Genomic DNA, 140,719 nt, shown 5'->3' with positions numbered 1-140,719 from the left:
ACAGGGCCTTTATGATAAAAGGCAACTCCAGGCCCTCCCGACAGAAGCCTGGCACGCTTCCCCCTGTATCTGAGCATCAAGAAACATCCTCTGCTGAACCCAGACTTGGTGGGTGAGTAGGCCGGGCCCAGCACTAACTGCCCCCCTTGTGGAGAGCAATGTGACCCTCAGCAAGACCGGTTCTGTACTGCTGGCAGCTGGGCAGATCCATCCACATCACCACACCCTGTGTGGTCAGCAAGGAAGGCCACAAGGAGGCCCCACTGTCCGGAGGAGCTGGTGGAGCCACCACTCTGGGAGCCTCGTCCTCAGGCACCTGGGCCAGGGTCCTCAGGGAGGCCCAGGCTTCATGTTGGTCCTACAGGGAGGGGTTCCAAGCCGAGGCCAGACAGCCCTATGTGTTGGACAGCGCCAAGTCAGATGCCATGAGACCGAGCTCCCTGGGGCTCTTCCCAATGTCGTTGCTGGGGTGGCTGAGACCATGTGCTCTGCATGTGAACTGTGTCGCTGGCTGGCTCACCTCCGATTCCCAGTCTCATGGCTAGAACTCATCCAAGGAGATCCCAGCCACTGCCTTCTGGCGAAGGCCAGGGCGGAACTTCCTGGGCGCTCTGAAGTCTTTCCTGTTCTCAGGAAATCAAAGAGCTCCATGTTGTGGCCGGGACTCTCCTTCTAAATTCAATAGCACAAAGATTGCTGCTGGCTGAACAAATGGGCCACCTTCACCACCAGCCTTGGCAATGACCAAATGGCAAAAGTCAAATGACTTTTCCTCCAAGAGGCTTCTGGGAGAAGCAAAGGAAAGAGAAAGGAAAAAACAAAAGAAGAAACTTGTATTATGCCATGATTACAGAGCCTTCCTACCCAATTGTCTCTTTCTCCCTCTCCCTTTCCCCTTTCCCTCTCTCGTCTCTCTTCCTCCCTCTCCTTCTCCCTCTGTCCCAGACCAAAGGCGTTAGCACAGGCAATAGCTGTTGAGGCTCCCCACTCCTGGAGGCCATCTAATTGGAGGCACGAGTGACTCAGAAGCAGTTTTCCTTCCCAGTTCTGTAGCTATCCATGCTGACCTCATCCTCTCCCTTTCCTTAGAAGGCTAATGCCAGGGCAACTAGATCCCACATGTGCTGCCTCCCTAGGACCGGGACTCCGGTCTGCTGGCAGGGGGCCTCTTCATGCAAATGGTCCCTTGTCTTCCCCGAGCTTGGCTCCCCCCTCATGCGAAACTGTCCCGGGAGAGCTTCCATTTCCCCTGGCCTTTCCGAACACCTGTCAGACCGTGGGCCGGTCGGCTTTGGACGCGGCCTTCACCCTCATTGCCTGCTTACTCTTCAATTTCTGCCCCGGGCTGAGATGACCCAGAAGAATCCCCAACCTTGGAGGCGTGGAATTCTCAGTCCTGTTGCAGACAGTGCTTCTCACGGGCAGACAGAGAAGGCCGGTGACCCAAGCATTGTGCTGTGAGTTCACACACACACAGTTGCACACTCCCCCACAGGCTCCTCCATGGGCCTCCTTTCATCTATCGCTATCCCTGCAGAATAGAGGCGTGAGGTCTGTGCTGCCTTCTATTCTAGCACACTGGGACAATGGGACCTTGGATAAGAGGATGTGCTCGAAAGAAATAGCGGGGAGCGCGACCTTGAGTCTCTTGGCCACGGCGCACTCCTTTATTCACCATCGATGTCCCAAGGTCTCAGCTCAGCACTTCCCCCGGATCCTGCAGCAGTCCCCAGGGCCAGTCCTACTATAGCCGGGCCGAGTTTGGGTTCTTGCCCCCACTAAGCTTAGGCCAGCCTGCCACCCAGAGGCCCTTGGGGCTCACCTAGAATAAGCCTTTTATTTTACAGGGGAAGGGGAGGCTCAGGAGCCCGTGCTCACATAGGAAATTGGATACACAGCTGGATCCCGAGTCCAGGGCTCTTGACTCCCAGTTCTGGGAACCTTCTGCTGCGCCCGGCACCACAGTTGAGGTCATTTCGGCTGTTTTCAGCCTCACCCTCTCTAGCAAGGGTCAGCAGCCAGGAGCCCCAAGCTGAGGGAGTGGCTGCATCTGTCCCAGCCTCTGCGCCCCTGCTCCTGAATGTGGCAGTGAGGGAGCATGAGCTTCAGCCCTCTTCCCCTTCCCACTGGCTGCCGTCCCCGGGTGTCAACTGCCTTCCTTGTGCGATGCTTCTGCAAACTGGGCCATCTTGCTTTGGAGCCACAGGCTAATTCAGGAAAGTAGCTTGTGATTGTTAAGATGTCAAGGTTTGTGGGTCCTTTGGGGCTCCAGGCATCAGCACTGCTTTGGGAAGGAGCCCTGCTCCTGCACCTCACCAGCTGTGGGACCTTGGACGGGGAATACCAAGGGCCAGCTCCGGTGTCTCCTCCCGGCGCAAACTTGGGCAGGTCACCCCCCTCCCGGGGTTGGCATCCTGCCCATTAGCCCCCTCACTGGACCATCTTCCCACTACTTGTGCCATTCGTGACTGGCACATCCTCCTGCCAACTAAACACTTATGGAGGGCAGGGCCCCTCCCCACCTTCCAGCTCTGCGTGTGCTCACAGCTCCACTCCCTGCCGGCAGCGCCAGCAGACTGACGTGGTGGAATTAGCCATAGGATCTTGGGGTGTTCCTTCAGGCAGGGGCATGTGCCTTGCGTCCCTTCTTGGCGCCCGCCAGCTGCTCCCTGCTTTAGCTCGCACCTTAGGGAAGCAGAGGGCTAGTTAGTCAAGGAGATCAGGAAAGGGGAGGAGAGACAAGGCCTTGGAAAATGTGGTCTTCCAGGCCTTTGTCCTCCAAAGAGCTGAGGCTGGAGCCTTTCCGAGCCTGCCGGAGGCCCTCACCATGCCACTTGGGTAAGGAACGATGGCTCCAGGGAAGGCGGTTCCACTGTGGCATTCAGGGCAGGAAGGGACCTGAGGGGTCATCTGTTCCGACCCCCAACACAGAGGGAAACTGAGGACTGTGTCACCCAGAGGAAATTTGGCTCCAGGTCCTCCAAATTTCAAAGCTGTTCTAATCTTCATAGTGTCTCTTGGGTAAAATGGGCATCAGAAACATTCCGAGCTGCTGACGGGTAGTGAGGAAGAGCTGGTGAGGGGCAAGGCGTGTGTGTGTCTGTGTGTCTGTGTGCGCAGAGGGCTGTGTTATATGTAGATTGTGTGGGTGCATCTGTGTGTGGGTGTGCACATGTGCACATGAATTGGACGTGTGTGTTGTGCTCATGTGTATGCACAGGGGCATGTTGTGTAACTGCACCGTACATATGTGTGCTTATATATGGGTGTGTGCACATGGGTGGGGGTTGTGCCCGTGGATGGACGTGCCACACTCAGGCTGACAGAGCAGCGCCGATGGGGGCTCATCTCCCCAGCCTGAAGGGGTGCCCTTCACCCCCAGCAGGCTGAAGCTTCCTCCATGACACCCAGTCCAGGGCATTTCTTGGCTTTGACCCCCACGTTTCTGTCACGTCCCTGGTCCGCCACTGCACAGCACTATGGTCAGGTGAAGGGCTGGGCTTAGCAACTGCAGGGAGGAGCACGACTGGACAGTGATTTGGAGAGCCCTGAGCGAGCCGCTTCCCTGCCTCGTTCTCTGGCTGTGGCCCCATCCTGCTTTCAGGAACGCAGCCTCAGTTTCCTCACCTGTGAGCCGGCCTCCTGGGTTCTTGGAGCGCCTCGGCACCTGAGAAGCTCGGGGCCTCTCCTTTCTGGCGAGAACGCGACAACGGGCCGTGTCTGCCCTGCCGGTTCGCCCTCGGAAACGAGGGCACAGGCGGTGAACGGACCGTGAAGAATTTGATTGTTCCCCCAAGCCGGATCCTCGGCATTGGCCGGCGTTTCGGCTGCCTCCTTCCTTCCCAGCCTGGGAATTAGGCCTCCCGCTTGGTTCCCAGCCTCTAACCCGCCCCTAGAGGCCCAGTTGGACGCAGGACGGCGGGCAGGGGGCAGCTGGCCCTCTCAGCACTGATGGCTTTCCCTCCTGCTGGCTCTGATGGGAGAGGCAGCTGTGAGTCCTGCCCAGAGGGGGCCACTTCCTGCAGAAGGTCAGGCTGGCCTTTTGCTCCTTCCCCCTACTTTTGGAGGGAATCCAGAAGGCCTACCCAAAGCACCCTCCCCCATGGGCGGTCCTGGCCTTGGAGAGTATAGAGGATGAATGAGCCCAGTGAGCCCCTTGTATTTGCAGGGGGAGGGGAGCTGTGCTCTCAGGGGAGCAGATTCCTCAACCTAAAGGCCAGCTCCCCACCCCCATCTGTCCTCCTCCTCCAATCCCTCCCATCCTGACCCCCACAGACCTAACCAGTGGAAATCCAGCCTCCAAGCTCTGGCCCGCCCCACCTCGGGACACCACGGGACTCTCGCCCTCTGGGAAGTTTGGCCTGCCTGCTATTATATAAGATCCTTGACTCGGAGTGTGGAGGCCCAAGTCCTCCTGAGCCAGTCCCTTCCCCTCTCTGGCCCCTGGAGCTCCACGCCAAGAGTCCTATTTATAATCCCAGAGCAGGAGTGTCCGCCATGTAGTGTTTACGTAACAAATGTTCATTGTCCACTTCCGGGGGCATTGAGGCCATCTGTCAGTCACTCTGAGCCTCAGTTTCCTTCCCTGGAACATGTGGCTAATAATCCACACACTGTGATAATGGAAACCATATTGTTCCATAAGGTGCGGCCCCAGGACAGCAGCTTGGGCCAGCCCGGGTGTCCGGCCTCCATTTCTGGCTCTCCTGGCACCTCGGCTGGATCTGTCCCGTTTCATGGACTGCATTTGGCTTCCAGAGCGGCTCCTACATCCGGGCTGAAGAGCCCTCTCTGGTCCCCAAGGGCCAGAAGCTCCTTTGGGGAACTTGTTGGTTGTTCCCCAGCTTCCTCACGTGCCTTCCCCCATTTGGAGCATTGGCTGTTCTGAACTGACCTGAGAATGCCAATGGCCTGTCCCAGGCAGCCAGCAGTGGAGAGCGCACAGGGGCACCTGGGAGTCACACATTGGGGGTAACACCAGGAGGAAGCTATGGATGGGGATCAGCCACAGTCCAGGCCTGGCCTCAGGGAGCCGGGGAGATGAGATGTGTACACACAAACTTGGGTGCACACAGGAAACGTTGCTCTTGGCCCAAGTCACAAGGCAAAGGATACGTGCTTGGTGCCCACAGGAGGGGGCACATGGGAGGCCTGAAGAGGGGGCACACAGGAGGCCGGGTGAGGCAGTAGGGAGGCATCAGGCTGCTCAGAGGGAGATGAAAAGGGCTCAGGGGGTGGAGAGCAGGCCCCCTGCAGGCAGAGGCTTTGTTCAGTGTTTAGGTTAAAGAGGATCTTTAAATATCGGCAGCACGCCCCAAACCGATCAGATGGATCCTGGATGCTGGGCTATGCACCAGGCTGTGTGGATGCCAAGGCAGGAGCAGTGTCTGCCCTCCAGGAGTTTACCAGGACTCGCTAGTCACCTGTTCACTGAAGAGCCCCCAGAGGTTTTGAGAGGTTTTGAAACTGGGTCAGCCTTGGGTGAGGCACAGGTGTTTTCCAGCGAGCCGGTAACAGGAAACAGAAGCATTGCAATGAGGCAAGGCCACACTGCCGGCAGAGTCCAGTGAGTAATTGTGGAGGCACAAGAAGGGCTTCCATCGGGGACAGCAGGCCAGAAAATGGCAGGGGAGCTGGCCAGGTGGCCAAGGTCAGGGATGCGTCTTCTGGCTCCATGGTTTCCGGCCTTGATGCTGAGGGGAAATCTGAGTTGTTTGCTCACCATCTCTTTCTCTCTAGCATGGGGGGTGGGGTGGGGAATGCTGCGTTCCTCACCCCGTGACTGCGTCTGGCCCAGTGTCATTGCAAGCTCACTCTTGTGTCCTCTGTCCCTTTGCAGTTGGCCCTGCTGAATTTCTTCTTTCCTGAAGAAAAGCTCCCCAGTGCAGAAGAAAGCAGACATGCTCAGCGCAGCAAGAGGAGCAAAAGCAGTGAAGGAGCAGACGGTGAGTGCCCGCCCCCCACCCCCACCCCAGGGTGCCCTGGCGAGATTGGTCACGTCCACTTGGCGTGGCCTAAGTTCCCTTCTCGGGATCTCGTGCTCAGCCTCCTGGGCCGAGGACGGCTTTCTCCCCAGCAACTGGGGGCCAGGGGTGCATCCATGGCTACTACTTGTTTGGGGGCCCTCACCCAAGGCCACTTGGGACACAGGAGACCAAGCTTTCCATCGTGAGTCACTTGGGCTGAGGTCTATAAATGAGTTGGCTATGGGAATTTCATCACACAATTAATCATATCTCTTGTCCAATAATTACTCATCGATCCCAGACTGCTCCGTGATACCTGGAGGCGGTCATGGGTTGGCTGGCGTGGGCGGGCAGTTTGGCTCCACTGCGTCCTTGGTGCTGGCAAATTAAGTGGCCGGTGGGCCGCATCTGTCTCCCAAGCACACGTTTGCAGTCCCGCGCCGATGGGATGACGTGTCCGACTCCTTGATGGCACCAAGGGGGACGGGAGCCTCCCATCCTTAGCTCTTAGTTCCAACTACTTTGGTCACCATCCCTCAGTGCCAGGTGGCCCTCCCGATTGGGGTGCCCCTTGGCAGAAGGTCCCGCCCAGAGTTTGCCCCGAAGCCCCCGGGATCCCGGGGGTTGTCTCAGAGGGACGTCGGCCATTTGTGTGCGCCCGGGACCCTCCAATGCAGCAGGACTGTCTTAAGTGAAAAACCGAGCCTCTTTTCAGCTGCCATTTGTAATGAGGGAACCAAGGAGCCTGAGATGAAGGGAAGCCTTCTTGGAGGCACCAGCTGCACAGGAGAGGCCCAGTACTGAGCCAGACTCCAGAGGTGCTTAGAACGAGGGCCCGGAAGAACCATGGAAGGGTGATTGGGTTGAGGGGGGAGGAGTGTCCAGCCCGCAAATGATGAGTCCCCTGAGTGGGGGAAGGCCCAAGATTTGGTTGCTATCTCCCCTCTGCCCCTAGCTGGCTCTTTGACCTGAAGAATATCACATCATTTCTCTCAGTCCCTCAGTTTCCTCATCTGTCATAGGGGTGGGTTGGAATCTGTGCCTTCAAAAGTCCCTTTGGATGATGGCATTCTGTGACCACAAGTGTCAGTAGAGCCGTTTTCTACCCCCACCCCCACCCCCACCCCAGCATCTGCCGAGGATTCACAATCGATGATGATCGTGGGCCTTTGTGTCAGCCGAGTGCCTTCCATCCAGCCTCTCACTTGATTTTGGAGCGTAGCTCATGAGTTGGGGTAGATGTTGGGGGTGAGCAGAGCATTCTGGGAAGGCCATGGTTTATAGAGTGAGATGAGTAGATTCCAACTAAGGTAGGTAAAGGTAAAACTGCTCCCAGAGAGAAGAAGCCATCTCACTGCTGAGTCCCTTGAAATGACTCCCTAGTCCCGAGCTGTGAATCTTAATTGCCCACCTGGAAAAATAATCCCTTTACACTTTTTTGTTGTTGTTGTTGTTGTTAAGTGACTTACCCAGGGCCACACATCTAGGAAGTGTTAAGTGTCTGAAATCTGATTTGAACTCGGGTCCTCCTGACTTCAGGGCTGGTGCTCTAGCCACTGTGCTCCCTAGCTGCCCCAATCCCTTTACTCTTAACAGACAGGAACATGACAGAGACTCCAGGAAAAATCCCAACCTACTCTCCTCAGGTTCAAAGTGGAGAGGACCTCAAAGACATGGGAGGACCAGATCATTTTCCTTATCCCTCAAGGAGCCCGTACGCAACTCCCCCGGTTCTTGGCTCTCCCACTGCTCTTGATCATCCCTTTCATTGGGCCCAGCTTCCTCCCTTGCTTCTTCACCTCTTGGAGCACCCACTGGCGTATTTCTAAAAGTGGCTTGAATATGTTCACCCCAAGAGAGACATCTGTTGACATCAGTTTTAGAATCTCTGATCATTAAAGCAGCATCATTAACCCACTTGTTAAAGTAAAATGCAAAAGCTGATTTCCAGAAAGGGCCTGGATTGCTCAGACTCCAACTCAGAGGTGGCTGAGGGAGCTTACATCAACAGGCATTTATTAAGCACCTTATGTGTACCAGGTCCTGTGGATACGACTATAAGACCCAAACGATCCCTGCCCTCGAGGAGGCCCAACCAGATCGGAGGAAAGAGCACAAACTTCTCTGTGCAGGGAAAAAAGTGATGTCCTGGGAGGGAACTGGTAAATGGAAGGGGGTGCAAGCTCAGCCTCAGCCGGGAGGGGAGTCCCGAGCTGACCTTTGAAGGGAGCGAGGAATTCAAAGAAAGCGTGTGTTCTAGTAGTGTCACGTGGCTTGTACGAAGCAACAGGGACGGGAAACAGAATCATGCATGGGAAGTGTGGTAAAAGGGTCAGTTTCTTTGAACCATTAGGTACAGAAAGGGGAGTCATGTGTAATAAAGCAGGGGGTCCTGTGTAATAAAGCAGGGGTCCTGTGTAATAAAGTGGGGAGTTGTGTGTAATAAAGCTGGGCCAAAAGCCTTTATGGACTTGACAAAAGAACTTGAATTGGAACCTGAAGTTTCTTGGGCAAGGGAGCTCCATGGTCAGAGTCTCTGTAGTGGCCATGTGGAGGCCACTGTGGACCCCTGAGCTGGACAGACAGCTGTGTGAGGAGGAGGAGAAGAGCAAGATGTGGCAACCGTGGGATAAGTGAGAGGGAGAATGAGGGGATGGCAGCAGGGTTGCAGGCCCGAGTGACTGGAAGGCTATCGGTCCCCTCCATACCAAGAGGGTAATTAAGAAGGATGGAAGGTTTGGGGGAAAGAGGATGAGTTCTCTTTTCGTTTTGTTGGGCTCTAGATGGCTATAGGACATCCATCTGGGAATGGTTAATGGGCGGTTTTTGCCATGGGCCTGGAAGTCAGGAGAGACGATTAGGGCTGGGAAGATGAACCGGGAAATTGTCTGCAACTGGTTGATCATCACTCCATGGGCATTTGAGACCTTCAAGAAAGCTTCCCTAAGTAAGCCCACCCCTCTCCCATTTCTTTGTTCAGAGGGAACTGGGATTATGGGCTCTCTGCTTGGCCACTTGCCCCATATCCCTGGCTAGCCCACTAGATTCCCAAGGCCTACCAGGGGGTCTTACCCTTTAAGTGCCCCAGAAGGCTTTGCAGAGCTGGTGACCTCATACTTGAAAATGCAGAAATGAATCGCTCCCTGACAAGTCACACAGGGATTGGACCAAATGACCTTTCCTGCTGCAAGCAGGTACTGAGAAGCAATGCAATCTGGGGGCCTGGAAATCACAATGGCTCACAGAGGACTTGCCCAGCCTACTTTAGCAGGGTGTGGTAAAGACAGCACACTGGTAGGTTTTGAAATCTTATTTAATATTTTATTTTTCCCAATTACATGTAAAAATAATTTTAAAATCCTTATTTAAAAAAAAAAAAAATTGAGTCAGGGAGCAGCTAGGTGGCGCAGTGGATAGACACAGCCCTAAAGTCAGGAGGACCTGAGTTCAAATTTGACCTCAGATGCTTACCACTTCCTAGCTGTGTGACCTGGGCAAGTCACTTAACCCCAATTGCCTCAGCAAAAAAAAAAATTAGTCCAAATGCTCTCCCTCCCCTGCTGGGATGTTGTTTGCATGTCGTCTCTCCTATTAGATTATAAGCTTCTCGTTGAGGACAAGGACTGTCTTTTTTCTCTTTTTGAATCCTCAGCACTTAGCACAGTGCCCAGCATACATTAGGTGTTTAATAAACGTCAATTGATTCCATGCTACCTCCCATCTATCCTTTCCTCTTTTCTATCCTTCCTCCTCAAATGAAGAAAGAGCAAAGACAAGATCATTTTGGGGTCAGGGATGTTGTCGAGGATTTTCTTGGGTTTGGGTCACCTGGGATGAAGACTTCTTCCTCCCCAAGATTCTGTAGTTCCAAGACCAGTTACTTTTATGATTTCCACTCATTTTTGTTGTTCGTCATTTCCCATTTGCCTTCAACCCTTTGTGAATCTCAACAAAATGCACCAAGTCCTCAAAGACATGGGAGGACCAGATCATTTTCCTTATCCCTCAAGGAGCCCGTATGCAAGCTAAGAAGCAACACTTAGGATCGAACAATAAATAATTGATTGGTTTAAGACTGGACGAGGAGTAACCACCAGGTTGTATGTTGTCGCCTCATTTATTGAATTCGTGTCCACTCTACGATATGCAAAATGTCAGGCCTGACAAATCAAAAGCCAAAATGGAGCTTGCCAGGAGAAATAGCAACGGTCTCAGATATGCAGATGATATCACTCTGACAGCAGAAAGTAAAAAAGAATTAAGAATCCTCTTGATAAGGGTGAAAGAGGAGAGAATAAAGGCTGGCTTGAAGCTAAAGAGCAAGAAAAAAGCAAACAAAAAGAAAATCCTAAGGTCTTGGCAACTGGTCCCATCATTTCTTGGCTAAAAGAGAAAGAAGAAATGGAAGTCGTGTCAGGTTTAATATTGTTGAGATCAAAGATGGCCACAGATGGAGACATTTGGTCGTTAGAAGGAAAACTGGTAAATTTGGCCAGCGGTCTAAAAAGCAGAGACGCCACTTTGCCAACAAGGTCTGCACAGTCAAAGCTATGATTTTTCCAGTAGCAGTGGATGTCCGTGGGAGTTGGATCATAAAGAAAGCCGAGAGGCACAGAATCCTTCTGGATTGTCAAGCTGGAGGAGACTTTTGAGAGTCCCTTGGAGAGCAAGAACATCAAATCAGTGAGTATTTAGAGAAATGAATTCAGACTTCAATGGAAGGAAAGATAACACGCTTTGGCCATGTAACAAGAAGACGGGACTCGATGGGAAAGCCCTTGATGTTGAGAAAGAAGGAAAAAGGGATGGCAGAGGATGAGATGAATAGATAGCATTGTGGAAGCAACGAACACGAACTTGGACAGACTTCGAGAGCTAACAGAGGCCAGAAGGGCCTGGTGTGCTGAGGTCCATGGGCTCACGAAGAGCCAGACACAACTGAAACACTGAACGACAACGATGACATCTGCCTGAGCTTGGCTGGACTGGCAGAGTTTGGGAACTCTGCCCACAGCAGGCAAAGGCACCAGAATTCAAGTTATGGAAGATGGTAGGGAGTCCAAGGTACCCAGAGAAAAAACCAAAACCCCCAGCGAGGCTCATCCAACCTCTTCAAGCCTTGGGAATCGGCCCCTCTGTCCAATGAAAGCAGTTGGCCGTCAGTCACGGTAGCCAGAATAGGAAGCCAAAGGATAATGTGCTTAATTTTCAGGGGCTCAGCAGCCTGAGGGCCTGTAGAAAAATGACTGATTGAGTTAGAGGAGAAGTAGTTAATTGTCTTCATTAAGCTCTCTTTGGAATGGAGACCACCGCCATTACTGAAACTTGGTTCAGGCCAGTGGAATTGCATGGAACCATTTAGCAGGGGGCATTTTGCATCCAGTGGAATGCTGTTAAGAAACAGCTGGATAACTTTCTCTCATGAGGTTCTAGATCCCTATAGCAGTAGCAGAGGAGCGCTGTCCTGAGCAGGAATCCTTTGCTGTCTTCCCCATGGGGAATTAGGTGACTAGAGCATCTAAGTCAAAGGAGTTTTTGCTCTCTATTTCACCTTTTCCTGAAAACGTTTCCTGACCCATCTGAGCCATTTCTCCAAACTCTCAAGCTAATCCGTCGCCTGCCCTCTGCCTCGAGCTCTTGTAATTCTGTGGGCTGCCACTTTCTCTATGATGATCTAGATTGATCAGACTTTTTATCTTTGAGGATCTTTGATCTCAAGGCACCTCAGAGTCTAAGCCAGACTTCCACCATCTCCTATGAGTGATCATCTGCTTTCTACTGGAAGGCCTCCAGTGAAAGGCAGCTCACCACATCCCTCCACCCCTCTGTCCCTTCTGCTTTAGGACATTCTAACAATCCCTCAAGAGAGGACCACCATCTTTCTGAAACATGTGCCTCTGAGATCAAGTTTAGTCTGTCTGGCTAAACATTTATCTGAAGGCAGCAATCATACCCTCCCCTTCAGCCTTTCTTATATCCAAACTAAAGCTATCTAGTTCCTTCCACAGATTTTCAGAGGTCCTGGTTTTGAGACCCCCTCCCAATATTCTTATCTGGATGTTGTCCAGCTTCTAGTTTGTAAATGACCTCCCTAAGCTGTGGGTCTAATTAGGGAATAGGGCAGTGGCTCTGTTGCCTTCCTGCCTGCTAGTGGATATTCTGCATCCCTCACCATTGCCGGAGACTAGGTTGACAATTTTGCCTGTAGCGTCACACTGCTGGCACCCGGGTCTTCCTTTATATAAGCTGTTTTCTAGTCACAGAAACATCATCAAGTATGGTGCTTTTTTTTCTCTCCTTCACACTTTTTTGTGGAGGTGGGGGGGGGGGATACAGGGAAGAACAAAAAGCACGACTTTATTTTTGTCCATACTAAATATCATCATTTTAGCTTCAGTCTCTCATTCTTGTTTCTTGAGATCTCTTTGAACCTGAGTCTGTGATCCATTATATTAGCTAATCTGAACAGCAGTGTCTCATGTGAAGATCTGATAAGCGTGCTATCTTCGCTTTCATTTGAGTCACTGACAAAAAACAATCTGGAAACGAGCAAGGTCAAGGGCAGAGTTCTTTGGTATTCTAATGGAAACTTTTCTCCAGATCAGCATCGATCTGTTCGTCATAACTCGTTGAGTGAAGTCATTGAGCCAACTCCATCTCCACCTAGCAGTCTTTCTCTCCAGCCTCCATCCCTCCATCATATCCCCAAGGATCTAAAGAGAAGCCTTATCAAATACCTTCTGAAATCCAGATATCCTGGGTCTTTGTCCTTCCTCTAATCTACCCAACTAATAACCCCCTAAAAATGGCATCGGGAGAGGGAAATAAGGTTGGTATCACACAATGGAAAAAGATGGAAGAGACTTGAAATATCATTTGATTTGTAACATGTCTCTGCTGGCTGTACTTTTTGCTCACTACTCGCTAGGTGATCTTGGGTAGTTCACTTCTCTAGGTCTCAAACAAATGAATTTCCTCATTTGTAAAGGGGGCATAGAGGTTAGCCTAGATCATCTCCAAGAACCCTTCCAGCCCTAAGTCTGTGATGCTGGAACATGAATGTTCATAATGCCCCCTAGACTTGGGGCATCCCCAGGAATCAGTCAAACTCACAGCCATTTTGTTCCTCTCCCATTCTTGGAGGCTTTCATAATTCACTGATCCAAGAGTAGCATGGCAGAGCAGAACACTGTATGTGGAGTCAAAAGGCTGAGCCTCATCCTCCTGCTTATTCCCTCTGTGACCTCGGGGAGGCCACTGAAGGTCTTGGAGCCTCAACGTTTCCAAAGATGGTGAGGAGGAGACCAGCCAAGATTGTGCTGTCAGAAGAGGCCATATATTCAGTATGGCTCTTTCCTCCTCTTCTCCAGCAATGATCCAAGAAGAATGTGAGCCCAAAAATGAATGGGAAATGAAAGAAGAAACTGTCCTGAGTAGTAAATGTAAAAGCACACAAGTTTGAAAAACTCGAGGTGAAAATTCTAGGAAGATGGCTGAGTATGTCGGACATACCAAAACAAAACAAACCCTTTACCTTCAAAGAGTAATACCAAATCATCACCCACCCAAAAAAAAACTCAAAAAAGAAATCAAATGAGAAAGATTGAGGGAATTTTTTTTTAAATTAGAACAATCCAAGAAAAACAAAAAGATTATAAAAAGAAAGTCAACCAAATGGAAAAGGAGTTCTAGAATCTTAAGGAAGAAAATGGCTCCTTGAAAACTAGAATTGATCAAATCTATAAAATTCTAACAGAGCAAGCAACAATAAAACAAAATGATAAAGAATGAAAAAATAGAAAAGAAAAGAAAAACAACTGATCTGGAGAACAGATCAAGAAAAGAAAATATAATAGTCGAACTACCTGAAAGCTACGATCAAAGAATTTTGATTCAGTAATACTAGAAATAAAAGAAATTTGTCCTGAAATCTTAGAATAAGAGGGAAAAGTAAAAATAGAAAAGATCCACCGATCACCACCTGAAAGAGATCCTACAAGGAAAATTTATAGTTACATCATAGCCAAATTCCCAGACCTCCAAGTCAAAGAGAAAATATTATATGCAACAAGAAAAAGCAATTCAAATATGGTAAAACCACGATTAGACTCATACAAGATCTAGCAGTGACTACATAAAAAAACTTTCAGTCTCCATAGTTCTCTCTCTGGATGTGGATGGCGTTTTCCAGCCAATTGGGATTGACTTGGATCATGAATTGCTGAGAAGAATCGAGTCTGTCATAGTTGATCATCACACAATCTTGCTATTGCTGTGTACAATGTTTTTCTGGTTCTGCTTGTTTCACTTAGCATCAGTTTATGTAAATCTTTCTAGGCCTTTCTAAAACCAACTTGTACATGTTTATAGAACAATAATATTATATTACTTTCATATATCACAACTTCTTCAGCCATTCCCCAACTGATGAGCATTGACTCAGTTTCCAATTCTTTGCCACCCCAAAAAGAGCTTCTACAAATATTTTTGTACAGTGGGTTCTTTTCCCTGTTTTAAGAGCTCTTTGGGATACAGACCCGGTAATGAGGCTGCTAGATCAAAGAGAATGCAGAATTTTATAGCCCTTTGGCATGGTTCCAAATTGTTCTCTAGAATGGTTGGATCATTTCACAACTCCACCAATGATTCATCCCAGTTTTCCTACATCCCTTCCAACATATATCATTATATTTTCTGTTCATCTTAGCCAATCTGATAGGTGTGAGGTAGTACCTCAGAGTTGTTTTAATTTGCAATTCTTTCATCAACAGTGATTTAGAGCCTTTTTCCTATAACTATAGATGGTTTTAAGTTCTTTTTTAAAAAAATAGTAGCTTTTTATTTTCAAAATATATGCAAAGATAGTTTTCAACATTCACCCTTGCAAAACACTTTTCCAAATTTTCCTCCCTGTCTTCCCCTCACCCTTTCCCCTAGACAGCAAGTAATCAATATGTTAAACATGTACAATTCTTCTGTACATATTTCCACAATTATCAAGCTGCACAAGAAAAATCAGATCAAAAAGGGAAAAAATGAGAAAGAAAACAAAAAGCGAGCAAACAACAAAAGGTGAAAATACTGTGTTGTGTTCCTCACTCAGTCGCCACAGTCTTCTCTCTGGGTATAGATGGCTGTCTTCATCACAAGACCATTGGAACTGACCTGAATCACCTCATTGTTGAAGAGCTACAATCATCAGAATTGATCTTCATATAATCTTGATGTTGCCGTGTACAATGATCTCCTGGTTCTTCTCATTTTACTCAGCATCAGTTCCTGTAAGTCTCTCCAGGTCTTTCTGAAATCGTGCTGCCGATCCTTTCTTATAAAACAATAATATTCCATAACAGTCATATACCATAACTTAGCCATTCTCCAATTGATGGGCATCAACTCATTTTCTAGTTCCTTACCACTACAGAGAGGGCTGCCACAAACATTTTGGCACATGTGGGTCCTTTTCCCTTTTTACGATTTCTTTGGGATACAGACTCAGTAGAGACACTGCTGGATCAAAGGGTATGCACAGTTTGACAAGATGACTTTAATTTCATCATCTGAAAATTGTTCATATCCTTTGGCCATTTATCAATTGGGGAATTACTTGTATTCTTATAAATTTGACTCAGTTCTTTATATATTTTAGAAATGAGGTTTTTTTCAAAAACATTGGCTGCAAAAAATTTTTTCCCAGCTTTCTGCTCCATTCTAATCTTGGCTGTTTGGGGTTTGTTTCTGCAAAAAAACGCTTTAATGTAAGCAAAGTTATCCATTTTGGATACATGATCTTCTCTATTTCTTTGACCATAAATTCCTCCCTTCTCCAAAGATCTGATAGGTAAACTATCCCTTGTTCTCCCAATTTGCTTGTAGTATCACCCTTTACACCTAAATCATCTACCTATTTTGACCTTATTTTACTATGGGGATGAGATGTAGGTCTATGCTGAGTTACTGACATATTATTTTCCAGTGTTCTCAGCAATTTTTCTCAAATAGTGAGTTCTTATCCCAGAAGCTGGAGTCTTTGGATTTATCAAACAGTAGATTACTATAATCACTGATTATTGTATCATATTTATGTAACCTATTCTACTGACGCACCACTCTATTTCTTATCCAGTACCAGATGGTTTTGATGACTGCTGGTTCATAATAGGGTTTTAGGTTTGATACTGCTAGGTCACTGTCCTTTGTACTTTTTCATTAATTCTCATAATATTCTTGACCTTTTCTTTTTCCAGATGAATTTTGTTATTATTTTTGCTAGTTCTATAAAATGATTTTGGGGCAATTTGATGGGTATGGCACTGAAGAAGTAGACTAATTTAGGTAGAATTACCATTTTTATTATATTAACTCCGCTTTCTCTATCTCTTGCTTCTGGGCTTTGTTAGTAACATATAGAGATGCTGATGTTTTGCGTGGGTTTATTTTATACCCTTCAGCTTTGCTAAAGCCGTTAATTGTTTCAAGTAGATTTTTGATTGATTCTCTAACTTGAAACAGGACAGGGGGAAATAAGCATAGTGTGGTCCTACAGATATGTGTATTGCATATATGTGTGTGTGATTATAGATTAAAAGTGCCCAGCAGAGAACAAAAGAAAACCTACAAGGAAGCAAAGAAAAGATGGAACAGCTCTGAACATAATGTGTAGTATTTATTCTATAGGCTTTCTTCGAAATGGAAGTCTATTGCTTTATATTTTGAATCCTCTCTTCTGTTTGGCTGTGTACCTAGCAGTGGTTTTTTTTTTCTTTTCCTATTTCCTATTTAAGTTTAAAATAAATAAATTGGTAAAAAGAGAAAAACTTAAGAACTCTGATCAATGCAGTGATCTCCCATGATTCCAAAGGCCTGAAGATTTAGAATGGTACCCACCTCCTGACAGGTGACAGGGTCATGTCCGACATAAGAGCGCATTTTTCTGGATTCCGTATTTTGTTGCAGTATTGTTTTGAGTTTTCCCAGGTGAGCAAAAGAGGTTAGATGTTTATTTGTTGAAAAAAAAAATTGATTGGAAAATAATGGGAGTAATAATCTTCTGCCCTGCTTGTCTCCGAAGGTAGCTGTTAGGATCAAATGAGTGGATGTCTATGAAAAGATTTTACCAACTGGCTATAATAGTGACTCACATGTGCATGCTGCTGTGCCGAGATGGTCCGTGGTCAAGTGCCCTGCCAGGAGGTACAAGTGGGTTGCTCTGATGCTGCCGATCACTTAACTTTCCTGCCCTGGGAAACATTAGGGAAGCTGTCCGTTTCCTCTTCAGTGCTGCTATTAAGGTCTGCCACCAACAGGTAGCTAAGTGGGCCTTTGCTTATGATCCAGTCAACCCGCCTTTGCTCATGCTTGAGATGGAGAGAATAGCCTTTTTCTGCTTTCTCCGTTTAAAAAGGTGCCTGAATGAATCGGTGAACAAATGAAAAGCTTTGAATAAATTTTTCCTGCGTGTGAAGCATTGTACTTCATCTCAGAGGTGCATATGCAAAAGCAAAATAGCTCCTGCCCTCCTGGAGCCCACGTTTCGATGAAAGTGGTGGCATGTAGAGAGGAGAGAGTGCCAAGAGGAGTTTGGGTCCGGGAAATCGCAGGGATGACAGGTGGAACAATGAGAGGGCCCGGTGGCATCTGCTTCCCAAGTGGTGCTTGTCGAAACCACAAGGACGCGATGTCCAGCGGAGCCCATTGACTCCACTCTTCCTAGCCATGACGTGAGAGCAGCTGAAGATCACAATCAAAAGAACCTCTCTTTGGCTCGAGAGCTATTCTGGATAGAACGAGTTGGAAAGATGATACCCAGGGCTTTTATTTTCTCTACTTTGCTCACCCTTGCCTAACTTTTCGAATTCTTGTCCCTTGACTCTATCAAAGAAAGGAACTCTTGTGTCCTTTTTTGCTCTGCCCTACCAGCACCAGAGCCATCATTAGTTCCCCTGGAAGCTAGTCACCATCCTGGAGTCTCTGCCACAGCCCGAGATTGTTCTAGCTTCAAGTGTGGGCCAGGGCCAAGGCCTTCTCATTTAATCATAGAAGGAGGGAGGACAGACACCGAGCTCTACATCAGCACCCCCTCCAAGGCATAGCCCCATGGTATAATGGGAAGGCTGGGCTGGAAGTCACGAGAGCCCTGAGTTCTGCTCCTGCTGCTCACACCTACTAGCTGATGTGTTCCTGGGCAAATCTAGACCTCCCTTGGCCTCTGTTCTTCCTCTGCATCCCCCCTGGCAACCCCCTCTGGCTGTCCCCCCAATAGCCTGCCCCCAGACTTGTGCCTGATGGAAGCGCTTGTCTTCCCACAGAGCCGTGGTTATAGAAGTGACTTTTGAGCTCCACGGAGATTTCCTCAGCCGCTTCCGAGTCGGGGAGCTCGGGACAACTAAAGGGGCAAAAACACGCAATGAAGTCCAAACTGAAACTTCATGACAACAGGTTCTTCTCACGTTTTCCACTTCACTCCACCCCATTGACAAAAGCTGATTATCTCAAACTTTGGCAAGAGATCGTAAATCTGAAAACTAGCCACTGGATGGTATTGAGCGCATCTCTGCCCCGCCCCCCAGAGGAAGATGCTGAAGTCCAGGGAAAGGAAGTGATAACCCTAAGGTCTGGGCAGCTGGGATTGGAGACCATTTGGACCACAGCCTGCTAGAGTCTCTCGAGCACTCTGCATCTGTCCTGGTCCTAGGAAAACCCAACCTTTGCTTCCATCCTCTGAAAGTCCTGTCTAAGGAGTCTCCCACTTAACATTCTCTGGCCAATTTGGATCTGCAGGAACCCTAGCACTAAATAGAAGAGCATCCAACTCCAATTAACATCCTCAAGTGTTTTTTCTAGGATCCAATACAAGCTCCCTGGCCTGATGTAGAAGGCCCTCTACCGTGTAGTTCCGACTCCTTTCGCCTGCCCTGCCTCTCATCGCTTCCCCGCACATACTCCTGTTCTGATTCCCAGATGCTCACTTCCGTTATAGATCTACCCCATCTGGGAGAACCCACTCCCTCCTCAGATTTTCCTAGAGTACCTTGATCATTACACAAACTAGAGGTTTAATAAATGTTAGTGAGATTGAGACAGAAAAGGAATTATGTTATTGCCCCAAACATAAGACCTCCATTTGTGCTCCACATAGAGTTACAAAGCTCCTTCCTAAGGCCTGTTGCCATCACCCTTGCTCTGAGGATGGGCTGACGCTGAGCTCCCTCACATTTACTGCCTGCCCAAGAATGCCACGTTGTTCCAACAGTACCATCTGCCCCTGTGTACTCAGCCGCACCTATCTGAGACTTCGGCCAAGTTCTGCTTCCCAACTCTCACATCCTCGCCCTAGTTAAACATTGTCAGGGGCTCCTTTTCTTCTTCAAAGTCTCCCACAGTCCCATCTTGAGCCAACCCACCTCTCTCAGCTTATCTCCTATTTGTCCCCTCCAAATGCACTATGTCCCAGGCAAACTGGACCGATCTTCACCCCATTAACAGATCCTGTGCTTTCCCGTCACTTGCTGTCTCTTTTCCCATTTCTCCAGATGCCTGAAGTGTCCTTCTTACCCATCCTTCTATAGGGAATCCCTTCCTGATGTTTAAAGCTCTACTCTAGCAGAAGTCTTCTCCACCACGTCCTCGTGGGGGTTTTCTAACTCCAATTATTATGCAGTGCAGGGTAGTATGAGGCTCTCTGTTTACATCATCTCCTCTTATTGGACTGGAACCTTCCCAAATTTGGGTCCTGTCTTTAAGCTAGTGTCTCTTCTAGCACCTAGGACAGTTCTTTAGGCACCTGGTTGTGGTGTTCTACCTAGCCTTGCTTTCCTCCTCTAATCATCCTATTTGGCCCGTGGTCCTTTTCCATCCTCTGGACACTGGGTGGCAGTGATGGTTGATAGGCAGGGATCTGTTGATGGCAAGGATAATGTGGGGAGCGGGGAAGGGAATGAACATTTATAGAGCACCTACTATTTTCCAGGCACTTTGTGGTGTACTTTTTTTTTTAAACAAATATCTCATTTGATCCTCACAACAACCCTGGAAAGTATATGCTATTATTTTCCCCATTTACAGATGAGAAAACTGAGGTGGATAAAGGCTAAGTAACTTGCCGACAAGTTGTATAAAATGTATATTCCTGCTTTAGTGTGACTAGCCCATGTAGTGTAAAGGTGCTTGGTAAACTGGCTTGTGGGAGTGGGAAGAAAGACTATTCCATGACGATTAAGCCAAGAAAGCTGGTTTACATGGGGTGATTAGTAAACAGAGTTGGCAATGGCGCCCTCCAACTGGAAGACCAACAGTAGAGTGCCAGTTGTGCAAATGGCGACTTGAAAGCCCATGGTGTTCCAAGGGGGCTGCCTCTCGCCTGGATTCCAGACAGTTCCTTTGCCAACACCGGCTGCTTTGCTTCGTGCTGCTGTTGAAGTGGCCTTGAGAAAGCTTGAAAGTGAACATCTGAGTGGGGTGAGGTGGGAATAGACTCCATCTGGCTGCCTGCCCACCATGTCCACCACACAGCCTCTGTTTTAGCCATTGCCCCAGTCCCCCATTCTCACCGCACGGCCCTGACTCTTCAACACATCCTCATCGCTTGCATCGTCCCCCTACTAACGCCGGGCCTTTCTAACCATCGCTCAGTTGTGTACCCCCATTACTTCCATTTCCTCGTTCCAGCCCAAACCGGGCTTTCTCACACGGCCGCCCGGCACATTGCTTGTAGCACTCTCTACTTGGAGGCCCTCCATGTGATCTGCCTCGTTCTCATTCTGGCTGCTCCTTCATCGACCTTCACAAGGGCTGCTTGCACCACCCTGTCCTCTTCCAACTTTTTCAGTTACTTTAGTTCAGGATTTTCCTCCTCCCCTTGTTCTGGTGTCATCATCCTGGGGCCATCAGTATTCACATTGACCCTTCCTATCATGAACCACGTGGCTCTTTGACTTCCTTGTCACTTCCCTCCCAGCAGCCAGAGATCAATAAGGCCATACCCCATAGGCCGTCTCTTGGAACTGCACCATTGCTAAGAACTGCAACTTTGAAATGACCTTCACCAGCAGCGGCCTCCTCACCCTCTGACTACCCCTAGACTATTGTGATAAGCACCTCACTGGCATCCCTCCCTTCCTCTTCTGACTCAAGTCTCATGACAGATTATTCCCTTCCAGGCACTCCCCTGTCTAGACAAAGTGGTCATTATGCCATTCCTTGAATAGGGCAGCCCGGGTCTCATCTCCGTGCCCAGGGGGTGCTAGGGAGTGGATGTTATCTACACCCTTTCCTTGTGCCTAGAATGTGTTCCTGTCTCACTTGCCTTTGAAATGCCCAGATTCTGCCAAGTTCAGACAAAACTTATTTTCTCTCGGAGGTAGTTTCTGATCCCCAGCTATCGCTGCCACCCACCCACACATTTCCTATTTGTTTGAGTGTGAAAGTTTTGTTTTGTTTCCTCACGGTATGTGGACTCTGCTCCCCTTGGTTCCCTTTGATCAACTGTCTCCTCCTCCTGTTCCCATCCCCTTCACTCACACGGTCCCCAAGATCCAGTCCTTGGCCTCTGAGCATCTCCCTCAGCAGCTCATTCATTGCCATGACTTTGGTCACCCCGCCGTGCCGATGACCTCACGTTCGTGTCTCGGACTCACATCTCCTTCTGTGACAGGCCAGACACCTGCCTCTCCCCCCAGCATGTCTAAACCCAAGCTCATTATCTCTTTCTCCAGAAACCGATTCCTCATTCTGCCTTTTCTTTCCCTGGCTATGGCCCTGCCATTCATCCTGTCTCCTCTGCCTGTAACCTTGGCGTTATCTCTCCTCTGCCCTCTCCTTCGCTCGCTGCTCCCATCCAATCAGGGACCACATCTTCGCCCCTCCGTAGCTGCAGTATTTTTCATTCACTATCTAGTAGCCACTGACTAATAGCTTAGCTTGGGCCTGATGCGAATATGCTAGCCAGCATCCTTCTCCTTGTCAAGGCTTCCACCCCCGCAGAAGAGAATCTGCAGTCAAATCCGTCCTCACCACCAAGAGCATCGCCACCATTTTTCTAACTGTCAGCCAGGACACGCGAGTCAACTGCCTAATGAACCTCAATTCGAATCCGTTCCTTGCTTCCCTTTGCCATTCTTACATTGGCCCATGAGACATACCCCACGGTTCTTCCATCGGCCTTCCCGGCGTACCCCCACGCTAACCGTTCTTCCATCGGCCCTGGCGGCATACCCCACGCTAGCCCCACTTCCCTTTACGACCTGCTTCCCGTTTGGAACACCCTTCCCTGGTGCAGATCCTCCCAGGCACTTGAACTCCTACAGGTGTCTACTTCAATCTCCCTCCCTCTTCCCAGCCACCCGTCCCATCAGTCCGACAGCAGCTCGGTGATAGCTCATTATCACCCAGGAGGTAGCTAAAGATCTTCTGCCAGGCTTTCAAGGGCCTCCATCACCTGCGTCTCCTCTCCCTTTCCAACATGAGCCCACGTGACTTACCTCCACGAACTGAACGTTCCAGCCAGAATGAGTTACTTTTAGCCCCCCAAACACACTTGCTTCTGTGCCTTTGGATATGACTTAAACACCTACTCAGTGCCAGATCCGGTGCTTTCTCAAGGCTCTCGGGGTCTCTGGGCCCAGATTGCCTTCCCTCTTTCTCTTTGCTATCTTTTAAACCCCAGCTCACAGGTGCCATTTTCTCCTAGGCAGCATCTCCGACCTCCCCCACTTTCTCCAACCAAAAAACCAAAACAACTCAAGTTGGAGGAAAAGTAAGAAAAAGGTCACTGGTGATTGGAGGGCAGATCAAACAATTCACTTAAAAGGCAGATTGCAAAGGGTAGAGAAGTGAGTGGGAGGGGACCTAATGAAGACATTCTATGGAGAGGGCCCTCTCTAGATGTTTGACTTAGAAAGGGGGCAGAGGAGGTAGCTACATGGCAGACTGGATAGAGCACTGGCCCTGTAGTCAGAAGGACCTGAGTTCAAATATGGCCCCAGACACTTAATACTTCCTAGCTGTATGACCCTGGGCAAGTCACTTAACCCCAATTGCCTCAGCCAAAAAATAAATAAACAAATAAAAATTAAAAAAGAAAAAAAGTGGGGAGAGAGGAAGGACAATAGGTTGAGGAGATGACTGAGTAAAGCAAAGCTTTTTTAAAGGATGGAGACCTGGAAAGGTCTGTAAGCCTCAGGCAAGGAGACTGGGGAATAAAGAGATATTAGAGAGGAGAGAAAGAGAAGAAATGCTTGAGAGGCAAAGCTTCCAAGTCTCCCCACTCAATGTCTGGCTTTCCTTCCATTGAAGTCACAGGCGCCATCCCTAGCTTTCAAGCCACGTGCCTCCCAGTGGTGAGTCAGAGAACGGAGGCCTCCTGCGGTTGCATCCCTAAGATGGCGCTCGGGCGGTCCTGCCCACCTGCTGCTCCTTGGCATCTGCCCCCCGGGGGGGGGGGCTTTGTTTTCACAGGCTGATCTTCGGTCTGGACCCCAACAATTGCAACCGGGAGTCACGGGGCCAAAGTGGATGCCAGGCAGCAGCTGGTCAAGGAAGGTTCAGAGCCTGAGAACTGAGCGGTTCTCACAGCCGGTCCCATTGAACCAGCAGGGTGTGTGGCTTGTGCGGTCCCAGGCCCGCCCACAGCAGCTGGAGGAGCTGCACATTTGGACGGTCTCCTGTCTCCCAAAGGACAAGCGGCTCTGGTCAAATAGCAGGACACCCAGATGTTCGGGCAGCAAATGTGACCGTGATGTCTTGGGCCTGAGCATTTCCACTCTAAGATGGCAGGGGGATTGTTGTGCCCCAACGGGAGGAAAAATGCCTAATGCCGAGCCAGTGTGAAGTGGGGGGGATTTGAACCAGTCCTGGGATTTCATCAGCCCCACTCCCAAGACAGATCTGCGGCTTGGCTGCTACCTCCAGCCAGTCTTAGGAAGCCAAGAGGTGCCCATGGAGGGGGTAAACTGAATCTCCCCACCTCTAAGACCCACTCTCTGTCTGCCGTGCCAACAGTCTCTGCCCGCCGGTACCTCAGGACATATCCACAGATGAGGGGGACGTCCCGCCTTCCATGAGGACGGTGCCCTGGAGAGGAGGAGCATGGCTTGATAGCTTCTGACATGGCCAAGCAGGATGAATCCTTCCTAAGCATTAGGCCCAGAGCAGCTCCTGGACCAGATACTCAGCAGGGTCAAGCCCAACAGACGCAATATGCCAAATTTTAAACTTTCTTTAGCCCACGACCTAATTATTCACAGAGCTCGTGGGTGAGATGCAGCCCTGTTCCCCTGGCTCGGTTGGAATGGAGGAAGGAAGGGGAAACTAAGATACGAAGGCTGAGATGGTCACTTGACCCCAACTGCCTTGCCAAAAAGGCCTTCCAGAACGACGATGATGATGACAAAGGCCAAGATGATCTTGGAGATTCCCTTTTGTCCAGGGTTGGGGAACGGCAGGCTACCTGAGAGTGGCAAGCTCACAGCATGCTCAGTGTTCTCTCAGAAGGTCCCGCTCCCCTTTCAATGCAGTCATTTGAGAGTTTTTGTATTTTTTAAGTTTTGGACTCCACGCCCGGTTCAGAAATGGAGGTTGGGCAGAAAACGGGGCCCACTTGTCGGCCAACTCTGCTGGAGCTACATCCATGCCAGAGTCTACAGAAGGTGGTTTTTATGCTCTACAAAACTGAGACCTAGTAAATGCCATCAAGAAGCTAGCCAAAAAGTGACTTTTAGATTGGTGGGCTGGAAATTGATAAACTAAATGGGTGGGGAAAAGTGTACTGGAGCGGGAGGAACTCTGGGCTTCAAGTCAAGAGAACTGGGATTGGCCAATTTCTAGCTAAGTTCTAAGGCCGATCTGATCCCAGTCCCCAAATACCAGCAGGATGTGGGTCCTTAGGATCCTTCCCGCTGGATGGTAGAACTTGGCATTTATGCTACTGGAGGGAGAGTTCTTTCCAAGTCCTGAATCATTGTTTCTGCTCATCTCAGTGGGGTGGGACTGAAAAACAGCAGGATGGTTTGTGTTAAGAACTAACGAAGTTAAACAAAAGCGTAACTTGACACTTCCAGTTATTCAATTTAAATATGTGGTATTGACCAAGTAAACGACCAGGAGCCATGGTTTTTCGAATGAATTCCGTGATGGAGCCCATCGGCCTTGCCTTTGGAAGGGAGTGGGGTGGCCAGCCCGAAGGGAAACTGAGCCGGAAAGAGAGTATCCCTGCGACCTTAGTTAGGTCCATTCTCCTCTCTAGGCCACTTTTCTCCTCTGTACGATGAGAAGATTGGATTCATTGACCTCTATGATCCACTCTAGCTCTGGATCTATGATCCTATGACCTAACGCTTCAGGGATTTCACAGATGGAGCACAGAGGGCCAAGTGGGAGTGACTTCCTTGTCTCATCTCCAGGACTAGACATCACAGTGAAAGGGTGTGGGCCTCCTGGCTGTGGGCCTAGAATGTGTCGAGGGCCAGCAGTGGTCAGGAGGGAAGTCTGGCTTCTATCTCCCCAACCAAATGAGTGTGGGAACATTGTTCAGTGACAGTTGCGCTGTGGCCCAGTGCATTTGCCGTACTCTCTGCTGGAGTTGTGATCTCATGGCGGGGGAAGGGGAGAGCTGCTTCTCTGGGTCTAGGTCGGACCCTACCCGTCTTCTCTGTGGCAGCTCTTGGCCACATCTTTCCAGAGAGGAATCGCCTCCCCATTGGAGGGCTCCTCCTGCTTCTTTCAAGGTTTTGGCAGTACTCTGACTTGGTACCAACTAAGCATAAAGACCTAGAAGACTCTCAGTAGCATTTCCAAGTCAGAGGGTCGGAGGCGAAAGCCCACTTCAGGCGCTACCCACGTCACCTCGAGGGAATTGTTTCTCCTTTAAAGTTGAGGGCTGGGGCTGGATGTTCCCTGAGTTCCCTTTAAGTTTGCCCTCGTCGGGTAGATTGTCCTCAGCAGCTTGGAGAAAAGCTGGGGATGGAGATCAGCCATGATAAAAGATGGGGAGCGGGCAACAATACCTACTGGCCCTCCCAGTGCCAAAGCAAAGGACCGGCCCAGGCTGCTGCTCCCCACCCTCCGCCCCAGCTGTCACGGCATGAATGAGCCTCCGCCTCCTCTCCTATTCGGACATCTCCTTGGGCGTGAGTCCTAGAGGGTTGATGCCTTCCCTGCTTCTTGCCTTCTCCTTGTTTGGACTTCTCGGGTACCGGGAACGGGATATTCCAAGGTTCTCAGTCCTCTGAAGAAAGAGCAGGGCAATAGAAAGCTCAGGGAGATGGCGGCAGGGAGGAGCTTAGGCTCATAACAATAATAACTCACCTTTCTCAGGCCCTTGAAGGTTTCTCCATGACAGCCCTATGAAAGAGACAGGGCAAAGCCAAAATGCCCATTTTGCACAGAAGGAACCAGGTTTAGAGAGGGGAAATGGCTTCCCCAAAACCACAGAGGATTGTGTCCTCCTGGTGACAAGACCAGGACTCTCTCTTGAGTAGCCAGGAACCACTCGATCCTCTTGTTTGGGGAGATGGGTGGGATGGCTGGAAGCTTTCAAATAACAAAGTCCCAATTCTTCTCAATTGAGGATTCCATCCCGAATCCCTCCGTCCTACTTTCAGCCTAGTCCTTATTTCAACAGAGCCACAGACAACACTTATTCACCGTCTCAACATTATCAGTTCTCCCAGCACAAAACAGGTTAAGTTCACCTTTGTCTGATCCTAGATGCTATATAGGGGTAGCTGGATGACTCGGTGGATAGAGTGCCAGGCCTCAAGTCAGGAAGACCTGAGTTCAAATGTGTCCTGAGACACTTCCTAGCCATGTGACCCAGTTTACCTTATTTACTGGAGAAGGAAATGGCAAAACGTCCCAGTATCTTTGCCTAGAAAATCTCATGGGCCACATTGCTATGGTCCACAAGGTCACAAAGAGTCAGACGTGACTGAGCAACAAGGTGCTATAGAGCCCGGCATCTACAACTGACCTTTTAAGGTTGGCAAGCATCTCACAAAATGGAATCGATGAAACTGCTGAGCATAAAATGAGAAACTCCCCTCTGTGGGGACTCCAATTGTAACTACAGACCAACTGATCACCAGTGAAAGGTGCTGAGCCAAAACTGAGGAACTGAGCAGCTCCTGTCCAGCCAGATGCAGAGCCCTGATATCCAAGAGCTAGGAGCTCAGAAGCTTTAACTCACGCCGCCGCTTGGCTAGCCACTGCCAAGTCATTACCTAAAATCAGCTGTTTCCCTAAACTCCCAGTTTCTTAAAATCTTTCTTTTCACAACTTCCCTGCCTTCAGGGGGATTAATGAAAAAAAAAATGCAAAGGAAGGTAGCCCAGCTGGACCAGATCTAAAACTACTATGAGGTGGTGGTCTTCAAAACCATTTGGTACTGGCTAAGAAATCCAGTAGTGGATCAGTGGAATAGGTACATTAGATACACAAGACACAGAAGTCAATGACTATAGTGATCTAGTGTTTGATAAACCCAAAGACTCCAGCTTCTGGGATCCGGACTCACTCTCCGACAAAAATTGCCGGGGAAAGTAGAAAGTAGTATGGCAGAAACTAGGCACTAATTAATACCTAACACCCTATCCCAAGATAAGGTCAAAATGAGTTCATGATTTAGACAGAAAGAGTGATCCTGTAAGCTAATTAGGAGAGCAAGGGATGGCCTCTCTGTCAGATTTGTGGAGAAGGGAGGAATTTATGGCCAAAGAAGAACTAGAGAATATTATGAAATGCAAAATGGATCATTTTGATTCTATTAAATTAAAAAGGGGTTGTACAAACAAAACCAATGCAGCCAAGATTAGAAGAGAAGCAGAAAGCTGGGAAAATTTTTATAGCCAGTGTTTCTGTAATGGCCTTACTTCTAAAATATATAGAGATCTGATTCAGATTTATAAGAAGACAAGTCACCCCTCAATTGATAAATGGTCGGGGCAGCTAGGTGCAGTGGATAGAGCACCAGCCCTGAAGTCAGGAGGACCTGAGTTCAAATCTGGTCTCAGACACTTAACACTTCCTAGCTGTGTGACTCTGGGCAAGTCATTTAACCCAAATTGCCTCAGCCAAAAAATAAAAATCAGTTGCTAAATGGTCAAAAGATATGAACAATTTTTAGATGATAAAATTAAAACCATTTGGAGTCATAGGAAAAAATGCTCTAAATCACTCTTGATTAGCGAAATGCAGATTAAGACAACTCTGAGGTCCCACCTCACCCCTCTCAGATTGGCTAAGATGAAAGGAAAGAATAATGATAAATGTTGGAGGGGATGTGGGAAAACTGGCCCACTAATGAATTGTTGGTAGAGTTGTGGATGATCAACCATTCCGGAGAGCAATTTGTAACTGTGCCCAAAGGGCTATAAAACTGTGCATACCCTTTGAGCCAGCAGTGTCTCTACTGGGCCTGTATCCCAAAGAGATCATAAAAGCGGGGAAAGGGACCCACATGTGCAGAAATGTTTGTAGCAAGGAATTAGAAATTGAGTGGATGCCCATCAGTTGGGGAGTGGCTGAATAAGCTATGATATATGAATGCAATGGAATATCATTGCTCAATAGCTTCCCTGCATAAGGGAATTTAAATTTACAGTCACTGGGTGAATTTCACGAATAATTAAAGCAAAGATTGTAAGACATACTATCCTGATTGGCAAAAAACGACATCTTCTTTCTCTGTATCATTGCTGGTCTGCAGCACTCTTCCTCAGATTCTTCATTCTGCCCCAGACCTTTGTATCCCCCAAGACTCTATCCTGTGCACCCCTCTCTCCATTGGTGATCTCATCTGCTGTCATGGGTTCAATCATCACCTCTTTTCTGTTGACCTCTCCATCTGTATATCCAACCTTAATCTCTCCTGTGTGCCAGTCTCCAATCACCAACTTCCTGTTGGACAATCTGAACTGGATAGCCCAGAGTCATCTCAAACTCAGCATGTCTAAAATCAAACCCACCATCTTCCCTCTTAAAGCTGCCCCCCTCTCCCTCTAAGAGGGCTATCCTCCCAAGTTTTTGAACTCTGAATCATTCTGGACTTCCATCTGACTTACTTCCAAATCCAATCAGTTATTTAGTTTTGTCACTCTCCCTTGTAACATCTCTCCACAAACATAGCTTCCAGCACCCTATCCCAGGCTCCGTTACCTCTTGCCCAGACACTTGTAATGGCCTAACTGGTCTTCGGTCAGTGAACAAATTCTGTTAAGTGCTTACCATGTGCTGGGAATACAAAAAAAGGCAAAAAACAGCCTCTGCCCCCTAGGAGTTCCCAAGATGTCATACATGTCGAAATGTATATATAGATACACACAGCATGTATATAGAAAGTCAGTGGAAGCTACTTTCTTTCAAAGGGGAAGGCACTGTTGAGAGAGGGGAGACTTATTATAAGAGGGGATATTTGAGCTGAGCTTTGAAGGGAAACCAGAGAAACTAACAGGCTAAGATCAGAATGGGGAGGCCCAGACTCTTGAGCTAAATATCGTGTAGGTCCTAGAATGCTTGGGGGAAAGAGAGTAGAAAAAGTCTGATAGAGGAGAAAGGAACGAGGTTGTGAAGGGCTCCGAATGAAAAGCAGAGGACTTTCTGTGGGATCCTAGAGGTAGTAGGGAGCTTCTGGGGTCGGAGTCAGTGGCGATATGGGTAGATTTATGCTTTAGAAAAATCTCTCTGGAAAGAGGTAGAAGATGAAGTAAAGAAGGGAGAAATTTGGGACAGGCAGCCCAACCAGCCGGCTAGTACAAGGGGCCAAGTGCACCAAGATAGCAGCAGTGTTTGAGAGAAAGGGACCAAGACCATCAATTTTGCAGAGATGACAAGATTTGGTGATGGATTGGGGGATGAGTGAGAGTGAGGAGCTGAAGGTGGCACTTAGGCTGTGAGCCTGGGTATGGGAAGGAATTTTCATGCCCTTGGCAGTAATAAGGAAATTGGGAGGAAGGGAAGAAGTTGGGGTGGGGTGGCAAAATACCAAATTTAATTTTGGACATGTTGAGTTGAAAATGTCTACAAGACATCCAGTTTGAGATATGCAAAAACCAGCTGGGAGATGTGAAATTGAAGGCCAGCAGAGAGCTCCCCAGTCCAGCCTGTCCCCCACACTCCTGCCAAAATCATTTTCCAAAGGCCCAGGTTTGATTGTCATACCTTCCTTCAAAAACTGGCAGTACCCAATAAATGATCTACAGCAAAGAATTTTAAAAATCAAATGACAGGTGTTGAGGAAAAACTAAAAAATAAAATGAAGAAAAACAAGATTGTGAAAAAAAGTTAACCAACTAGGAAAGTAAATACAGAGTCTTAAACACAAAAATAACTCTGAAAATTAGAACTGGGCAAGGGGAAGCCAGCAAAGCTATGGGAGACCAAGAAATTACAGAACAGATAAAGAATGAAAAAAAATAGAACAAAATGTGAAACATAAGAAAAATGACAGATTTGGAGAACAAATCAAGAAGAAAAAATATAAAAATAATTGAACTGCCTAAAAAAAGGTATAACCAAAAACTGGAGTTTGATACAATAAAGCAAAGGAATTCAGCATGGTTAAATTGTCTATGTTTTTTCCCCTGGGAAATTTATTGCATGTGTTTAAGATTGATATCAACAATACGACAGCTCAAAATAAAGATTAGGGCAGAGTTAAGGTAAAAATAGTAACTATGTCATACAAATGAAGTGCAGAAGAAGAACAGGCACAGAGGCATTAGAGGAGGGAGGAAAGTTCGTTAGTTCTGAAAATCTACTCACATTGGAAATGGGTTAAATAAGCAACACTACATAAATACTATGAAGGGTACAGCACTCTCCAAAATCTATAAAGAAATAAGGGGGGAGGGATGAGTGGACAAGGAAGCAAAGGGTAAGGAAAGAAGACAAGGGAGGGAGCCGTGGTGGTGGGGGGGAGGTTAAGTAATAGCAAGGCAACTTAGGAGCAAAATTAAAGCAAAGGGTCAGCAGGGACTTTCAGGAAAGATATGTGTGTGTCTGTGTGTGTCTGTGTGTGTGTTCATATCTACATATGTATATATAAATATATACTTTCTTAACTATAGCCTGCTTGGGGGTGGGGAGGATGAAAAGAGGAAAAAAGAATCAAGTAAAAAAGGTGCACAGCAGAGAAAAACAATTTATAAGGAAGTAAAGAAAAGATGGACATTCATGGATATAATTTCTTCTATATTAAGTATACACACACACACATACACACACTTTCTTGAATAGGTATTTATTGTTATATAGTTTGAATCCCCCCTGATATTCTGCTGGGCATATGACAGTGTTCCTTTTTGGGTTGTTTTTTTTTCTTTTCTGGTTTTCTTTTTTCTGTTCCTTTAAATTAAAATAAAATTTGGGGGAAAAAAGGCAATGGCTTTAAATATCAGTGAGAACAAAACTTCTAGACTGCAAGGGGGAAGTGTGGTGTTCCAGACAAGAGTCTTCAGTCTCCTTTGTGAGCTCTTTATCCAGGTTGTGGCTGTCCCTCCCGCTTCTCTTTTCACTCTATTATCAGCTCACTTGGTCGACTCATCAGTTCATAGGGTTTCAGTTCTCATATCTATGCAGATAATTTCTGGATCTATATATCCAGCCTTGGACTCCCCACCGAGCCATATACTCACACAGCTCCATCTGCTTATTGGACAGCTCAAACCAGATGTCCCATCTGCATCTCAAGTTTGATGTATTCAAAAGAGATCTCATTATCTTTCTCCAAAACTTTCCTCATTCTCAGTCTCCCTGTTACTTCAGAGAGCACCACTATCCTCCCAGGCTCTCGGGCTCCCAACCTAGAGTTATCCTGGATTCTTCACTCTTTCACCTCCCATATCCAAGCTGTTGCCAAGATTTGTCCATTTCACCTCTGTAGCATCTCATTGATTTCACCTCTGCAGCATCTCTTGTCCATTTCACCTCTGCAGCGTCTCTTGCCCGTTTCACCTCTGCAGCATCTCTTGCCCGTTTAACCTCTGCAGCATCTCTTGTCTGTTTCACCTCTGCAGCATCTCTCAGCCACCCCCTTTCTGTTCTCTGACCCTGCCCTTACCCTGCTGCAGGGTTCATTCTGACACTAAAGTGATTTTCCTAAAGTATAGGTTTTACAGTGTCACTCCTTGCTCAAAGAGTTTAAGTAAGACCCTATCACCTGCAGGATCAAATCTGAAATCCTCTCTTTTTCATTGAAAGCCCTTTACAACTTAGCCTTTTTTACCTTTCTACCTGTGCCAACCTACTTGTTGTTCCTTACACACAATATTCCATCTCACATCTCAGTGCCTTTGTATTGACTAGACCCTGTGCCTGGATTGTTCTGCCCCCCTCACCTCCACCTCTTAGAATCTTTGGATTCCTTCAAGACTCCTTCCAAAAAAGGCCTTTCCCAGTCATCCCTTCCTTCCGTCTCCTCTTTCATCTCACCTTCCATATCTCCTTATTTAACACTGTCTTCCCCATTAAATTGTAAGCTTCCTGAGGGCCAGGATCGAATTTTTGCCTTTCTTAGTATTGCAAGCTTAGCAATAAGTCCTGAAACATGATAAATACTTAATAACTAACTATTGACTCTCCTGCAGAGCTTGAGGGAAGGAAACAGGGGTTGAACAAGAGCCTACAATCGCTTTGCCTCCTTGCTCCTCCTCTGCTTTGGTGACTCAAGCAACTGTCATTCTTGTCTTTGGCTAAAAAGTGAAACATGCCAATTTGTGCCTTTTACAAGAATGGTAGGGAAGGGGAGAGGAGAAAGGGGGAGAAGCCAGTCTTTGAAAAGTCACAGTCATCAGGGTCATCAGGGCCTATGAGTAACTCTACAACATTTACCCATCTCCTAAACTGCCTTTACAGTCTCAAATAAAAACGGGGCCATATGTAGCCAGACCAGAATTTGCTTAGTAGGTAACAGATTTATTGGACTTGCTCATTTCAAAAAAATTAAGGTTATAAACAACATATGTCAAAAATCCCATAAAACCACTCTGGAAAGTATCTTTCCTGGAAAGCTGAAACCCCTGCTGAGGTTTAGGATTTGCTTTTCAGAACGGGAAAATGGCACCTTAATCTGCTGCATGGTGGGTTATTCAACAAAAAGAAGGCAGGGGAAGGGGATAAGAGGGAGAGGAAGGAAGGAAGGAAGGAAGGAAAGAAGGAAGGAAGGAAGGAAGGAAGGAAGGAAGGAAGGAAGGAAGGAAGGAAGGAAAGAAGGAAGGAAGGAAGGAAGGAAGGGAGGGAGGGAGGGACACAGAGGAAAGGAGGGAGGGAGATGAAGAGAGAGGGACAGAGAGGAAAGAAGGAAAAAAGAGGAGAAGGAAGAAGGGGAGAGAAAGAAAAGGAGGGAAAGAAGGGGACAGAGAAGAAGGAAGAAAAAAGAAAATGGAGAGAAAGAAAGGACAGAGAGGAAGAAAGGAAAGTAGAAAAAGGGAGAGGGGAAGCGAGGAAAAGAATGGAAGGAAATAAGTGAAAAAGAAGAAACAAAGAGAAGGGGAGAGAAAGGCAAGAATGAAGGAAGGAAAACAGAACAGAACAGTAATCCTTGGAAACAGCATGTTCTGAGTGGGCCTGTGTCTACTAGCTACCCCAGAAGTTCAGCTGTCTGGTTCCCTCCCAGGATGTAATCTGTCCAACCCCCTCAGAGAGCTATCAAGCCCCTATTTACAAATACAGGTGCTGTTGCTATGAGTGACCATGGCCTGCACACGAGTTCTGCCTACAGAACTCATGCTTTTCAGGCAGTGAGAAGGTACTCAAGAGACTGAAGTCACAGGATCTGAGGAGGGCCATTGCAAAGCCCAGGACCACAGACATCCTATAATTTAATGCTCAGATTTCACGGAAAGACAGTTGTGCTTCGGAGATGGGATCCTGGCTGGGTGGACTCCCCGTAGCATTCCAAGGGAGGCTTTCTCACAGAAATCTTCCTGTTCCTTGAGTAACTTAGAGAAAGGATCCAGGAGGGAATCTGAGAGGCTGCTGGAGTGGAGAAAAGCCCTGGAGGCTGGGTTCTGACCCAAACCCATTATTTCATCCCTCTGTGCCTCAGTCTCACCATCTGTAAAGCAATTACTGGATGAGATGAGCCTACAGCTGTGACATTATCTGACCTAACGTTTCTTCTCTCTCACATCCATGTTTGAACCGCCTCCGCCCCAACGCTGACGTACCCTGTTCTAAGGCCCCTGTCCCTCCGGGTCTTGGCATTCTCTGTTCTACAGGCCTCCCCCCACCCCAGCTCTGATGTTCTCTGATCCAAGACCCTTTTCCAAGTCTAACATTTTGTGGTCTCTGTTCTAAGAACCCTTCCAGCTCTAGCTTCTGTGATAAATTATCTTTATCTTCTCATTCATCCATCATGTGACTGTTGTTGGGCTCTGTATAATCCGTTCGAAGCCCCTTCGAAGTGTTGAATCACTTACATCTGTATGCCTTAAGCGGTTCCTTAGGATTTATCTACTAAATCCCAGATGGGTCAGGCTCTGCATTCGTGGAGGGAATTGCCATAAAGGAGTCCTTCCCACACTAGCATCCTCCTTGCCCCAGCTCATGGCTGTATTGATGGGGAAAGGGCTTCCAAAGTCAGGAATGCAGTCCGGGGCTCGAATGAGGTGGGAGCAGGGGCTTTCTGGGCACAAATGCTATCCCAGAGGAGCCCGGGCTGCCTTGGGAGATGCTAGACGCCCCTTCCTCGGAGGCCTCCAAGTGGCCAGATGCCCACCCGTGTGGAAGCTTTCTTCAGGTCCCGCTCAGATGGGGCCAAGGGCCCCTTCCACATTTGTTCTGTAGCTTCAGAGCATCTCGGAGTTTCTGACCCCTCGTGAAGAGCAGTCCGACTTCTCTCCCTTTGGCCCGACCCCTGCGGTCCCTGTGTGGATGCTCTTGCCTGTGGAATAGTGCTCGGGGCCTGGAGGGTTGCAGGAAGAACCTTAGCAGCAGATGTTGCTCTCTCACACACACATAAAGATGACCTCATTCCTTGGATTGTCGAGGTGATGGGCTGGGCGGAGCAGACTTGGGTCAAAAATAGCTTTCAGATAATTAGGTCTGCAGCTAAAAACCCTGATCAAATGGGCAAGTTGGGCGCTGCCTACGCTAACCTCGTGAGGCTGTCGGCCCGGGGAGCCCAGCAGCAGAGCATCCCGTGGCCATCCGGCATCTCCGAGGCCCTCGGTCTGGAAAGAGGGAATTTCCTTCCAGCTGTTTGTTCCAGATCTCATGACAGACTCTGGTCTATAAAGAGGAAACCTGGGATTTCCTAGTTTCTAAATCTAGACGGCTCTTGAGCAGACTCCACTGAGTCAGCCTCGAATCCTGGAGGCAATCAGATAACAACTCCAGGGTTCGGAAGAAATAAACAGAGGCTCCCGGCAATCTCAAAAGCCATGGTCCCAGTGTTGCCCAGGGTGGTAGGCAACTGAGAACATTTTGAAACGTTTTTGTGCCTGAGGCAAGTAGAACAAACTAAAGCAGCCCCTTCAGAATGCCAAAGGTCACTATGGGGCCGGAAGCGGGAGGGAGGCGGGGCACAAGGTGCGGAAGAAGCTCACCATCGGAGGCTGAAGTCCCTTTCTGGGGGGGGGGGGGGTGTTTGCAATGCTGTTGTCACCTCACACACGTAAATAATGACCCCAGCGTGGCCATAACACCCAGTGTCTTCCGGCCTTTCTACTACAGTCTAGCCCATTTGGTCTTTGAGACTGAACCAAGACTTCCAAGGGCCTGTGGATCCCTGTAGTTTGGACCCAAGACTCTGGGAGCACCTGAAGGGCCTCCCATCTCTAGGAAATCTCTCTTGCCTTTGAACTCCCTCCCCCCAAGGAAATCCTTGATGACAGAATGGGCAGACACCTCCGGTGAGCACAGAGCTCTGTTTTGGGGCTCATTTTCCATCAATATTTAGTAAATCATTGAGCAGGGCGACCTTCATGATCCCATCTGTCACAAAGGAATGAATGAAAGAGCATTCGTAAAAAGCTGACTTTGTGCCAAGCACCGGCAATACAGAGAGTAAAGCAAGGTCATCTCTGCTCTTCTGGAGCTCCTCGGCTAATAGGGGGAGACCATCTGTGTAATACGCCCACGTCTAGCTACGTGGAATCATTTTAGCATGTGCTTGGAGAAATGATTTTCAGGTTATTGTTCTTCCATAGCCAAAGCTGATTTGTGATTACTCGACAGAGTAGGACCTCAAATTTCAAGTGTGACTGTGAGTTCATAAGTGTCTGTAGCTCTAAGCCTGCCTGTTCCTAGATCCTGCTTTCATCAAGGATACCGTCAGCGTGTACCTAGACCATTTATGAGAATAAGATGTGATAGAAATGTGACCGTAGGGATTGGTCATTATGACTACTCAGTTCGTGGGGGGGGGGGGGGGGGGGGGGGGGGGGGGGGGGGGGGGGGGGGGGGGGGGGGGGGGACAGGAGGGTGATTGGTCATGGTACTGCCTATGATGAAGTCTTTAGGAATATTTATTGATGATAAGTTCTGAGAGAAGATTTCTTCCCATGACTCCTAGGTCGGTTACTTTGGCTAGTGACCAGCTCTTCATCGGAAATAAAGTCAAGATTCACCTCCCATAGCAAAGCCTTTCCATCTGGCATTAGATGAAGGTGTTAATGGTTGAGAATGGTTTAATCCCTTTCTCTACATGATTTTTCCCACCCAGTCCTGTTGAGCCCTGGACCATTTCCAAAGTACGGATCTGAGTGACAGGAGTTTATATTGAGTCAAGTGATTGTTAACCCAACGATGAGATGTTCCAGAGGCAATTCTCTGACACTGATTCCTTCCTCCACCAAACTCTTCCCTAACAGATTTGGGGTTGCCAGCTGGGGTGAGGGAAACTTGTGGGCCATCAGTTAACAATTAGCTCTGCCTCACACTAGAATAAATTACCTTTTTTAGTAGCGATTTTTCCATCAATGGAGGTATTCATGCAGAAGTTGGATGACTGCTCTCGGAGGCTGTTGCTCCAGAGGAATGCTTCCTCAGGAGAGTGAGTCCAAGCGCGCCAAGGGCATAAGCCAGGATCTAAGGGACTGGGAAGGTAGGCCATGGGGTACACTACTCAGCCAGTGACAAAAAAGAATCCTGCCTTGGACCTCCCTGTTCTGGTTTTCGGGAATAGATGAGAACATGGTAAAATCTGCTTTGCAACAGCGATCAGAAACTAGCCGACAACAAAAGAGCTTTGTGACGTGATCTGTAATTGCCAAAAACTGTAAGCAACTTCAGTACCTAATAGGGAATGAGTAATAAATCATGGCGCTCTTGTATGGGGGCATGGATTCCAGGGGAATGGGAGGAAATCTCCACCAGACCATGTCAACACCATGTGTGTGTGTGTGTGTGTGTGTGTGTGTGTGTAGTCAGAGAGTTGCCCAGAACACTGAGATGTGAGATAATCTGTCCAGAATCCCACTCCCAGGATGTACCCGAGACGTGACTTGATTCCAGGGCTTCCCAACTTATACATTCATGGAACAGATATTAGAAAAGATTGGCAGGCAATCTGAATCCACCTTTAGGCATTAATGCCGGATTTAAAACCAAAAAAAGCAATAACAGAAGCAGCAGAATGGAGGAAAGCCGGGATAGCTGCTGACCAGTATAAGGAAAGGCTCGTGAGCTGGAGACTTAAAAGGCTGGGAACGAGAAGCTGCTTCTCCATACCAGGAGCTCGATTTTCGCTTTTTCTTTGTGTGCCCGTGCACTGATCACAATGCTCGCTCGGTACATCCATCAGATGCCTGTAATCAGTGCTTGTTGATGGATTGACTAATTAGGACATTTAGGGGGTTGAAATTAGTTAAGGTAATTTAAATGCAAATTACTGAGCAAGTTTAATTGGGGTATATTGACATTCTATATGAGGGTTTGAAAAAATAATTTTTAAGTCAATCAGGAGAACTACATGGAAAAAATGAGGCAGAGGGATCCAACAAAGGCAGAGGCCGGCCAGCCTGGGAACAGAGGTTCCCCAGAATGGAAGTCCATTTCCCCCACTCCCCACTTCGGGGACTCTGTGGGCCCAGCTGTTTTCGGAACAGCTGTCCCAGAATGACAAGAGTTGGAATCTCAAGAGTTCTCAGTGAGATGGAATTTCGAGCCAGTTCTCATAAGCTGAAACTGACTGGGGATAAACATACAATTCAACACGTAGCTTTAAAAAAAAAAAAAAGTCAACTGCTTAGCTCTGAGATGGGCTAAATATGACTGGATGTGAAAAGTCTCAGGGGATCTGCAGGGGATAGAGGGCCGGATCTGGGGTCAGGAAGACCTGCATACAAATCCAGTTCAAAACACTCACCAGTTATATGACTCATGGATAGATCCCTTAGCCCTGGTTGCCTCAGTTTCTCATCTATAAAAGAAGCTAGGGAAGGAAATGGCAAACTGTGCCAGTGTCTTGGTCAAGAAAACCCCAAATGGGGTCCCAAACGGTCAGACGTGACCGGAAACAACAACAACAAAGCACTTCACGTACGTAAACCCATTAGGACATCCCAACGGCCCTGAGAGGCAGGTGCTGCAGTTAGTGGTGAAGTGATTTACCCAGGGTCATCCAGCTAGTGTGTGAGCTGGATTTGAACTCCAGGGTCAGCACTCCATCCACTGTGGCGCCACCTAGCTGCCACATGGTTTCTCATTCCCATAGGTGTTAGACTGGGGACTGCCTAAGATTCCTTCCATCTCAGAGATTGTGAGATTCTTCTTGGACCTGGAACGTGACGTGAGTGACGAGGTGAGGATGACATCAGGGAGGCCTAAAGACATAATGTGTAGGGATCGAGTGGGCCGGGCTGGCTGAGGTGCTACTACACCCATAAAATGGAGCTTGGCTCCAAGTGGAGTTTCCTTAGCAGACACCCAGCCTTTCCGGAAAAATCTGGAAGCGGAAAACTTGCCTTGTGGACTAGCCAGGGCCCTGTAAGTAGTACAGCGGCTGAGCCCCGAGTCTTTCATAAATTAGACCGGGCCTCTGGCACCGGGAATCAGCCTTTGCTGTGACGTCTCTGGAGGGCCGCCGGAACCCCCATGATTTCCCACGTCATCACAAGTATTCTCGGGACTGTGTAAAAGGCTCATCTCACTCAGGTCTTGTCTGGCAGAGCCGTGGGTATTGTCATAGGGCCACAGACACGGGCATCTCATGTGCTTTTCCCTCCCTTGTTCCTCTTGGAATTGATGGGACTCCATCCTGCCTAAGTCCCCAGGTTCCTCACCTACTTCTTTGGTTAGAACTCACATGGTGCTGAGTTAGAGCAGCCGTGGAGACTGAACGGACACTGAGGGCTCAGTGTGGGGCCTTGGGAAAATGAAAGTTCAGTCCATTCTAGTACTTCCAGCGTCTGCCAGCCATCACCCTCCCATCCCTTCCTTCCCTCCCTCTCAATTAATCAGAGGGCCAAAACCTGACACTTTGTCCCAAGAGCCCTCACCCCATTTATTCAGTCAGCAAACATTTGCAACTGGGCAGTGCCCCATATTCCACGGCCATAAAACGTTTTCTCCCTCTTAGCTCATTGGGTTTCCTCCATAAGCCTTTAAGGTGGGTAGTGAAAGTATTGTTATTCCCATTTCAGAGATGATGAAATTGCAGGTAAATGGCTTAGCCAGGGTCCCCTAGCTAGTCAGTGATTTGACAGAGACGTGAACCTTCATCTCCCGAGTCAGAAGCTAGTGCTTTTCCTGTCATGGCACTCTTCCCCCCTGAGCATCTGGAGTCAGGAATCCAAGGAGAAGAGAAATAAATAGTTACTTCTGGGATGAGAGGATTCAAGCTCCAAAGCAACATGGGAAAGTGGAGGCCGTGGCAAAAGAGGAAGAAACTTAAGCTCCCTTTTGGAGGGCTGCCGATGAGGGTTATAATGGCCTACTGGCACTCACAGGAGCCATATATTTCCTGTACAAATCCCTTCCGGGAGGGGACCAGGCCTATGTCACCTATTTGGGCTCCACCATCACCCAGAACCCATTGGGGTCAAGGTTGGGGTAGGAGCAGACGGAGAGCCCTTCTCCTGGTTGGCTGGAAAGGAGACTTGGGAAGATTCAGAAAGTTCAGAGGGCATCATGGCAGCCCCACTAGGCTGCCTCTCCCTGACCAGCTGGAAGGAAGTCGATGAGATGGTGAGACCCTTGTCTGAGCGTGTGGCCCCGAGATGCTAATAGGGAAGCACCACAGCTCCACTAAACTGACTGTTCAGCCCTTGGAAGAACTTGCCAGAGCTGGGATGGACCATAGAGGTCCCAGAGCTCTCCCCAGAGAGGCAGCTGAGTGTGCTGAAGGATTCCAGATGATGGCACGTGGCCCTGGTCACCCAGCCGTGGAGACGGTGTCCTTGACAGAAGTCCACCCCAAGGAGGTCAAAGGCAAAAGAAAGACCCAACGAAAATCCAGAGATTCCCAGCAGTGCTGTTTGTGGGAACAAAAGCAAGGGGAGACAATAAAGGGATCGTGAAGAAACAAAACATTTCACAAGTCCAGAGACACCTTTGAAGACTTGTCTTATCTGATGCAGCCTGAAGTGAGCAGAAGGGGAGAGGAAGGGAACAAGCCTTTGCATGCGTGTGTATGTGTGTGTGTGTGTGTGTGTGTCCTTCTACATGCCCCACCCTGTGCTAGATGCTTTATAAATCTGACCTCATTTCATCATCAAACAACCCCTCACAGATAGATGCTGTTATTTTACAGATGAGGAAACTGAGGCAAACCAAAGTTAAGCAACTTGCCCAAGGCCTTACAGCTACTAAGTAGCTAAGGTCAGATGTGAACTCTGGTCTCCCTACCACCAGGGACCATGACAGCAGCCACAGAAACAAAAAGAACAGATTAAATACGGGGACCCGAGCTCAGGCCCAAAGAACATGTGATGAAGCACATCTCCTCTCCCTACTGGAGAAGTGGAGAGTCCCAGGGGCAAAACAGGGCTCTCCTTTCAGTCTCTTTGTGACAAGGGAAAAGTTAATTGGGAGAATGGGAGGGGGGACATCGGGAATGGCTGTGAGAGAAAAACCCAAAGGATCCCACTCTTACAAATCACTTTGGAAATACTGTCATTCCTTACAACAAATTCACAAGGAAACTGAGGGCCACTGGAGTCCAGTGACTCACTGGACATCCCCCAGCCAAGCTTCGGGCCCAGGGCCCCTGGTGCCTTTGGGGCGTCATCCTCTGATCTCTCTGCCCCCCCCCAGAACTTTAGGGAGAAACCCTAAAGGTCTCTGCGTCCAGGAACTGGCCGTCTCCCAAGTGGGGAGTATTCTAAAAGCGAGTTGGATCGCCCAAGTTCCCTGAAACGCTTGGAATCGGTTTCCTTAGAAGTGATTTCCCCGAAATTGTCTGTGACTTCACTGTCAGTGAAACTGTTGACACTTCTTTTTAAGCGCCCATTCACTTCTGCTAAATTACCCTAGGCGGGCATGTGTTCCCCACATGGATGGATTACCATCATCCATCCTCTTATAATAACTAACAAATTAAATCACGATGAGCCAAAGAAACTGCCGCTGCCCTCTTTTTGCCCTGGAGACGACAATCCTCTCTCAAGCATCGGGCCCCATTCTCCCAGGCGAGTGGCAGCCCAGGCTCCAAGTCAGCGGGGCCCTTGCTTTGATCCTTGACCTTAAGCAGACTCCCTTGGCGGTCTGGCTCCAAATGGACATCCCGAGAACCTCGTTGCCTACTCCACAAGTTTGTCACAAAGCTCAGATAGATCAGCTGTGTACGGGCAAGCTACAGGAAGGACAAATTGGGGGCGATCACCAGAGGGACGGCATGAGGGTCAAAGGGGAATCGGGAAGGTTTGCTGGGACTTGAAGGAAGCCGGTGGGCAGAGATGAGGAGGGAGAGACTTCCAGTCATGGGGAATGGCCAGTGAAAACGCCCAGAGTCTGGGGACAGAGCGTGGTGTTTGAGCCACGGGAAAACCGATGTCACTGCATCAGAAACTGTGCTCAGTGGGGTGGGGGGATGTGAGGGCTAGAGGGTAGAAGGAGTCTGGAGCCACTGGGAAGGGCTATAAATGGCAGAGCATTTTTTGATTTGATCCTGGAGGTCACCAGGGTTTATTGAATGAGGGGATGGAGCAGACCTGCCAACTTTAGCAAGACGTGGACTGCTGAGTGAAGCATGGACTTGAAGGGGCAGCTAGATGGCGCAGTGGATGGGGCATCGGCCCTTCGGCCCTTGGCCTGAGATATGGCAAGATTCTGCCATCAGGAGGCCATGTAGGCCAGCAAGGGAAGCCTTCCTGCGCCCACTCTTGCTAGGCGGTCATATTGGGGCCCAAAGGCTTTGGAGGAGAAGGTGTAGAGTCACGTCTCCAAGTAGACCCAGGCTTGGGGAAACCATCCCTCCATCTGTGGGGCTTCCTTTGAATCCATAGGAAATGGCAGCTGGGTGGCCCTTGGCACCAGTCATGTCCACATTAAACCCTCCACACGCGTGCACACACACACACACACCCACACACACACCCCACAAATGAGAGAAAGAAGCTCAGAGGGGCATATGCCCAAGCAAGGCTGGGGTAAATACGGTGCTGGGAAATATCAAACACACTTGAAGAACAAACTATGTAACAGAAAGTCACATTTTCATATCAAGCCCTGTTTGGATATGGAAACATTGAGGTTACATTCATAATAAACAAAGTATACGTTAGTTTTTAAGGTTGTTTTTGTTTTTAACCAAAGATGGGATCTTGGAAAGGCTGGTTAGAGAAGGGGGAGCCTGGGGGCAGACAGGGATCCCTCCAGGAACCCTACACGAGGATGGGAGTGGAGAGAAGTGGGAAAGGAGCCGGGAGGGGAGCAAACTCATTTGTGAAGGGATGCCAGAAAGCAACTTTTTCCACTCTCGACCCCCTCCCCCCAAGAAGTGTTTACAGGACCCCCCATTTAGAGGTATAAAACCTGACTTTCTGGGACTATGGTAACATTTTCAACAGACATAAGGAAGTTTGGAAGGAAGAGTTTGAGGGGGAAGATAATGAGTCCCCTTTTGGACACGTGGGCTTTGAGATGTCGTCAGATGGCAGGGGGAGCTGTCCAGTGGGTGACGGGGTTCGGGAAAGGACTAAGCCTGTATCTGTGGACGTGGGACATGGGAACTGAGAACTTCACCTCAGCAGGTGGGGGGGAAACTAGAGCAGTGAGTTATGGTCAAGGGGGTGGGAAACTGCCCGTTAGTGGACGACGATGTGAGCCCGAGAAGGAGCAGAGAGAAGCAGAAGCAGGAGACGGCAACACCAGGAAAGCTAAGGGAAGTGAGAGTATCAAGAGCCGCAGAGACAGGGAGAAATCTCCCTCCTTTACAGGGTGGGCGGAAGATCACGGCGGAAGCTTCGCCACATGACTTATAAATCTTGAAACCCCGACCCTCCCTGGGAACATCAAGGGATTTTAATTTCTTTGTTCTTCTCTTTGCAGGTCCGGTTAAAAACAAGAAAAAGGGTAAGGTCTCCTCATTTGCTTTTCTTTCTAGTGTATGTGGCTGAATGACTTTCTCCTACTTGACATGCAATAATTAGCCTCCCAATGTGGCCGCCGGGGCTTGGCCCTCCTCGGTGTCATTGCCGTGACCCCACCGTAGTAGAGACTCCCTCAGTCCGCAAGCACTGCTGAGCATTTATTATGTTCCGGGCCCTGCACTTGTATCATTAAACCAGACTAAGTCATGAGAAACCCAAGGGCCTTTCTGGAAAGCCGCCCTCCAGTCAAGAGAAGCAATGATTTCCTGAGGAGATTCCCCTCGAGGCAAGGTCCCGGTTGAGCTAAGGCACTGTGGGTTCCCTTCCTCTCTTATTTCCTCACTTTCCCTTATTGCCCACTTGCTCTTTACTCTTCAGGCTTTTTCTTCCCACAGTCAGGAAGCAAGGCCGCATGAGGCCCCCAACTCTGCTCCACATACGCCCCTTGCTTCTTAGCTCCCACATTTTCCCCTTTTCTTTAGTGACATTGAATGTCACGGCCAAGAGGGACCTTAGAAACTCAGACTTTCCACGGTGACCACGACCAGCATTTGTCTAGACTGCTCGAAGGCCTTCGGCGATGGCGAGCCCGCCACCTCCCGGAACAGCCCGCTGACCACAAGCCTCAGTCTTTTCTCACCCCCACTCTTGGCTCTACTTCTCTGCCCACTTTAGGCCAGGCCAAAAAGGTTAGGAGGAGCACCTTCCTTGCTGAGCCAGGTAGAGGCTGAGGCTTTTGCTCCCATCTTTCAGCCGTCCCCCGTTCCCTGTCGCACCAGGCCAGACATTTTTCTCCAGCACTGATAAGGTCTCCTCGATGGGATGGGATGAGAGGCCTCCATGTCCTCGTTGGGTCCAAGGCCCTTTCTACTGACTTCCTGCTTCCTGAAGGCCTGGATTAGACCAGTAGCCACACAAGTAGTGAGAAAGGGGTGAACATGAGATGTGTCGTGGACACAGGATTGCCAGAGTTGGGGACTGATCGGTGCCGGACGGGCCCCAAATTTAGTCCCAAGCAGAAATGCACTGCCTTTCACATTGGAGACCAAACCCCATCCCAGTCCTGGTCCCCGGGTGTGTTTGAGCTGCTAGCAGTTGAGCAGGCCTCTCTTCTCCCACCGCCCACCGAGTCTGGATCCTCCTTACCTAGCCCAGGGGCGCTGCACTGAGCCGCGCTCCTCCAGAAACACTCCAAAGCGTGCCCTCCATGCATTGCCTCCTCAGGGCAGATAGGATTTGAAAGATGTAGGGGGCTGAAGTTCTAGTCCACTCGTTTGACACATGGAGAAACTGAGGGTGAGGGAGGTAAATTGGCTTGCCCAAGGTCCCCCAGCTCTAAAGAGAGCGAGCCGGGGTCCAGAAGTGGGTCCTGGATGCCAAAGGAGGAGTGGCCCCCCGGCCTCCCTGCCAAGACTTCTTAGGGAGGCCCAGGGCTTCTCCGTGGCGTGGCCCTTCTTTGGCAATGCCACATGCTGCCGCCCAAGCCCCTGCCTCCCTGGAGGAGGCCCGGGGAGCCAAAGCTTCCCACCCACGTGCCCAAAGGCAAACCCTCTGTGACGAGCAAACATGACAGTCTGCCCTCGGAAGCTGCCCTGTCCAGCAAGGCTTTAGCTTTGACTTTGCAGCTTCCCTGCCCCCCCCCCAACTGCCCTGGCTCTGCCCTCCCCCACGGGCCAACCCTGTCAATACTGGAAGCCCCTGTGACGTGCCTTTCGAGCCAGCCACCTCATCCTCTTGTGCAGCATGAGCAGAAATGTTGAAGGCCTGAGCTGAAGGGACCTTAAGATTGTGGTGCCCCGAACCCTGCCTGAGGCCCCAGAAGGGTAACAGACTGGGAAGAGGAGACTGAGGAAAGAGTAGCAGTGTATAAGTTTGCCCCAGATGCCTGACGATGGACTGATGTCGAATCTTGGTTTGCTTTTGTTTTCTCAGGAAAAAAGGCCGGCCCTCCCGGGCCAAACGGTCCCCCGGGCCCCCCTGGGCCTCCAGGCCCCCAGGGGCCTCCGGGCATCCCAGGAATCCCCGGCATCCCTGGCACAACAGTCATGGGACCTCCTGGCCCCCCTGGGCCCCCTGGGCCTCAAGGCCCCCCGGGGTTGCAAGGCCCCTCAGGTGAGTGCCTCTGTCCCCCTCCCTGTGAGGAGAGGACTTGGTGAGGAAGTCGGGGTGCAGGAGGCTCTTGCCCTTCGCTCGGCTTGGGGCATTTGGGGAGGAGCGGGCCGTAGCTGCCTGAGCCCCAGGGGCAGTTTTGCATCCCAAATGCTGATAAGACTCCTGCCTAAAGCTGGAAGGGGTTGAGCTCCCAGAGTGGGGAATGGCAGGCCTTGGGGCGGCCTCTGAGTGGGGGACGGCGGAGCTTGAAGCTGTACTGGATCCAGTTACCGGCAGAGTTTGGATCCATGAAAATAGAAGCTTCTTGGCCAGCCCCAGAGGCAAAAGCCGTTGGCAAGTGGTCGGGGATGGGCAGGGAGGGGAAACTGAGATCCTTTCCCACTGGAGAAGGAGCAGGGCCAAACCTCTGAGAGAATCCCCACAGCATCTCCCCGTCTTCCTGGTGACGGAGGCCCCCTGTGAGTGCAGGCTCATGGGGAGCTCTGTCTGAGCTCCTTGGAGCTGCCCCTGTCCCCAGCCTCCTCCATCAAGCCCACAATGTGCTAGCTACGGAGGCTGAGCGGCCTCTACACCACTAAGCATGGGTAATCTATGATAGTCAAGGCAAGGGGTGATGTCATTTTAACAGGGAAGGAAACAGTCCCTGGAGAGGGGCAGGGAGTTGGGACTAGTAAGTGATGGAGGTGAGACTCACCTCAGTTTCTAGGCCCTCATGGCTCCTCTTGACCAAAGCGTGACCGTTGAGGCTCCTGGCCTGGGAAATGAGTTAAGCCCTGGGCCCTGAGGGTGGCTCTTTGGTGGGGCCTGGAAAGAGGGGGGCTCCCCTCCAGGGAACTGCCGCTGGAGCCGCCATCTGGCAGAAGGAAGGTGGGACTGGCAGTGCTCTGTCACTAGGGCCCAAGCAGGCCACCTGGCTGCCGCGCCCCACCTGAAGCCCAGCTATCTCTTCCAGGTGCAACCGACAAGGCTGGAGCTCGAGAGATCCAGGTGAGTCAGAGGGCGACAAGAACCGGGGGTGCTCCTGGCTCCTTGCCTTCCCTCCCTTCCCCCTCTTTCCCTTGGCTTCCCCTCCCAATGAGGTGAGCCCAAGGCACCTGCCAGAGTCTTCTGACTATGGTGCCAAGGCCACCGCTGCCATGACAACCGTGCCAGTCTGATGGGCAGCCACGGCTTTGGGGCCTCAGCCCTGACCGGGTCACCCCACCTCAAATGCGGGAAGTGCCCGAGGTGTCTCTGAGCGGCCCTCATGGGCCTTTCCTTGGTCCTCAGCAGATGGGAGCGGCCCCGGTACCCCCATGCTAAGGCCTCCCGCCTTTTCCAGCCGCACCTGGGCTTCACCAGTACAAATGCCTTCCCATTGTGTGGCCAAGTGAGTCCGGCCCCTGGCCACGTGCGGAAGGAAGCCCGGAGCTTCCCCCCACCAGCCCCTCCCCAGCCTCCCTCTGGGCCAAAGGGGGCTGGGGTGAAAATGCAGCAGGGCCGGCCCGTGAGCCCTCAGCGTCTGCTCTCTGCCCTTCTCTCCCTCGCAGCCCGCCGTGGTGCATCTCCAAGGCCAAGGCTCTGCCATCCAAGTGAAGAATGGTAAGAATCTCAGGAGGTGCTCTGGGTGAGCCCAGCTCCCCCATGTCTCCTCCCCTCCCCCCCCGGAAGTAATTCCTCCCCCAGTCCTTGGTCCTCCTCTAACCCATGAACCGCACCTGCCTGAGACATTCAGGAACACACACGTGCACACGCCGCCAGAGAAAGCTCCGTGACGTTAGCTGGAAGGAAGGCCTTTAGGTCCCAGAGTGGAGGAGCTGGAGGGCAGCAGTGAGCCAGCCCCTCCTGGAGGAACCCCGACAGGCCCCGCCGCCCACCTCTGGGAGCCCCACGCAGGGTTCTCTGCCTTTTCCCATGTCCTTGGGGCGACATCCCGAGCAGAAGGATCCCACTCTGCCTTGACAGAGGAGGACCCAGCCTGGGGACTTCCCTTCCTCTGCTCTCTCCACGTGGGGCGGCTGGCCCAGGCTTCCAGAAGGGGAGGAGGTGGGAAGATCTCTGACCAGCGCCAGCTCCCCAGCCCCCAGAGCATCCTGGGCCATTTCTTGCAAGCTGCCTGCCCTGCTGTAGGCTTCGGGCAGGGCCTTGGAATTGCTCCTAGCTCTGGCCAGCCCAATCCCCAAGTAGATGAGGTAAGGAGGCCCCCTCAGCGGACTCCCTAAAAGCCCATGGTAGAATCCCATCTCCCAGCAGTCCTCGGGGAGAAGCTTGACTGGACAGGCTTTGGGAAAGATGCCCCCGGGACAGGAAGTCTAAGGGTTTTCCCATCAGCTCCGGAAGTCTCATTTGAAATGATAGTGGCCTGGGTAGAAGGAAGGGCCAGAAGCCATCCCCAGGCTCTTCCTCCTGTGGGGAAGGTCTTAGGAAGTGGGGGCGCCCTCACACTGAGGCACCAGGAAACGGGCCCCAGCTCCCTCTGGGGCAAAATGGGTGAGCAGAGTGGGCGCCTGTCGTCTCCATGGCTCCATAAGCTCCTTGGCAGCAAAGGTCCAGAAGAAGCAGCCGGAGGCTCTCCCTGTCACTGCCCCTTTGGGTCCTGAGCATCCTTCAGCTCTCAGCCCCAGTTCCCCCGGTCCTCCTGCAGTCTTTCCCAGAAGCCCTCTTGCTCTCTCTAGCACCTTTCTGCATTCTAAGCCCCCCTTCCATCTGCAAACGGCTTTGGATCTGTACCTCAAGTGAATGTGTCCCCTGCCCTCTTCACTCAGCCTGCGTAAGAGAGGCACACATAAGGCCTCGCTGCAGACATCTGCCGGCTGCCGTCCAGCTGGGGCCACCCCTCCTGTTCCCCGCCCTTCCCGCCTTCTCACTGGGGCCGTGCCCCATTTGGGGAGTTAGCAAGGCCCGCTCGCACAGGGGCTCTCTTCCTCTGACTGATGGTAGCAAGCAATGTTCTTGTCAGCTAGTCTCGGGGAATTCTCACGTAAAGCCAGGTTTATGGGACACACGAGCCACCCGAGCCGCCCGGGCTCTGTCCCCGGCTGCCCTTCTGTAGTGACCTGCAGGCCGGCTTCCCCCTTGAGGGTGAGGGCCCTCTTTAGCGCGTCCCCATCCCTTGACACAGCCTTGACGCATAGAAGTGCTTAATGAAGATCCAGAGGCCAACAGGCCGACTGGAAAAGTACGGGAGGAAGAGGGTTGCCAAGTGAAGGGTGAACCCTGGTTTTCGTGTGGCCTAAATGAGGCCTTTCAATTCCACAGGCCTGTTTCCTCATCTGTAAAATGGGGAGGGGCTAGGGATTGGAATAGATGAACTTTAGGGTTTCATCTGGTTCTAGATGTAGGAACCTGTGGAAACACACACACACACACACACACACAGAGGCTGGCACACCCATACATAAACCCACCCCAACATAAGGAAGACCCAGATCTCAGATCCCTCTTAGGAAGTCACAAAAGTAACAGAATCCCCGAGCAGGAACCTGAGAGATCATCCACTGCAACCTCCATGGTTTGCCCTCTCAACAAAGAGACTGAAGGCCCCAGCAGGACCCTGGTCTGGGCCTGCCCGATGCCACTCGGCTCTGAAGGGGAGGCTGAGTGGGAATCAGATCCAAAGTCATCTGATTCCAAGTCAAAAGACTCAGGTCTCAGCTGAGAAAATGGAGGACCCCAGAGGCCTGGCTCACCCCGTATGAATTTGACCTTGGAGTGACCTCTCTGAGGGGAGGAGAAGGAAGTCCAGGGCCGGGTGCCCTGCCCCCACGTACCTTGTGGTGGCTCTGGGGGAGAGGCCGGAACTGAGGGAGTCGGGTGGCCGTGGTGGGTTGTGGGACGGTGCTGTTTTTCTGACATGTACTGAGTGACTGCCGTTCTCTCATACTGAGATCTTTCAGGTGGAGTACTCAATGACTGGTCTCGCATCACCATGAACCCCAAGGTGTTTAAACTGCACCCCCGCAGCGGGGAGCTGGAGGTACTGGTGGACGGCACCTACTTCATCTATAGTCAGGTAGAAGTGAGTACGGTCTTAGGCCCAACTCCTTTCCTAGATGCAGAATGCAGATCCCACACCAGGCACAGAGGGGCACTGTGGCGCCAGCCAGGGCAGGCCACGGAGTAACCCTTGGGCTTTGAGGCAAACACAGCCGGGGAAGGGAGGCGGCACTCTCTCCGGGAGGGAAGAACCAAAGAGAAGAGGGCTCTGGCGATCCCCATAGATGGCCCAAGAGCGGCCCCCACAGCAAGGGCCCCAAGGGCTCCCCTTCCCGCGTGTCAGCCCGTGGAAACCCCCAAGGGTGCCTCCTCCCTCCTCCACAGCCTATCAGCTTCATCCTCTCCTGGAGTTGGGGAGGGGGGGGGTGGGCGGGCGCGGATGTGGGTACGAGTGCGTGTCTGTTCTGTGTATTTGTCCCAGTATGCGAGTGTGTGTGCGTGTGCGTGCACATGCACGTGGTGGCCCAAGTCTATGGCCTCAGACCATGAGGCTGCTGCAGCAGCAAGGCCTGGGGTTCCATCCCACAATGGATTTGAAGAGAGAGCTCTGGGCCCTCTCAGACTTGATGTACCATGGGGGGGGGGGGGGGGGGGGGGGGTGAGATCCCTGGCGTCTCCACAGTGCGATTTTCTCTGAACAGCCTGTGGGAGGGACTCTGAAACATGGTGCCCACCCTCATTGCCAAGGCTGCTCTGCCTCAGTATGCCCGTGTGTTAGACTGGTGAGTGTGCAGCTGCCACCGTGTGCCAGCCGGGCCCAGACCCACAACAGTGAACACGGCAGCCTGGAAACTGCGGCCCGTGTCCCAGCAAGGTGCCGTGAGGGCGTCTGGGTGCCCACCTGTCCCAGCTCGGCCTGTGTCTGAAGGGCACTCGGGCTGGGACAGAGCAAGTGCATACCCTGGGGCCCTTTCAGGCCACTTTCTACCCCTTTTCTCAAGGGGTTTGTCTATTTCTTTGTCTCCATCTCTTTGTGTCTCTGTGTCTGTCTCTCCCTCCCTCTACCCCCTTTCTCTCCCCTCTGCTCTTCTCTCCATCTCTGTCTCTGCCTCTTTCTCCCTCTTTCTTCCCATCTCTCTTTGAAGCCCCCCTTTTTTTCTTTGCCCACGCCTCAGGCTTCTCCATTGGGGCAGGGGAGAGAACCTAGAGCTGGGGCCTCCTCTAGGGTGTCAGACCGGGATGGCCAGAGCAGCTGAGTGACGAGGAGCCCGGCCAGAGAAGGGGCTCAAAGGACTGGCCCAGCCGGACTCCGGGGTCTGTTCTCAGTTCCGAACCCGCTCCTCTGCCAGGGGAATGGCGAGTTTGAGAGGGACCGCAGACAGCAGCTGGTCCAAGCTGGGATCACCTTTGACAGCATCCTCAACCAGCGGCTGGCCGGCTCCCGAAGAGCCCCAGGAAACAGCTGCCGCCTGGCCCCGCACCCGGCCCCTCACTTGGGCCTGCTCTTGGCACTCAAGCAGAGCCAGGCCTGTCTGTGCCACGTGACAGCCTGTTACCCCTTCCAGAGTGTGGGCATATGAATCCTGGGACAGCCCTCCCCCCGGGCCCACGGAAAAGGACAAACGCTCATGAGCTCAGCTGCCTGGCCACCAGGGTCATGGATCTGCACTTGTTTCCCGAGCCTGAGGCTGAGGAGGGAGGAGGACTTAGCCTCTGTTGCTGAACCCCACAGCCTCTACAAAACCAGATCAGCAGGAAGCAGGGACAAGCAACAGAGAGAGGGAAAGACGGAAGGAAAGACGGAAGGAAGGAAGGAAGGAAGGAAGGAAGGAAGGAAGGAAGGAAGGAAGGAAGGAAGGAAGGAAGGAAGGAAGGAAGGAAAGAAGGAAGGAAGTCAGACAGAAAGGAAGTTAGGAAGTTTCCTCAAATCAGCATCAAAGGGCCACCCTTGGGTGTCTGCAACTGCCAGGACTAGGGAGGAAACACCCCGAGACAAGTCCAAGGGGCCTTTAGAGGACAGGGCCTTATGGGGAGCTCCCACCCCCAACTAACCTCAAGGAAACTTTCCCTGGGCAAAAGGAAGCTCCCGGGCTTGTCGGGGCTGGACAAAGGTACCTGAGAGATTAGCTGTTCTAGGCCTGTCATTTTGCAGATAGGCAGCTGAGGTCCAGAGACACAAAGTGATTTCCCCAAGATCCCACAGCAAGTCAGTGTCCAGCCCAGAGCTAGCAAAGGGAGGACCAGAAACATTCTGCTGCCCTGCCTGTGTGTTGGCAGCTCGGCCCTCCAAAGCTTTAGGGTGGCTTGGTCTAGTCCATCCCAGCCAGGCCCTCTGAAGCCTTGGGGCAGCCTGGCCCTCGGCCTGGCAGGGCCCGGTTCTCCCTCCAGGAAGACACCCACGCAGCCCTGCCCCGTCTCACCCCTCCTTGTCCCCTCTCCCCCCAGGTTTACTACATCAACTTCACGGACTTTGCCAGCTACGAGGTGGTGGTGGATGAAAAGCCCTTCTTACAGTGCACCCGGAGCATCGAGACGGGCAAGACCAACTACAACACGTGCTACACGGCGGGCGTGTGCCTCCTCAGGGCCCACCAGAAGATCGCCGTCAAGATGGTACACGCCGACATCTCCATAAACATGAGCAAGCACAGCACGTTCTTTGGAGCCATCCGGCTAGGCGAGGCCCCCGCCTCCTAGACTCTCCCTGGCTGGGAGGCCAGGACACCTGGGGCCGCCCCACCATTGCACTGCTTTGGACGGAGACGTAGGCGTGTTCCGGCCAAGGAGAGATGGGGGAGAGAGGGCGAGAGCCAGCCGCTCACAGTCTATTTATTCCCTGACTAGTGGCTTTCGGGCAAGCCAGTCTGCTGGGACCCGGGGGAGGTGGCGGGTGGGGGGCCGGCCTTGCAAAGGCCAGGCGGATCTTCATAGACTCGGTGCCACTCGGATGAGGGATCATCCACGGGCCTGTGGCCTTCAGAACTCAGAACCCACCAGCACTTCAGGGCGGGGACCGGCCGGACCGAGAGCCAGGGAGGGAGCTGCCAGAGAGGCCCTCGGCTGGGACCCTCACCCTCCGGGTCCCGGGCACCGGCAAGAGTCACTATGGCAGAGAGCACAGGCCCGTTAGCGCTCCGAATTTGGCGCCCACCTCTACCACTTCCCAAGTCTCTTCCTCGACATCTCCAGGCCTCACTTGGGCTAGGGGACTCCCACGGTTCTTTCCAGCTGACTTTACTTTCCTATCTGCAAGATGAGGGCTTTGTACTAGATGGCTTTCCTGAATCTCTGCTTCTGGGACTTTCCCAAGATGCACTGTGAAGGAACAGAAGCAGGCACCCTACACCCCCAACCCCACAGGGTGCTCATGTCATGGGCCAAGGGCTGTGCCGGCTGCTCAGCTCTGACTGCCGGCGGGCTCCATCCTGACCCCCTGCTTGAAACCCTCCCTCCGTTTTCAGGCTCCTCCTCAAGTCGGCTCCTCCCCTCACCCCACATGCTGCAGGCTGGGCTCAGCCAATGGGGCCATGGTCTTTTTCAAGGTTTCCAGGGCCATTCTCAGCTATCAGTACCATCCTGATTCTGGGCCGTGCTTCCCTACCCCCCCCCCCAAGAATCCATCTCTACACTCCCCCTCCAGGCTGGCCATGGCTCCCATTCTGCCCACCAAAGAGCCTACTCCCGTCGAAACGGGCTCTCAGACTGAAACCAAGGGCTTTTCTCATTCGATGTGACGACGCACAAAAGGCTTTCGTTCTGCTTAGAAGCTGGTGTCTGCTGGCCGGGGATTGGACCAATTGACTCCTGGTCATCCCTTCAAGGCCAAGGATTCCAGAGGCTAAACCTTAGTCATGAGAACTAGCCCAGAAGCCTCTGGTAAGTCAGAGCTCCAGTTGGACACTAAACAGAGCGGCTCACTGACTCTGCCTTGAGTCTCGGGCCCTCAAGGGAGTCCACAATCTGGCCCAGAGGTCACATTAGTCTCCAGCTCCCAGAAGATCCCTAACTGAGCATTGACTAGGCAGTACAGTAGGACTCCTAAGTGGGAGTCGGTGGAAAGGGAACTGGCCCTGGATGGAGGGGAGCTGGATTCAAAATCATGCTTCTGTTGCCTACTACAAATGGGACATTGGCCAAGTTGCTTTGCCTCCTCGGGGCCTCAGTTCCCTCACCCGGTTTTGAGACTTGCGGCCAATGGGCTTTGAGGAAGCTCCACGATGGGCTCACAGGTAGTCATTCTCTGGTTCGAGAAGGTCACTCTCTCTCAGCAGCAACCATTCCCTAAGTTACTTAGCCCTGTGGATAAACCGGAGCAGACCAAGGCTGTCTGGGGCTTTCGTCTTCTTGAATGTGCTAAAGCTTTTCTCCCACTCCCATCCTTCCTGGCTCTCCCAGGAGGGCAGAACCTTCATAGGGGCCGCTGAGCCACATGGCTTGTGTCCCCATGGCCAAGCGGCAAGAGCTGCCACCGTCTCACAGGAACTAGCTGCGTCCTTTGGACCGAGGGCCCTGCAGCCACCAACCCAGCATGGGCCTCCCGACTCCCGGAAAGCTCGATTGCGATCTCTTGGATGGCCGGACACACGAGAGCTCGCTGTTCCCCAGCTCGGGCAGCCAAGTGGGCCTCTCAAATGGACAGCCCATGGGAGAAAGGCACCAAAAACCTACTGAAGAAATCCAGAGCTCCGGTACTTCCCAGGTAGCACAGGCCAGCCTGGGGACTGCTGGGGCTTCCGTACCAAGAGAAGGGGGCCGTTCACCTTCAGACCCTATGTCCACTTGCTGTTGGGTCAAGCAGGGCTACTGGTCCCTGCTCCTGACTCATCATACTAACTGAATCAGTGTCTACCTCCTGTGGGCTATGAGGGCACTGAAGGCCCAAAGGGCCCCACTTGATGTCCAAGGAGAGACACAGAAGAGAAGTGGAGATGACACTGGAAAGCACCTTGGAGAGCTCCAGATTCTCTGACCTAAAAGACCTTCCTGACGCTGGCGGATTGGGAGACGTCAGGAAAGGGCAAGGGCTCCCTTCCCTCTCTCTCAGCCCAAACCACTGGGCACAACATGGGGTAGGGTGCCCCAGGCAGTCTCCCTCAGTACCTTCCTAAAGAGCACCTAGGCCTCTCCCCACGGGCTAGGCCCCTGCTCTTTGCAGTATGGATGGGACCGACATGATCCACAAGAGGCCCATGGCCGGGGGATTGTTTGGAAGTTCCTTCGCGGTCAAAGGAATTAGGAGAAGTTAGCAACGCGCCCCACTGACCCTCACTTTGCTTTCCCCAAAGGCTGGAAGATGAGAGGATGGATTGAAATCCTCACTCGGCCACCTCGCCCCACCCCCAACCCCGCCATGGGTCCAGAGGGACTTGTGACTTTCACATCATGACCACTAATGCAAAAAATGGGACGTGGCTTGTCCAGCTGACCGCAGAGGCTCTGGCTCGGTCCCAACAGCACGGTCCAGAGCCCAGAGGTGTCCGGGACTCCCTGCTTGCCCCCCCCCCCCACCGTCCTGCCAGCTCCTACCGGGCCTGATTCCGATCGATCCGGCACACGTTTTTGAAGTGCCTCCCGTGCGCTGGGTCCCAGGATCCATCAACAAGCGTGGAGTGGGCCCTTCCTCAAGGGCCTTCCTTTGTCCAGCTAACGCCCAAGCGGCTTCTTGTATGTCTACCCTTAGTGACTGTGGAGCCGGGGAGGTTGGTGCAGTCGCTTTGGAGGCCTCCTCAGCCCTGTCTATGCCCCGAGAAGAAAGTTAAATTAGCCTCCCTGGGACTTCCCATCCTCCTTGAGGATTCTGGCTCTGTTAGCTCACAGCAACCCAGACCCAGATGGGCCTTGGTTCTGTGGGCCGTGTTATAAATAGTCACCATATAGGTTTTATTTAACCCATTTTTAATAAATCTGCTATTCAACCAAAGTGAGATGTAACCTCCGTGCGGGTCGCAGCCTGAGTTTCAGCTTGATGAAAGGGAAAAGAGGTCAGCTGAGCACCCCTGTCTGCCCTGAGCTAGGCTCCCGGCAGGAAAGACCCAGGATCCCCACGGGAGACACCAGCACCTAGAGGGGAAGAAGGGGCCAAGGTCCCATAAACTAAATGCTCTTTGTAGGGGGCTTGAACTAGTGCTGCTCTTCCAGTTTGCGGGGCTCAGGAGGGGGGTGGAGAAGGGGGCCCACAGTCCAAGGTCCCGTCCCGGTCGCCACCCTCTACTTCCCCAACAGCAAGCTGGCGACATAGGCCAAAGGGAGCACCCCCCGCCTTCTGAAGTCTTCCGTCCCCCAAGTTGGGCATCAAGCTCGGGGCGGAGGTGCTGGTGTAAGCTGGGGTCTGGACGCACCAGCGCAAGGCTGTAGGGAGGAGCTTGGAACGGGAGGGCGCTGGGGCTGGGGCTAATGGCGGCCGAGCCTGGGCCACACCCCATCCAGGAGCCAGGAGAGGCTCAGGTCCTCTGTAGGAGGTTGGAGGCCCACGTACTAGGTCTCTACACTCTGCTCTTCAAACCCCACCGGGTCCCTCCGAGAAAGGTTGGGACACCCGGAACCTCTTACTTGGATAGGCTATCTCTGTGACTCAGTGTAGGTGAGCCAAGCAAGCCCGGCAGATGCCAAGTGTGGGAGCACAGGCCTGGTGTGGGAGCACAACCTTACTGCAGCTTGGTGGAGCTACTCTGTGTATAGCCAGTATACATACTGTATATATAAGCCAGGTTGTAAGTTTGTGTAAATGAATGCTTTGTTCTTGGCCAATAAAAGCATTTCTCTCCCATGAGAGGTTGGACTTGTTTGCAAAGGACTGGCCCCTGATCCCACCAATCACTGGGCCCCTGCTCTGTGAAAGGTGCGAGGTCTTCTTGTTACCCCACCCCCACTTTGTGAGGGAAGGAGAGAATCCTAGCCACCAAGACCCAGAAAGCAAGGTGCCCCTGAGCCGCCATCCTCCCCTTCCCCCTGCCCTTTCTTAGGGTCACCTCCAAGGCAAGGCTGGGGCCCCTGAGCAACATACAAACGGGCCTTTTCCTAAGCACTGGATACTGAGTCTGCCCGATGGCCGAGCTCAGGATCCAAGGCCCCGAGAGCCCTTTGTCGGGCCCCTCGTGAGGCTTTTTGGCAGCCGCATGCCAACCTTCCTGAGAGTTCCACAGCACCAATAGAGTCTAGATGACAAAGAGATTCCCGGGAGGCCAAAAGGCCCAGGCGAGAGATCCGAGCACTCCCGGCTCCTCCTCAGTGTGCCTGGAGAACGGGTGGAATAGAAGCCTTGTCCAGTAGTATTTCTGCAGCTGAGCTCAAGATCCAGAACCAGAGCTCCGCTCTGTCTAGAAAATCAGCTTCCATGGGAAATCGAAACTCTCGAGGAGTTCCAGAAAATGTACTCTCGGTGACAAACGAGAGCTAAGCCAAGGCTGAATGAGCCACTTGTCTTGCTCTCGGTGCTTGATAATGTACATGGGCACGGTAGAGGCCGACGTCCAGACAGCTGCGGGTGTTCTAGGCCGTACTAACAGACATGGGGTAATAATCACCTGACCTTTAGTCCTTTTTGATTAGTATTCATTTTGACCTTAAATGCCTAAAGACAAAAAAGGAGCACCGTTTCTGTGTACCCGGAATAAAAAGAGGATTCTCTATAAAACCATGAATTTCCACTTCATGCTATTTGCTTTTTTGGGAGAAAAAAAAAAGTATTGCACATCATTTTCAAAGCTCCACTGCTTCCTGCTAAATTTTCTTTTATTCTCTGCTGTGCCCTTTTTCTATTTTTCCCTCCCACCTCACCCTGCCCTAGAGATAGCTATCACTAGACACAAGAGTGTGTGTGTGTTTGTGTGAGTATAAATATATATATATATATATATAGTAAAACCATACTATACATACTTCCATTTATCAGTTCTTTGAAGGCAGATAGCATCTTCCTTCCTATGTCTTTTTTAGTTGATTTGAGTATTTATAATATTCAAATTGAGTTAGTCACTCAAAGTGTTCTTAAAACAATATTGCTTTAAGAAAGCATGAAATAGTTTATCTGCCACATTTATGGATAAGGGAATCATTTAGGACCAAAGAAAATATAGAGAGCATTAAAAAATGCAAAATAGATCATTTTGATTATATAAAATTAAAAAGGCTTTGCACAAACAAAACCAATGCAACCAAAATCATAAGGAAAGCAGAAAATGGAGAGGATTTTTGCAACACAGGCTTGGTTTCTCAGATATAGAGAGAATGAAGTCCAGTTTATAAAAATACAAGCCATTCCTCAATTGCTCAAAGGATATATGAACATATCCAGACGAGAAATCAAAGCTATCTATAGTCATATGAAAAAAATGCTCCAAATCACTATTGATCAGCGAAATGCAAATTAAAACTCTGAGGTACTAACTTACACCTAGCAGAGTAGCTAAAATGACAAAAATAAGGAAAAAGGATGTGGGGAAACAGGGACGCTAATGCACTGGCGGTGAAGTCGTAAACTGCTCCAGCCATTCTGGAGAGCAATTTGGAACTCTACCCAAATGGCTATAAAATCGTGTATACCCTTTGCTCCAGTAATACCACTGCTATGTCTATCCCAAAGACATCCAAAAGGGGGGAAGGACTTATTTGTACAAAAAGATTTCCAGCAGCTGGTTTTGTGACGGCTACGAGTTGGAGATCAAAGGGCGAGCCATCAATTGGGGAATGAGTAAACAAGTTGTGTTTTCTGGTGGTGGTTGAATATTTTTATGCTGTAAGAAAGGACAAGCAGGGAGAGTTTAGAAAAACTTGCAAAGACTTACATAAACTGACACAGAGTGATGTGAACAGAAACAGGAGAACGTTGTAAAGTAACGATAATTTTGTTTGATGAATTGTGAATGACTTGGCTATTCTCAGCAATACGGTGATCCGAGATAATCCCAAAGGACTAAAGATGAAGCATGCTATCTGCCTCCAGAGAAAGTACTGATATTGATCGAATACAGACCAAAGCATGCTATTTTTCACTTGCTTTCATTTTTTTTCTTTTCTTCGAGTCTCTTTGTCCAAAATAACTAATAAGGAAATGTTTTACATTAAAAAAATACAAGTTATATTGTTTTTACAAAAAGAAACTCTTGCTGTTACAGTATCCAATATTCTCTTGGCTCTGCTCATTTTGCTCTTCATTATTTCATGCCTTGAATCCTTATTAAAATTGTAAAAGGAATCCACGGGTGAGTGGTGGACATGTCCCCGGGCACGGGGAAGTGGTTGTGACAAACTGTCACAATTAGGCCCTAGGGCTACCAGGCTCTCATTGGTTCCTACCCTACATTCATATGGAACTCTGGGAGCCACAAATCCAGTAGACATTTTTGTACTAAGAAAGCTGACAAGATCTAGAATAAATGGAAAGGATCTCAGAAGAAATGTCAGTGAAGTCTAACTTCCTGGGGGAAGAGCAGCTGGATTGCAGCTGGATTTTGGGAAGAGGAAATTTAGCTTGACCTGTCTGCTAGACTGCCCTTTCCCAACTCCCACTTTACCTAGATTCAAAATTTGGCTGTCATAGTCAACTGTCCCCGTCCCGCCCGTTGTTATCTGCACAGCCTCTCTCCTCATCGTCCCCTCGTGCCCACTGCCACCTCCAAAGTCCAAGTTCTCATCACTTCTTGCCTGCAATATCCTAATAGCTTCCTAACTGGTCTCCTGGCCTCCGGACTCTCCTCTCCGATCTATTCTCCATGCTTTTGCCAAACACCCTGCCGTTGCCCTGCTCAAAAGACCTGAGGGGTTCCCCTGTTCCCCAAGAGCAAATAACCTAGCATTGAAGGCCCTGGGTACTGGGGCACTAACTTAACATCTCGTACCACCCCCTTTCATGAATACAATGCTATAACAAACTGGACTGCTGGTTAGGCCCTCTTCCACCTCTCTGCCTTTGTTTTTACTTCTCCCCATCTCTGGAACAGATCTTCACATACCCCTCCCCCTTACTAGAATCCTTTCCCTTCCTTCCAGACCTAGCTTAGGCACTAGCTTCTCTTGGAGGCCTTCTCTGATCCCTGACCTCCACGGCTCCACCAAAGGAAAGGAGATACCAATGTACCCCTCTGGTCATCCCTCCTTTTGGCTGATGTCTAGTACGGATAATTTTCTGTGCTTCTCACATCCCTGAGGTCAGAGCCCGCCTCACAGGATCTCAGAGTTGGGAGGGTCAGCGGCCAGGCAACCAGAGAAAACGTCCCCAAGAAGCGCAATTTGCTCGAAGACCTTCCACGAAGGGAGACCCAGCACCTCCCAAGGCGCACCCATCCTGCTTTCGGCTAGTCCACATCTGCTTCTCTGCTCCTTTGTCTGTCGGGATGGAACAGACCAAGTCTTTTCTCTCTTGGGCTCTGCGTATTTCTAGCAGAGCCTAACGATGCTTGACAGATTGTGCTTTGAAGAGGTGCAGACAGGAATCATCACATTCTCTTTTCATTTTGGTATCTCCTCAGCACAGGTGCCCTGCAATAAGTAGGTGCCTAATAAATGTCAGCAGAGTTTATTGGAATGGAAGGTGAGATGGTTTGGGGGGTAAAACCATGGGTAGACACAAGGGAAAGCAGTGGTCAGATGGATTATTGCTTGTCAGGGGATTCTAAAGTTAGAGAGTCTCCTCCAACCCTTTGCCTTATGGCTTTGGACGCTCAATAAATATTCATTAAGCACCTGCTGTGTGTCAGCCACTAGAGACACAGAAAGAGGCAAAAGACGGTCCCTGACCTCAAGAAGCCTACGATGACTGCCCTGCTGAAACTGCTCTTTCTGAGGTTTCCAATGATGTCATCGGGTCACAAAGAACTAGACAGCCAGGGATGCACAAGGAGATGACCAGGGACAGGCTAGCGAAGTGACTCCTCCCCTCGCATCTAAGCAGATTGAGTTCTAGAGTTAGATTTCTATCCCATTCGCTTTAGAACAGAGTCGAAACGCCCAACGTAAATCAAAGGCCGCCTGAGTCCCCAGAATGACAAATAGGTATGTATGGCCACAGGAGGAAGTGACAAGAGTTAAGAGAGGAACTAGAAAGGAAGAACTAAAGCCCTGAAGATCTCCCCTCAAGGGAGCACAGAAGGCAAGGGAGGATTGTCAGCTCCCAGCAGTGGGAAACGGTGGTGTTTCTGCCGATAACCGTATGACCAAAGTGCAAGATGGTCTCCATCGGAGGAGAGAAAGTGAAAGGGCCATCTCCAGTCTCCAGGTGACTGGAGAGAAGGAAGTGTTTATCAGAAGAAGTGCTTCAAGTGAAAAACAGAAATAAATCGAGACAGAGAGAGGAATCCTAAACTGGACCAAGAACTGGAGGGCAGAAGGATGTGACATGGTGGAGTAAGGGAAAGGCCACTGGCCACGTGGGCAAAGGCTCCCACAAGGAATAGAGCAAGCCTGCCCAATGGCGCCCAAGTCCTGGGCAAAATCCCAAAGAGCGTTTCGGCATCCCTGCTGCCTCCTAATGGGGGAGTCGGAAGAGAGGAGAGTATATAGGGACTAGTTTGCTGCCACAAATGGCGGTGTCTAAGGGCAGCATTGGAATTTAGATGAAGAAACAAGGAGCTCTCCACTGGGAATCGAATGTCCCTCAAACCAGTAAACTGCAGTCGCCAGGAGCCTTGGAAATCAGATGGCCCCAAGTGGAAAAGGAGACAGAAAACGAAAAGTTTCTAATCTATTTATGCTAAACTTGATAGCAGAAAGAGTAGCAAGTATAATGTAGGAGGAAGAATAGCAGCCGGGCTGATGTGTCCCGGCAAGCAACATTCATAAAGAGAGCCAGTAACCAACCTCGGAGATTTATATGCAAATGCACCAAGTGCAAGTGGGAAAGTGACCCCCAGGTCCTAGTGCAAGTGGGAAAGTGACCCCCAGGTCCTAGTGCAAGTGGGAAAGTGACCCCCAGGTCCTAGTGCAAGTGGGAAAGTGACCCCCAGGTCCTAGTGCAAGTGGAAAAGTGACCCCCAGGTCCTAGTGCAAGTGGGAAAGTGACCCCCAGGTCCTAGTGCAAGTGGGAAAGTGACCCCCAGGTCCTAGTTCAAGTGGGAAAGTGACCCCCAGGTCCTAGTGCAAGTGGGAAAGTGACCCCCAGGTCCTAGTGCAAGTGGGAAAGTGACCCCCAGGTCCTAGTGCAAGTGGGAAAGTGACCCTGGAGGGGGCACCGAGGTTCCAATGGGCTGGACTGGAATAGCCACCAAAGGGGGGGGGGAGTGGCTTTCTAGAAGAAGAAGGTGGGAGTCTCAGGCGAGGAAAGCCAAGAATCACAGGAAGGAAGGAAGCACAGCAGAGAGCTTTGGGATGAGGATGGCCAGAAGGAGAAACGGAAGAGTCAGAATGGACCCCAGGCCGGTTGAGAGGCTGGAAGAATGAGATCACCGAGTTCTGGAACCATCCCAAACCTAGTACGGAAACCTGAAGTCAGAGCTAGGGCAGACTCCAAAGGTTCAGACAGTTGCAGGAGCTCCAGCAGAAGCAGAGAAGCCACTGGATCGGGGGCTTGTTTGGATCATTTTTTAATCTGCATAAAGGTGGGCAGTGACAAGGGCATCTGTAGCTGCGCAAATAGAAATGACTCACGGGCAAGTAGCCTGAGTTCAAATTTGAAATTGGGAAGAAAAAGCTAGAGGGACCATGACAAGACTGGACACTGTGCCAACCCTTGAGCCGCCTAGACTGTAACAAATACACAAATGCTGTGTCGGGTTGAACTTGTTCTACATGGTCCTCAGAGGACAGAGCTGAGCGGGTGCATGTTGGGCAGAGAGACAGAGACAGAGACAGAGAGAGATTAGCCTTGATGTCAGGAAAGCACCAATGGGAACTGTCCAAGGTGAGGTCACGGAGGGTCTTCAAACCTGATCCAGAGGGTCATTTGTGGGAAAGAGAAGTTGGAGAAGGCCTCCTTGATTGCACCTGTGGTGAACTTTGACCTCCAAGCTGCCTTCCAAGTTCAGTAATTCTATGAAGTGCGGCCTCGGTGCCCGAGCTTTCCTCTCCCGTGTTCTAGTTGTTCTCTGCTCTTTTTGCCACTGCGCCCACTCTAGTTTTCTGGTGCCTCCGTGGCTTCCACGAGTCTCCCCCCTCCCTCCCCATTCCTTTTTGTCTTCCCTCGATCCCCTGCGCTCTGGCCCTCAGCCTCTTCTCAGACACCCAGCCCAAAAGCTGTGAGGCCACGTGGCAGGTTCTCTCTCCCGAGCCCCCAAGCCCTGTGTCCTGGAGCATCTCCACCTGAGCCCGACTAAGCAGCTGCTCCCCTTTCTTCCTTGGCCACGTGTTAGTGTCATCGTGCTCACGAGCCGGCCCAGCACATTTCGTCTGGGGTTTGCCCGTCGGTCGCCGGCTGTCGTCCCCGCTGTGACCGTCCGAAGGTCAGCTTTTCATTCCGTCTTAGCTTCCGGCTGCTTCCCCGTCCCTCCCGCCGTACGTGCCCCGGCCAAACTGGTCGCCCCGGTAGGGCGGCACGGCTCTGTCGCTGCACTGCACAAAACTCTTCAAAGGTTTAGGTCTGAGCTCCTAAGCCTGGCATTCGAGGCTTCGATAGTCTTGGCCAGTTCCAGCTTGCACCGTCTCCCCTCTCACGCATTTGCCTCGACATCCCTAGACAGTTGCCTTTATTTTGGCTTGGGGACCCCTGTGGCTACCATTCCCCCTGCCAGCAGTGTTCTCCCGTAAGGGTTCCTTCTGGTGATGTCTTTCAAGGCCCCACTCAAAGGCTGCCTCTTCCAGGAAGCCTCCTCTGCCCCCCCCCCCATCAAGACATGATCTTTCCTTCCACTGATCGCGTCGCACTTTATGTCTCGTATGCACCTGTATCCGTTCTCTTGCATGCGGTAGTTGTCTGTGTGCGTGTCCTCTCCCCCTACCAGACTGGAAGCTCCGCGAGGGCAGGCCCCGTGTCTCCGGGAACCTTTGTATCTCCCCCCCCCCCCAGCCCCCGGCATGTATTTGGCACTTAATAAATACTTATGGAACTGCATGTCAGTTGGCATTTTTTATTGGCTGTCCAGTGGTCTGCTGGGCTCCGGGGAGGAGTTTGCCACCCTCATACGAGAAATCGTGAGCCGCCCGTGCCTTGCCTGGCCCCGCACGTCTTCCCTGCCTCCGGAAGCCCGAGGTTGGAGCTTCAGGAGTCAGGCGTGAGGAACGGAAACGGTCACGTGGCTCTCTCGGCCCCTGTCTGGCCCCTCCCCGAGTCTCCGGGTCCCCCAAGTCCTCCCACAGCTCCCCTCCACGCATGTCCTCGCCTGCTGCCTCCACATCTCCCTCCTACTCCGGGGGCTGGCAGGCGGGTGGCTTTCAGATGATGGTCAGCTCCTGGGTCTCCGGGAACCCGTACTGGACCTTGTACTCCTCAAACAGCTTCCGCAGGGCCTTGATGTACCGGGCGTGGTATTCGTCCACCACGTCCTGGCTCGGGTTCTCGATCTTGGGGATCTGTAGGGGCTCCCCGACTGCCAGAGCAGAAAATGAAAACAGGAAGGCTTCAGAATCCCTCCCTCCCCGCAAGGAACCCTGGCCCTCAAGCCCTGAATCTAGGCCTTCCCTCCCCTCGCCTTCTCTTCCCTGCCCTGCCCTCCTTTGTTCCCTCTCATCTCCCTTTCCCCAAGCCTGACCGGGGACCCCGGGAGGCCCCCGATTCTCCAGACTTTGAACTGTGAGAGGTCACAGACATCCCTGGTCTAAGGGAATCATTTCTTGGAGTTTCTCCCAAGCTCGGGCTGGGATCGGGCGGCACAGAAAGAGGAGAGGAGAGGAGGAGAGAGGCCCGAAAGCAAACAGAATTTGGAGTGGGAAAGGGCCTAGGTTTTGGAGGAGGAAACTGAGGGTGTTGTGTATGGGGGCTCTGTCTTGGCATAACTCCCCTCCCCCCATTTTCACACCCCCAAGAACTCAGTATTTCAGGGATCCATCCTTCTGCCAGAGTGCCTGCTCCCTCTCTGAACACCAATGGCGCCCTCTCTGTGCCTCAGGACGGGGCCCGTCCCCTTGGGGGAGCCCAGGGAGGAGCTGGGGCTGGGATCTGGCGCCTCCCCAGCTAGATGGGCGCCGCCCCACTTCCGTGGCTGAGCGTGGGGTGCGAGGCAGTCGGGGAGCCAGAAAAGGGGCTCACCGATGGTGGTGACGGGCTTCCGGTAAGGCAGAAGGCCCCAGGAGTTCTCGGTGAAGCCCCGGCCATAGAAGGCACAAGGGTAGATGTGCACCAGTCTCTGGATCCACTTCTGGAAGCGGTTGATCCAGCCTCCGGGGGTGAAGATGTGCTGATCGTAGACTTCGTTTTCTCCAAAGGAGTAGGTGGGGACCAGGGCCACCCTGTGGAGATCGAGGTCCGAGGAGGGAGGGGCAAAAATGGATCCCCGCAGCGCCAGCCCGGCCCCTCCCTGTCTGGCCCGGGCCCCGGGGTGCCCCTCAGGAATGGGCTGCCAGCAGAGGTAGGCTCATCTCCCGGGCTTCTTCCCCTTTTCCCCCCACCAACAAGGGCTGGGAGCAGGAGCCCGCTAGGCGAGTCTGCTCACTGCCACTACGTCCCTCATCCCCGGTCCCCTCCACACCCCCCGTGAGACCCGTGGTCACTGAATCGGTCTCATCCCCTGAGCTCCACCGAGTTCTTCCTCAGGCCACCTACCCGTGCCGGAGGGCCACGCGCACAAAGCCCTTCCGCTCCTTCAGGACCAGCGTGGAGAAGCCCGGCCTGGCGTAAGGGCACTCGGCCAGGCCGCCCACCACCACCACCACAGCGTTGCCCGAGCCTTTGCCACTCAGCAGGTAGTCCATGGAGGCCTGGGCCACAGAGCATGCTCCTAAAGGGCACAGAGACTCAGAAGGGCCACAAACTCCACCCCCGGCTGCCCCAAAGCCGGGCCAGGAGAATGGGCAGGTTCTTTTCCCCAGGGTTGTCAAAGGCTCTGCTCTAGGATGGACAGAGGGCGCTTGCAGGCACTAGCTACAGAACCCCCTCATCGTCTTGCCGTTGGCAGGGGGCAACGACAGGCTCCACGGGAGCCTCAGGAGGTCGAGGGGCCCGGCCCCGGGCCTCCAAGCCCAAATGCCCCAGTCACAGCGGTTCAGAAGCTCAGAAAGAACAGTCAGTGTCCGTTGGCCCAGGGCCCGCTTTCCCCAGCTCCTCCGCATTTCTCCCAGCCCCTACAATCGAGAAGTCTCCTCGTGCCTGATTTCCGCATCGAGCCATTTTGGATCCCGGTCAGAGCTGGACCCCCGTCCCTACTCCAGGCTCCCTAATTGGGGCCAGTCCAGTGGTGGGACCTCTGGGGGGCTCGTGCCATCCAGCTTTCTCTTCTAATCTCGTGACAGGCGTGTGCCTTCACCTAAGTCTTTAATGCACACGCTGGGCACTGGAGCTGGCGGGGCTCAGACGGGGCTTTCAGGCTGACGAAGCTGCCCTATTTCCCATGAGTCTCATTTGCCCAGAAGAAGGCTAAGGATGGGTCCCTGAGGCCCTCCATCAACCACATCCCCGTTTCTTTGCCTTTTTGGGTGTTCGTGCATCCCCCGGGGGGGGGTCTGTATATTCCTAGCGGGGATGATGAATGTGAACCCCTATTTGGTGAGGACATGGGAGGGGCCTTCCTGTAGAGGAGCCTGCAAGAGTCTGCCCTCCCACGCCCCCTAGCCAATCACCAGCCTCTCGGACCCTCTCCTGTGTGAAGGATTGGTCGCCGGGCAACTCACCGCTAGACATCACGTATTCCCTGAGGATGGGCACCCAGAAGAAGGCTCCCAAGGTGAGCACGTACGGGGTGATGCCGGGGAAGATCCGGGAGAAGCCGGAGGCCTCGGTGGCAAAGTGGCAGAAGCAGTTGTGGGCCAAGAGCCCGTGCGGGTGGCTGGCAATGATGTAATTGTATCTGGGGGATAGGTCGTGAGTCTTCACCAGCTAAGAAAGCGGGGGGAGACCGAGTCAGGAAGGAAGGGGGGACGAGCAGACCACAAAAGGACAGGGATACGCCGTGGGGAGCTACTCACCTTGAGTGGAAAGTAATCTCTGTACTGTTTCCAGAGGCGCCAGCCCCTCACCCACTTTGACCTCCGGCCACCTGCAAATACACCAGAACCTTCCCAAACCTGCTCCTTCAGCTCCCAGGAAGTTGGGGAGGGCAGGGCCGAAGTGGGAGGGGACCGGGACTTCCCGTTCCGGAAGATGGTCAAAGCCAACCGTGCTGTTGGCCAGCTTCGACCAGAAGGGGACCTGCCTTTGTTTTCGGGTCTCTAGCACTCAGAAGTTTTTGGCCCATTCTGCTCACAACCACCCTATCGGTATGACTAGTCCCATTTTACAGGAGAGCAAATGGAGGCTGAAAGACATGACCCAAGTGGCTTGGGGTCACACAGGCTGTGGCTCAAAAGTGGGCCTTAAACCCAGGCCCATTGACTACAGCCCCAAGGGCTTTCTCCCTGGAAACGAGACCCGGCTGGGACCGAACACCCTTGCTGCCCGTGTTCCTCTGGCCCATGCCAGGGCCTCTCCCCCTTTCCGGTGACTTCAGGGGCCCTACGGGGTCCTACCTCGCTGAGGAGTCTTCCAGTCAAAAATCAGCCACATAATCGTGAGTACGGTCAGCTGCCAGTAGGGCGTGAATACCACCAGGTACAGGTGGAAAAAGATCACAAATAAAACTGGGGGAACCACAACAAAACATGAAAGGGTTAATCGGCTACCACCCCCGGCCAATCACACGCGCACATTCATTCTCATACACACTCACCTTGACACACTCACGTGACCAGACTTTCAGCACCAGCCCCACGAGCGCACACCACGGGGAAGCAGAGATCTCAGGGTCAGAGTGGCAGCCCGAGGGCCCTGGAACCCAGCTGTCACAACTGGGAATGGATTTCTGGACATTATGAGCCAGAGAGATGCTCTACCCTATCCGAACTAGTGAGTGACCCGAATTCGAGATGCGAACCCCGCTTTTCTACCTCCCCAGCACGTTCCCCCCTGCGCCGACCCAGCCAGGGCCTTGCTCTCCCATACCTAGACACGCGTTGATTCTCCAGCACGCTGGCACCCAACAACTATTGGGTTCGAGCCTGAGGGCGAAGGCCAGATGTCAGTGTTCCCAGCATGCATTCCCTTGTGACCTACTGAGCCCACCTCCGGCCTCCCTGAAGGAGGGGAGGCCATGGCCCTCTCTCCTCCCATACGTTACAAGTACTCTTTGGGGGAAAGGACAGGAGGAAGGGCTAAACCCAGTCAAGCTGCTGGGGATCCTCCGGGACTGAGAAAAGACCTGGTTTGCCAAGGGGAGGAAGGGAAGGGGAGCTAGAATCAGCCAGAACCACGTGGATTCTCAGGGTCCAGCAGCAGGGGATTCAGACCGAGTTCAGTGATGTGGGGGACAGGGGGGGCGCTTCCCTCTTTTTCCACCTCCTCTTGGCCTCTGGTTCCCCCTTGGACTCGGTCCACTTCAAACGGCAGTTATGATGTCTACACTAGGTTTGAGAGGGCCCCCGTGCTAGGGGCTAGGGATGGCCGCAAGGAAAACTGGCCCATTCTCCATCATGGGGACTTTGGTGCCCGCAGATCGAGTGTTCTACTGAGGGGGAGCGCGGCCCCACGTGCTCAAGAAAAACTAGTTGAGGGGTGAGTGAGCAAGGGCTGCCGCCGGGTGGGTCAAGGTTTCGTGACCCAGGGGGCACCTGCATTCGGGAGGCTCTGACACGGAAGTGACGGGGAGAGGGCCCGCAAAAGGAAGTTCGGGGAGGAGCGATAAGATCAGACTAAGGCTAAGATAACAGAAAGGGAAACTGACAACAGCTAGAAGGGATGTGGCGAAACAGGGACGCTGACTGGGGAGCCGAGATCTTGTTGAACCAGTCTGGAAAGCGACTTGGTACTTTGCCCCAAAAGTATTAAACGGGGCCTGCCTTTATCTTCCCTTGCCTTTTTACCCAGCAACAGTGCCAGCCTGTACCCCAAAGAGATCAAAGGCAAAAGAAATGGGACGCACAAATAAATATGGACAAAGACACTCGCAGCAAAGAAACGTGAAATGAGGGATGGCCCACCAGGGGGGAGATGCTGAGCAAGTTCTGGCGGATGAACATAATGGAATACTGGGGCTACTGTTGTGCTGTGACAAGGAAACAGGGTTCAGAGAAACCCGGGAGGACTTGTTTAAATGGACGCAGAGCAAAGTGAGCTGAACCAGGAGAATCAAGTGATACCCAAGAAACAAAATTCTAATCATTGCAAAAGACTTAGTAACTGTGATCACCACGGTGACCAGTCCCACTTCTAAAGGGTTCAGCCAAAAAAAACTGCTTATCCGCGTTAGCTGATGGACTCGGAGGGCCGACTGAGGCGTAGCTTGTTCTTTCTTTCCTTGTTTTCCTCGTTCTCTCTTCTTGCTTGTTAAGAATAAGTATAATGTAGAAATGTATTTTGTATAACTTCCTATTTATAATGGGTTTTCCTTTTTTTTTTTTTTTTTTTTTGCCTTCTCAATGGGTGGGAGAAAGGAGGCAGAGGGGGAGAATTTGCAACCGAAAATAAAATAAAATTGAACGAAAAAAAAACCCCCAAGATACCTTCCTTTACCTTCGAATCCCTGGAGTTCTTATCCTTACGTTATTTAGTCCCTGCTAATCAGTCAGTCAATAAGCATTTATTAAGCTTCAACCCTAGGTCATTACCCTTGCTGCCCCTGCTCTGCTCGTTCCCCAGAAGTCACAAAGCCATTTTGCTTGGGTTCGCTGCAAAGTCACATTATTTAACATCAATTAAACCCTCATCTCCACTTGGCAATCCATTAAAAAAAAAAAAACCACCTTATCTCTGCTTGACTGGACAATAATTTTCCCAGGCACTATTCTAGCTTCTTTTCTCCTGCATCCCCCGCTCTACCTTCACCTCCCCCTTCTCCCAGATAGCCTCAACCTCGTACTTTCCTGAGAAAAAAACGGAGGCCATCGACAAATAGCCCCTCCCCTCCCTGGGTACTTTCCACAGGCCCGTATGCTTTTCCCAGCTTCCCTCCTTTTGTTTCAGTTTTAAAGACCAAAGTCCCCCCCTCCCCAAGGCTACCCTATTTCCTTGGCACCTCAGTCCCATCCCTTCTCATGTTCTCTGGAAACTCTTCCCACGTCCCCGTTTGTCTCTTGTCTCCACTCTTTCCTGGATGCCCACAAGAACACATCGGTCTAGGTATTTTCTTTTTTTTTTTTTCCTGAGGCAATTGGGGTTAAGTGACTTGCCCAGGGTCACCCAGTGTCTGAGGTCGGATTTGAACTCGGGCCCTCCTGACCTCAGGGCTGGCGCTCTCTCCACTGCCCCCAGTCTTGTTATTCTTACAAAATGGTCCCTTGAGCCTTCCAGGCCCTCAAGCTCTTTTCCCCTTCTCTTAATTTACATCTACTTCCTCCTCACCCACTCACTGATGGCCCTTCACAATCCGCTGGCTGTCGGAGCCCAAAGCTTTCCAGAAACTGCCCTTTCCCAGGTGATCTCTTCATTGCTAATGAGGACTTTGTGCTGAGCCCTTCCTCGGCTTCAGACTCTGGCCGCTCCCTCCTCCGCTGACTGTGTCGGCCCCTGCTCTCTCTCCCGGTTTCGGTGTCTGTTCACGGGTCCTTTTCCCTTCCTTCAAGGATCAGAAGCCATCTCCTGGCAGGTCGGGCCGGCCGCCGGGGCTCTCCTCTCCTTCTCTCCCTCTCTCCCCCCGGGGCCGGACCAAGAAGGAAACTTCCTTTGAAACACCATTCTTGGGGCACTGAATCAGGAGGACTCGAGTTCAGATCTGCTCTCAGACACTTCACACTTCCTGGCTGTGTGACCCTGGGCAAGTCACTTAACCCCAATTGTCTCAGCAAAAAACAAAAAGAAAGACATAGAAAGTTTGAGCTGAGAACTACATGAGACCTCCAATGCAAACTGTGAGGCCTGGATAAGGTAGCATTCACTCCCTCCCCCCTCAGGAGCGCAGGGGCTGTAGTGCCCCCTTTGACTCTGGGAGGGGCTGCTGCGCCCCCTGTGGGAAATGTCTGTATGAGGATGGCAGGAGCCCCTGAGTCTGGCGGGGTGGGGAAGAGGGGCCGGACGCCCTGGGTAGCGGACACCGTGGAGGCAAAGCCGAGTCCCCGGCCCTAATCGTGGTTCCTGGTCATTTGGGCCCATCAAGGGGCTGACCAGATTTGAACTCAGGCCCTCCTGGTGCTCTATCCACTGCACTGCCGAGCTGCCCCTAAGAACTACTTTGTGACTGACATCCAAAAGGTAGGAGATCCTCCGGGGGATCCTCTGCATCCGGCCTCCTGGAGCGGCTGGATTGTGTCTGCTATGGCTCCCTTAAAAACAAAACCTGGCTGGCAGCTGGGGAGCAGCCAGTGCTGTTGGAGGGAGCTCAGCTACTCCGTGGGAGTAAGTGTGGAGGCTGGCTCAAGCCTCTTCTTGACTTTCAGAGGCAGCTTTGCCATGTGGGTATGAAGGCCCAGAGCCCGGGTTCCTTCCGTTTGGGGAAGACCCCCCGCTTGGTGCCGAATTGGCGCTTGGAGTTTAGGATTGGGTGATGTAACGTAGCATCATAGGGACAGGTCAGCAGAGGGAAGAAAGGGAGGAAGCTCTCGGGGTCTGAGTGGCCAAGCATCTGGTAGGACTTACCCCTCCCCCCCAAAAAAAAAGGTGATTAGTAATCTTCACATCCAGAACACACTTAGCGAAACTTGACATGGGCTCTCGGGAGTTGACTTCCCAAAGAGTTGGGAGGAGGACACTACAGTCAGAAAGACCTGAGTTCAAATCCAGCTGTTGATCTCAGGTTCCTCAACTATAAAATGGAAATAACAAGAGCTGCTCCCTCTCGGGATTGTTATAAGTATCCAGTGAGATCATTGTTACAAAACGGTTAACATAGCGCTAGGCATGTAGTAGACATTCTATTAGTGCTCGTTCCCTTCCTCACTGAACCCGGCCCCGCTCATGGAGAGAGAGAGAGAGAGAGAGAGAGAGAGAGAGAGAGAGAGAGAGAGCCGAGGCCACTTTGGGCTCTGATAATGAAAGCGGAAACTGAAGGCGCGAGAGGGAAAGAGGCAGCTGATTCTTGGCCTTGACCCCAAAGTTCCTGCGCTCTACCAAGAGAAAGATTCTGGGAATACCATAACTGGTCCTCATCTGACCTCATGAGTTCCCTGCTCAAAAACCTTCAGCAGCTCCCTATCACCCCGAAAATAAAATGCTGTTTCCTTAGCCTGGCACTGACGACACTCCCCAACAGAGCTCCAGACTGGAGTGGGGACGGGGGCGTGGGGACGGGGGCAGAGCCTGGCTGGAACAGCCCAGGCAAGGGCAGGGAGATGGGAGATCTCTGCAGCTCAGCACAATCTGGCACAGAGTGAGCATTCACTAAACTCAGTGACTGACAGAGGTAGAGAGAAGCCCCCCCCCCCATGCCCCCGGATCAGTAAGTGTGGGAAATGCTACGGCCGGGATTACTTGGCCAAGGAGAGTCTGAGCTGGGAGAGGAAGCCAGGTTGTCCCAGCCCCCAGTCCGGCGCCCGCCCCACAATGCCCGGCTGCCTCTCCGTCTCAGAGGCTCTCTCCCAGTCACCTACCCTCACCCCCCACCTCCTGGGGGCTCACTTAGGGCCTCGAGGAAGGGAAAGCCCTCGGCTTCCTAAAGTCCGGGGCAACAGCGATGGGCCAAGCTTCCCTGAGGCCGGCCGGGGCCACTCCTCCGGCCGCCATGGAGCTGCAGGGCCAGTGGCTGCGTAGTTAGCGCCTTTGCCAAAGGAGGCCCACTGCCCACAGCTCCCGCTCCCCGCACTTGAGCGTTCCCCGGAGAGCTAAGGGACGGCGGCCGGGTGGGAGCTGCCGCCCCTCCCCGAGTGCCCCCTCGCGGGGGCGTCCCCACAGCCACAGCCACACAGCCTTCCATCCGGCCCGGGGCGCCCGCAGTGGGAGCCGTGGCCCTGGCCCGCGCCCAACTCACCAATGAGCAGGGCACTCAGAGCCCACTGGAAAATGGCGAAGACCTCCAGTGCCGCCTTCAGGTCCTTCCTGGAGATGGAACCCATGGTGTCCGGGCCGGCCGGCGCTGACTGATGCCCAGCTGGAACCGCAGGCTTCCGCGCCCTGTGTCAACTCTCCCGCGCTCGCAGGGACTCCCACATACATAAGGACACATGCACAGACTCATCCACAGGCTCACCCTGCCCACCCACCTGCTCTTTTACCTAGTTGAACATGGCCCCTCACATGGGTTAACCCCATTGTGACAGTCCCTGCCTTCACCTTTGGCTACAGAGACAGGCTTTTGGGAGGGGCCCGGCCAGGGGAGGGCTCCAGGAAGGGCCAGGGAAAGAGTGGGAAAGGGCCAGATCAGCAACATGGCTCCTGACAGGAGCTCCTAAGCTGGCCTGCCGCCCACACCCACATCAAAAGGTTCATTCCTCTGTGTGTGTGTGTATGTGTGTGTGTGTGTTTATGTTTATATGTGTATCTGTGTATCTGTGTGTATCTGTGTGTGTCTGTGTGTGTTTGTATATATTTGTGTGTCTCTGTGTGTGTCTGTGTCTTTGTGTGTTTGTGTGTATCTGTGTGTGTTTCTGTGTGTCTATGTGTGTTTGTGTGTCTGTGAGTGTGTCTGTGTGTTTGTGTCTCTGTGTGTCTGTGTGTGTGTCTCTGGGTGTGTCTGTGTGTGTTTGTGTGTCTATGTGTGTTTGTGTGTCTGTGTGTGTCTGTGTTTGTGTGTCTCTGTGTGTGTGTCTGTTTCTGTGTGTGTCTGTGTGTTTGTGTCTCTGTGTGTGTCTGTGTGTGTTTGTGTGTATCTGTGTGTGTCTGTGTGTCTGTGTGTGTCTGTGTGTTTGTGTCTCTGTGTGTCTGTGTGTGTTTGTGTGCCTCTGGGTGTGTCTGTGTGTGTTTGTGTGTATTTGTGTGTGTTTGTGTGTCTCTGTGTGTGTCTGTGTGTGTTTGTGTGTATCTGTGTGTGTCTGTGTGTCTCTGTGTGTCTCTGTGTGTGTCTGTGTGTATCCATGTGTGTCTGTGTGTTTGTGTGTATCTGTGTGTGTCTCTGTGCCTGTCTGTGTGTCTCTGTGTGTGTCTGTGTCTCTGTGTGTGTTTGTGTGTAACTCTGGGTGTGTCTGTGTGTGTTTGTGTATAGTAGTGTTTCTTGTATGTCTCTGTGTGTTTTGTGTCATGTATCTTGTGTTTGTGTCTCTAGATAGTCTATGTTGTGTATCTTGTGTATCTGTGTGTCTATGTGTTTGTGTGTCTGTGTGTGTCTGTGTGTGTTTGTGTGTATCTGTGTGTTTCTGTGTGTCTATGTGTGTTTGTGTGTCTGTGAGTGTCTGTGTGTTTGTGTCTCTGTGTGTGTCTGTGTGTTTGTGTGTCTCTGTGGTTTGTGTCTATGTGTGTTGTGTGTCTGTGTGTGTCTGTGTGTGTTATCTGTTGTATCTTGTGTGTATCTTCGTGTGTCTATGTGTTTGTATATCTAGGTTTGTGTGTTTGTAATATTCTGTGTGCTCTTGTGTCTGTGTGTGTCTGTGTGTTTGTGTGTCTCTGGGTGTGTCTATGTGTGTTTGTGTGTCTCTGTGTGTCTGTGTGTCTGTGTGTGTTTGTGTGTATCTGCTTGTATCTCTGTGTGTATCTGTGTGTGTCTATGTGTGTTTGTGTGTATCTGTGTGTGTCTTGTGCTGTGCAGCATATTTGTGTATCTCGTGTGTTGTGTGTCTTGGGTGTCTTGTGTTTGTATCCAGTGTGTGTTCTGTATACTATTGTAGTGTGTCTCTGTGTGTGTCTGTTGTTTCATGTCTTGTGTGTCTGTGTGTTTGTTCTCTGGTGTCTGTGTGTGTTTGTGTCTGTGTGTCTCTGTGTGTTTGTGTGTGTATCTGTGTGTGTCTCTGTGTCTGTGTGTTTGTGTATCTGTGTGTTTGTGTGTCTCTGGGTGTCTGTGTGTTTGTGTCTGTGTGTGTTTCTGTGTGTATTCTATGTTGTTTGTGTTTGTGTATCTGTGTGTGTCTGTGTGTGTTTGTTTATATTTGTGTGTGTCTCTGTGTGTGTCTTTGTGTGTTTCTGTGTATCTGTGTGTGTCTGTGTGTTTGTGTATATCTGTGTGTCTCTGTGTGTTTGTGTGTGTATCCGTGTGTCTCTGTGTCTATGTGTGTTTGTGTATCTGTGTGTTTGTGTGTCTCTGGGTGTGTCTGTGTGTGTGTGTGTATCTGTGTGTGTTTCTGTGTGTCTATGTGTTTGTGTGTCTGTGTGTGTGTGTGTGTGTATCTGTGTGTGTCTGTGTGTGTTTGTATATATTTGTGTGTCTCTGTGTGTGTCTGTGTCTTTGTGTGTTTGTGTGTATCTGTGTGTGTTTCTGTGTGTCTATGTGTGTTTGTGTGTCTGTGAGTGTGTCTGTGTGTTTGTGTCTCTGTGTGTCTGTGTGTGTGTCTCTGGGTGTGTCTGTGTGTGTTTGTGTGTCTATGTGTGTTTGTGTGTCTGTGTGTGTCTGTGTTTGTGTGTCTCTGTGTGTGTGTCTGTTTCTGTGTGTGTCTGTGTGTTTGTGTCTCTGTGTGTGTCTGTGTGTGTTTGTGTGTATCTGTGTGTGTCTGTGTGTCTGTGTGTGTCTGTGTGTTTGTGTCTCTGTGTGTCTGTGTGTGTTTGTGTGCCTCTGGGTGTGTCTGTGTGTGTTTGTGTGTATTTGTGTGTGTTTGTGTGTCTCTGGGTGTGTCTGTGTGTGTTTGTGTGTATCTGTGTGTGTCTGTGTGTCTCTGTGTGTCTCTGTGTGTGTCTGTGTGTATCCATGTGTGTCTGTGTGTTTGTGTGTATCTGTGTGTGTCTCTGTGCCTGTCTGTGTGTCTCTGTGTGTGTCTGTGTCTCTGTGTGTGTTTGTGTGTATCTGTGTGTGTCTGTGTGTCTCTGTGTGTCTCTGTGTGTGTCTGTGTGTATCCATGTGTGTCTGTGTGTTTGTGTGTATCTGTGTGTGTCTCTGTGCCTGTCTGTGTGTCTCTGTGTGTGTCTGTGTCTCTGTGTGTGTTTGTGTGTATCTGTGTGTGTCTGTGTGTCTCTGTGTGTCTCTGTGTGTGTCTGTGTGTATCCATGTGTGTCTGTGTGTTTGTGTGTATCTGTGTGTGTCTCTGTGCCTGTCTGTGTGTCTCTGTGTGTGTCTGTGTCTCTGTGTGTGTTTGTGTGTATCTGTGTGTGTCTGTGTGTCTCTGTGTGTCTCTGTGTGTGTCTGTGTGTATCCATGTGTGTCTGTGTGTTTGTGTGTATCTGTGTGTGTCTCTGTGCTCTGTGGTCTCTGTGTGTGTTGTGTCTCTGTGTGGTGTGTATCTGTGTGTGTCTGTGTGTCCTGTCTGTGTGTCTCTGTGTGTGTCTGTGTCTCTGTGTGTGTTTGTGTGTATCTGTGTGTGTGTCTCTGTGTGTCTCTGTGTGTGTCTGTGTGTATCTGTGTGTGTCTGTGTGTGTGTTTGTGTGTATCTGTGTGTGTTCTGTGTGTCTCTGTGTGTCTCTGTGTGTGTCTGTGTGTATCCATGTGTGTCTGTGTGTTTGTGTGTATCTGTGTGTGTCTCTGTGCCTGTCTGTGTGTCTCTGTGTGTCTCTGTGTGTGTCTGTGTGTATCCATGTGTGTCTGTGTGTTTGTGTGTATCTGTGTGTGTCTCTGTGCCTGTCTGTGTGTCTCTGTGTGTGTCTGTGTCTCTGTGTGTGTTTGTGTGTATCTGTGTGTGTCTGTGTGTCTCTGTGTGTCTCTGTGTGTGTGTATCTGTGTGTCTCTGTGTGTCTCTGTGTGTGTTTGTGTGTATCTCTGTGTGTCTGTGTGTTTCTGTGTGTATCTGTGTGTGTCTCTGTGCCTGTCTGTGTGTCTCTGTGTGTGTCTGTGTCTCTGTGTGTGTTTGTGTGTATCTGTGTGTGTCTGTGTGTCTCTGTGTGTCTCTGTGTGTGTGTATCTGTGTGTCTCTGTGTGTCTCTGTGTGTGTTTGTGTGTATCTCTGTGTGTCTGTGTGTTTCTGTGTGTATCTGTGTGTGTCTCTGTGCCTGTCTGTGTGTCTCTGTGTGTCTGTGTGTGTATCCGTGATGTGCTCTGCAGCTGTCTTGTTCACCATGTGTGTCTGGGTGTGTGTCTTGTGTGATCTGTGTGTGTCTCTGTGTGCTCTTGTGTGTATCTCGATGTGTGTCTGTGTGTCCTTGTGTGCTCGAGGTGTGCTCTGTAGCTATCACGTGTAGAACAGCACAGAGATCGTGTAAAGCATGTGTGCCTCACAACATGTGTGGTCCTGGATGAGGATCATCGGTGAAACCGCTCCCTGTGGCACGTGGTCGTAGTCTCGGTCGTGGGTCTGTGTAGTCCTGTGTGCTCCGTGGATGTCTCGTGCATCTGTGTCGGGCCACTGGTGCTCGTCTGGTGACAAAAGAGTTGATCCATGATAGAGACTAGTGTGCATCAGGTGTCTGTGTGTCTCTGTTGAGCTCGCCTCAGCGTTGCTATTGGGTCAATCCCGTTGAGCTTGTGAGTCAGTGTGCTCTGTGGTGCTCAGGTTAGTGATTTCTGTGAATATCCCGCAGGTCCCCTCGTGTGTATTATGCCGTCCTGGTGAGATCTCTAGAGGTGCTGGCTAGTACCTCCATGTCATGTAGCAATGGTGTCCTTTCTGTCCGTGTCGTCCATGTCTAACCAATGACCTGTGCTGGCTCTTGGCATGCCTGGTTTAGTGGCCCTTGGTGTTGTTGTACTGTGAGCTCTGTGTGTGTTTGTGCTGCAGAGGGTGCTGGTGAGCTTCCAGAGAAGGCGCAGACAGGAACGTGAAAGCATGGCCTTCTCAGGCCAGCAAATAGAGAAGGCCAATTGAGCTTGGGCAAGTAAGTAATGGGCAGGTTTCCGAAATCTGGAGTCCAGGGTGGCGTGAGACTTGAGCCGGCCTCCGCCGAAGGGGACAGCACAGAAATGTTGAGGAAGAGACAGGAGCTCTGCAGAAGAATCTGGACCTTATCGAGGAGACAGAGTACAAAGGGATTGTTGAGTTTTGAAGACTGCAGCTGCTCGCAATAGCATAGAGATTCTCCCAGTATCCTGGCAGTGGGCTCCCACTAGGAGCCCATGATCCCTCTATGAAGAACAGTAGGAGTCCCCACGCCTGTGTCGTATGGGCGACCAACCAAAAGTGTGGAGAATCCAGGCGCCTCGCAGCTGGGCTCGCTCCACTAGCCCTCCACAGTGTGTCATGCCCCAGCCTCCAGTGAGCTGCCATCTTCTCTTCTCCTATCTACCTCTGAGCTCCTGGAGCCTAGCAGCTGTGGCCAGCCTGTGGATCCCGCGCCTGTGTCACTTTCCGGGCTCGGCTCCCTAGCCTCTGATGGGTTCAAGCGCAGGCTCTGTCAGACCTCTGCATTCGTTCATCCCACTTATCATTTCTTCGAGCCCAGGCCCAGGTCCCGCCAGCTTCCACTAGATAAACTGCCACTTTCTTTCCATCCTGTGCTGATACCTTGGCCAGAGCATAGGTTCCAGCTGTTTCCCCCCCTCCCCCCTTCAGATTTAATCCCAAGGGCGAGTGTCTCCCTTGCTTGGACTTTCCCACCTCTCTGCCAATACCCGCTGTCCAGAGGGGACAGCTGGCGTGTAGCCTAGAGCCCTTCTCCCAAGTGAGGCAAGCTGGGAAAGCCCAGGTGAAATCGCACGCTTCCTCGGATCCCCAAAGGTCCAGAAATTGGAACTGGGACTCTCACAATGCTGAGTGCAAGCCTGGGGATTCATTCTCCTGTTGCAATTAAGAAAGCTAAGGCTGTGAAAGGAACAGACTTGTGAAGTTCCAGGAGATGATGAAGTTTGAGGCGAGATAAGAGCCCAGCCCCTCAATATCCTTTGCAAGAATAGAGATCAATGACCCTCCATTTAAAAAAAAAGAAAGAAGGAAAAGGAGGAAAGTAGAGAAGAATGGGAGCTACCAAAGAACCACAAATGAGAATCTCCTCAGATAAGGAGGCGGAAAGGACAAGGAAATGAGTAAGCAGAAAAGAAAGCCCTCCAGCACAATGGACCCAGATAATGGATTAAAAGGTCCAAAGAGAAGTCGCTAGAAAGAAAAATAACAAATTCAGTTCAACAACAACCCCAAAATGAAGGCGAATATAGCACAAAACATCCAATTGGATTTAAAAAAAAAAAAAAACCTTTAAAGGAAATTAAGGCAGATGGGACATTACATCATCCTCACCCTCATCAGAAACTACTCTGAACTTTACAATTCACAGCACTGGAGCCTCGGGAGACAGGTACTATATAGATACTGTAATTCCTGTTTGATAGGCAGGGAAACGGAGGCTCATAGAGATTCAATGACTTGCCTGGGAGAATCAAGCTACTATGTAGCAGAGGTAATACCTGAATCCAAGTCTTCTGACATCCATGGATAGTATGGGTACAAAATGAAATGGTATGATATTAATGAGGTGAATAAAATCCCAGGACATTGGGAACTAGGTTAGGGGCCCGGGTGGGGCCAGTGAGAAGAGAAGGCTTTTGTTGAATTTAAGTGAGCCTTTGTTAGGGGGGCTCTAGTGGAATTCTCACAGCTACTCTTGGAGGCTTGCAGGGAAGGGCAATGATTTTGTTGCTCCTAAGAGGGTCTTTGTGGCAGTGAGCCCTTGTTGGATTTCTTATTATTCCTTAAACTCCTTCCTTCATCTGAAAATTATCATGACCCCATAGTTAAACACAGTCAGAAGACCCAGCCATAGATAGCAACTCTAGAGGTTATTTTTCTCCTACAAAAGAACCCTTCTTTGCCGACTCCTTTTAGGAACTTAGCCCACTTACTAAGCATCTAAGCATCGCAATGGCTGGTTCTAGGAACTGCCTGCCTTATGGCAATAAGTTCTCCTAGAACTTTGCTCGCCTTACAGCATCATGCCCCTTGTTAATTGTAATTAACTGTCATTAATTCCACTGGGGAACTTGGCCTGCGTCTTTCCTCTTGCCGATGGCTTAACTCCCTTTTGGAACTTAGCCCACTGCCAATCATGGACCGGAATTTTTGCCTCTCGATTAAGAAATGGTCTGAGCCTACAAATTCTTTCTGAGGCACCTCATGACAACCAGCCCCAAACCCCAATAAGTTTTGGGGATTCAACTCCCACAGCCCATCAATATTATTGTGAAAATCCATAGCACTGGGGTGGGGGTGGAGAACAAAGTGACGGGAGGGAGAAAGGAAAATGGGAGACTGGCAATCCCACCATCCAAAGGGAGAAAATGTGTTGGAAACCAAACTCAAAGGCCTACAGGATCAATTTAGAGCCGAATGATGGCGACTGAAGTCTTGACAATTTTCCAAATGAATGCCATAGGACTAGGAGGTACAGCCTGGGAGAGAAGATAAGGATCGGTAGATCCCTAGCTCTTAGAAGGGATGGATCCAAAAGTTTTCTTTACCTCTCACTGAGAGCCGAACACTATGGTAGGGTAGGGGATACAGATAGAAAAGCAGATCAACCCCTGCTCTCTAGAGCTTACACTCTAATTGAGAAACACGAGCCCCACAGGGGAGCAGTGGGTAGAGAGGAATGTTTTGATTTGAAAGTTGCTGGTATAAAAATAACAGTTTGGACCTGTGTACTAATATTGTATTTAATTTATACTTTAACATATTTAATATGTATTGGTCAACCTGCCATCTGGGGGAGGGAGGAGGGGGAAGGAGGGGAAAAGTTGGAACAGAAGGTTTGGCAATTGTCAATGCTGAAAAATTACCCCTGCATAGATCTTGTAAATAAGAAGCTATAATTTAAAAAAAAAATTTTAAATAAAAATTTAAAAAAAAGAAAGTTGCTGGTATAGTGAGGGGAACCACCGGAGAGAAGATTATTCCACTCTTTCCATGAGTAATGATAGAAGCAATTTGATTATGCTCGAAGAACTGGAAATCTAAAGAAGGGCCACAGGAACATGGATTGATGGATGGAAACAAAATAACTAGAGTGAAATCCCAGGCCTAAACAGAATGAGCAATGGAGGCAGCCACCCACGGGACAGCAGGTCCCTGGCAGGAGTTCTAGGCAAAAAAACAGGGTTAAGTCTTCGAGGGCTTAGATTCTGGTCTGGGCTAAGCTGATTAGGAGATAGCCAAGGATTGAGTGAAAATAAAATACAAATAGAGTCCAAATCTCATTTTTCAGGCAATCTTATCCAGCAAAGTCAATTCTGGCTCCCATGTGTCCTCACCATGGTCGCTGTGGGAATCTTCCGGTGCCGCCACTAACGGCTCGTGCTCTCCCTCTTCCTCTCACCTCCCCTTTCGCCATCAGATGTCAGTAAGCAGCAGCTCAGTTCCATTAACATCAATTAATTTTTACAGAGGGATATTTGCAGAGAAAATATAACCCAAACCAGGTAAGAACACACCCGGGGCACACTCTCCCCAACCCGCTTAGTTCTCTGGGGAAAGCAGATCCAAACGTAACTCAGTTCCTACAAAGCATCTATCCCACCGAGTTCACATCCGAATGACAAGGGAGCCCCAAAACTCTCTAAAATTCCTTCAGTGAGACTCCCTTGTCACAACTGCAGCCACTGATGATGTCAGTTTCTTCTCCCAGCTACCACTGGGCTGCGTTTCAAAAGTCATTCCTTGTTCCTTGGGGTATTGATGTTGAAATGGCTACAAGACCCAGCCATCCAGCCATCGGGAAGCCGGTTTGCAGCTCTCCCTCCACCTAAAATCAAAGAATCAGTTTCAAGGGGTCCGACGGAATCTCTGGAGTGGGTCGTTAGTGAAGTCACCCCCAATCTCAACTCCAAAGCCACTCAAAAAGGCTTTCCTTTGGCTAGCAAATCTGAACCAGTCGTGGTATGTTTACACCTGCTCCAGTGTGTCTCTGAGGCATTTTAATTACACATCATCGCTAATCTCCCAGAAGCAGGCTTATTTATTATGCCCCGAGAAATTTCCCAGAAATATTAAGAACAGGGAAGGGAGGGGGGCGCAGCTAGATGGGGCAGTGGATAGACCACTGAGCCTAAAGTCAGGAGAGGACCCGAGTTCAAATCAAGCCTCGGAGCCTTGACACTTCTTAGCTGTGTGACCCTGAGCAAGCCAATTAGCCCCGATTGCCTGGCCAAAAACAAAATCAGAGGACGGGTAGAGAGAGATAGAATTCATCAGATGCCACCGGAGGAAGTGTCAGTTTAAGGCATCCAGACACATTGTGCTCCAACCTAGACTTAGGGAAGATTTGCAAACAAATGAAAAATCTCTTATCAAGGAACACTGATCTTAATTGCAAAATATTGTTCGGTGAATGTAAGAAAAGACAGAAAAGGCTAGGATGTAGTTTATCAGAAATCAAAAGAAATTAGGTTTCATATCAGAATCTTCCACCCAGCTAAAATAGGAATATTTGAACAAAGAAAACTATGTACATATATATAGATAGATAGATAGATAGATAGATAGTCTTTATCCTTCTCATCATTTCCAAACATTTCCACTGAAAAAGAAAAACATGTTGAAGCCTTTGATATGCAAATGAATCCAGGAAGAAATCTAGGTGATTCCTGGAGCAGCAGGCTAGCTGCGGCACAGAGCAACAGCGAATTGCAGATAATGGGCTGCAAAATGACCATAAAGATAAGAACAAAGGACCCGTTGCCTGATGGGAACAGACCAAAGACGGCAGGCTGCTGCTGGAGGTCCAGGTCCTGAGAGCCCTGCCGGCTCTGCCAGGGCCCTGTCAGGTCTGATGGCCCCGTCGGGGGGAGCCGAGGCTTGCCGGGCAGTGTAAGGGGAATAAAGTGTCGGGGCTCCCCGGGCTTGACACGCATGGTTTCCAGGTTGGAGTTGGCCGACCTCCCTTTGTCTTCCCTGTCTCCCTGGGGCTCTCTCTGGGTCTCTGAGGCCTCCTGTTTATCCTACCATAATCCAAATACACTAAAGGAAATTAAGGCAGAGCTCCAAGCCAGTGGCACTTTACTAAAGGGTCCATGGCTCCCTCTAACCGAGTGAACCTCAGATCTTCCTCATGATCTGAGATACCCCCTTCCCTCTAAGGTCTTAGTTTTATAGTATTTGCTCCCCAGGGATACAGAAGGGCCAAAGTAAAATACATGAGTTGATAGATCTTGCTCTCCACCCTCCAGGAGGGCCAAACATGATGCATCGGCACAGGGGATCACGAGGTGGGCAAGGCAAGGGTCGTCTCACTGACTAAATGATCATAAGATGACGCCTCCTCATGGGGGGTGATCCAGAGGGACAACAATAGGTTGGGGGAAGGAGGGACTTTCTGTCTCACATTAGGACATCCTACCCACGCTGGACTAAGTCACGGTGATTAAGCAAAACAGGGTGGAGGGCTGGAGTCTGGCAGTCCTCTCTCCCACCTTGGCACTGGTCTTACAGGCCCAAAGCTCCCCTATTCTTGTGGTTAGCTAAGTGAACTTGACCGTGACAAGCTAGTGAACTTTGGGCCTAGAGTTTCAAGTCTGGGGCCTATTATAAGAAAGAATCTCTCTTATCCAATTATCCCTAAATATAATGTGTGTCAAATCTGTATCAATATAGGTAATTCTAGTTGACTAAATGTCTATTAATAGATAAATATATCACTCTAATCACTACCCCTATGGAATCACACTAAACTGAGGGATACTGATGGGGGGCTATATTCCTGGCAATAACTGTCCCTGTTAACCCGCCAATTCTGGAGACAACTTGAAGGGCTCTGAATTCTGGGAATGAAGAAGAGAAAGGAAGGAACTGGTTCCTGAGAGACGGTAAGTCTTTGGGGTCTCCCTTGCAGCTCTCCCAGAGTATACCAGGGGATTTCTTTATTCTCCCTAGCCCGCCATTGGCCATGATGAGTGTAACAGATCTCTCGCCTTGCAGAAAACATCAGAGACGGCAAGGAGTGGAGATAGCGGAGGCAGCTCCAAGGAGAATGATCCACACCGGCAAAAAAGAGCCGGTTGTGGCTCTCGAAGCATATAGAAACTCTAAAGAAATACAAAGCATAAGGTATGGGGGGCGGGGGGGGGAGGGGAGATGTACGTGTTCATGAGAATTCTCTAAAGGCGCGAGGGTGGGAGAAGAGATAGGATCCGTGACCTGGTTTGCCTCTGAGGAGAGGAGGGGGAAAGAGGGCCAGAAAGGCCTTCAGAGGTGGCTTTCTGGAGACCGGCCACTCCTTTCTCCCATCTTGGAAAGGGCTAGTGAGCTAGAATGAACTGCTCCCCACAACTAGCTCCAGTCTCGGGGCACTCTGTTTTAGAGTGCCAGGCTCAGTGCCACTTTCTCCGATCACTCTTAAGGGGGAGCCGAGGCTTGCAGGGCAGTGTAAGGGGAATAAAGAAAAGGTCAGTTTGACTAGAGCAAAGAGTAATGAAGGAAATCTGGCAAGATAGCTTTGAGCTATATTGGAAGGGGCTTTACCTGCCGAGCAGAAAAGGCTATATTTGATCCCAGAGGCCCCAGGGGAACCTGGGGAGTGTACTGAGCTCTCACCAGAGCAGCCCCTGCCCTCTGAATTCGGTCAGGCAGGAAGCACATCTTTTGAGACACGGCCAATGGGCTAATTGGTTTTGCTCCACTACAATTATTTGTTCAAAGGGAAGAGTCACTAGGACTGAGTGTCAGGGCAGGGCAGGAGGAAGCAGATTCTCTTCTTGGCCCTCTCCCCCAGCTCAGGTGACAAAGGAGGGAGTTCCAGGTGGCAAGTTCTAGCTGTGTGACTTGCAGTTTCTTATCTACTCCCCTGGAGGGGAGGAGGAGGGAACCAGATGAGACTTCCCTGTGAGCATCATTCTTTTGCTGAGTCTCTTTTCTGAGTCAGGAGAAGTTCAGGGAGATCACCTGCTTGGCCAATGCCTCTTCCCCATTAGGAGGCCAGCACCAGAGTCCCGGCCTTGCTTTGTATCTGCAGCATTTCCTCCGTCTTTAAGCACATATAAAACACCTACTGTGTGCCAGGCACTATGCTCGCTTTGGAAAAGACAAAGAAGGGCAAAGACACAGTCCTTATGCTCAAGAAGCTCATATTGTTGGGTGAGAGCTGGAGGTTGTGTGTAAATAACTGGCTCTGTACAAGATACAGAGTACAAAGCAAGTGATCTCAAAGGACTAGCAAAGGCCTCTTGCACAAGGTGGCACTTGAGCCAAACCACAGAAAAAAGCTAAAAGGTTGAGGTGAGAAGAGTGGGCCCATCAAGCATAGGGTACAGTCATTGCAAAAGTGAGGCAAGGAGAGATGGAACGGCAAGTGAACACATCGTATACCTAGAGGGCAGGGAAGTGTAAGAAGATTGGGCAAGTCACAAAGGGGTGCCGTGGTGAAGGGCTTTGGAGGCTGATGGAAAGATAGGAGATCTCCTGAGAGGGGCAGGGAGCCCCTGGAGCTCACCGTGAGGGGGGAAAGAACCCGGTCATCCTTTAGGAAAAGCTCTTTGGCAATTGAGTGCAAGAGAGAGACCACAATAGTCCAGCAGAGAGCTGATAAAGGTCTGCCCTGGTGTGGCAGCTGTACGAGTAAGAGAGATGGGGTAAGTGAGGAAGAGAGGGGGATCAAGAGGCACAGTGAGGCTGTGGGCTGCGGTGATTGGGAGGATCGTGAGGGGGGGAAGGTTTGGAGAAAAGAAAAAGACATTTCGTGTTTATGAGCTTGCAGATGTTGGCAGGATTTTCACTCTGAGATGTCCACTGGGCAGCTGGACATGCAAGACTAGAGCTCCGAGAGAGGTTAGGACTGGATAAATCACCCTGGAAATCCTTTGCTTTGTGGGAAGAATCTACTGCAGGGGAGCTCAGGAGGTCACCGCGTGAGAGCAAATGGAGGGAGAAGGAAAGTTAAGTCTACAGCATTTGCTCCCAATTGAGAGAGTGGGAGCTGTTGAGGATTGAGAAGAAACAAGAAAGTTTGGAATAGCCACGGGGGCAAGAGTGGGAGGTTGGAACTGGTAGCAAAAAAGGGTGGCTCACTGTGCCGGAGTAAAAAGATGGGAGCACAACACCTCGCACACGGTTAGCCCTTCTGAAGTTCTTGCTGATCAATGGAGAGATGGATAACGCCAATGGCATTGGACCAATCTTCCTTTCTTTGAGCCTCCAGAAAACAAGGGCTTTGATCTGAGTGACCACCAAGGGCCCTTTTCCAGTTCCAATCCTTGTGATCCTATTATATTCCCAAAGCTGATCATTTGGAAATCCAGTAAGAAGCAGGACCAGACCAAGCCTTGGACACACATACTCTTTTTTTTTTTTTTTTTATGGGATGCAGCTGAAGCATTTCTTTTTTATTTTTATTAAAACTTTTTACTTTCAAGACATATATGTGGATAATTTTTCAACAATGACCCTTGCAAAAGCTTGTGTTCCACATTTCCCCTTATTTGCCCCACCTCCTCCTCTAGATGGCAAGTAATCTGATATATGTTAAACATGGTAAAAATATATGGTAAATCCAATATATGTATTTATACATATATCCAATGTATATGTATTTATACAATTCTCTTGCTACACAAGAAAAATCGGATCAGACAAGAAAAAAAAAGAGAAAGAAAACAAAATGCAAGCGAACAACAAAAAGAGTGAGAATGTTCTGTTGTGGTCCACACAGTTCCCACAGTCCTCTCTCTGGGTCCAGATGGCTCTCTCCACCACTGAACAATTGGGACTGTTTTGGATCCTCTCATTGTTGGAGAGAGCCCGGTCCATCAGAATTGATCACTGTAGAATCTTACTGTCGCTGTGTATAATGATCCCCTGGTCCTGCTCACTTCCTTCAGCATCAATCCCTGTAAGTCTCTCCAGCCTCTCTGAAATCCTCCTGCCGGTCGTTTTTTACAGAACAATAATATTCCATAACACTCATTTCCCATCACTTATTCCGCCATTCTCCCACTGACGGGCAGCCACTCAGTTTCCAGTTCCTTGCTGCTACAAAAAGGGCCTCCCCAAACATTTGTGCACAAGGGACACACATCCTCTTAAAGAGGCAGCAAAGGAGACTGAGGGAGGCAGGAGAAGAGCCAGGCCAGAATGGGCTAACACAAGCCAAGGGAGGTAAGAGTGAACAGGATGTGATCTCCAGAGTCCAAAGCTCTCCAGGCAGGTCATGTAGAGCAGGCCTGAGCAAATCCCCTAGAAGGGCTCCCAGATGTTTCCCCAGCCAGCCTGAGAGATCAGTCAGAGGACTACTATCTCCATGTTACAGGGGAAGAAAGCAAAGCTCCGAGAGGCAAATGAACTTGTCCATATTCACACATCTAGCAGGCATAGCCTCCTACTGTTGCAAGGATGTGCCCAAGGCAGCAGGACTGGTCAGTGGCACTCTGGGAGCTTTTATTCCCACATCTCTTAGGCTCCCTCATTCTCAGGATTGCCCCTAGCTGTGGCGTCTCAAATCCCAGCCCCGATACTTGGTGGGCCAGTCCCCTCGCTTCCCCTAGCTTCCCATGTCGCGTGTGGGAGCGGTCCTCGATGGCCTGTGAGCTTCCTTCCAGCTTATCAGCCAGGATTCAGTGAAGGAAGATTACTCCTCGGACATACAAAAACCTCAAGCATCTGGGGAAGATCTGCCTCTGTGCTGGCACTTTGCTAAGCACCGGGGCCCAAAGATGGACGGGCAACGGGGCTTCCATCAGAGTGTGGCGTATGCTGAGAGCCCTCTAGAGCTGGATCCAGAAGGTCTACAGATCCACAGCAGGGTGGGGAAGGGCCAAGAGGAAAAGGGCCTCACATAAGGAGGCAGCGCTTGAGCCGAGTCTTGAAGTAGACTAAGGATTTAAGAAGAGGCAGTGAGAATGGAGGAGGAATAACAAGCAGGAATAAGAAGGCCAGACTCTCTAGATGAGAGGGAACATGAAAGGGTCCAGACAGTGGGAGCTGTAAGTCTGGAAAGACATGCGGAGGCTAGGGGAAGCTTTATAATCCAAAAAGAAACAAGATCCTGGAGCAAATAAGGAGACACTGGAGTTTACTGAGTAAAGAAGAACTGGTCACTTTGGGAGATGACTTTGATGACCGATGGAGACCGGGGTGGAGAGAGACCTGAAGCAAATGGAGTCCCCACTCCAGCAGTCCGTGGCAAAATTCTCCATATGAGGTGATAAGGGCCTGTATCAGAGCGGTGGCAGCACTGGAGGGAGAAAGAGGTATATTTGGGAGATACTGCAGAGATGAACTTGCGATTGCATATGGTGGGTGAGAGACAGTGAGCTGGTAAGGGTGATCCCTAGGTCTTGAACCTGCGGGCCCGGGAAGGTTGTGGCACAACAGGAGCGGGGCCATTTAGGGACAGAACGGGTTTGGGGAAGGGAGAAGAGCTCGGGTTTGAATTTGTTGAGTCTGAGATGGCTGCAGTCCATCCGGGCCAAGATGGCCACCAGGCAGTGGGGGGTGCGGGCCTGGCCCTCGGAAGGGACGCTAGCCTGCACAGGGATGAGAACTGAAAGTTCACGAAGTCCTTTTAGAGTGGGAGAAGAGAAGATTCTGAGTACTCTAAACTTTTGGTGGTCTAGATGCCAACTTTTTATTCTTGGTCTGGAGAGAGAAGAGTTACTTACCTTTTGGGCCTATCCAAGCTCAGGGCCCCAAGGCCTTAAGGTATTAGAGCAACTTTCACAATCCTCTCTCAGTGAATACTTGTCAAGCAGGTACTCCCCAGTTCTGCCTTTAGAACTGGCCCAGGACTCAGTCTTTAGGGACTCCCATGGTCAGTGGGCAAGATGGACATGAAGTTCTAAAAACAAGATGGAGAAGGAACAGCTGGACAAGGACGGGGGCGGGACAAGAAGCAGTGGCAGAAAAACCTAGAGAGAAGACAGTCTCCGGGAGAAGAAGGTGATTGACAGGGTCAAAGGCTGCGGGGAGCTCAGCAAAGGGGAGGACTGCGCAAAGTTCATCTGATCTGGTGTGTAAGATGTGCTTGGCACAAAGCAAAGCTCCACAAAGCACTGTAACGTTTCTCCTGGCACTTTCTGTGGGAGCAAAGGAGATGGCCAACAACGAGGGACGGGTTAGCTAATTTCTGGCCCAGACCCAGTCAGCGAGTCCAAAAAGTGGTGATTAAAGGGTTACTAGGAGCCAGGTGCTGTGCTAAGCTCGGGAGTCCCTGACCTCAAGGAACGTGCATTCTAATGGGGTGCCAACCCAAAAGGAAGGTGGAGGGGACTAGGGGTACTAGGCTGGGGTCTGATGAAGAAAGTGGGGGAAAGGAGCGTAGCCTAGAGAGGAACAAACAGGTGGCCTGGGCATCCTCCTTCAACTGGAGCTTTCGGCAGGAAGCAGCCAATCAAAGGCAGGGGCCCCTGGAGCTTCCCAGGCAGAGAGGGTTCTGGGTATTTCAGAGTAAGTCTGGGAGGAGAGGCAAGAGGAATGCCAGAAAAAGGAAGAAACGGTAGTTGTGATGAATGTATAGAAGCAGAGAAAGCCAGGAGCTGATGTGGACCGGGCAAACACCGGGCAAACACCGGGCAAACACCGGGCACGATGAGATTGGGCAACTGAACAACAATACAACAATCGAAAAGGAACTCTGGCCCCAAAGCAGAAAAAGGAGGAGGCTCTTCCTGCCGCTTCTCTGCAAAAACAGGAGGCCTCTGGGGGGGAATGTTGCTTACAACCTTCGAGGTTTGGGAGTGAACCTTTTTTTCGTCTTTAAAAACTTCTCTCAGATGGGAGAGGAGGAGACAGTAGGAAACGAAGAAGACGGGCAAATGAAGAGCACCGACGGCTTTTTTTTTCCCTAGGAAGTGAGAGCAGAAATCTAGGAGTGACTCGTGGGATGCCAGGGCCTAAGGAGGCTTTGTTTTTAGAGGGGGAGAGACATCAGAGAAGAAACGAGGGCATGGGGAGGAACGAAGATGAGAGAGACAGAGAGAGGGAGCTGTGTGGGGGCAATCCGCTCAAGAAGACAGGAGGGGCTGGGCTTGCTTGTTCGGACACAGCTCTGAGGAGCATTCACTTTGAATTCACTAGACTAGAGGCAAGGAGGAGAGAGTGGGAGGTAATGTCAGGAGCTTATGGTATAGATTGCATTTAACATCTAACGTTTTTAGCATGTATGGGACTACCTGCCATCTGGGGGAGAGGGTGGGGGGAAGGAGGGAACAGTTGGAACAGAAGGTGTTGCAAGGGTCAGTGCTGAAAAATGACCCATGCGTATGTTTTGGAAATAAAAAGCTATAATTTTTAAAAATAATTTAAAAAAAAAAAAAAAAGAGAGCTTATGGTACATAGAAAAGCAAAGCAGAGGGAGCTCATGGGAAATGGCCTGAACTGGCTCGTCAGCTCGTGAGAAGAGCCCCTCAGCTGAGAGAATGGGGAAGAGAGAATAAAGATGGGGTTTGGGGAGATGAAAGTTTGGAACAGTGACCATGGGAAGTAAGTCTGAGAACCAGTTTGGGAAAAATAATTTGGAGAGGAGGGGGGAGAAGTAGGCCAGCTGAGCTCAGTTACATGACTTCCTCTGGATCGCTATGTGCCAGTGGTTCCACAGCACAGCCACAGGCCCCCAAGAGGTCATTGGGCAGACTTGCACTCTGGCTCCGGGGTGCCACAGACCATCCCGGGCTTCCAGGGCAAGCCCTGCCCCTCAGGAGCCAAGCCAAGGAGGTTTACCCCCGTGGAGAGCCCCCTCCATCCCCCAACAGTCACCACACTCAGATATTCCAGGACTTGACAGGAACTCTACGTTTTTCTTCATGGATGCCCTCCCGACTGCAAATGTGACTAGGTAACCGGGACCCCGCAGGGCCCCAAGGTCCAAATGTGAATTAAACTCAAAGCCAAGATGAGTGGGTTGCCCAGTAATCCCTCGGCTTCATCAAGTGATTGCTGAGGGTAAAGCCAGCTTCGAGAGGGGGCCCGAAATCGGGAAGGCGCGGGCCGGAGTCCCTCCCTGCCACCGATCTGCTTCACGTCGGCACGAACGTGCTCCGGGGCCGTCGGCAATAGACAGCAAAAGAAGGAAGTTTGGTGGGTAGGGCCGAGGGGCCCATGCTCCCCTTTCCCATCTCCCCAGGGCCATGCTCCCACCCTGGCCCTTTCTACTGGAGAGTCTAAGGGATGATCTTCCTTCTTCCGAAGGCAAATTCCGACTCACCAACAGTGTCAAGAGACCCGGCCTTTGCCATTCACTAAACTGGGGAATGAAATCAGGGCTGCTGGGTTTGGAGGGGAGCCTGGAACCCTAGGAATGCGGAGGTGGAGTGTTCCTTGGCCAAGGAAAGCATCCCACAGCGATGAATCACTCCCCTGGGAATTAGTCAAAAACGAAAATAATTCAGGCCAGGAGACAAGACCTCTCAGAGGCCCTCCCCAGACTGAGGGTGGGATGGGGGAGAGGCGGCATGAGTCCCCGAGGCAGGCAGTATAGACCCAGGAGATCTGTGAGAAAGCCCAGCTTCGGGAACATCCACGTTCTGTTTAGTGAGTCCCTGGCAGTGTCTTTGCTTGGCCTGTCCTAGCCACGGAGCAAACGCCTTTCCGAGCTCAGACCTTTTCATTTGCTCCTTTCTCACTCAGCTAATGCTAACTCAGTCTCCAGTGACCTACTGCGCGTCCACAGCAGCACCGGAGTGGGGGCGGACAGACTCATCCACAGGACATGGGCAGATCCCACGGCCAGGCCGGAATAAAAGTCAACGGAGCAGAGGCTGACTGGTAAGAGACCAAGCTCAGCCCAGGCCCCAGAGCTGGACGCCTCAGCCCTCCTCCAAGAGCGGGAGGAGTTAGGAAAGAGCACAATTTGAGGAGTTGAGCCACGGGGGTGGAAATGCCAGGGCAGCCAGGGGACCGTGACTCCTGGCAAAGAGATAGCTGCAGCTTATGGATCTGACAGAACCGAGGGGCGCTGCGGCCAGAAAGGGCTTTTGAAATCGACTAATCCAGCTCCTTCCTTTCCCAGGCAAGGTAGCTGAGGGAGTCACGTGCCCTAGGACAGCAGAGTGAGCGGGGACTAGAAAACAGGTCACATGTTCTGCCAGCCACAGCCCCCCCCCCACACACACACACACACACTGTGGCCTCATTGTGGCATGAGGCTGCCAGCGTTATATTCTCTCCTCGGCACGGATGAGGAAACCAAAGTCTGTTCCTTGGCGAGTCCATTGTGAGAGACTGGGTGACTTAACACTTGTACCAACTGTCTTTTTCTCAGAGCCTTTGCTCCCGAACTCCAGTCAGAACAACAAGTCTGAGAAGAACAAACCAGAGGGGGTGGGGGGATAGAGGGCTGCCCCTTTTCTGTTTCCCTCCCTAGAGGATCCACAGATGAAGGAAACTAAGGCAACCACCAGGTCACTCTCCTCAGCTTTCAAATGAGTAAACTGAGTCCCAGAGGGAGGAAGAGATTTGGCCAAGCTCACACAAGCTGGAAGTCTCTCCCAACAGGCCCCCGCTTGAAGCCAAAGACTCAGCCTCCAAACGCACCACAATCATACTGCCCCTGCACCCCATTCCTGTTGAGAGCAAATGAGCCAGAGGACTTCAGAGCAGGAGCTGTACGGGCTTCCAATCCCTCAGACCGGGTGTGCACTAGGCCTCGACACACAGTAGGTCCCTAGTGGCAAAGCTAAAATTAATCCAACATCTAACAGTCCTTACCATACTAACATGAGGAAGTTTAGGCACTGAGAGAATCCGATTCAAGGGGGATTAGTTGAACTTTGCCTCAGAACAGGGTGCTCTGATTCTTGCTGACCGAAATGATGCCCAAGATCCCTTCCAGGTGCAGAATTCTGTGCTCCCCATGACTCCCCGAGCTTCAGTCTTCTCTGTAAAATGGGCCTTCTAGCCCCTGTCCTAACTAGCTCCTAGGAGTTTACTGGGAATGAAATGAGCTCGAAAAGGAAGCACTTTGAAAACTGTCCAGGTATGAGGTGCTGTGAACAGTCAGAACCCAGATATCTGGAGTCCCCTCCTCCTTTTGTGACCGGGACCCCTAAATGAGAAATGACTCGCCTCAGGTCCCACAGTCCGGTCAAAGCCTGGGGTCTGAACTCCGATCCCTTAGACTCCCAATCCAGAGTGCTTCCTCCTGGCCTCTGCTATCTCCCATCCAAAACAAGTAGCCTTTGTCTCCTCTCTTTTCCATACTTCCTCCACAAACGAGGAGCTAGCAGTGGCCGGATAAGCGTTTGTCAGCGACTGTTATCGAGGCGGTCTCAGGGACGACCTCGGACGTCCCGTCCGATCCTCAGGTTCAAGACACAGCAAGCTCCCTATGGGACATGTGGTAAATGAGAAACAGAGGGAAGGCCTTGAATTAAGAGAGCTTGGGAAATGATGCTTCCCAGAGAAAATGGGATTTTAGTTAAGACTTGGAAGAGGCCAGGAGGCAGAGATGAGGAGGGAGAACAGGCCCAGAGGACAGCCAGGGAGAAGGTCCAGTGCCAAGAGATGAAAGGGCTTGTTTGGGGAGCAGCTGGGGGGCCGGGTTCACTGGATCAAAAACTGCTTATCAGGGAGTGAGGTGGAAGAAGCCTTGAAAGGAAGGAGGGGGCAAGGGCTTTGAATGCCAAACAGAGCATCTCGTATTTGACCACAGAGGCTAGCAGGAGCCACTGGAGTTAATTTTCTACAAGGGGTGATTTAGGAAAATCCCTTTAGTAACTGAGATTACAATGGATTGGAGTTGGGAGAGACTTGAGGCAGGCAGCCCCACCGGCTGGCTATTGTACTAATGCAGTGGCGGGGTGACGAGGGCATGGACCGGATTGGAGGGAAAAGGGGGTGTCTTTGAGATGTTGCAAAGGTGAAATCGAGTTTGGATACGAGGGGAGAGGGAGGAGAGGTAGTGAGGCGTCCAGGACGATGCCAAAGTTGGGAACGTGAGGGACCGAGACTGTGATGGCACCTTCTACGGTAATAAAGAAGGAGAAAGGGGGAACAGTTTAGAGGGGAAAATACTAAGTACAGTGCTCATGACTGGACCATGTCGATATAATGAAAATAACAAACGCTCAAAGTTAACTTAGAGTTTTAATGTTATACCTATCAAACTGTCAAAGGGATGCTTTATAGAACTTGATGAAATAATAATAACCAAATTAATTTGAAGGACTAAAAGGTCAAACATATCAATGGAAATGATGGGAAAAGAGAGAATTGTATTTCTAGACCTCGAAGCACATTCTAAAGCAGCAGTCTTCAAAACCATTTGGGATTGGGTAAACAATAGAAATGTACAGTTATGGAATATTTTAGACTAAAGAGATTCAGAAATAATGAAACTTAACAACTCAGGGGTCAATAAAATAAAGACACTCAAGTGACTTAGGAAAGAATTCCCTATTTGAGAAGAATTGCCGGGAAAACTGGAAAGCGGCCTGGCAGAAATTAGATTTGCGACAGTAGCTTCGGCCGTATCCTACGACAAATTCAAAATGAATACACACACTGAATCACAAAGACAATATGACCGAAAACATCAGAAGAGAAACGAATCACTTACCTTTCAGAGCTGTGGTCAGGAGATGAATTTCAACCCAAACAAGGAACTGAGGCAATTAGAAAAAGAGAAAAGAGATCTTTTTGATTATATGAAATGAGAAAGCTTCTGCACAAACAAAAGTACTGCATCTCGGGTAAAGAGGGAAGAAGTTGAATGGAAAAGAATATTTAGAACAATCTCTCGATGAAAGATTCAGCATCTAAGACATGGAGGCACCCAACCGAAATATTTAAGAGCGTCAGTTGTTCCTCAATGTACCAGTGGTCAAAGGATAGGAACAAACACTTGTCAGAAGAAGAACTGCAAATTCTTATCAGGTGAAAGGAAGAGTGAAATCACCAATAATGCAGAAATGCACATCAAGACAACCTTGAGGTTTCCGTCAAAGCCGGCAAGGTAATAAAGATGACAGAAGAGGGAAATAGCGTTGGAGGGGTTGTGGAAAGATAGGCTGATAGAGTGTTCATAGAGTCGTAAATTAGGACAGCCATTTTTGGAAAGCAATATGAAATTACAAAAAGGGGTGGCAAATCTAGGGGAGGGAATGAAGGGAAGGAGGGGAAAAGTTGGAACAGAAGTTTTTGCATGGGTCAATGTTGAAAAATTATCCATGCAGATGTTTTGGCAATAAAAAGCTATGATAAAAAAAAAATTTTAGGGGTGTAAAAATACCCAGACCCTTTGGTCCAGAAATTTTACTGCAAGGCACATAGTCCAAGGAGGTCATTAATAAAAAATGAAGGCTCCATGTATATATTTATAACAGCACTTTTTGTAGTAGAAAGAACAGGAAAGAAAGTATATTCCCATCGACTGAAGAATGGCCGTACAAATTCTGGTGCGTGAACGTAACGGAATATAACTCTGCTGTAAGAAACAAATATCATAAAAACACTTCTGTGAACTGAAACAAAGGGAAGTCAACAGAGCCAAGAAAGCAGCGGCCACAGTGACTACAATAGAAATGGAAAGAACAATGACCATAAAGCCATCAAAATGAATGCTATAAGACTACAGAATATAAATCCATCCACCAGGAGGATATATGAGAACGCACACATACACATACACACACACACAAATGCATATACACACTCCTTTGCAGAAATGGGGGAGGGGGACCAAATGTGGAACATATATAAATATTGTTAGATTTTTAAAAACATATTAATGAATTGTACTTTTTTCCTTTTTGTCTCCCTTTAAAAATAACGTATTTGCTCTAAGAATGGGGGGGAGAGGAATATAAGAGGAAATTTGGTCAATAGAAAAACAAAAGATAGTAATAAAATGTATTAAGGAGAAAACAGATACATAGGCAGAAAGCAGGTGAAAGGCTGAAACAAAAGTGATTCCGAAGAGCGAGTCAAAATATTCAAAGTCACGTTTTGTGATAGAAAAACCAAAACACCAAAAAACCAAACCCAACACAAAACAAAGTGAATGTTAGTCGGTTGGGTCCCAGTTGAACAAATTATAGTATCTATGTAATGTCAAGTTGTTGTGAAGTAAGAAATGAGGGATGTGAAGAATTCGTAGAAATCTAGGAACATCTGGATTTGAATTTAAACTGATGCAGAAATAACCAGAACCAAGAAAGTCAATCAATCAATAAACATTTATTTTTTTTATTATCGCTTTTTATTGCCAAAACATACGCGTGGGTCATTTTTCCAATATTGACCTTTGCAAAACCTTCTGTTTTAACTTTTCCCCTCCTTCCTCCCACCCTCTCCCCCAGATGGCAGGTAGTCCCATACATGTTAAATATGTTAGAGTATATGTTAAATACAATATATGTATATATAATCAATAAGCAGTTAATAAGCCCCTACCATGCACCAGTGCTAGACACTGGAATACAAGTCTGAAGAAGAAAGCAACCTCTCCTCACAGTGAGCTGACATTTGAATGAAAGAGACAGCAAATACACAAAGAAGTCGGCATAAATGTCAAGCGAATAAGTACAAAGAAAGGCAAGGTGGGCAAAATCTGAGCTAACTACATTTGGAGGGGAACAGGAAAGCCATCATGCTGGAGCTGAGGTTTGAGCTGCCTTACAGAAGAACAGAGGGACTCCCTGGGCTGGTGGCGAAGGGGAGGGAATAAAGAAGGACCAGTGCAAAGGCACAGAAATGGGCCGGGGAGATTTGCACATAAGGAACAAAGATCGTCAGCTTGGTTGGATCAAATTGTGCAGGAGGAGCATCGTGGTTGGTGGAGACCAGCTTGTAGGGAACCTTTAAAGCTAAAAAGAGAAGTTTATATTTTATCCCAGGGGCAATAAGAAGCCACTGAAGTTTCTTGAGGAGGGGAGTCATATGGTCAAACCTGAACCAAGGAAAATCACTTGGGTGGAACTGTGTGAGCTGGAGTGGAATAGTGACAAACTTGAAGCTGCCTGCAATAAGGTGGGAGCTGCATGAATAGAGAGAAGGGCTCAGATGGAAAGATATCACAGAGTTAGACACGGCAAGCTTTGGCAACTGACTGGAAACGTGGGGTGGGAAGAACGAGGACTCCGGGACCATACTGAGGTTAACCCTCTGGGAGCCTGGAAGGGGACTTGTGTCTCTGCTATTTGGAAGAGGGAGGATTGGGGGGGGGGGTTGAACATGTACAGAACATCTAGTTTGAGATGTCCAATAGGCAACCGGTGACCCGGGATTAAAGCTCAGGAGACATTCTGGGACAAGATATATAGAACTGGGAGTCACCTGCATAAATATCATCGTTAAATCCACTGGGAGCTGAAGAAGTTGTCGAGAAAGATGGTGGAGAGAGAGAGGGTATGTCAGCTTTTCTGTCCTGGACCCCTTCTGCCATTTGGGGGAAGTTATGAACCCTTTCTCAAAATAATGGTTTTAAATGGAGATAGTAAAATACACAGGATTATGTACATTGAAATCAAGTTGTTCTTTTTTTAATTAACGCTTTTTATTGACAAGACATATGCCTGGGTAATTTTCCAACACTGACCCTTGCAGAACCTGTTCCAAAAATTCCCCTCCTTCCCCCCACCCCCTCCCCTAGATGGCAGGTAGCCCAATACGTGTTAGATATGTTGAAATACATGTTAAAGCCAATATACGTAGACATATTTCTACAGTTAGCTTGCTGCAATGAAATCAAGTTATAAAAATATTTTTAAGTATGTGGACATCCAGATTAAGAAGCTTTGGTACCCAGAGAGAAGGGAAACTGGCAGGACAAAACCTCTGAGAAATGCCTATAATTAGGGAGGAGAACAAGGAGGTGTCAGGGAAGTAAGATAAGAATCAAGAGGAACTGTTACCAAAAGCCAGAAAGGTAAGTGTGTCCAAAAAACAAACAAGTGCATCTGCAAAAACAAGTGTATCTGGGGGGCGGGGGGGGGGGAGTGTATCCAGAAAACAAGATATCCAATAACTATGACAATATATCTGAAAAGCTCATCAGAAAGAAAAAAAAATTAAAAATGGAGCTCTGAAAGAAATAACAGTGAGCTTCTCCCCTTCCAAGTTGGAAAGAGCAAAGAGATCACTAAGATGTGCCTTCCTGCACAGGGGATCAGGGCACAGAGTGAGCCCCAAACCACTCCAGGCAGTCATGCTGAGCATTTCTACTGTACCTGAAGGTTTGCAAAATACCAACAACGTGGGAAGTAAGTGCTGTCTTTGCACCTTTTTACAAATAAGGAAAGTGAAGCTGAGAGAAAGTGAAATGATTTGTCCATAATCATCCAGCTAGACTCAAGTTAGCTCGGTGTTGCTGCGGTGGATAGTCTCTGATCTGCCTCTTAGGGAAGAGAGGGATTCTGGGAAGGGAGGAGGGAGGGGATGCTAGTCAGGGAGGATGACTGCTGCAAAGGCACGGAGGTGGGAGATGGAGGCTATGATCTGATCAGGCCCGTGAGGATGTATCACAGTGTACAGGAGGGGAGACTGGAAAGGGAGGTTGGGACCAGGTTGGGAAGGACTTTGAGAGCTAAACAGAAGAGTTTCCATTTTGTCCTATGTGCCATTGGGAGTCACTGGGGTTGGTTGAATAGGGAAATGACTTGGGCAGCTAGGTGGTTCAGTGGTTAGAATGTTGAATTCGAGTCAAGACTCGGGTTGGATCCTGACTCAGATGCTCATTAGCCACCAGTCACTCTTTTATTATGGTCAGATCTGTGCTTAAGGAAAATCCCTTTGGCAAGAAAATGTATAGACTGAAATGGGGAGAGATTTGAGGCAGGGAGTTCAATGAAGAAGTTATGGGGAAAGGAAATAGGCAGTTATATGTGCTACGTCCAGGTGCTAAATCCTTTTTTAAATATGATCTCATTTCATCCTCACAAGGAAGGTAGGTGAGATTATTAGCCCCATTTTGCAGGTGAGAAAACTGAGGTCACCACAGATTAACTGATTTGTCCCCCATCAAGCAGTCAGGGCACGCCTGGGGCTAGATTTGAAGTCAGGTCTTCCTGACTCCAGGCCCAGTGTTCTAATCAATGAGCCACCCAGCTACCTGTTGTTGTTCCTCTGTTGGTACTGTCGCTACTGGTGGTGGCAGCTGCTTCTGCAATAATATAGGCAAGAGGTGAGGAAGGCCTGGACTACTACTACTGCCATGATTACTACTGCTGCTGCTGCTACTGCTATTGCTGCTACTGCTCCCAGCACTCCCAAGATCCTATAACGTTTGGAAAGAGCTTTTTCTTATCACATTTGGCCCTCGGAGATGGGGCTATTTGTTAGCTCCACTTTACTGATGAGGAAACTGAGGGTTTCCCGGGGTCACACAACTAATGAGTAGCTGAGGCAAGACTGGAATCCAGTTCTTCCTAATCCAGCTTCAGTCAGAGCCACAACCTTGATTGTGGCCCCATCTCTAGATTCCTCCGATCTTGGCTACTGACTGACGTACAATTCCACCAATGGCACGTCAAATTATGCCACCAAAGACTGGCCTGCTTGACTCAAAGGGAGGTTTAGAATGTCTTGAGGTTAAGAGTTCTGTGACCTTAAGAATGTCCCCCTTCCTGTCTTTTCTATTCAAATGAGGACATGAGCCTGAGCCATCAATGCCCCAGGGGGACATGGGAAAGCTCCAGCAATCATCCTTGTCTTTCTAGGGTTCAGTAAAAGTGAGGTCCCAAAACAGGGAGCAATTAAAAAAAAAATGTTGGGCACTTGCTCTCTCCCTGTTAGCTGTTGGCTTCTATTATCCATTTCCTTTTCAGGGCTAAATGTGAGGGGCCCATCTCCAATCAGCCTCTATTCTGGCTCCTGGTTCTCCTCCCCATCTGGCCATTCCCTCTCACTCTCCTCTGCTGGATCTTCTTCCAGGTCAAGGCCAATAATGAGGTTCTATCCTGTGCCCTCTTCTTTTCTCCTTCTACACTATTTTTCTAGTGCTCTTTTCCATTCCCTTGAAATCACCCATCATTTCCCATCTACCTCTGCAGCTCAAACTTCATTGCTGAGCTCCAGTCTCATATTCCTAACTGCCTATTGGATACGTCAGACCAGACAGCCCCTCGAGATCTTGGAGGCAACAAAGCCCAACTCCAGATCTCCTCCTGCTCCCAACCTCTTCCCTCTTCCAAGCTACCTGTGGGCCTGCCTGAAGTCTCTCCCCACTCCAGGCCTACTGTCCACTCAGCTGTCAACAAGAGTTTCCTAAAGCACAGGAGACTACTATTCAGTTACCTGCAGGGGCTCCCTCTCACTCAGGCTCAAATAGGAAATACTCTGAGCTTTGAAAGCCTCCACCCTTGCCTACTTTTGCAGTCTTCTTGCACCCTCAGTTACACTGACTTCCTCGCTATTCCTTGAACACAACCCTTCATCTCTTACCTGTGCATTTTCTTCTTTTTTTGTTCTTTTCCCCACTTAATAGTATTTTATTTTTTCCAATTACATGTACAGATAGTTGTCAACATCCACTCTGATAAGATTTTGAGTTCTAAATTTTTTTCTCCGTCCCTCCATCCCTCCCCCCCTCCCCAAGACAGCAACAAATCTGATAGTATTATGCACATATCGTCATATTAAACCTATCTCCACATTAGTTATGTTGGGAAAAAATCAGAACAAAAGGAGAAAACCATAAAAGAGGGGGAAAAAAAACCTCAAATAGAAATCATCTGCTTCTATCTGCAATCAGACTCCACAGTTCTTTCTCTGGATGTGGACAGCATTTCCCACCTCAGGTCTTTTGGAATCGTCTTGGATCACCGTATCGCTGAGAAAAGCTGAGTCCGTCAAAGTTGATCACCAAACACTGTTGCTGTTACCGTGTACAATGATCTCCTGGGTCTTCTTGCTGCACTCAGCATCAGCTTATGTAAGTCTTTTCCAGTTTTTTCTGAAATCCACCTAATCATTCTTTCTCATAAAACAATAATATTCCATTGCATTTGTATCCATCACTTCTTCAGCCATTCCCCAACCAATGGGCATCCACTCAGTTTCCAGTTCCTTGCCACTAAACAAAGGCCTGCTACAGACATTTTTGCACATGTGGGTCCCTTTCTCTCCTTTAAGATCTCTTTGGGACACAGGCCCAGGCGTGAGACTGCCGGATCAAAGGGATGCTCAGTTTGAGAGCCCTTTGGACATGGCTCCAAAATGCATTCCAGAATCAATGGCTGTCTCTGATTCTCCAAGCCCTCCCCTCAGTTTTGTGGCTTCCTGTGAGGTGCCTATCTCCACTCAGCCTCTCCTTGTTCTCCTTGTTCAAATCCCACCTTGTGCCGAGGCCTTCCTGGCACTATAGCTCCCCACCCCCTCCTGCTACATTGCTCATGCCTTCCCTTTGAAATTGCCTTCTAGTTGCCCTGTCTACCTCGCATGTACTTAGCTCACCGTGTTCCTCTAAAAGAGGGAGGTTTTCTTTTGTCTTTCTTTGTATCCTCGGCTCTTGATCAACGGTTAATTGATGCTGGGCAAAGAACTAGCTTGGACACTGGCACCCAGTGGGTAGAGCAGCCCCAGGATGCCCCCGACAGACAGATGGATGGATGGTGATACTGTGGCCTAGAAGCCATCCAGCCCATGAGGTCAAAGGACCATAGACTCAGAACTAGATGGAACCTTAGACAACAACAAACTCAATCCTTCATTTTCCATATGAAGAAACTGAGCCAGCCCAAAGAGCTTAACTCCCTTGCCCAGAGTCACTCAGCTAGTCAGTATGTGAGGCAGGATTCAGACCCAGGTCTTCCTGACCCCATCCGTTCTGCCAAGTCCACAGCAAGCGCCGGGGATGGAGCCAGGAGGGAACTCAGGGCTGCCACTCCCCTTTGCATCCTGTGAGTCCCAAAGGGCCAGGGACGGAGCAGCCGGAGACAACTGGAACTTGGGAGTGGGCAAATGTCCAACCCTAGACCACGGGGATATGTAGAGAGAGATTGTAGAAATGCCCTTTGACCGGAATAACCTCAGGAAGATTTCCCACAGGGCTTCCCTAAATATGTGGCCGGGGATCATAGGATTACAGCTCTCTGGCTTGAAGGGAGCTCCAAAGCCCTTTAGTCCAAGCCCTTCATGTGAAAAAGAAGGCAACTGAGACACAAGGAGAGAAATAAACTTGCCGGGGCATCCGGGACAGTGACCTGGACGCCAGGTGTTTGCTCCGGCCCATTTCCGGCCCTTTGTTTGTAACTCCGCCCCCTGCGAGGTTAAGAGTACAAGTCATTTCAACTCCATTTTACAGATGGGGAAACCGAAGCCCAGGAAGTTTAAGCAGTTTGCCCAAGGTCACTGAGCCACGACTCGGGAGCAGAGCAATGATTCCATCCCAGGTCTCGGGCAATGTGCCCACTGTGCCGCCGTACTTTCTAAAGCCGCATCTGCCAGCTAAGAAACGATTCCAGGTACACAAACACTCTACGAAGCGGGTGGAAAGCTGAGTGGGAAGGAGTTACACTGAGGAGGAAGAGAAGCAGTCTTTGAGGTGCTTCATTATAACTCCAAATGTTGTAGAAACCCCCCCCCTCCATGTCTGCAGCCCACCCCAGGGAGCCCCAAAGCAGAGACAGAACAGGCTGTGGGAGGCAGGAGCTGACAGGCTAGAGATGCCTGCTTTTCAGAAAATTGTCTTGCAAGCAGCCCCCAGTGGCACTCTACCAATTAGTGCAGGAAAGAGAGCCCCAAACTCCAGAAGCTGCTGTCAGCCTCCTCTCATAAAAGCGGGCAGGAGAACAAGCTCTCGGAACCTCGGTGCCTCGGAGAGCTGAGCTGGGGGCTGGGACTTTCAACAAAAGCCAATTCCACAAACACTTAGTAGGTGCCGACTGTTTCCAGAGCCCTGTGCTGGCTACTAGAAGGCTACAGCTCCAGATCTAGCCTCTATGGCCTATACGGCCTAGGTTATATAGATCTCCAGATCTAGCCTCTATGGCCTATACGGCCTAGGTTATATAGATCTCCAGATCTAGCCTCTATGGCCTATACGGCCTAGGTTATATAGATCTCCAGATCTAGCCTCTATGGCCTAGAGAACCAGATCCCATTCTAAGAAAGGGAGCTTCTCTTCTCACCCAGAGGAGCCAAGAGAGCCAGCAATCACTCCAATCCATGCTATCATAGGATAAGGAGGGCCATGGAAGGAGCGGGGGGGAAGCTACGGACACAGCAACTGAGGGAAGTCTTCCTGTGTGAGCTCACAAAGATGGGGCACAAATTCACCAGAGGAGGGAAAAAACCTATAGCAGGCGCAGGGAACTGAGCAGAAAGGGACAGGGGGGAGTGCCGAATGTGCTTCAGGAGGCAGAGGTGTCCAATGTAGCTGGAGCGGAGAGTCCATGGAGGAGCTGCAGGGGAAAAGGTGCTGCTGCACAGGGTGGGGAACGCTCGACAAAGATCTTCCTCTGGGACTTGATATGCAACAGGGAGCCGCAGCAGATCTCCAGTTTGAGATGGCCAGAGATGGGAGACTGGAAATCAAGAGAGAGGTGAGGGCTGGACCAGTAGATTCCCAAATCATCCCCATATCTGACCTCTAAGAGGCTACAATTCTCCAGGGTTTCTCTACTCCTCTCTGGAGTCTTGGTCAGAAACGCCCACACTGGAGTCCCTGCTTGCAAATCTTAGGCAATGGAAGCGTTGGGATCCCAAGTAGGTGGGGAAGGACAGGCTCATGATAGGGAAAAGCAGGTCCAGCAGCCTTCCTTCTAGGTCACTTCTTATTCTCAAGGGCGGAGCCCTCCCCAAGGGTCACCAGTAGTGCTTAAGAGGCAACCTACATGACAAATGGAAGAGAAGGGGGATCTGAAGGCAGCTGCAGACATCCAAGACCAAGGTGCCTGGAAAGAACCAGAGGAAGCAGCCAGCTACTCCTGGGGCGGGAGGGGGGGTGGGCAGAGGGGAGCAGGGGGGAAGGGAGAGCTTGATCTGGAGCAGAGCTTCATCAACCAAAGAGCCTAGTTCAGTAAGAAGAGAAAGACTGCTGGCTGTCAGGCCTTACTGGCTCCTGAAAGTTTCCTGAGCCTGAATTAAGAGGGAAAGAAATGGGGCAGCTCGGTGGCTCAATGAATAGAGCACCAGGCCTGAAGTCAGGAGGACCTGAGTTCAAATCTGCTCTGATCTGATCTCACTTAACACTTCCTAGCTGTGTGACCCTGGGCTTAACCCCAATTTCCTCAGGAAAAAAAAAAAAAAAAAAAAAAAAAAAGGAAAAGAGCTGACCCTGGACAAGGGGCCATGATTCTGAGGACAGTCAATCTGAGGTGCCAAGGACTCTAGGGTGCCCATGTTAAACCCTTTTAAGATTCACACACACACAGGAACTCAAAGGCTTGCTGTTTTCAGTGGACAGCTCCCCATCAAAGTGGGTTTTGTCTACACTTCCATTACCAGAGGTCTTTTCAAGTGGAGACTGGCCAATCATTGAATCCCGGAGCTGGTAGAGCCTCAGTGGCCATATCTTGTTCCATCCCAACCCAAATAAGAATCCCCTTTACCCAACGATATCCAACAAAATGGCATTCATTCTCCGCTGGAAGACCCCACCCCCAGCCCCTTCCCAGCAGTCCCCTCCACTTTAGGATAGCTCTTGTTGTTAAGCAAGTTTTCCTGACACTGAACCGAGATGAGAGCCTTGGCAACACCCAGTCTTCTGGTGAGCTGTCACGGTGTACGATCTCTGGGATTAAAAACTCACCTTGCTCCCAGCGGCCTCCCCTTTGGTGTGAATTTTCTGACGTCAAATGAGCTCCTGGAGCCGCTCACAAGTACAAGGTAGGTTTGGGTGACTAAGAGATCTCTGCTCTGCCCTAAGGTTTGAGATTTGCCCGAAGGCTTCTCCTCATCCAGAACGGCAGGTTCCGGGCAGATGACGAGGTCCCTTCCAACCCTAACTGATGTTCCGTGACTCTATGAGAAGGGCACCGGAGTACCCCCAAGAGGCTAGGCATGGGGACAGCAGCTGCCCCCTTGTCTGGACTGAATCCATGGGGTGAGGAGAGACAGAGAGTGGGAGTATGTGCAAATGCAGGAAGACAGACAGGGACAACTGAGCAGCTCGGCCCTCTTTCTGCTTGGTAAATGGAGCACGTGGCTCGGAGCCTGGGCACCAGAGGCATGGAAACTCCCAGCCACTGTATGTGGAATAGACGTACATATGGATACATACAGGTGCACACACACACACACACACACACACACACGTCCCAAGAGAGAGGGCTCACAGGAGCCCGTGGAGGGCCACCTGGTGCCCTTGTGGTCTCCCTCTTTAGAATGTCAGCTCCTTGGCTGGAGGTGCTGTTTCTTTCATTGTCCTTTGTATCACCAGTGCCTCAAACAGTGCATGGTATACAGTGGGTGCCTAATAAATGTTTGCAGTTAATTGATTTTAACAGGCCAGTCTGTTTATCTCCATAAACCAAATCCCCTTGGCTACTCCCAAGGTCAGTGGGGAACCCATCTGGGAACTGCATTCCACTACTTCTCCCTGGAAGCATCTCTATCCCAGAGTTGGCCTCTGAGCCTCTGAAATGCAAGGGGAGCCACTTCATCTAACAGGGGAGCTGCTAAATGACAAGCAGAACTCCCAAAGCTTCTGGGTGTTTCTGACCAAGAGGGTGTTTCTTTCTCCAGAGCAAAGAGATGGAGAGGGCCTCCTACGGGCCATCTCAAACTGGCTAGTCTACAGTTATCTTTTTTTTTCCCTGATGCATTTGAGGTTAAGTGACTTGCCCAGGGTCACACAGCCAGGAAGTGTTAAGTGTCTGGGGTCAGATGTGAACTCAGGTCCTCCTGACTTCAGGGCTGGTGCTCTATCCACTGCACCACCTAGCTGCCCCCACCCACAGGTATCTTAAACTCAACCTGTCCGAAAGTGATCTCATTGCGTCTCCCTTCCAAACTGCCTCCCTCTTCCTAACTTCTCCATGGCGGCTCAGAACCCGGGCAGCATCCTCAGTTCCTCACTTCTCTCTCATCTGCTGGATCCAATCCAAGGCCAGCTGATTTTATCTTTGTAGCATCTCTCGGACACATAAGGGACACTATGTTGTAAACAAATGTTTATTGTAAATACGTAAAGATTTTTATTTCTTGTCAATATGTAAATAAATCCTTATTGACTGACTGAACCAAGAGAAGATATAGGATAACCATGGAGGTCATCCTAGAGCTGAAAGGGGAGCAAGGGACTAAGCCATGATATGGAGACGAAAATAAACTCTGACCTGGCCCCGCTCCCCTCCTGCTGTGAGCTATGGAGACTGTGGAGCAACACCAAGGACAAAGTCTCCTCTGTCCTTAACCTCACGGAAGCACTATTAGGCCCAAGATCTGGGGCTCACTGGAAGCCGGAGCCTCGAATCTCCAGCAGCTCCAGCAACTTCTGCTTTCTGAAGTGGGGAAGGGTCCAGAAAGGGGGACAATTTGCTTTTCCCTTTTGAGGACGCTCTGTATAATGTGAGACCCTATAGGACTCTGGCCAGGCCGGGACTCATCAGGGAGGGAGGAGAGGATCGCCTGCTTTGCCGTCGTCTCGTGTTCGGCGTTCGATTAGTCTGAGTCCTTACGGGGAGACCAGGACCCTTTTGAATGTTTTGTGTGTTTTTTCTGCAGAGTCCCTAAAATGAGCCCCATTCTGTGGCTCCTGGGATGGGAGGGGAAGAACCAAGGATGAACTCGTCGTCCTCCAGAGGGTCTCCGGGCCCTCCCAGAAGCTTTCGTGTTAGGGGGCTCACCGGATATACACAAGCTCAAATGAAGGCCCGAATTCGATCCCTTGGAGGCCTTCAGGGCGACAAGAGCTGCCCGAGATAAGTGTGGACAGGAAGCAGCCTGTATAGCTGATCTTTACTAGGGCCTTTCCTGCCTGCCTCTACTTCTGCTCTGGTTCCCTTCTCTCCACCACACTCTCCCTACCCAAAGTGGGCTTGTGTTCTGGCTCTGGCTTTGGACGGGCCCTAAGCTGCCGGGCCCAGGGCAGCTTCCCACTGTTCTGCAGCAGGGCGGTCGCTCCGCAGCTGCCGAGGAACAGGCCAATGACAGCCAGAAGCACCCACCCGGCCTGAGTTCCCCGCCACTGCCACCGGTTACAGAGGTGACTGTGATCCCTGGCCAGGGGCGCCCTGGAGCCCCGCTCCCCGCCTGGGTACACACACCAGGCTTCCTCTGAGTCTGGTACGCTCACGTTGGCACTGGCCAAAGTGGCCAGCCAGCCCAAGCTACAGCAGAGAAAGGGGTTGCCTGCAAGGAACACAGACCTAAGGTGGGCACCCAGGACCTCTGTGTCCAAGGCCTGGAGGAGGTTTCTGCGCAGGTCCAAGCTGTGCAGAGATGGGGAACAGTTGAGGCTCTGGGGCAGGCTAGCCAGCTGGTTGCCCGAGAGGTCTAAGGCCCGCAGTTCCCAAAGGCAGGGGAGCCCCAGGTGGGCGCTTGCCATGCCGTTCCCTCGGAGGGAGAGCTCGTGCAAGGAATGCTGCAGGCCCCGGAAGTCACCGGGGACCAACGCTAGCCCTGGGTTGCCCGAGAGATCGAGAGAGAACAAGAGTGCAGGGGGCAACCGGGTGGCACACAGCCGCCGCAGCCCATTTCTGCTCAGGCTCAGGTGCTTCAGGTGGAAGGCAGAGCCGAAGGGCTGCCGGAGCCCCTGGAAGGGCCCGGCCCGGCCCGCCTCGGGTCTTGCGCACAGCTGTAGTTCATTGTCTCCCAAATCCAAGGCTCTGAGACCAGGCAGAATTTCAAAGACCCAGCTTGGAAAAGTTTGAATCCGATTCCCCTGGAGATCCAGAGACCTCAGAGACAGAAGAGGTGGCCCAGGGCCCGGCTGCTGAACCGACATATTCTGGAGACAGTTCCAGCCCATGCTGAGTCTCTGGAGGGCAGACAGCTGGCTAAGGAAGCCCACTGGAAGCCTGTCCAGTTGGTTCCTACTGAGGTCAAGGTCAGTGAGCTCAGGCAGGTCGGCTGCCGGGTCAGAGGCACTCTGGGTCGGCACCATCTCTGGGTCCCGAGGTGAGGACGGGCTGTGGGGCCCCAGGGAGGTCAGGCGGTTGTCTGAGAGGTTGAGATGATGGAGATGGGGCAAGGCTAAAGGCGTTGGCATGGCCCTCAGCTGATTGTGGCTCAGGTCCAGCACCTGGAGCTGGTAACTCCAATTTCCTTCCTCAGTGGCAAAAAACTGCAGGGCATTGAAGCTCAGGTTGAGTCTCCACAGGGCCCTGAGGCTGAAATCTGAGATGCAGTGCAGGGAGTTTCTAGCTAAGGAGAGTTCCCGCAGCTGCAGCAAGCCTTCAAAAGCTCCAGCTTCTATTTGCAGGATGTAGTTGTCACTGAGGTCAATGTCCAGCAGTTTGGGGGCCCCCAGGAAGGTACTGCGGGCCAGGCGGGTGATGAGATTGTTGGAGAGATCCAGGCTCCACAAGGAGCTGCGATTGGCCACGTAGAAAGAGACCATGTCACTCTCCAGGTGATTGGCGGAAAGGTCCAAGAGCCGCAGGTGGCTCAGAGGCCATAGTGCCTGGCTGTTGGACACGTAGCGCCGGTTCAAGGAGTTGCCCGCCAGAACGAGGGCGTGGAGCCAGCGCAGGGGCAGCAGGGAGCCTGGGGCGAGCCCCTCTAGCTGGTTCCCCCGGAGGTCCAGGTGACGCAGATCTGGCTGGTCTCTCGTGGCGTTGTCCTGTAGCACTTGCAAGCGATTGTGAGAGAGGTCAAGGTGCGCTACGGTCAAAGGCAAAGCTGTTGGGAACGTGCGAAGGCCCAGGCCCTGGCAGGATGCCTTCAGCAGGCCCTGGAAGAGAAGAAGTCCTGAGGATCTGATGGAACAGAGACAGGGCCAGGGGCCAAGGGGTGGGGCCCGGGGGGTCAGCTTTTCCCTCCTCCTATGCAGGGCCAGTGGGGAGAAAGGACTTCAAGGCTGCTCCTGGCTCCCCTTGCTTCCTGGCAGAGCCTCAAGTTGGCTCAGAAGAGGCAAGGCTGAGCACAGGCCAGCCCAGGCTGTGCAGCAATGGAGAGGGCCCTGAACCCAGAGTCCGAAGGCTGGGGGTGCGGGCCTGGCTGAGCCACTCCCTAGCTGCCCGTCTCTTAGAGCCCGCTTTCCTCAGCTGTAAATTGATACTCGTGCTCAGAAATGCGAGCTAGCTTTGTCAGTCCTGCCGCTGCTGTTCAGACTTGCCAAAGCCAGGGAGGGCCACCTGGATGGGGCACTGGAAGGGGTCCAAGACTGAGGGTCGCAGGGAAAGGGGCTGGGCCGGCCTTTGGGGCCTAATCGAGGGGGCTGGTGTGATAAGAACGAGTTCTCATCACTGCCCAAGAACCTCCTTTTGGAGCTCCCCTTTGACCTTACATAGTTCAGAAGCTTGAGGTGAATTGCTGAGCCCAGTTTTTCTGCCACTTTGAACATGCTGACTCTCCCAGGTTGGTGACTGCACGCCACCAGTAGGGGGCGTAGACAGCTGACCTTGACAGCCACAGGGAGAAGGGCAGTAGAAGCAGAAACCAGCTTTGGGGGTAGCCCTGGTGCCCCCTTGGGTCTGGCCTCTGGTTTCCCCAAGGATCTGCAGTTTCATTGACATGGACTATGATTCTCCCCCCCCCCCCCATGCTATGGTGTGCAACCCCATCTTGGGCTCTTCCAACTGAATGTGGGGGTCAGGACATTGTGATCTGTTACGAGTGCACGTTTGATTTGCATGCCGGGTGTGACTGAGGTCGCGTACGGTCACGTACCTAACTAGGGTCACAGAAAAATTTCTCAGGTGAAAAGGTCATGAGTAGAAAAAGGTCAAGAAGCCCTGCTCTGGCTGAGCAGATGGTCTGGAAGAGTTGCTAGGGCGGCCCCCCCAGAAGGAAACCAGTGGGAAGGTGACTGTGAATGCCCAGATGGCTCTCTAGCCATCACGGGACTGTTTTGCCAGCCTGGCAGGGCCTTCCCTAACTTGGCCTTAATTGGCCCAGCTTCTGAAGAGCCAGAGGCATCTCTGCTCATGAAGAGGCCCAAAGCCTCATCTGTCAAATTCTCAGCCCAGAATTCAATAGGCTGACAGTGGGATCGGCCCTCCCCTTTTGCTGTCATTCACGCTCTGCTTCCGCCAAGGCGGTCTCCTTGAGGCCACCAAGCTCTTTCCCAACTATTTGCCCCTACTTTGGCCCTCTCTCCCTGCTCCCAAATCCCACACGCCCTTCAAAGCTCAGCCCAAAGCGGTCCTTGTCTGAGATGTCCTCTACCAGGACTCCTGCCATTTGGCACCGACTCGGTGGTTCTGTGTGTGTACCTGGGTTCACCAGCAAGATCACAGACTCTTTGAGGGCAGGAAGAAGATTTTTGATTTTTTTTCCTCTCCTCCCCTGGTGCCCAGCACAGAGCCAGGTAGGTTGAAGGAAACACTTGAAGTGTTTTGGAAATCTCAAAGCCCCCTGCAAATGCATGGTGCTCTCTCCCATAAGAAAGGCTTAATGGGATGTTTTCCAATCCCTTAGTGAACAATTGCCGGAATGGAGGAGGAATGAAGGAGGGATGGAGGGAGAATGAAGGGGGGATGGAGGAAGGATGGAGGAAGGAACCCAGGTTTGCTGTAGGAGCCTCCTGAGGCCCAAGCGGAAGCGGGTCTAGGAGAGGTAGTGCCACCTAGTGCCCGGAGTGCTACAACTGGAGTCACTTCAGATTCCCCTTCTGACACTCACTGTGACTCTGGGCAAGTTACTCATATTCCTTGAGCCTCAGTTTCCTCATCTGGAAGTTGTGAAGCTTGAATGAGGTAATGCTCTTTGGCCACTTGCAAGTAATCTGTCAAGGATGGGATTGTTAACTTTTCACCTAAGGCAGGAACCCCACCCCAGTCCCAGAGCAAACAAGGCTTCTTCCCAGAATTCCTGTTCCCCAAAGGGCTACAAGGCAGATTCCCCCCACACTGTGTATGCTCCAAGGGATCCTTGCCTCAATCCTCCTGGTTTTCCATCCCTGGCTGACCCAGGAGGGCAGGGACCATGGGCATGAAAGAGGCAGCCTTACCATCATCAGGCAGCCAGGGGGCAGAGAGGCTGAGTGTCCACTGATGCCTTCAGGGCTTAGATGCAGCAGAAGCAGGAGCAGGCTGAGCCCCAGGGAGCTGGGCCCTGTTCCAGAGGCTACCTGGGAAGCCATGCTCATAGCCTCCTTCAGTTCTCACCCCTGCCCGGAGCAGCCAACTATCTTGAGGTTGTGGGGATTTTAAATAGGCCCTCAGGAAGCCTCACTATAGGTCAGGGAAAGTCAAAAACCACCAATTCCCTCTGGGTGGAGGATAAGGAAGAGATATGGGGAGAAGGCAGGAAATGAGGCCTCTGGGAGTCCCATCTTGGGGTTTGGGGATCGGGCAGCCACGACTGGGTATCCGTTACTGTCAGAGGAGGCAGAGCTAAGTGAGGGACAGACAGGCTGGCAGGGAGTCAGGAAGACCTGAGTTCAAATCGAACCCCAGGTACTTATTAGTTGAGTGACCCTAAGCAAGTTACTTCGTGTGTTTGCCTCCCTTTTCTCAACTGCAAAATAGGGATTGGAATAGCACCTACTTCACAGGATTGCTATGAAGATTAAATGAGCTTATATTTAGAAAGTAACTGGCATAGTAGCTGGCACATACTAGGTACTTAATAAATGCTTGTTTCCTTCCTTCTGAAAACCGAGTGCCCATGAATCTCAGTCTTTGCCCTTTGCTCGTCTTTGTGGGGATAAGGCTCCAGAGCTTTGGCTGAGGTTGCTTCAAAGAGACTAAGCCACTTCCACCCCCCCACACACCCCCACCCCCAGTTTGATCCTTACCAACCACCCTGGGATCCTGCTTTCCTCACTGGTGACTCTCCTAGACCACAATTTTAAAAAAAACAACCCAGGCCTGGCTTTACTCCTAACTCTCCTACCATCTCTAGGACGACCACGTTGCCCCTTTGTGGGTATCCTTTTCTTCCCCTTCTCTTCTGCTCTCCTCCCCATCCCGGGATCTGGAACCCTGATCATTGTTGCTGCATGGAGAGGCCATGCTCCCACTCCTTCATGGCCCCAGTCAGGATTCCTGTAGCTCTCCTGACCAAAGTGTCCTCCTCGGCCCCCATTCGTTTCCCTTCTGGATGTCCTCTCTCTCATTAGCACAGAAGCGCATGGACAGTAGGGATCATCCTTGTAGTTTCTACCTTTATGGTGTTTTTGCATTTGTTGCTTCATTTATTCAGGCAATGGATCAGACTCTTCAGAGAACATTGGCCTTATTATCTTCAGGTCAGGATAGAGGAGCTTAGCCCTTAGCAGCCTAAACTGCCCCCCCCCCCACCCTTTCCCCCTCTGTGAAGTACCTAAGAGAGCAGGGAGAGGATCCTTGAAAAGAAACTGCCACTTCAGAAAGGAGAAGTCCCAGGATCCAAAAACAAATGTCTCCTGCCTCCTTATCTAGGTTGCTCCCTATCCCTGAAGCTGTCCCCACCAGAGCCATCCCAACTGAGCTCAGTGCCCATCAGGAGCACCCAAGTGTTAGGTAGGAGTAGATGGAACAAATAACTGAGTTCCATATGCCACCCAGTGGTCTGACTCCACATGGCAGATGAGAGCTCACTGGGCTTCTTGACTGACCCAGATCCCTTCCTCTGCCCTGTCTCTTGCTCTAAAACTCCTATTCCCTCACTCTTCCCCTCTCCAGGGTCCCTGCCATTCCCCAGATCAGTAGCCTGTCCTCAGAACTCACTACCGCTCTTGATGGCAGCTAGGGGAGACGCTAGAACCCTTCAGCACAGCTCACAATTTGAGGAGCGATAAGCCCAACTGACTGAGCCAGGCCTCTTTAAAAGTCCCTACTAAATTTGGGAGAACATGGAAATTGTTACCTGTAAGCTCTAATGATAAAGGAAGAGTTTATAATCAAACAAGAGATAGAGAAAAGCGCAGGAAGTGAAATGGAAAATTTTAATTACCTGAAATTAAAAGGGTTTCACATAAACAAAAGCAACGAAGCCCAAATTAGAAGGAAAGCAGGAAACTGGTGAAAGAGATGAGGTGAGATCTTTCAAGACAGTTGCGAAAATCGAGTAAGGCTTCATTTACTTCAGAGTTGGAGTAGGCCTGAAGGACTTTAAGCATTGAGTCAAGGACATACCTAAGTCCCCTTCCTGCTATCCTCCTATGACATCAGTTGTCTCCCTATTTCAGTCAAATATGAGCAACTATGTACTTATTGGCCAAGTTCAATTTCTTGGGTAGTTCCCGATGAGGGTCAGAGGTGGGAGGGGGTATTTGCGTTAGGGATTAAAAGTGTTGATCCTACTGTGCTTCCTCCCTTCCATTGTTTGCTTGATGGGTGGGACGCCCTTCTCTAGAGAAGGCATAATAAACTTTCCTTTGCTTCTAGAGATCTCTCCAGCTTTTTTATTAAATGGTGACCCCTCACCATTTCTGAACCACACACTGGGGAGGGGCATAATTTACAAGTTTCTCTGATAAAGGTTTCCTTTCTCAAGTGTATAGGGAACTGAGCCTAATTTATAAAAATAAGACCCATGATAAATGGTCCAAAGATATGAACAGGCAGTTTTCAGAAGCAAAGTTTTCAGTCACATGAGCAATGCTTTGAGAGACTGACTACTGATTAGAGAAATTAAAATTATTAAAACAACTCTGAGGTACCACTTCACTTATCACATTGGCTAACAGGACAAATGTTGAAAGGGATGTAGGGAAATAAGAAGACTAATTCACTATTGGTGGAGTTGTGAGTTGGTCCAACCATTCTGCAAAACAATTTGGAACTATGCTCACAAGGTTATAAAACTGCACATACTCTTTGACTCAGGAATACTACTACTACTAGGTCTAGATCCCAAAGAGATCAAAGAAAAAGAAAAAATAGTCTTCTGTACAAAAATATTTTTAGGTTCCAAGTAAAAGTGGAGATTTCAAGTGAAGGTAGAGTCACCATCTGCCCCCACCCCATGATTAGAGGTGCTTACACTAAGAGTTCTCACTTAAAAGAAGAAAGGAAAAAAAAAAGAACAGGCAAAGAAGAAAGAACTCAACCATAGAAACTTGCTATGGGAACAGGAAAGACTGGGGTTCATCTTTAGAGGAGGACTCTAAAGTAAAAACAAAGCTGCTTCTACTGCAAAGACTAATGTTAAATGGTTCTCTGCCCAGAAAGAATTTATAGAACTCAAAAAAATAATCTAAAAATCAAATGAGAGACATTGAGAAAAAAAACTAAGAAAATAAAAATCATCCAAGAGAAACAAGAAAATTATGGGGAGAAAAGTTAAGCAATTAGAAAGGGAGATATAGAATCTTAAAGACAAACATGACTCTTTGAAAATTAGAACTGGAGTTTGGAACTATGCTCAAAAAGTTATCAAACTGTGCATCCGCTTTGATCCAGCAGTGTTACTACTGGGCTTATATCCCAAAGAGATCATAAAAAAGGGAAAGGGACCTGTATGTGCACGAATGGTTCTGGCAGCCCTCTTTGTAGTGGCTAGAAACTGGAAATTGAGTGGATGCCCATCAGTTGGAGAATGGCTGAATAAATTGTGGTATATGAATATTATGGAATATTATTGTTCGGTAAGAAATGACCAACAGGAAGATTTCAGAAAGGCCTGGAGAGACTGACATGAACTGATGCTGAGTGAAACAAGCAGGGCCAAGAGATCATTATATACTACAACAACAATACTAGATGATGACCAATTCTGATGGACTTGGCCACCCTCAGTAATGTGATCAACTAAATCATTTCCAATGGAGCAGGAATGAACTGAACTAAAGGACACCCAAGGAAAGAACTCTGGGAGATGACTAAGAACCCTTACATTGAATTCCCAATCCCCATATTTTTGCCCACCTGCATTTTGGATTTCCTTCACAGGCTAATTGTACAATATTTCAGAGTCTGATTCTTTTTGTCAGCAAAATAACGGTTTGGTCATGTATACTTACTGTGTATCGAATTTATATTTTAATATATTTAACATCTACTGGTCATCCTGCCATCTGGGGGGGGGGTGGGGCGTAAGAGGTGAAAAATTGGAACAAGAGGTTTGGCAATTGTTAATGCTGTAAAGTTACCCATGCATATAACCTGTAAATAAAAGGCTATTAAATAAATTAATTAATTAATTTTAAAAAAAAAAAAAGAAAGAAAGAAATGACCAACAGGAAGATTTCAGAAAGGCCTGGAGAGACTGACTGAACTGATGCTGAGTGAAACAAGCAGGGCCAAGAGATCATTATATACTTCAACAACAATACTAGATGATGACCAATTCTGATGGACTTGGCCATCCTCAGTAATGTGATCAACTAAATCACTTCCAATGGAGCAGGAAGGAACTGAACCAGCGACGCCCAGCGAAAGAACTCTGGGAGATGACTAAGAACCCTTACATTGAATTCCCAATCCCCATATTTTTGCCCACCTGCATTTTGGATTTCCTTCACAGGCTAATTGTACAATATTTCAGTCTGATTCTTTTTGTACAGCAAAATAACGGTTTGGTCATGTATACTTACTGTGTATCGAATTTATATTTTAATATATTTAACATCTACTGGTCATCCTGCCATCTGGGGGAGGGGGTGGGGAGTAAGAGGTGAAAAATTGGAACAAGAGGTTTGGCAATTTTTTTTTTTTTTTAATTTAATAGCCTTTTATTTATAGGATAAGACATGGTAATCTTTACAGCATTAACAATGGTTTGGCAATTGTTAATGCTGTAAAGTTACCCATGCATATAACCTGTAAATAAAAGGCTATTAAATTAATTAATTAATTAATTTTAAAAAAAAAAGAAAGAAAGAAAATCCAAAGGAAGATTTCAGAAAGGCCTGGAGACTGAAGAACTGATGCTGAGGAAACAAGCAGGGCCAAGAGATCATTATATACTTCAACATCAATACTAGATGATGACCAACCCTGATGGACTTTGGCCATCCTCAGTAATGGATCAACAAATCATTTCCAATGGAGCAGGAATGAACTGAAAGCAACCCAGCGAAAGAATGGGAGATGACTAAGAACCATTACATTGAATTCTAACCCCATATTTTTGCATTTTGATTTCCTTCCAGGTAATTGTACAATATTTCAGAGTCTGATTTTTTACAGCAAAATAACGGTTTGGTCAGTAATTTGTATCGAATTTATATTTTAATATATTTAAATCTACTGGTCATCCTGCCATCTGGGGGAGGTGGGGTGAGGGAAAATTGGAAAAGAGTTTGGTAATTTTTTTTTTTTTTTAAAGTTTTTATTTAAGAAAAAGGGAATTTTTCAGCATTAAAATGGTTTGGCAATTGTTAATGCTGTAAAGTTACCCATGCATATAACCTGTAAATAAAAGGCAAAATTAATTAAAATTAATTTTAAAAAAAAAAAAGAAAGAAATGAACAGAAAGATTTCAGAAAGGCCTGGAGAGACTGATGAACTGATGCTGAGGAAAGAGAAAGAGATCAATATATTAAAATAATATAGATGATGACCAACATGGACTTGGCCATCCCTGTAATGGACAACAAATACCAAGGAGCAGGAATGAATAACCAGCAGCCCAGCAAAAGAACTCTGGGAGATGACTAAGAACCATTACTTGAATTTCCAATCCCCAAATTTTTTCCACCGATTTTATTTCCTTCACAGGTAATTGACTATTTCGAGTCTAATTTTTTGTAAAAAATAACGGTTTTCATGTATACTTACTGTGTATCGAATTTATATTTTAATATATTTAAATCTACTTATCCTGCCATCTGGGGGGGGAGTAAGAGGAAAATTGGAACAAGAGGTTTAAAAATTTTTTTTATTTAAGGGAAAAGGGTAATTTTACAGCATTAATAATGAGGTTTGGCAATTGTTAATGCTGAAAGTTAATGCAAAACTTGAAATAAAAGGCTATTAAATTAAAAAAAAAAATTAGAACTGGACATGGGGAAGCCAGTGAAAGTATGGGAAACCCAGAAATAACAAAGCAGAATATAAATAATGAAAAAATAGCAAAATGTGAAACATCTTAGAGGAAAAATAACAGATCTGGGGAAAAGATTAAGAAAATATAAGAATAACTGCAGTACCTGAAATCTGTGACCAACAAAAGAACCTTTACACAAAAAGGCAAGAAATAATCCAAGAAAATTGTCTTGAAGTAATAGAACATGAGGGGAAAGTAGAAATAGAAAAAAGCCCACTGCTCACCACCCCAAAGAAATCTTTTGTGGAAAATACATAGAAATATTATTACCAAACTTTGAAACCCTCAGATAAAAGGGAAACTTTTGCTAGAAACAAGGGGAAGGGAAAAAAACAAATGCTGGAGCTACAATTAGAATTGTACAGGCCTTAACAGCAGCCACAGTAAAGCCCCACGAGTCCTGAAATCATATATACTGGCAATCAAAAGAACTAGGCCTGTGGCCAAAAATATCATATCCAGCCAAATTATCCATAATATTGAAAAAAAAAAAAAAAAAAAAAAAAGGACATTCAATGAACTTGCAGATTTTCAGGACTTGCAACCAAATCTGAACTCAATAGAAAATTTAATATATAAGAGCCAGTATCCAAGATTGATTTCAAGGAACTTAACATGGACAAATTAATTATGTTTTTTACATGGAAATGTCTACCATGTGTTTAAGACTGACATCAGCAACTGGGTAACTCAAAAGAAAGATTTGTACAAATGAGGTGCAGAAGAAGAATAGATAGAAGTATTAAAGGGAGGAAGAGGGCTAGTAGTTTGAAAAACCAACTCCCATCAGCAATGGGTTCAATAGACAACACTACCTATATACCATGAAGGCTATAACACCTCTAAAATCTATAAAGAAATAAGGGGGAGGGGTAGGCAGAGTTAGATGCAAAGGGTGGGGAAAGAAGACAAGGGAGGGGTCCATGGGTGGTGGGAGATTAAGCAATACCAAAACAAATTAAGGAGCAGAATTAAAGTAGAAGAGTTAGCAGGGATAGGAAAGAAGATAGGATCAGGAGTCGAATTTATTAGGGGAAAAAATAGGGCTAGTAATCATTGATCTTAGACAAAGACAAACTTAATTCAATCAAGAGAGAAATCTACATTATATATGTCAGCCATACTAATATTGTTTTAGATGCATCTTTACTTATGGGCATGTTTAGTTATGTGTGTGTATATATGTGTGTGTGTATGTGAGTATATGTAGACATGTATATTTGTTGCTCTACATATGTGTCTACATAGATATATGTATGTGTCTGTGGATCTGTAGATGGATGTGAATGTGTGTGTGTGTGTGTGTGTGTGTGGATCTATTACATATATCTATGCTTCACTATAGATTGCTTGGGAGAAGGGGGGATGAAAGAGGAAAAAAGAATAAACTCCAAAAAGTGCCCAGCAGAGGACAAAAGAACAACCAATGAGGAAGCAAAGAAAAGTTGGACACTCGTGGATATAATTTCTTCTATAATTACATGTCTGTTCTTGAACTGGAAATTTGTTATATATTTTGAATCCTCCATGATGTTCACATGACAATGTTCTACTTTTTTGTTTTGTTTTATTTTGCTTTTCTATCTTTTTTTCTATTCTTTTTTTAAGTAAACAGAAAATTTTTAAAAATATTTTCAGCAGCTCTTTTTGTGGCAGCAAAGAATTAGATATTGAGGGAATGCTCATCAATTAGAAAATGGATAAACAAGTTGTGGTATATGATTATGAATAATCATATGAATGATGAATATAATTATGAATAGTTTTGCACTATGCAAGATAATTGTATAAATAAGTATGCCTATATTATATTTACATATATTTTTACTATATTTAACATATATTGGACTACCTGCCATCTAGGAGAGGTGGGAAGGGGAAGGGGAGGGGAAATTGGAACACAAGGTTTTGCAAGGGTCAATGGTGAAAAATTATCCTTGCATATGTTTTGAAAATAAAAAGCTTCAATAATATATATATATATATATATATAGTGCTTTAAGAAATGATGAGCAGGATGATTGCAGAAAAAAAGCCTGGGAAAACTTCCATGAACTGATGCAAAGTGGATAGAGCAAAACTAGACTATTGTGCACAGTACCAGCAGTATTGTAACAATAATCAATGTGAAAGACTTAGCTACTTTGATCAGTATGATCCTCCAAGACAATTCCAAAAGACCCATGATAAAAAATGGTAGTCACCTCTAAAAAGAGAACACACTGAGTACAGATTGAAGCATACTTTTCTCACTGTCTTTTTCTTGCCTTGTTATTGTTGTTGTTATAACATGGCTAATGTGGAAATGTTTTGCTTGACTTCACATGTGTCCTTGATTTTTTCCCCTGCCTTTTCACTGAGTAGGGGAAGAGCTGGAGGAAGGTCGAGAATTTAGAACTCAATTTTTAAAACTTTTCCTTTTTAGGATTTTTTTATTTAATTCTCTTTTTTTCCAATTACATGTAAAGATAGTTTTCCACATTCATCTTTGAAAGATTTTGAGCTGCAAAGATTTCTCCCTCCTCCTTCCCCAAGATAGCAAGCAATCTAATATAGGTTATACACCTATAACATTAAAAAAAAAATGAAAAATAAATAATGTAATGCCCTGCTGAGCTCGGAAGATCTGAGGGCCCTAAGTATTTGAAATTTAAAAAGAGATGAATGTCAAGTTCTATCCTGAGGGTCATACATTAATTGCAGAAGTATAGGATGGGAACCAGTCTATATTTTCATATAGGATGGGAACCAGTCTATATTTTCATTCAGAACCAGGGGTCTGAATGACAGTCCATCTACCACCTCCTTGCCTTTTTACAACCCAACCCCCCCCTCACCCCAGGCCTGGAATGCATTTCTTTCTGAACTAAGATTTGTCCTCCCTGATTTCCTTTAAGTCTGAAGTCAAGTGCCACCTTCTGAGTGAGGCTTTCCTCACTGTCCCAACTTCTCGAGTATCTCCCTGCAAATCATTACTTTGTATCTGTTCTGTATCCATATATGTATATATATATATATACAGGGGTGGAGTGGGATTCAGTTTGGTTGGCGCTGAGAACACACACAAAGGAATGATATAAATAAGCCTGGAAAAGTGATAATAGAGTCAGATAATAAGATTTCTTAAGTACCCACTGGGTGCCAAGCCCAGGACATAAAAAAAAAGTACCTGCCTAAGGGGGGGAGACAACAGACAAACCACTCTATACACATGAAAACCAACTGCATCAATTGAAGGTAACCAACAGAGGCAAAATCCTAGCGTTAGCAAGAAGGCCTTTTACTCAGCGGGTAATGAGGACCCACGAACATTTGGGGTTTTTCATTTTTTCTTAAGCAAAGTGACTTGCTCAGATGTGTTGTTCACACAGCAGGTGACAGACTGAATCACCTGCAGGGGGACAGGCTGGATTTGGGAGACCTACCTGGAATGAAGGGAAGGAGAGACAGTAAGGAAGGACCCAGTTGGCTATGGTTGGTCTTCAGGAGGGTCAGCCACTAAGGTGGTAGCTGTGGAGATAGATGTAGTAGAGGGATGCTTGGCAGCTGATGGGATATGAGAGGTAAGGGAGCGCCAAGAGTCTAAAATAATGCTCTGGTTATGAATGTGGGAACCAAGGGGCCATCAGGAAAGTGAGAGGGGGAAGCAAGTTTTTTTTTTTTTTTTTTTTTTTGGAAGAGGGGGAGGAGTCCTTTCATTTTATACAATGCATTTCTTAAGTATCATATATATATACGTATATATAAACATATATATATACATATATATATACATACACTGTATCACGTAAAAAATACAAAGTAAAAAAACAAGCTAGAGTCTACTGGAGGAAGGAGAAGGGGGAAGGGGGAAGGAATTCCCCATGGATTCAGGTAAGCTTAGGAAAGCTAAGAACCCTTTGGGACTCTGTTTCCCTTAGAGTGCTAATAAGACCCTCAGGTAGAGGTGGTCCTGACAGATAAGCCTGGGCCCCAGAGAAGATTGGGCCTCATTTGGAAGTCATGGGGAGAAACAGATGGTAGGGGAAGCTTCCTGAGTGCAGAACCCTGTTAAGAGAGCGTCCCTGGATGGAAACGGGCAGAGGAAAGACCATGGAGCATATATTTAAGCCTACTGGCTAGACCGGTAGGAAGACCAAGAAATTGTGGTCCCCATGGAACCAAGGAATCAGGAGGAGGGAGTGCGCAACAGTACCCCGAACTACAGTGACAAAAAAGGAAGATTTGGACTTTGAAAAAAAGACTCAGATTTCAAGACTGGTTCCAATATGCAAAATTCCAGAGAAATCTCAAAAGTGGGAAAAGAATTGGCAATAAGTAGCGAGCAACAAAGTAGCGAAAACATGCCTGTAAATAGTATCCAAAGAGTAGCAATGAAGGAGATCGTGGGGAAAATGGGATAGGAACCAGGTAGAGTAAATCAAAGGAAGACTATTTCAGAATCGGAGATACCCAAGCACATTTGCAGACAAACGGAAAAGAACCAGTGGCCTTGAATAGGCTGAGGCTCCTTTTTTATTAGTATTATTTTGATGGTATTTTATTTTTCCAAATACATGCAAAGATAGCTTTCAAGATTCACCTTCACAAAACCTTGTGTTCCAAATTTTTCTCCCTCTCCTCCCCTCTTTTAGGATCTCTACAGAGATCCTTAGTCAATCTGAGGGGTATGAAGTGAGACCTCAAGGTGAAATTGAGGATTCTTGAGAGAGGAAGAATGACTGTTAGAGTAAGATGCTAGTGGAGGTAGAAGGAAATGGACTCAAGGGTTCCAGGAGCAGGATTAACCTTAAGCAAAATTCATTTGGTCTCACTGACACCAGTGCAGATCATGCACTTTCCTATCTTTCCTCACACTGTCTTCTCCCTGGAGTGCCCCTCAGATATGGCTTTGTTACTGGTATAAGGATTTACTGAAGTGAGGGAACATGGCGGAGAAAGGAGAAAGTACCCTGGACTTGGGAGTCAAAAGGCTGGGGTTCCAATTCAGTTAAACATAAGCTCTTAGAGGGCAGATAGAGGGTCATTTTTGTTTTCATATCACCTTTCATGTACCAGAACTTGTCATATGCTTAAGCAGATGCTTAAGAAAACGCTTTGTATGTTTCACTCTGGTATTTGTAAGTGTATCAGGATGTGATTAATACTTGCAGGAGGAGCTTGTCTTCATCTGTTCGTTGTTCTTAATGCCACAAGAGGAAGCTGGGAAGGTATCAGAACAGGAAACCCTTCTGCAGTTCTTTTAGTAAGTGTTCCTCTACTCATCCAGCTTGAAGACTTCCAGCTGGGGAGCACAGACTCTGTGAATGAATATTCACTCCCTCATTCATTCAGGAGATAGTATGAAAAGTGCCTTTTTCTTTCTTTCTTTGTTAAAACCTCCAAAGATAGCTCAGAATTGACTAGCTAGATTTCTGATCTAAACTCAAAACATCAACAACAGGTCCCAGGCCTCGCCCACCAGGCCATTGTTTGAGCCCAAACATAAATAGCAATTGATTCAGTTAAGGCCAGAAATGCTAAGGGGCTTAGCCTCCCTGATTGCATCTTTTTTGTTTGTTTCAACTCTTATCTAATCACGGGATGGGCGTTTCCTCGGTCAGACAGAATCCGGGCCGGTCTTTCTAATCTCTGGCCTGGGGACCCAGAGGGCTCTGGAAGGAAAAGTGAGGCAGGTGACCTTGCCCAGCCCACCCTCCCCGAAATCCAATTCACCGGCAGGTACCTTTCTGAGGTCACGGGTCTCCCTGACAAGGAAGGACAGACGACAAGTTTGGCCTAGTTATATACCTGCCATCGCCCCGAATCGTGGGATCCTCCAGAGCGAGGCTTCTTAAACTCTTCCTCTTTGTGACCCCTTTTCTTCCCGGGACAGAGGGATATAAAATGGGTATACAAACCAAAGTTTTAGTGAGAATAAAGTTTTAGCCCTGTCTGGGCTCGTGACCCACACTTTTAAGAAGCTGGACTCCAGAGGCTAACCCAGCTCCTCCTTTAAAATCACGGAACGCTGGGGTTGAATCTCGTGCCTGCTGCTTGCTTGCTTAGCTGTGTGGCCAGCTCTGGGCACCGCCCATGGGGCAGCCCGCTCTCGGGGCTCTTGGGAGCTTTCAAAGAAAAGGAGCACGCCTAAGTGCTTTGATCACTTGAAATGAAATCCATGTAAATATCAGCTGTCCCAGCGCAACCACAGGGTTACAGTAGCAGGGGAGCTCGGATCAGAGAAGTGAGGCAACATAGAGTGGGATGGGGGGAGGCGCACTGGGAGGGCAAAGCCGGGGCTGAGGCGCTCAGGCCGCCGCCCAGCTCTCGGCTCACCACCGCGCCCTTTCGCCTAACCCTGCCTCCGACCGCCCGGAGGCGCTGCGCGCGCCTGATTCGCGCCGTTTCTCAAAAGCGGCGGTTTCTCTCTCGCGCGCGCGTATACGTGCACTCGTATCCGCCCAGTCGCGGTCGTGCTCGCCTCGTAGTCTGCCAGTCACTCCGCGGTGGGCTGTGCCTGTGCCCGGTATGGGCCGGACCTGCGGCCGCGGGGCGGGGCAAAGCGAGACGCAGATCCAGCCACGGCTGCTGCAGCTATAGTGACGGGAGACGGGGGGCGGAGAAGGGAGAGAAAAGGCAGCTAGCCCCTTGGGGTCCCTCGCCCCGCCTCCCCCCACTCCTCTCCCCTCCCTCTCGGCCTGTGAAGAGAAAAACAACATGGTGGCTCTTCCGGTACGGCCGGGAAGTAGGTGCCCTCTGACCCCGGAAGTAGATGACCGCCGGTTCCGTCCTTCCCCAAAATGGCGGAGGCGGTGGCGGCGGCGACTGAAGACGAGGAGGAGATAGTAGGGCCCCGACTGCCGCAGCTACTAGAGACCGGCCGCCGGCTATTAGGTGAAGTCGAGGACACCAACGAGTCGACGAACTCCAGGTTTATCCAGGAGAAGGTGAAGCAAGGTTTGGAAAGCTTGGAGAAAGCTTCCCGCATGATGGCGCAGCTTGACCTGTTCAGGTGAGTGGGGGGAACAGCTAGCGACCGGACTCGGAGGGGATAGGGACCGGACGAAAAGCAGAGGAGGGGCAGAGTCGGCTACGGCCAGGGGAGGGACTCTAGGGGACGGTCAGAGGTCCGTAGCTTCCTCGCCTCCGGTCCTTGACAGTCGGCGGCACCTGGACTCTGAACTCCGCGGCGAATCCCTTGGTGCATGGGAAACTCAGAGGCACTGTCCGAGCCGGGGCAAGGGCTCGGACTCAGCCTCTCTCTGCCTTTCTTACAGCCCCAATGAAGACTTGGAAGAAATTTCTTCCACCGACCTCAAGTATCTCTTGGTACCGGCTCTCCAGGGAGCTCTCACTTTGAAGCAGATCAGCTTCAATCACAGGTTGGAACAAGTACAAACTGCCCGTGCCCACTTCATGGACTTTTTAAAGCAATGTCAGAACTACCAGGTCACAAAGTTTGAGCTTCCCTCAACCCAGGATAACCCCCCTGGAAAAAAATCGTTCGATGGGCCCACGGGAAGCCAGCAAAGCCTCGTTGCCATGGCGTCCCACAGACAAGCCAAAATAGAGAGGTGAGTCAGTGGCTTGACAGAGTTCCATGGAGTGATGCATGTTTTGGGGGAGACCCAAAAAAAAAAGGAGCTTGTTGTTAAGGGGGTTCCTCCTTACTGAGCCTGAGGAAAGACGTGTCTAAGATTTACCAGAAGCCACTGCCTTTGTTGAGATGACTCCCTTCAGCCCCTTCACGGAAACCATTGTATAGAGAAGAGAACACTGGCACCTTTGTTCTGAGTCCTACTCTCTTCCTACCCCTTTGTACATTGTATGTCATAGCTATAGGTTAGTCACCAGCTAATCCAGTCCCCTCCTGTTGAGGTAAGAGAACTGATGACTACAGATGAAAGGAATCTTACCCAAGTGTATTCATCAGCAAGTCTCCTGGGAATTTGAACCCAGAACATCCGGTTCCAAAATTAATACTCATGCTGTGAGGTCTTGAGCAAATCACTCTTTTCTGACTTGATTTTTCCATGTGAAAAATGGAAACTTCCCACTAACACGTGAAGATGTCATGAAATTTAGTGAAACAAAGGGAACGCGAGTCTTTCAGAATTCTTGGGGATAGTCATGTGTCTTCTAGACAGGATTCTTCAGATACCAGTCAGGCTGAATGGCCCATTCTTAAGATCTAGGGATTCTTCATCAATCTCAATGAACAGTCTTCTTAACTTCTTCAGGACTGGGCTCTTATTCCCTGTCTCGCTCCCAGGAAGAAACTTGAAGGCTGGGAAGTAACCTACACTGATCTCAGGTTGTTTCTCTTTTCTGCTGGAAGGAACCAGCACTGTTCAGGATGGGTTCTAAGTGCCAGCTGGGACTGAGGGTTCCTTAGTGGTGCTAGAACCCCTGAGGCATCCAGTGGGACTTTAGAAAGTGGGCTTGTCTGTCGGGGAAACGTGTCCCTGTTAGGTACTAGAACTGTGGGTCTTAAAGGGCGGAGGCTTCCTGCAAAACCTCCTCTTGATGAGATTAGATCTCAGAATCTGGGTTGAAAAATTCAATCACATGGTTCATCTACTCCAGATCATTCTTCAGTAGGAATTTCCTCCAAAGCATTCTTGAGATGTGATCTTATCTAGCCTCTGGTTGAGATATCTGCCAGGATCGGGCATGGGGCACCTCCACTGAAGCCCAGTGGTGTGCTCTTTAAGCAGGGGGCATGGCTGCACCTAAAGGAGCGTTCACGCTGGCTTTCTTTCCCACTTGCAGTTTTGCAACCTTCCTGACAGATTTGCCATAGAGCTCCAGCCATCTCTCAATAAAGCTGATATCATCCAGAACTTTTAGCCACTCACCTTGCCTAGTGTGTTGCCTAGACTCCGGGGGTGTGAAGCACACAGTAAATGGTCAACCTAGAACTCATTCCAACAACCCTCCCTTTCCGAATGGTGACAATGATAGATTTTTATCCAAAATTTGCCCTTGTCGTAGGCGTGAGGCCCTTTTTGGTAGTGTAGACAGTCTGACGATGGTGCCTACATGGACCTCCCAGCCACTTATTCCTTAGGAAGCTTTCTGTTTCATGGTCTTACTTTGCAGATTATCTCTAATCCAGAGCCCCTAATTGGACCTGTGTTTCTGGACTGCTCTTCTCTTTTCCATCTGTACTGTCTCTGGGTGATCTCCTCAACTTCTATGGATTCAATTATCATCTGTGATCTCTTTATCTAGACCTGTAGCCTCATGTCTCCAACTGCCTACTGGACATCTCAGTATAGCAATAGCCAGCAGATTTTTTCAACTCAGCATGTCCAAAACTGACTCTTTCCCTCCACAACCATGCTCTCAGTCCCCCGGGCTCAGAATCCAAGAGTCTTCCTCAGCTTTTTCCTCTTTCCCCCACCCCCACCCCATGAATATCAAATCTGTTGGCAGGTCCCGTCAAGTTTCCACCTTTGCAACATCTCTTGTGACTATTACTTTCTCTCCTGAAACTGTTGCCATCTTGATGCAAACTCTTCTCACTTTTCCCCTAGCTTATTGCTGTAACCTACTGGTTTGACTCCCTTGCTTCAGGTCTCTTCCCCACTTCAGTCCATTTTCCATTCAGCTGTTAATGATCATCCTAAAGCACAGACCTCAGCATGTCATTTAGTTATTTATTAAGTTCCAGTGGTTCCCTGTTCAGACTCTACTTAGCTTTTAAATCCCTTTACAGCCTGGCTGCTTCTTACCTTTTCCTGCCTTTTTAACATCTTACCCTATCCCCTCACTCCAGCCCTGCGATCCAGTAACACCAGGAACAAGATTCTCCATTTCCTGACTCCATGCATTTTCACTCTGCCCCCCACAACTGAAGTTCCCCCTCAGCTCCACTAAAATCACATTTTCTGCATGAATCCTTTCCTGGTACCCCCTTAGTGCTAGTGCTTTACCTCTATTAAGTCTGATTTATCCTGTCTGTACCTTATTTGTACATAATCACTTGCATGTTGTTTCCCTGTTTAGATTGTAAGTTCCTTGAGGGCAGGGACCAGTTTGTTTTTTTTTTTTTTTTCCCAGTTAGCATAGTGCCTGGCACATAGATGTGTAATAAACTTTGGTTAACTTGAATCTGCCATTCAGTGTGATATTTGTCTTACCCAGTTTTTTGTCAATTCTAAATTTTATGTTTTTATCTGTGCCTTCAAATAATAAATTAAAATGTTAAAACACCACAGAAAAACAAGAAGAGTGATTGTGACATGGAGTCTACCAGAGACCTCCTCCTAGAATGGCATCGATCCTCTAAACACTGTTTGGATCAAGTCATTCTGCCACTTGAATCCACATGACCATATTGTGTACCAGCCCATGTCTCTCCTACTTGTGTAGGACTTTGCTGAAATCCAAGTTACTTTGTCTCTAATATTCCCCAATTTACCCATCTGCCTATCCTGTTTTAAAAGAAATAAAGAAATAAAGAAATGAAAATAAAAGGAAATGGGGGTTAGTCTGGAATAAGCTGTTTGATGAAGCCCTATCGGTTCTTAGGGGTCACCCCTCCCTTTGTAAATTTTCACAAACAGCTCTAACATAATACATTCTAGAACACTGTTCTAGATCAAACACTGATCAAACTCGAGCTTACCAGCCTGTAGTTTGCAAATATTCTTCCTCTTTTTCTAAATCAGGGTGCCATTTGCTTTTTTCCAGTCTCATGGCATCTCTTGTTTCTCCATGAGTTTTCCAAGACCATTTACTGGTTCTTTCAGTACCCTGGACAGTAGTTTTCTAGGCCTGGTGACTGGAAGTCTTCAAAAAAGACAGTTGATCTTGTACCATCTCTTCATTTGCCTTGCGTTTTAACTCCCCATTAACTAATTTTGATCTGTCCCTCAAAGTCTAAAAATTATAGGTTTACAAGTGGAAGAGATCTTGGAGAGCATTTAGTCCAATCAGTTCATTTTCGAGCTAAAGAGCTAAGGCTCAGAGAGCTTGGGTGACTTGTCTCAGCTCTCACGGATTAATAAGGGAGTGATTATAGTCCATTATGGTGCTTTACTCTCGGTGTCCTTGGCAGAGCAAAGAGAAGTGGGATCTTCTCTTTCTTGAGTGTCCATTATAGTCATTGTGTAATAATGCCAGGCGGCAGTTCTCGCTGTAATATTTCATCCCCAAAGTAGCTTTTTAAAGCCCTTCTTATTTCCTTTAGTAGTTATCACTAGCCTCAGATCATTTGGGGTTGGAATATTCCTGCCATTCTTGTCAGACCTCTTGACTTTGTCCTTATTTGCCTGTGCCTGCTTCTGTCTTCTGTAAGGGTCTTTGATTTTGTCATTAGGGGGACTCGCACCAACTGAGATTGCCAGCAATATCTTATAGTAGATATTGGCGTCCCAGCTGCCAGGCTGAAATCTCTACAGAACTTACCTGGCCCTTGGCTGACAGGCCATTTGCAGCTTTTGTCCAAGCTTGTGCTGCTCTGGCCACTGCTCTCATCTCTCTGAGATGGGGAGGAAAGGATCGGCCTGCTCGAGCCACGGCAGGCCGCTGGTGAGTAGATGGTCAGACTGGGCAGTGAGCCATGGGCTGGGGTCACTGAAATCAGTCAGGCATGGCACCTTCTAATGGTACTGGGCTGGCAGTTGCAGAGTGCAGATCCAAGGCACTGAAAGGAGGAGCCTAAGAGCCTGTGGAAGAAGGATCACTTAGTTGCAACATTGTCCAAAGAGTCTGAGAGTTTCCTTCCCTGGGTTTTCCAAACCTACTAGAGTGTTACAAGATAGCGTTACTGGAGCCGCTACTCTGTCTCCATTTCCTCCATGTTGTTAATATCCTCTAGAACTAGGAATGGAGTCCTGTCTGCATAGGAGAGAGTCTACAGGGGGAATGGAAGGAAATAAGCGTTTGTAAGAGTGTCTCCTGTGTGCCAGGCTCTACGCTGAGCGCTTTGCAAATATGATCTCATTGGCTCCTCACCACAACTCTGCTGCTATTATCCCCATTTTCCTGGAAGGAGGAAACAGACAGAGATGAAGTGAATTGCTCAGGATCCCACAGTTACTGAGTGTCTGAGGCTGGATTTGAGCTTGGACTTCCTGACTCACGGCCCAGCTCTCTTATCACTGCACCAAAGCCTAACCGCCCGGGACTGCTGCCGAGAGTTTGGGGCCCTTCTTAGTCCTTTTGGAACGGTGAAGGGCATTTGGAAGGTAACATCTATTGCCGAGAAATCTCAGGCCTAGATGGCATTTCAGACTGATTTTCAGGGGTCAACATCACCTTTTGGGGCTCTGTGATGCTTTGGGGCTGAGAAAGAGGGTTTGGCCAAAGACTGTGGCTCTTTCGATGTAGAGTGGGGACAGAGAATTGCCCGGAGCAGCCCATGTCATTTCTCCCCGATCCAGAAACCCAGTGAGCTATCTCTCTGGCACATGCAGGACTGCTACACCGGGATGTCTCCTTAGGTAGCAAGAATACTGGGGAGGTCTATCTTTCAAAGGAAGGAGCTGCTGGGCTTAAGAAGCTTTGGGTGGCAGGAGTGATAAGCAAGCGCTGTATAAAGCCCCAGTGTCTGTTTTGAGACCTTATCTGGGTCAGGCCCAGATGTGTCGCCCTTGAGATCCCATTGCCAGGGAATCCGTTGTTGATTGTAACATGACACTTTCCTAGAATTATCATTGGTATGGTTGCTCCCTCTGCCCCTGCGGGCAGATCTCAGTTTAGCTGTTTCTATCAGCAGATGTTGCCAATTGTAAGAATATGTTGGGAGAGACACTAGCACAATCTTATGTTGCCTTAAAAGAGTATTGATGAATCCCAAGGTTGTGCCATTGAGCCTAATTATGTAGGCCGCATGTGTCTGGTTACTCCATTTTAAGAGGCATCCAGTGGAAGGTGATCAGCATGATGAAGGGTCTGGAAGCCATGTTGTGAGAAATAGTTCAAAGATCCAGAATTATTTGACCTGGAAAAAGATGATGAAGCAGTTTGATGGCTGATTTGAGGCACTCACAAGGCCACCCATTTGGCTCAAGGGCTACCTTCTTAAAAGAGGTCTTTGCAGACCGTCCCAGCCTGGTTAGTTCCATCACATATTCTCTCTTATTCATATTCTCTCTCTCTCTTCTCTCCCTCCCCCCAAATGTACTCCCAGGTATTCACATATCTGGGAATGTATTGTATTCCCTCCACAGAATGCAAGTTCCTTAAGGTTATAACCTGTCTCAGTTTTGTGTATGCGTCTCTAGCATCTAACAAAATGTTCGGCACAGAGTGGGTGTTAATCCACGCTTGCTGATCCAACGGAATATTTGTCCCGAACTCTTCAGAATGACAGAAGTGGAATCAATGGAAAGGCATATTTCAGGTTGCATCCGAGTGGCACCACAGGGAATAGAGCACCGGAGAATTACTAGCTGTACGATACTGGACAAACCATTTAATTTCTGTCTGCTTCAATTAACTCAGCTGTAAAATGGTAACAATAATACCACCTACCTCTGAGGGTTGTGATGAGGATAAAATGAAATGATACATGTGAAGTGCTTTGCAAACTTTAGAGTACTATATAAATGCCACATATATATGTGTATATATGCTACACACAAATGTCACATAAGAAGAACTTTCTAACAATTCACGCTGTCCAGCACAGTGCCTGGAGCCTGAACACTTAGACATTTATTGGCTGACTGACCGGCCCCCGCTCACTGAAAGTGTTTAAGATGATGACGGCCTGTCAGAGATATTATCAGGGGTAGTCTTAACATGGATGGGAAGGTAAACCTCTGTGGTCTCTGAAGTCTCAACCAATTATTAAGATTCTGTGGGAAATGATGTTGCTTAACTCCTGAACAGAATGCCCCTTTGAGGCATTCTGTGTCCTGGAGAAAAATTAAGATTCTATCGACCACATGTTGAGCTGATTGTCTAAAGATGAAAACTTCTGAGAGCAGATTCTGTCTCTTTAGCTTCAGTTCCTAGCCATTTCTCATAATCTCTTCCCGGTGGCTCAAAGGAATTGTGGGTTATGGATTATAAAACCTGACACCACTCCCGAGGCAGGATAGTGCATCAGCAGCTTTCTAGACTAACTTATTTCCTGAGAGTGGGAGAAATTATGTTGACTGTTTATATGCTGCTTGATCCTGCTGTGATAATTGTACTTAGGAAAATGACTATGAGCTTGTTCGAGTCATTTTGGGGGAGAGAAGGGACAACCTCCTTCTTGAGGTTCCCAAGTAAGGCTCCTTAGGTTTGCTTTCTCTTCCAAAGGAAATGGTGAGCTGGAATGCTTCAGTCACCGAGTCTTCGACACGGATCCCCCATCTCCCAGCTAGTGGCAGACAGAGACTCCCTTTTTTGCCTTTTTTTGTACCCCCCAGCCCCTAGAACAGGGCCAGACACCTAGTAGGCACTTCATCAGTGTTTGTGGGATTAAATTCTGTGGGACAGATACAAGCAGAAGAAGGAGCTGGAGAACAAGTTGGCATCTCTGGAATCTGCTGTAGAAAATGGCCGAGCAGATGAGGAACAAGTTCGAGAATATTACCTGCTTCACTTACAGAAGTGGGTCAACATCAGTTTGGAGGAGATCGAGAGCATCGACCAAGAAATAGTGATCCTGAAAGCCCGAGACTTGGGAAAACAGGTAGGAGCGGGATTGCATTTCTGCTGTGGGTTTCTAAAGAGTGGGTGCTACATGATGACCTGGAACCTCCACAGGGAATTCCTCAAATGACATTGCAGTCTGTTTTCAGAATCAAACATCCATTGTCATCGTTGAGCTAGGTGGGTCCCACGAGGCCGCCCTGCAGCCTTGAGGACTCTCTCCCCGCTTACAGGGAGTGGCTCTTTTTTTTCCTTGTCTGGTTTCCACTAATTACCCTGGGAGTTCTCTGCTCTGAGCAACTTCCTGGCTTCTCTGAGAATTCATTCTAGAGTTATTTCATTCAAAGCCAAAGGAATTAACAGGCTCTCTGAAGGGCCTTTCCCAAGGTCACCTGATACACAGTGGGGTTTGAGGTTTTAAGGTCAAGGAGCCACCTGTGTTTTGCTCCCGCCGCAGACCCCCAGTCCCCCACGTGGCCTTGGGACTGGCTCTGGAAGCGATGAGGTTGACTGAAATTGGCCACATCATCTTTGCCTGTATTGTTTGGGAAGGAGGTGCTGGGACCACGTGCCTCTGACTTTCTGTGGAGGACAGTGTGAGAATTCCTGGAGGTTTCTTCTGAAGCTCTTCCTGCTAGGGAGCGTTGGACTACTGGCTAGGCTTAGAGGGGGCGAGCAAGGCTCAGACATAACAGCCATTTGTCAGGAAGCAGGCACTTGCAGCTGCATTTTTCCACTGAAGGCAAGGCTAAGAAGAGGGTCTTAAGTGCTAGGAAAAGGAAGTAGGTTAGAAATGGATAAAAGCTTTGGAATGACCTTGTCCAAGTAGTAGTTTTAAAAAGCAGACTGTTGGTTTGGGGGAAGATGGTTCCTGCGAGAACTTTCTGTGACCCCATTCCTAGCCTGCTCCTGCTGTGTCTGGGAGACAGAAAACAGGAAGTGATGCTCAATGACTTGATTGTAACTAGGGCTTTCTGAGGTTCTAAGAACACTCTCAGAATTTCTGTGGTGGTGGGATAACTAATTGTTATCCTTTGCCTTTTCAGCCATCAACTTCTCGGGTGCCTCCTCAGAACAGAGCTCCAACCAAACCTTTTATCCTCACTCGGGACACTGCCCAGGCCAAGTAAGTAGCACCTGGAAGGGACCTTGCTCTTGTGGGCCTTCTGGCGTCAGGCTGATATGGCAGAGGCGTGTTACAAACCTGATGAGCGTCATGGAAAGGTGACCTCCCCTGTGGAGACTTCTTCCTCTTTCCTCCTAAACCTAACACTTAGATGAGACCTAAAAGAAAGAGGTTGAAGAAGGAAAACCTTCCTACCGAGCCTTGTGTCTGCCTGAGGGCAGGGAAGGAAGGGGGCGTTTAGTGAGGTGATGCTGTCAGCTTCACACCCAGACTGGATGGCTGCTTGTTGGGGCCGGTGCAGATGAGGTTCGTAGTATGGTTTGAGATTGGCCTCGGGACCTTCCAACTCTAAGTCGGTGGCAACCTTTCTCCCTCAGCTACAGATAGAAAGACTTTTCATTCCCTGAGGATTCCATTTTGTGTCCCCTGGCTAAGAGACAGAGAACAGTTGTGGAGCTTCCTCTGTACCTGGGTGGGGGTGGGGGGAGACCAATCCACAGTAAAGCCTCATCTGGGCAGTTGTCAGATGCATCCCTTCTTTTGGTTTCTTAGACTGACTTCCCTCCCTGGAAGATGTTTTGTCTTCTGATGGAAACCTGGCCTTGCTCTTAGTCTGCTGAAGCCCAGTTAGCTTATCCTAGGGGTGCCATAGTTTTTCTGAGCTCTCGGTGGGTGTCTCTGAATGGAGACAGCTGCTGACTCATTCAGTGAGCCTGTCACTGAACGGAAGGGGCTGTTTTTGTTTAACTCTCTTTTGCTGATTTACTTTCCCCAAGGGTATTTGGCTCTGGCTATCCCAGCTTGGCGACCATGACAGTGAATGACTGGTATGAGCAACGCCAAAAATGGGACGCATTCAAGAATTCAAAAGGTACAAACCAATTGGCCAGCACTTCTTAGGCACTTAACCTGTGTTCCAGGTACTCTGCTCAAGGACTAAAGCAAAGGGAGCTAGGAAGTGGGCGGGATAATAGGAATTGCACACAGAAAGAAGTGCCAGGCTCGCGCTCCATGTCGTTGAAATCGGTAGCCAACGGGAGAGGCTACTGTAGTTTATGCGAGGGCTTTAGAAGCAGAACTTGGTTCTCAGAGTCCTTTTATTTGGATTACCAATCCTTTCCAAAGGGGTAGAGTAAATTCTAAACTGGTGAGCAGTTGACTGATCTTGGGCATTCACCCTGTGCCAGGTGCTGTGGCTAGGCCTGGGGCCTTGCTATGTTGGAGCTAACTTGATCAGTGCAATCCACACGTTCTCTGTTTGTTGAGCCCCATGGATCCAGCACCAATCGATCCAGCCATTTCATGAGCTAGTTTGAGGGCAAGGTGGACACCCTGAGCTCAGTAAAAGAGCGTGAACTGCATCTGTGCCCCCTCTGATGCCCACCTTTTCCTCTTACCTTCCATCACCAGTACTTGTCATGGCAGCTTTTTTTTTTTTTTCTCTCTTCTTTTCCTGTACTTTGGATCTGCTGACTGGAAGGAAACTCTGGACTGAGAGTAGCTCTGATGATCTTTTTGTCCTTATGAACCAATTTGGGTGTCCTCTGGGGCTGTTATTTACCCTCAGTAGTGTTCCCCTAGAGGGCTTGGGCTTACCCCCTTACCTTCAGACTGGAACGAGGGCCTGAGAAGTTCAGGGGAGTTCTGCTCAGCTTTGCTTTATGGTCACTCCTTCTTCCTGCCTTTGCCTCTTTTAGTGACCCTCAATCAGGAGGCAGATCAAGATGAGGATCAGGAAACAAAGTCAGAAGAGGATGATGAAGAGTCATTACTCAAAAAGCGTAATTGGGACGACTGGAAGGACACACATCCACGGGGTTATGGCAACCGGCAGAATATGGGTTAATTTCACCAAGAAGAAATAGGACCAGAGGGGCTCGAATCTTCGCCTCCAAAGGAAAGTTGTACAGGTTCCCACTCCCCTGCCCTCCTCCCTCTCCCGTGTACAATGACATCAGAGACAGTTCATCTTGCTGTGCATTCAATAAAGTGTCAAAAGACTTAAGTGTGCACTTGTAGCCTAGCTGATGAGCTGACAGCTGTTGCAGACGTCACACTTGAGCAGAGATTCCCAGTTTCCCAGACATTGCCAAGTAAGTGGAAAGGAAAAAGCAATGAGAAATGGCTCTGTATTATTGATTGTGGTATGGATTGTTTAAGTCCCATGCGTTTTAAGCCTCCATGGAACCAAGCCCCTTCCTAGCTGGGCTACGTAGAAGCCGCTTGTCCATGGAAGATCTCAGTGAATTCTTTACACTCGTAACCACTGGTGACAACCCCCTTCTGCCCTCCAAGTACTTTGGGCACCGTGGCATTTACAAAAGGACAGAATCAGGGGCCAAGATTTCCCCTGCCTCTTGGCATCATTTTCAGGAATCATCAACAGGGCCATAACTGAACTCTGGTGGACACCCAAGGCCAGCCTTCACAGACTGTTCCTCAGGCACTACTTGAAGCAGTTTGCAAATAACAACAGTGCCTTAGGGGTCTCACCAGCACTCGCTTTGGTCCCACGTGGAGGCTATGACAGGGACGTGAGATCCTGGGACTTCTGGTGCCACTGCTTCCCACCTCTTTCCTTCACCTTAAGTTCATTGAAGTCAACAATTCTTCCCTTGCAGCTCTTCCGAGAGCTTTGTTTGCTAATTCATAACCGACATCTCGCAGAGATCGTCCGTCTTCTTCTCGGAGGCCACGGGCTACAAGATTTGCAGAAACGTTTGCCTGGTCTTGAAGAGAAGGGGGAGCTGGCTCAGGCCCTCATCTCCGGCGTTTTATTGCTTGTGATGCACAGCACTTCTACTCCGGGATCTGTCATCTCAGCAGTATGGCCATTTCTTCCAACATGTCTTCCCTAAGGACTTTAGAAGCAGCATTCAAGGTTCTCAGAACTGGGAGAGTCCATACGGTAGTCAAATGTCCTTCCTTGGGATCTTTGGACAGCAAGAGGATAGTGTTGGAGTTGTCTCTTGCTCTCGGCACGTGACAAGACTTCTCTTTTGAAATCGTACGTCTCTTGATGATACCCCGCTCCGTAATTCCTTGCCCGGACCCTGCTCAGGCTCCCCAAGAGCCTCTCCGTTATCCCCTGGATGGTCTTGGACATGGCTTCTGTGGAGATTATCATGTTTCACTTCTCAGCAGCACATCCCCAGACATATTCAATAATTAGGACCGATTTAACTCCTTTGAAAGAGAAGCTTGGGCTCGTTCAAAGAACTCTGCAGTTGCATAGAAGCAATTTCACTTGTTCTCTTCCTCGTGTGCGGTCTGGGACCTGATTCATCATCCCTGGATATCTACTGATGGATAGGTTCCGTATACTGTCCATTCAAATACATTTCATCTGCTGGGCGATACAGTCTTCCTCCATTTGTTTTTTTTTTCCTGCTATGGAGTGTTAGACCCAACGCTTCAAAGAAATTTGCGGATATCGTTTACGAGGCTCTATCCATCCTGCAGCGTTCTGGAGTCTTGAAGCGGCCGGCGGAGCGTCATTCCATGCCACAGAAGCTTCTGGCGCGCATCAGCATCTCTAGAGAGTCCCTCCGCCATCTGGACCCCGCATCGGATCTTCTCCAGGACGGGAGCAGAGAGATCTGGCGAGCACACATATTCTAGTTTCTGCCTTGCTTAATAGATTTCTAAGTAGTGGGTCTTGGAACAAGGTTGTGTTTCATGTTTTAGGGGACAGTGTATACCATTGACATATGCAGAGAACCCAAATCAGAGGAGATTTTTTTTTTAAGGTGGTGGTTTGCTCTACCGACTCAAATGCTTGTTTTATTTGATAGACAGTAAGCACAGTGGAATCTCATACTCTCAGTCAGTTATATGATAGTCAAAATACTTTGTGGAATTTCAATTGTGAAAGGCCGCTTGCTGATTTCTAATAACTTAAGTATGCACTCGGTGTGTGTAGATTATTCTTAGAAAATTTTATATAGGCAGGGAAAGTAGTTGCAGATACCCTCTAGGTCCTCTTTCTCTTCTTTTTAGTAATAAAGTCTGAGCTATTTTTCCATGCGTTAGCATCTTCCCTTTCAGCTACCTTGAGAATAAGTCTTAGTGCCCTTTTAATGACGTTACCTCCTAACTGATTTTCTCATCTTCAGTTGCCATTTTTACTTCTTCATGTGCGCTTAAAAGTCCACATGTGATAGCTTTGCTGCCTTGATGGTGGGAAAAGTTTATTAATCAAGATAATTGCAGATATTTTCCATCTTTGATCTCATTATCCTACTTTCATCCTTCAATGCTCTGAGGATGGATGCCTATTATAGTTGGGTCTCTCATCAACACTTCTTCAACCTTCTACTGCTTCCCATGATTTTAAGAGGTAGTGTCCTCCATAATCTTCCACCATCTGCTTCCATCAGATTTTTACAAACTTGTTTATGTTCTAGATACGTTGTGTTCTTGTCTGCCATCCCTCCATTCAGCAAACGGATCAAGTGTTTGTTGACTAAGGCAGTTTTCAGGATCTTTGAGACTCGTAATTATGGCAATTGATTTACATTGGTTAAATTATATGAAACTGTTAAATAATAATAATCATCAATGTCTTGTCTCCATTTATTTCTCACTTTTTAGAGTCTACTTGTTTAAGTCCGATCGGAGTTCATTTAATTGCATGCCATATCATTTCCTCATTTTTATTTTGCTGGTTTTGTATTACTTTTCACTTTTACTCTTAACAAGTTGGGTGGTCTTGACTGTATCCAGATAGCTGATTCAGGAATGATTCTTGCATCAGTGATGAGTCATTACCTATCCATCTGTTAAAATGGTAATTAAATGTTTCATTACGTAATTTGGTGCTTAACATTTTGAGCATATTATAATTCTCGTCAGGCCAATTGGCGGTGAACTACTTGGCTATGGTAAAAGCAAAATCATGGAAAGAAAAATGAGTAATGGTTTCATTTTTACACAGGGCTTGGCCTAGGCCAAACCTATGGTGTTATTAAACTTTTTGTGGGAGAGATGAGTACCGTGGTTTAGTGGTTTGTAGCATGTGTGTGTATTTTGGAAGAAGGGATTTATAACATAAATCTAGGCCCAGAATACCTGGGCCCAGCTCTTGAGCTGACATCCAGAAGACTGAATGTACTAAAAAAATTTTGTGTAGGAAATAAATGCTCTCCTAAGAAGCTCTGGTTCACTTTAGCATTAGTGACTTAGGACTAAAAGTTTGAAAGGGCCCTTAGACATGAGCTTCCCCAAAGAAGGGGAAGGAGTTTGGGGTCTTAGAATGTGATAACCAAAGCTGTTTTGACCCCCTCATTTTGCTGATGTCCAATCTTTGGGAAGCGGGGCCCCAACAGCTTACCAAGGGACTTTGTCTCGGGGAAAATCCCCAGAGATGAGAATGTCTTTTGGCAACCTGGTGCCAATCCTGATGTGCCCAGGCTCCTTGGGAGCAAAAATTATCCATAGTGGAGCCAGACTCCCTAGAGCCACCTGCACTAGGCTTCCTCTCCCAAGGACTGTTAAGGAGTCCACAGTGGAAGGTCAGGGTGAGATGTTATGTAACTGGTGAGCTGTTCCTCCCCTGGGTGGAATCAGAGGTAGTAAAGCCAGCTGTGGAAGAAGAAAGGAAGAATGAAAGTCGATGTCAGTAGTCAAGGTTGACTCTAGATCGATGATCGCTTTCCTTCTTGGTTTTTATCGGACTGGCTGAAAGCTCAGATAGGGGAAGAATTTGCTCTTAATTAAAGGCCAGTTACTGCAATACATCCACCAAGAAGCCAGGAATCCATAAAGCCCCAAACCCTAACCACTGTTTATTCGCAGTCCTCCAATTACTGAGTCACCCTGTTGGTGCAAAGGTTATGGCAACCTCCCCTTCTTCCTGTCCCCCACCAGCTCAGAGGAAGAGCTAACCATATAGGAACGCCCAACAAAGTAAAGCAGGGATACCACACCCTGCCTGACCTTCTTCGAGAAGGTCCTCAGTCCCTCTCAGGGTCCTCAGGGGTCCTGGTTGGGGCGAACTGGCCCCACCAAAGTGTCTGTGTCTCCTCTCTCCATAGGGTTCCCAGGGTAGTTCTCGAATTCACGGAACCTCTTGGAGGTGTCTTATTCCTTTTTTTAATGAGAGCTTCCATTGCTGTAGCCATTATACCCTTTCCTCATAAGCACTCTGTGGGGGGTAGTTGTTCCAAGCAATAGAGCCCTGTGAGTCAGTTGAAAAAACAGACCCAGGGTCACTTGCAGCTTGGGAAGTATTCAAAGCTAGGCCTGTGTAGCAGACTTCAAAATGTCACTTCCTTCCTCTGTCCCGTGGTCCGGGCCAGGAATGACTTTGAATCTGAGTTGTGTGATCCTGGCCATGTGAATGAATGAACCTCTCTGAAACTCAGTTTCCTCTTCCAAATGGAAGCATTTGGTCTAGGTGATCTGAGGTCCCTCCCAGCTCTAGATCCGTGATCTAAGTTAAAGCTGATTTGAACAAAAAGGCTGTGGGGGAAGGAGAGGAAGGGGAAGGGAAGGGGGAGGCAGAGTTGAGCTGGCTCAAAGATGCCATCTCCCTTCTGAAAGCCAACCCTTAAAGAAAGCACTTCTTAGGGAGGCAGTTGTTGATTTGTGTCTGACTCGGTGACCCCATTTGATTTTCTTTGGCAAAGATAGTGAAGTGGTTTGCTGTTTCCTCCAATTCATTTTGCGGACGAAGAAACGGGCCAGTAGCGTGAAGTGACCTAGGTGGATAGCCACATTTGAACTTGGCAAGCTGGGTTTTCTTTGTCTCCAGGCCCGTCCCCAGGGAGACAGGAGGGAATAGTGAAAAGGACCCTACATTTGGGTCCCAGCTTTCCCATTTGCTAGTTTTGTATTGTTGAGCAAGGTAGTTCAGTTCTACGGGCCTCGGTTTTCCTGTTTCTGTATGATTCCAACTCTGATGTTTGTGATCTCAGGCATGTGATGGCTCAATGCTTTCTGTAAATGGGTGGGGCCATGCCTGTCCTAAATCAGCCTCATCTCCAGATAGTTGACACAAATCCAAGCTTCAAATGCAGTGTGGTCTATGAAAAGTAGGCTCTGCCCAAGGAACCAGGCCAGTATTTCCTGTTTCGGGGGGGGGGGGGGGCGGCCCAAACCAAAGCCTTTTCGGAATTCACTGGCGTGCTCTAGGTCACTTTGCTCCTGGAAGCACACGGTTCAACCTTTGCCTTTGCTCTGGAAGCCCCGCCCCATGCCTCAGGGATGTACCTTAGGTCCAATGGGGCTGGATTCGCATTTGGCCCCATGGTCCCATTTCTCCACCCTTTGTCTCTTAAGACATTTTGGCTACCTTCTGGCTCCTTTTAAGACCTTCGCGGCTCTTTATCTCCCTGGTAAATGCCAGCAAGCTACTGGAGACGCGATATGCTCAGAGGAAGACATCTGAAGCACTTAGCACATGTGCCTGAACAGAATGGGCTCTCCTGAAAGATTGGTTGAATTGAGCCTACAGGCTCTACTGGAAGTGCTTTGGTTGGGTGACCCCTCCGAGATCATACTGGTCCTAGTGGCTGCCTGTTGGACGCACCCCAAACTTCTAAATTTGACACCCCTTTTTATTAGACTCTGGGGACTGGCATTGGATGAGACTGCCATGTGACCTGTTTACCACACCCAAAGGCCTGTGGCCAGCCCTCTTCCTGCTGGCAGCTTTTAACATTGTGGACCACACCCTCTTCTTGGTTTCTGTTCCCCTTGAAAACTTCTGGTCTCCTAGTTCCCTCCTCCTACCCTGCTCTGACGACTTCCTTTCCCTTCACTTGGTTCCACTTCCTCTTCCTGATTTTTCAATGTTTCCTCTGAAGCCTGTCTGTAGAAGTCAGGAAAGGTTTATGGAAGTGCTTACTGTGTGCCAAATTTTCTCTCTTGATCCCAGGAAGTAGATGTTGTGATTATCCCCATTTTAGAGTTGAAGAAACTGAGGTACAAGTTAAGTGACTCCCTAAGGTCATACATAGCTAGTAAATGTCTGTGGCTGAATTTGGATTCAGGGTTTTCCAAACTCCTGGCCAGGCACTCCTATCTACTGTACTCCCTGACTTTCCCTCAGCTTTCTCTTCTTTCCTTACCCGCTTTCCTCTAGTAAGCTCATTCACTGGCATGGCTTCAGCTGCCACCTTTTTGTGATTCTTTAGAAATCTCCAGGCTTTACTTCTCTTTTGAGCTGCAGACTCACATCCAACTGTCTCCAGGATGTGTCTCCTTGAAAACTGAACCAGTCCCTCAAACTTAGCGCATCCGAAACCAAGCCCGTTATCTCTCCTGCTTCCAAACCCTCTTCCCCCCTCCTTGTTTTACTGTGTCCAGATTCCACCCTGGCTTCTGGGTTCATAACCTTGATAATAATTATCTTTATTCTCATCTGTCTCATTCTAGTCATTTGTCAAGACCTGTCAGTTCTAATTTCCCAATATCTCTTCTATCCATCTGCACTCTATTCCCCTTGTCACCTCTACTTCATTGCCACACACTGGTCCAATTGCAAGAGCTTCTTTACCTTCCTACCCTCACTCCACCACCTCCTGAATCATCTACCTAATCTGAATGACTTACGAGTTATGACCAAAATGGTCAGTGGCTTTCTTTTGTTTCAAACTCGCTTTTCCCAACATCCTAGCCCCTGTCGGTCATGTTCTCACCCCTTTGTGCCTTTGCTTGTAGCATTCTGTGTTCTGTAATGGCTACCTTCCTATCTGATCTTGGTGAACTCCTCCCTAAACCGTCCCCAAGTCAAATAATTCTTCCTCCATGATACCTTCCCTGA

At 49.3% G+C, this 140,719-nt stretch overlaps 4 protein-coding genes across 4 annotated transcripts; 2 read left to right on the top strand and 2 right to left on the bottom strand.

Moving 5' to 3' along the window:
- Positions 1-5,327: 5,327 nt before the first annotated feature.
- EDA (ectodysplasin A) lies at positions 5,328-57,096 on the top strand. The gene is made up of 8 exons (XM_031945090.1): positions 5,328-5,510; positions 5,798-5,945; positions 43,389-43,412; positions 45,362-45,541; positions 46,494-46,528; positions 47,071-47,122; positions 49,417-49,538; positions 51,902-57,096. The coding sequence occupies exons 1-8, from the start codon at positions 5,328-5,330 to the stop codon at positions 52,151-52,153; spliced, it is 996 nt and encodes a 331-aa protein (XP_031800950.1). The 3' UTR covers positions 52,154-57,096.
- Positions 57,097-62,983: 5,887 nt separating this feature from the next.
- On the bottom strand, positions 62,984-72,867 carry AWAT2 (acyl-CoA wax alcohol acyltransferase 2). Its single transcript, XM_003774960.3, has 7 exons — positions 72,403-72,867; positions 66,980-67,090; positions 66,440-66,510; positions 66,146-66,350; positions 65,082-65,256; positions 64,569-64,768; positions 62,984-63,909 (listed from the first exon to the last, which is right to left on the bottom strand). The coding sequence occupies exons 1-7, from the start codon at positions 72,485-72,487 to the stop codon at positions 63,755-63,757; spliced, it is 1,002 nt and encodes a 333-aa protein (XP_003775008.1). The 5' UTR covers positions 72,488-72,867; the 3' UTR covers positions 62,984-63,754.
- Positions 72,868-105,228: 32,361 nt separating this feature from the next.
- On the bottom strand, positions 105,229-110,455 carry LOC100934041 (transforming growth factor beta activator LRRC32-like). Its single transcript, XM_003774968.2, has 2 exons — positions 110,280-110,455; positions 105,229-108,059 (listed from the first exon to the last, which is right to left on the bottom strand). Exons 1-2 carry the CDS (start codon positions 110,415-110,417, stop codon positions 106,149-106,151), a joined length of 2,049 nt encoding a protein of 682 aa, XP_003775016.2. The 5' UTR covers positions 110,418-110,455; the 3' UTR covers positions 105,229-106,148.
- A 12,520-nt stretch (positions 110,456-122,975) lies between these two features.
- IGBP1 (immunoglobulin binding protein 1) lies at positions 122,976-136,894 on the top strand. Its single transcript, XM_003774959.4, has 6 exons — positions 122,976-123,240; positions 123,506-123,802; positions 130,671-130,866; positions 131,873-131,952; positions 132,729-132,823; positions 133,650-136,894. The coding sequence occupies exons 1-6, from the start codon at positions 123,029-123,031 to the stop codon at positions 133,796-133,798; spliced, it is 1,029 nt and encodes a 342-aa protein (XP_003775007.2). The 5' UTR covers positions 122,976-123,028; the 3' UTR covers positions 133,799-136,894.
- The last annotated feature ends 3,825 nt before the right edge of the window (positions 136,895-140,719 follow it).

The sequence above is a fragment of the Sarcophilus harrisii genome, chromosome X (assembly GCF_902635505.1).
Source record: "Sarcophilus harrisii chromosome X, mSarHar1.11, whole genome shotgun sequence".
Lineage (NCBI taxonomy): Eukaryota > Metazoa > Chordata > Mammalia > Dasyuromorphia > Dasyuridae > Sarcophilus > Sarcophilus harrisii.
This window is presented reverse-complemented; position numbering and strand designations above follow the sequence as displayed.

Bases quoted from the DNA above. Each gene is read 5' to 3' on its own strand.
- EDA (XM_031945090.1), top strand. From the start codon at position 5,328: ATGGATCCTGGATGCTGGGCTATGCACCAGGCTGTGTGGATGCCAAGG. The intron at 46,529-47,070 runs GTGAGTCAGAGG...TCTCCCTCGCAG, and splicing joins CTGGAGCTCGAGAGATCCAG to CCCGCCGTGGTGCATCTCCA. The intron at 47,123-49,416 runs GTAAGAATCTCA...GAGATCTTTCAG, and splicing joins TGCCATCCAAGTGAAGAATG to GTGGAGTACTCAATGACTGG.
- AWAT2 (XM_003774960.3), bottom strand. From the start codon at position 72,487: ATGGGTTCCATCTCCAGGAAGGACCTGAAGGCGGCACTGGAGGTCTTC. The intron at 66,511-66,979 runs GTAGGACCCCGT...GTGTATTTGCAG, and splicing joins CTGGAAGACTCCTCAGCGAG to GTGGCCGGAGGTCAAAGTGG. The intron at 65,257-66,145 runs GTGAGTTGCCCG...TGTGCCCTTTAG, and splicing joins GGAATACGTGATGTCTAGCG to GAGCATGCTCTGTGGCCCAG.
- LOC100934041 (XM_003774968.2), bottom strand. From the start codon at position 110,417: ATGAGCATGGCTTCCCAGGTAGCCTCTGGAACAGGGCCCAGCTCCCTG. The intron at 108,060-110,279 runs GTAAGGCTGCCT...CTTCTCTTCCAG, and splicing joins CCCCTGGCTGCCTGATGATG to GGCCTGCTGAAGGCATCCTG.
- IGBP1 (XM_003774959.4), top strand. From the start codon at position 123,029: ATGGCGGAGGCGGTGGCGGCGGCGACTGAAGACGAGGAGGAGATAGTA. The intron at 130,867-131,872 runs GTAGGAGCGGGA...TTGCCTTTTCAG, and splicing joins CCCGAGACTTGGGAAAACAG to CCATCAACTTCTCGGGTGCC. The intron at 131,953-132,728 runs GTAAGTAGCACC...ACTTTCCCCAAG, and splicing joins CGGGACACTGCCCAGGCCAA to GGTATTTGGCTCTGGCTATC.